Source organism: Embiotoca jacksoni, unplaced genomic scaffold (assembly GCF_022577435.1).
Source record: "Embiotoca jacksoni isolate LCO1_2020_lvr unplaced genomic scaffold, fEmbJac1.0.p SCAF_14, whole genome shotgun sequence".
In the NCBI taxonomy this organism is placed as follows: domain Eukaryota; kingdom Metazoa; phylum Chordata; class Actinopteri; family Embiotocidae; genus Embiotoca; species Embiotoca jacksoni.
In genome coordinates, this window is record NW_027185274.1 from 8,464,211 (window position 1) to 8,588,105 (window position 123,895).

Here is a 123,895-nt window from a genome sequence, read left to right on the forward strand (position 1 = left end):
TCACAGGCACCACCCACCACATTACCCATGTGACAGAAGAGCAGCACAGAGCAAAACATCACAGCACCACTGCATACTGTTGGCTCCTACATTTTAATGAGTTCAGAGTTAACCTGCTCAGTGCTGATTGAAGTGGTACTGAGTCATAAGTGGAACGACAAGTGTTAATGGAGGGCTGTTTTTGTGAAGATGAAGGCCAGAAATGTGTTGGTCTGTTAGAGTTAGACCAGTGCTGTGTGCCAAGTGACAAACTTCCCTTAGTACACCGGTGTTCTTACATGTTGGGACTCTTACTTGTGTAGTACTTCACTGTCAACAGGGTAGTGTTGTCTCAAACCGCACAGCGCTGTACTGCACTTACAGGTAATAACCGCAGCATGTGAACTGACAACATATCCGCAGTTTGAATTATTTTACCCAGAAATGAATGTGTTTTTGTGCCCTCTGTTCAACGCACAATAAACACGCTGTTGGCTTTTGTCCAACAGCAGTATGGCGCTACTTAGTGAAAAATAAACACGTTAGTGCAGTGTTCGGGAACAGCTGCCTTAGACCCTTAATTTGAAAACTCTATGTCAGTTGTCCCCCCACTTCCCACCAAAATGGCGACTGTTTAGGGAGAACTTTGTCCAGCATGTCACACTTATTTTTTCGACCGTTTTGAGTGCATCACTCAAAATAGTGAATGTTGGAACTCAAGTACGTCATTTGGAACACAGCACAAGATATAGTTACTCTAAGACCAGTGTAGTAGGAGTTTAGACCATTAAAACAACAATACTGAGGACTTTCTTGGGTCAAACATGTTGGCAACTTGACTCACAGCTCTGCTCCCACAGTTACCAACTGATACTGATAACAAAACATGGAAAATGTGGCTCAATTTCACATTTTAAACGATGTGGGGCAGTTATTCAGACGATTAAAGGCTTTTTAAAGCGACTTTTACTCAGGATGTACGAGCTAACTGTCCGTGGCTCTAAATAGTCTTCATGAAGTCAGATTTAGCTGGCGTGCATAGTTTGGAGCCCCAAAACTGACTAAATATAGTGAAACATTATCAGACATGTTGGCTCAACCTTGTGACCACTAACATACCCGAGGACCAGTAAAGCAAAATACATTTTTATCCTAAAAACAACATCAAACCAGAAGTGAGACTATGAGAGTCTGGAGGCTGGCCAAAAAGAACAAAAGGATGGTGGGAAGTCTGGGCCAGCTACGCAATGGGCTGTTGAACCCAGAGCCCCCCCCCCCCTAAACTAACCAAGACAGATAAACTAAACTAACAAATAAACAAAATACCCCCCCAAAAATAGGACCGCCAGGCCTCCAGCCTCAAAAGAAAGAAAACCACTGATGAAAGCAAACAGTCTGCAGGAGGGAGAGCTCATCCTCCTTCTACCTCCCTTAAATAGACTGAAGTGGGCAGAGCCATCTACTCATCACAGATCCAAAACACCTGAGGAGACAAGAAGACAAGGGGGGTTAATGAAATCAATTAAAACTTGATATGTTTAAATCTTTTAGGATTTAACCACTGTTCAGTCATGTGAAAAAACAAGTACATCCCATGGTGACTGTGGGCTTTTTTGGAGAAAAAACAACAACCCATTTGCTCCTCTTTGACACAGTACTTTAAGATGAGATCCTTTAAAAAAGACCACAAGGAAAATAAGCTTTTTCAGTCATTTGGTCAACAAAATATCAACAGATGTTATACTTTAATGTAGAAAAACAAAGTTCACACAGTTTGCATAATAGTCCACCATTCTGTCATCAGCTTTGTGAAATGTTTGAAAAGTGTGCCATGAAAAAAAATGCCTTTAGTTGCAATTGGGTTTTCTCACATGTAGTTTAATCTTCCATTGTATTTAATATGATTCAAATCTGGGTTTTGACCAGACCGCTACCTTCAATACTTCTTTTTGAGACATTTCTTGGTGGATTTGCTATTGTAATAGGGTTCATTATCCTGTTGGAAGGTTCACCTTCACCTCATCTTTAACTTTGGCACCGATGGCTTCATATTATCTTCAGGTAGAATTATAGTTCAATCCGTGATTTCAAGCTGCCCCGTCCCTGAGGCAGCACCGCCTCACTGTTGGTTCGAGGTTCTCCCCATGGAAAGCCTACTTGCATTGAACATTTCTTCTTCTACTATGGCCAGCTGTGTATATTGGCAAACTTTAATTTTACTGTAATGTTATTTTTGGACAGTAAAATATTTTTCCTGGCGGGCCTCCAATGCAGGTCAAATTTGTGCAGTCTCGTTCTGATTGTATTTGCACGAACTTTGACAACGACATTTGCAAGATCTAGACTTAAAGCTCTTGCCAGTCTCAAAGACATCCACAAAAATGTTTCCGATCTTTAGATCTCTGGATCATGGCATGATAACACCACACACTTCACTGGCAAAAGGAACTGCGGACCCCAGATATCAGAAGATGTGATATAGTGTGGTGTCCTTTTTTCATGTGACTAATCTTTTTTTTATTTTTTATTTATCATTTATATAAATCATGACTACAAAATGTTGATTTTGAGACACATTTTGGTGGATGCATTTCTGTAGCACACCTGTGCACTTTAAAACTAAGGATGAATTGTGTCAGAAACCATTATAAGGTTTAAAAAAAAAAATTCAGGGTGCTGTTTCACAAAAGTAGATTTTAAGAAATCCAGGATAAAAGAGTAAAGTGAGGCTTGATGTTGTCTAGTTGGTGCATTGTGACTTACTCTGGTTTCAAAATGGCCAAGCCTGGCTGAGCAAGTACAGCCAGGTCAGGCCAGGTGTAATTAATCTGGATACGTGTTCATTCCCGGCTGTCTTCAAAAGGCCACGAGGTCCATCACAGGTTCACAGACGGTAAAATCGAGACATGCTTCCAGTTGACAACGGTTCTTTGTGTGTGTGTGTGTGTGTGTGTGTGTGTGTGTGTGTGCGCGTGCGTATACATACATATATATATATATATATATATATATATATATATATATTTACATTTAAATTTAATCAAACCTGGCTGTTAGCCAGACTAAATCTCCATGGTAATTTATGTGCCACTACTTTCATGAAACTGAACCATGGCTTAATTCAGACAGCAGAGCTGGAACATCATGGTTTAATCCCTTATGGAGGTTTTATGAAACAAGCTGATTTTTGTTTCTTTACAACCTGCTGTTTATGTTAAAGAAATGCAGGAAAACTTAATTTATAGGATGAATATGTGTTGTGATAAAAAAAAAAAAGCAGAGCAGGGGCAATAAACAGATTCATCACCAGGGGTTGATAAGAACCGGACACCATTGGGTGTTGCTTCTCTTTTCTGTGTTACTGTCTCAGCGGGAGTCTGTTGTACTGCAGCTACAAAGAAATAAGACTCTTATCAGAAGATGTGTTTGATCCTGGAGCACACTTTAGCCCAGATTAGGGATTTCTGTAATCTCAGCACAGTGGTTTCAGATTACGCCGATTCATTTACTCACAACTCCTGCAGCGGCTCTGCCATGTCCGAGAGTGGGGGATGCCTTATGTGAGTGTGTGTGTGTGTGTGTGTGTGTGTGTGCGCCTTGATGTATTTGCAGTACAGGAGGAGCAGATAAGGACAGGTACAGACTTTGTGGAAAGTTCAGTTTTTGTCTCTCATTTGACAATATTGTATTTGAAGTTGAATGCCAACAAAGCACTTTAAATTGCACGAGTCAATCCTTTTACCCACCACGACCAAAATAAAAATAAAAAAAAAAATAAAAAAAAAAATCAATTAGCTGCATTAGGACTTCAGCTCTGCTCTGATGTAGTTGTGGGGTTCTGTGAAATGTTATTGAGCTAAAACACAGCCCATTTTTCCTCCACTCACTCTCACATACAAGTGCCCCATTGTTGGCATTAATAACATCCTGCTACATATTCTCTTCTCCAGACAAACTGAAATGCTGCTATTCATTCACTTTTAGGAAATGCTCGAGGCCTTTCGCCGAGCGTGGCATTAGCAGGTAAAAGGATTAACAGAACAACGACTGAGGCAATTTATCAATCAATGATTTTGATGTAATATCAACTTTTTCAAAGAACATTAAGCTGCAGAGGAAAAACAGCGAGTGATAGGCAAGAACAGATCTGTTCCCTCCGTCAGCTGAATGATCTGGAAAATAACTTGTTTCATAACATCCCGCTTTCCTCATCACGTTTTCACGCTCTGCTTGATTTATCCGCTCCAACCGCGAAGAAGTTAAAAACCACAGTGACACTTCACTCTGTATTAATGAGTTGAAATATTTATTTTTAAAAACTGAAAAAATAAAAACAAACCCACCAACATAGTTTTAGTATATCGTACAAAGACATTTCAATGTTGCTATGTGAGTATTTGTTTCTCTTTGACTACAGTGTGAGGCAGTTTGAAAGGCTAGCTGAGCTGGTAGGACTGCAGACACAAACCCGAGAGAGGAGACAAAGAGAGGTTAATGAAGAACATTTGGGCGAAAATAAAACCAAACATCACTCAAGGTGCGATCAGTACATCTTTCAAGACACCTAAAATACCTTAAAAGATTTTGTTTTTTTTCCTTTTATGGTATTTTGCTGGTTTACTTTATATTTCAATTTCTGATGAAATCAGGTACCAGTTTACCCAGGTGTTGAAGAAGTGACCAGACCACAGCTGAATTGATGAAATACAAAGACCCGGAGTCAACAGTGCTCCAATTAATACTGCTGTCTGTTTTAACCGGGCTGGAGCAGCAGGATGTGTATGTCCTTTTTTTCACAATTAACAGTCTTCCTTTGGGTGGTTTACAGTTGTTGTTGTTTTTTTAGGGGATAATTATTGGCAAATACTATTTGACCAGCGTCTGTTAAATACCCAGTGTCACAACTTTTTAGAAATACACAGCTGAAGTATGTTAAGACACAGAAAGACAAACTCATCGTCAAATAGAGAGAAGGTAGAAGGTGATGGGTTGAAAAAAAACAAAACCTGCTCATCTCATTGTTTCCACAAAGGCATGGTCAGGCTTCTCACAGAGTCCATCAGTCTCAGCAGTGAAGTTCTGCTCAATAACAACTTCGTATGGTATGGAAGAAACAATGACTCATATTAGTAGTGTGTGGCGTTCATGTGCACCATTTTGTTCCCCTAATTCAATTAAACTGAATCCTTACTGGGAGAGACGCAAAAACAGAGGCTTTGAGATTCAAAGAAAGCAAAAGATAATTTCCAACAATAGAAGGCTTGTAGTTTATATACACAGATACTTGGTCTTGAGGAAGCTATTGAAAACACTGCGTGTGTGTGTGTGTACTGCAGTGTTCAGAGTCCACTGTGGTTCAAACTGCAGTCGACCATCGGTCCTATTGTGGCAGGATCGGGTGATAAAACGGGTACATCTTCAACATTTCCTTAATAAAGGTTTGTGCAGGGGAATGGCCTTAAAGTTCTCACTCAAGTTTGACTCCAAAATTTCAAACTTTTCTGCATTTACATTTCCTTCTTCTGTAGATTTATCTGACTTGAGCAGGCGGTTCTGTCTCCTGGAACACCCTAAAAGGATTATCGCCCTCACCAGGAGCACAGGCGCCCCGCTGGCAGAGTCATTACGTCTCCGGGAGAAGAAACTCGCCCGTCTGTCAGAAGAAAACACCGTGAGCAGTTTGCTAAGTGGCTGGATCCCAGCTCCACCTGCGACCGGTTTGCCGTAGTGCCGCTTGATGGCTGACATATCGAAACAAATGCATCAATAAAGGGTCTTCAGCTTTCTTAAACAACTTTGCCAGACTAAAAGAGCAGACTTTGTGTTATTGAACGGAACAGGTAGCACAACACGTTTTCCTGTATATAAAAAAAGACGAGGGCAGCATCTCACTACCCTGATTTAACCATTAAAAGAGGAAATGACAAGAATTAAGCCCATGTTATTACAGTTTTGAGCAACACTTCCCTACTTGTCAAATCTCCCCATGAGGCACCGCGACCTCTGACCTCTGTCGGTGTAGCATGAGGTAGTCGGCAGTCTGGAAGCTCACAGGGAGAAGACTGTTTTGTGTGCTACTTTCCTGTTCTGAAACTACTCCCAACCCGCCTGCACGCTGACAGTTTGGAGTCGTTTTCGGAGTTTCCATGCAAGCATCTGTTAAAATAAAAAGTACAAAAAAAAAAAGAGGGAGCGTCGCTTAAGTTAACAGTCACAGTCGTTACAATGGTGAGGAGGTGAAAGGCAGAAAGTCCAGTGCACCAGCCAGTAAAAGCGGTATGGACTTAGTAAGGTGATAACTCACAGTGAGAAAAGAAGAGGAAGAAACTAGGGAGGAAGAAAGCATCAAACTGCACCGACAGATAAAGAGCAGCTCAGGCTCCCGCAGCTTTAGAAGCTCACGACGTAGAACAAAAACACTTGTTTTAACAGGAGAGCATGCATATGCCATCTATGTCACACGAAGACATGAGTTTGGGGCAAAGGTAGGACAAACGGTCACTGATCTCCCCCCTCCGGCTGCTGAGAGTTTGGCCCTTGTGCAGTGCATCCCGGGATGTCTCGAGTAGAACTTGTGCTCATAGCGTCTCCGCTGCGACTCCTCGACGGAGTGGCGTCGTTAAAAAAAAAAAAAACGCAGAAAGGAAAGACAATAAATACTCGTCAGAGCGGATCGACTTCATAGCTGCTTTTCACCGACAGTCCTGGAGGAGAACGAGGGGGGGGGGGGGGGGGGGGGGGGGGTGTGAGGCTGTTAAGTCGGGCTTCTCTTTCAACCTGCTCCTTACTTCCACTTGTTCCTCCCTCCGACGCCGCCCGTCGCTGAGCCCTTGCTGCAGTCCCTTATGGAAGCTTCCGGACACGGGTGGAGAAGCAGGTTTAGAAAAGAAGCACCTTTTCATTTGGCTTAGATTAAAAAAAAAAAAACAATTACACAGAAATAAAAAAATAAAAAAAAAAATAAGAGGGAGGAAAGGAACTGAAAAGTGTGTCTATAAATAGAAAGAGGCAGATAGAAGCCAGTTTTCTGGTAGAGGAGGGGGCCGACGGGGCGGCGGGTCTCAACCTGTGCCTGTGGACGAGGACCAGACAGATTTCAGCCATTTTTACGACAATACTTTAGGATCTATTCAATGTGATGTTGTCTTTTGTACCCACCCTCCTCCCCCTCGCCCCAGCCCTCCGCTACTCCGGCCAGCTCATAATGCTTCTTTCTCAGTTCGCCGAGACGCTCTCTCTCCTTCTGCAGACGAGTCTCCAGCTCCAGAACCAGGACCTGAGAAGACACGGAAACATTCACACACGCTGGTCAATTTCCGATTTCATGTTATTTGGAAGTCAAGGAAAAGTAAAAATGTAAACAAAACAAAACAAACAAGTAAACAATGTAACTTTATTTAAACAGTATATTGTAGATTCATTTCATTTATTTGTCCAGAATTTACTATAATCTTTTCATGGATGTCGTGACAGATATTTATAGTTTTTGTTTTCCCTGTGATCAGCTAGCTGTCACAAGATGCCACTTTTTGTTTTTTATATACAACGGATTACTTTTTTCTGAAACACAAAATGTCATCCGGGCAAAAATTTTAAGTGGTAAATCATTTTTGTTCCTAGTTTTCTTTAATTTCCCTTGTGTCCGTAAAATCTTTCTAAAATTAGTTAAAAGTCATTATTTTCATCACAGGTTAAATTTAGACTAAAATTCACCGACTGATCTCCAAACAGGAGCCTTCTGTGCATTTGCAACAGTAAACCGTGTGTGTCGGACAGTCCAGAGCTTCCTGTATGTTTCTTTCCTTGCGGTTGAAGCGGAGCTGCTACACAGAGTAAAGTGTTCGTATGAGTTTGAAATTCAGCTTCTTATAAGATGAAAAACAATGTACCTTCAGTGTTTAACAATCAACACGAGTGAAGCATTCATTCCTAAAATAAGATTTTCTAATGTTATGGGTCAAAAGGGGAGGGACTAAGGGCGCGTTGTGAAAACTTTTCTTGAATGAAGCTTCAGTCACTGCTTCACTTAATTAAAAACAGTAACAGCTGAACTGGGCTTTGGTAAGATGACCGCTTTTACTTGGCGCCTTTCTGCCGCTTACCTGTGCATCCATCTCTTGTCGTTTGATCTGGGTGAGAGTCATGCTGGAGAAATCCATTGTATCTGGAAACACAGCCAAACAAGAAAACTTTTAGGCTCAACAAAGAATTATAAAATGATATGAATAAATATTTTTTGGACATCAAAACAACCATTTTCTGAGTTTAAAAATCAGAAAAGATCTGAAAATTTAGAAAACAGCAAACCAAGCGGAAGTTAATTAACCCAACAGTCACGCAGTCGGTGTGACGCTCTCACCTTTCTCTTCAATCTGGGACTTCCCAGACTTGGTGGAGGCCACGACAGCTGCGGTGGCCTGGGTGACGCCTCGGGACGCCTGCTGCAGACGGTGCAGGTTGCTGCTGTCTTTGTCTGCTTTAACCTGGAACAGCAAAAGTACAAAAGAGATGATATCTACAACTTGGGGGATGCTGTTTGTACATCTAGTCCTCCGACAAAGCCCAGAAAATACGAAACCTTCGAGTCATAAGTCGCCCCTGTAAGACACTACACTAAAAACTGCACTGTGCTATTGGAGGAATAAAAACATGTACTTTGCTCACCTTGGAAGCAGCCACTAGCTGCGCTGTGCTGGCAGCTATTTCATGTGAACACACCATCAGCTCCTCAAACTTCCCTTTGCCCTGCACCACCAGGTCAGCAGCATCCCTGGATCCGCACAACACGATGCAAAATAAACTCAGCAAATCACCTTTTTAAAATGTTGGAAGTTAAGACCATTTTGTTGGCAACGCAGTGAGAAACATTCGATTTATGCACAATCTTAAACACCCAAAGATTTACTGTTCTGTTGGTGCTTTATTTATTTCCTTGTAAAGGTCCCTTCTTTGGTTCTTCGTGGACATTTAAGATGCAATACACGTTTCCACTGCTGACTTTATGGATGTGAGCACTGTTGTGAGTGAGAGACACTCAGGAGAGGAGCTACTTACACCAAGACCGTGGCGCCCCATCCCACTGCTTTAGAGGCAGAGATCAGGCCCTCAGTCCAGCGGGAGTTCTTGGCATAAAATTCCTTCATGGAGGCTGCCCCCTGGTGGACGATGGAGGAAATATTGAAACATTTGTTTCATGACATGTTTTAAACTCACAGGTATGAGGACAGGGGTTTATTTTCCACTACTAACCTGGCAATTAATGTCTCACTTATTTAGTTTATAACACATTAGAAAATATTGAAAAATGCTGATCACTGTCTGGAGAAGTTAGAAAAACTGTGTTGATGATCCAATATCTTGAATGAGTCTGTCAATCTGCCTTTGGGAAAGAACAAAGAAGACAAACCACAGCAAAAACTCACCCTGCCACTCTCCACGATGTCCCTTTGCAGATCTTTGGAGGACAAAATGAGCTTCTTGATCGCCTGCATCAGCTCTGTACAGGAGGCCAGGATCCTGCAGGGGGCAACATAGCAGAGGACACAAACACTGACACACTGAGACTCTACAGCTGATTTATCTACTTGATAGGAGGCGGAGGCAGAGCATCAAGTTTAGAGCTTGTTCTGCTCCAGCCTGCTCACATTGTGAGGTGTGAAACAAAAAAGAAAAACAAAGAATAGTTTTTAAAAGACGATGCACAAAACAGGAAGAAAAGTTTCCCCACAGTCTAGTTAATGCATGACTGATGCACTGCTGACCTAAATTCTCAGTGTAGGTTTTTATAGGGGCTGCGGTAGCCGTTTGTTTCTTTTGATAATTATCTCCCACAGCAGTGGAGCAGCATTTATTAAGAAAACAAACTTTTTTTTTACATTATAATGAAGTCACTGGGAGAGATGAGAGAGCGTTTAATTGGCTTAATTTGCACACAAAGGGAATTATTACACAGACCGAAGGAATAATACATTCGTTCCTCTTTGTCTTTCGAGTTTAAAAATGAAAAGATACAAACATAATTAGCAGATGACACACACTTACAGCAGCAGGAGATAAAAGAAGCAGGACTGAGTGGAAATCTAAGACGGATATTTCTGCAGCCTCGGAGAGTTTAACGAAGATTTATGTGCGTGCAACAAATCAGTCGGATGGTTACGTTTGGAACGGAGAGTCAAAGCTTCTGCCCAATAATGTAATCAAGAGATTTCTGAACTTCCTGGAGCTGTCAGCGGCAGAGCGTAAATAAACCCTCTTGGTGTAATAGTTTGTGCAGCTGTTCCTGTGAAAAAAGACCCTGAAACTGCCCAACACTGGAGAAGCTGATGTCAGGCTTGTTTGGATGACAAAAGCGTTGTGCAGACAAACATTACGGGTCACACTGGCTTCACAGTTTGCACGGGCTTTGTAGCCGAATTGATTAAATTCTTAGCACAGCAGCACTCGGTGTGCGACTTTCTGAAACGGCACCGATGTGGCTGTTGCGTTCGCCTTGTTGAAAAGCAGCTCTATTTCCTTTTCCAGCTCATTGCCCTGGTTTGCATCCATTACATTAAATTCACAAACAAATAATTGGAGGCTTGGTTTGCTGGGTTATTTATTCATAACAGATGAATTACTTTCTCATTATTTGAAGAATATTTGTTCAGTCATGTTCATTTCTCTTTCATCGCAGAGGTGGTTGTTGTTGTTTTTCTGAGTTTTGGTTACTAATAGCTCCAGTTATGGTTTCTCCTTAGATCTTAAAAGTATAAATTCAGAATTTAATTTATTTTTTGATCATAAAGCAGTTCTAGCTGCTCTATAAATACAGTGAAAGTGCCGAAACCCCTGAGAAATGCACACGGCGTGTATTCAGCAAGTGTGCTGTTTGGACTTTAGTAAGTTTGTGATTTCACAAACTCATACTCATGTCATATGTTTGTCCTCAGACCGCTGTCCCACGTTTTATGGTGAAGAAAACACAGAGAGTTTATTCTGTCGTGAAGCTTGTGAGCTACAAGAGCAAAGAAAACCTGTGGTTAGCTGGGCGTGCGTCACTCAAAATAGTCAATCAATCAGGAGAGAGCGTCACTGATCTCAATGTGCCTTAAAGACCTAAGACACTAAACAGCCTGCTGAAAAAGCTTAAGAGAGAAGAGCTATTGTTATATTGAGATGGTTTTTGATACTTCAAACCACAAAAATAGCTTCTTATGGACATCAAGACTGCTAATAAAACTGTAAAAAAAAAAAAATTGAAAATATGGGACCTTTAATGTGACCTACTGCGATGGAAAGGAGAGAAACCGAGACAAAGCCATAGAAAATAGAAAAGTTTGTGGGTCAACTGTGTTTCTATTTAGGGAATACATGATATTCCTGTGAGTGTAATGAGGGTGATCTTGCTTGGTGGATGCACTTCAAATCTTATTGCTCTCTCTTTAAACTGTTCGATTTTTCAAGTACTCGTCGTCTGAAAGAAGTTTGACCGTTTAGATTTTTTTTTTTTTTTTTTTTACCTGGAAGAAAAACAATCTTATTTTTGAACCTACAGTTCACTTAAGAGTGATGTTACAGGAAAAAGTGAGTCCAGTCCGTTTCCTTTTTGCCCCCAAAATTGTCCGTGATCTGAATTTTTACCTCTCGTTGACCTCCATCTTGATTCCTGTATCAACTGCTCGAGACTTGTTGAGCATTTCCTGTCGGGACACACAGAGGCACAGAGGATGAAAAACACAGACACTTTGAAGTTGATGCTGCTGTAAAGTGAAACCGAAGGGAATGTTTTCACACAAATAACTGAAGCACCAAGTACGTCTGAATACACGTGAGCTGTTCGATGACCACAGCCAAACATACACAAACACACCTCTATCCTGGCAGCTGCCGACTCCACGGCAGCAGAAGTGGCAGACATTTCCTTCTCGACCAGATCTCCCAGCTCCCCCTGCTGCAGCTCCAAACCCCGAGGACGCAGTTTCTAGAACAATGAAAGAGCGAGATCGAGGCAGTGTTAAAGATTCTTAAACAGAACAGAACGGAGACGGATGTCAAATAATAATAATAACTTTATTTCTATAGCGCTTTCCAAAAACAAGTTACAAAGCGCTTTACATTTAAAACACAAAATGCAACAGTATAAAATATAATGATAAAATACAACAGAAGTAAAACAGCCAAAAAACAGACAGTCTAAAAGTCTTAAAATAATGCGTTTTTAAGAGTGACCTAAAAGAAAACGGTGTGTTTGCGTCCCTGATAACCTCTGGCAGGTTGAACAGAAAACGCCCGGTCACCTTTAGTTTTGCGTTTAGTTCGGGGTGTGGTCAGGAACGACCTACCAGAGGATCTCAGGTTGCACGTAGGCTCGTAGGGGGACAGGATGTCCGCTATATATTCAGGCGCCAGCCCCCTGCGAGCCTTATAAGTGATCATTACAATATTTTAAATCTATTCTAAAATGGACAGGGAGCCATTGAAGTGTTTTTAAATAAGGTGTAATGTGCTCTCTCCTGTCGGACCTGGTTATGAGGCTCGCTGCTGCATTTTGAATGAGTTGAAGTTTGTTTATGTTAAATTGTGAGGCAAGATGTTACGCAAGAAATTAATCGAGCGGTTCTTTAAAAGGCAGGAGTAATCATCATACAGCCACTCGGGAAACACAGTGGCTTGTTTTATCTCTCAGCACCAGAGTGTAAAATCCAGTATGTGTGAAGTGTGCACCTCTGCAGTGGCCAGGACGGCCTCCAGGGCTGCCTTCAGCTTGCAGTTGTCAGCTGCAGCCAGACTGTCCTGCTGCTTCATCTGTCCCAGGAGAGTCAGGGCTTCAGCCCCGCACGACTTCACACTCTCTGACAGCGCTGACGGAGACAAGGACACGCAGAGAGGACGCACGTGTTATTAAACATCAAGCATTAAAACACACAAGCCAACAGAGAAGCAGAAATATTCATCCGAGCAGATAGTTAGACTGCACAGAGAGGGATTTTCAAGTGTTTTAGTTATCATACTCCACACTGTGATGCTATTTACGCGCCGTGAAAATACCATATCATGTCTTGCGTAAACTCTGACGTTTGACAGCACCACTAGTGGCTGCAGCTGCGGTGTTAATTAAACCAACATCCCCTCAGGCAAAGAGTCAACTGACCGAGGAAGAGGGAAACTAAAACTACCTCTGCAGCAGCCGTCGGCCCGCCGATCTGTGTCAAACTGTACGCAGGCTTCCTGCATGCTGTATTCACACTATTCAGCAATGTGATGGCAAAAACAGGGTCAATGCAAAGTGCTCTCCATTGATCCCCAGTGCCACAGCTACACACTACGGTTTGACCCAGTTGAAGTTCTATGCGTTTGTTTTTGGTTGCAATAATTCCACCGCAGGGCGCAGCTCCATTATATTTGGGCATGTTTGGACCTCCCATCTCCCACGAGAGCTGAAAAACATTACTGTCTGCAATTTTGCTGCTGATATTCTGCATTGAAAATGTGACTGAGGGGCTATTTCACAAAGACATTCAGATACATACATTGATACAGGCTATTGTAACAGACAGCAGATTGTTGGATGATACTGCAGTTAACTTACATCCCAGTAAACTACAGACAACAGTTCTAATTGAACACAATAAGATAACTACTTACCGACATATCAGGACACGTAAACGTCAGGGCTGACTGACTCACCCACAAATACCAGGAGAGACACTAAGACTACAGTCGATTCATCTCTGGCTCTGTCACGCGAACTCACCATCAGCTTGCTCCACAGGCACCATGTGGGAGGTGGCACTACCCTGAACGATGGTGTCGCCCACCAGGTGGCCACACTGGGTCACCACTCGTACTAGCCCAGACACACCTGCGCAAAACACGAGAAGAAATTATTATTATTATTATTTTTTTTAAATCAGCACATTCTTTGTGAGTTTCCTTCCTCATGAGGCGGCCTTGTTCACTTCTACATAAAAGCTGCTTTCGTCTTCATGAAATATATTCATATGAGGAACAAAAGTTGATAAAAAAAAAAAAACATGTCATTGTCGGTTTTAAACGTTAACGCTAATAATAAGAACAACGTTGTCTTCGTTTTGACATTTGGAGAGCGTCTCACCTGTGTTGTCGGCCAAGAAGGCCTCTCTGGCAGAATTTAATCGGTCCATGCAGTCCAAAGACGCTTGGCATCTGGATGCAAGGTAGTCTGCAGAGACGGAGACACATATGAGAACACGCAGACAAACAATTACTACACACAGTGCTAATTATGTCCCAGCACTGCGCTGATTGAATCCAAACATTAGCGTCTGACCTGCGGAGCTGGTGCAACTGATGTGTGCCGGGTCGTCCATCTGAGCTAGCGAGTCCTGGATGATCTTCTTGGCTTCCTCCACTGCTGCCTGCACACTGGACCACCGGGCCGCCACCAGCTGGCTCTCCAACGCCTGCTCCCTACTCTCCTGTGGACGCACACACATGGGTAAACTCATCACAATCACACACCTGTGTTAGAAATGCCAGAGGGTCTAAATGTTGAAATTAAGATTTTTATTGGACACGTGGGATCTCTGTGGTTCTCTCACTTGGTACTGAAACATCTGCTCGATTTACTGCAGCAAATTAAAAGAAAGAAAGAAAGATCAGTTGAAAAAAAGACTATTCTTCACCTTCTCATTGAGCTGATTCTGCAGGGCTTCAGCTGTCTTCACCCCGCTTTCCCTCTCAGTGGCGAGCGAGGTTTGGACTCGCTCTAGCTCCTCCCCCTGGACCGCAAGCTCCGCCTCCACCTTAGACAGGGACTGCACGAGCTCGGCCCTCTCAGACTCCAGGGCGGCCAGCTGAGCGCCGAGCACCTCGCTCGACTGCATCCAGGAAATTAAAGACGGGTGAAAAGCAAAGTTACCAAGAGGAGGACGTGATTTTGAGGCACAATGCAGTGACATGGTCAGGATAATAAATAGCTGTCAGGATGTGGTATGATACGAGTGCTCTGACCTCACAATAGAAGAACACTTTATCTTTAACCACTGATTATAACAAGTTGCCGTTTGTGGAGAGCCATACAGTCTCCGGAGAGGTTTGGATTGAATTAAGGTTTACATTCAAAGGAACCTTAAGTTGTGGTTGTGCAACTTGGCTGCAGCGCAACGATGTTGAATTATGGCAACAGAGCGGAGTCATCTCAGATCCCTGTACTGGGGCTTTGTGTGTTGGACGGATGTGAAAGCACTGGAACTTGTGGTCATTACCTATTCTGTTTCCCCCCCCCCCCCCAGGTAGGTGTTACATAGGTAGGTGTATGCATTAAAAAAAAAAAAAAAAAAAAAAAAAAAAAAAAAAACAGCTGAAAGACTTACAGCCTGGGTGCCGCCAGCAGGTCCGGCAGACAAGGAGAAACGAAGGAGAAACAGAAGTGGTAAGAATTTGACTTTTAAACAGAAGCTAGTGAGAATTGGGCGCTGGAAATGTGACATGAGCAATAAAACGTGGGCTGTGTGTGAAAAGGACTTCGGAGATTAGAGAAAGATGGAGGAGGACAGAAAGAGTGACAGAGCTGATAAGTGGCAGCTACAAAAATAGGATGTCAGGAGTGGGAGGCTGAGAGACAGATGAGAGGTACGTAAAAACATCTGAAACTGGGAGGAAGGAGTCACAACCAGTCAGTGGAACGTGAGGGTTAACAGCATGAATTAATGTCTTACGATACTAATTCAGCTATCCCCTTATAAATGTGCCTGTAGGTCATTTTCCTAGCTTTTGATAGATGCACTTTTATCCTGAAAATATTCAAGAATAAAGCTCAAACTTAAGATCTTGTAATGAAATGCTCCACCAATATGCTGAACTAAAAGGGCCATATATCAGTTTTAACACGAGCAGTTGTTTGGACAAGATTTTGCTGCTTCAGTCTTGTCATTTTGTTTGTTTTCTTTTAATTAAGTGGCTTCAGTCGGCTGTCGTAAACATCAGCTTGGCTCAGTTGTTCAGCGATGACAAAAACAAACCGAAGGAGGATTAAGAAAACGAAATAAAAGACGGGTTGAAAAGAGTTTTGCTTCTGTTTGAACAATGTCTCCCCTCTGAAAGCCAATTAATTCACTGATGTCAAAGAACTGTATTAAGATATCAAGTCTGCCAGAAGATGAAGTCTGAGCCTCTGAAATGGTTTGTGTTGAAGACCAGTCAGTGACTAAGAGGAAAGCTGACATTCAGAAGAAGCAGTGAGCTGAAGGGAGTGAGTGGATGACAGACAGGGATATTGTGAGTGTTTTTAAGGGGTGTGAATGTGACAGAAGATGGAAAGTTTAGTTTGATTATGGTGGAAAATTTCTCTTTTAGGCATGCGGTCTTTAATAGAAGCTCTAGAGCGGTCAACTTCCACCTTTAAGATCCAAGATCTGTTATGACTAAATAAAGTCAGGATTTATTCTTCAATCCTGTTATGAAAACTGACAACAGCAGTCAGGTTAGAATATGACTGGGATTATTAGTATGTAAAAGAGTCTGAAAAATGTTTCTGAGAGCAGCAGAGTCATGTGAGTAACGCTGCAAAAAAGTTGAGTGTCCGTGAGATCATGAAATAATTGATGAGGTCTGTTACTCATTCATCTTTTCTCACTTTCTTGTTACAGCTGGTGCTTTTTCAAAATGACATAAAACTGTGGCATTGTAAATTAATTCTGTAACTTTTCTCAGGGTCTGCTTAGCAAATTGAAAACGATCTCTTTGTGTGACAAGTGAGGGAAAAAAAAAAAAAGCTGGGGGAAGAGTGACCTGCTGTGATGAGGCCATGTTGGTCTTCAGGGAGTCCAGCTCTGCCCGACTGGACACCAGCTCTCTCTGGAGCTCCTGGAGTTGCTCAAGCTGTTCCCTTTCCTGAGCAAGAAAAGTCAAAACCTCACTTGGGACGGCTCACAAAACAAAAAACACAATTTCTGAAAGCGGTTTTGTTGACGTTTGAAGCCAAATGATCGCACAGTGGGCCAGAAAAATCCGACCTCTGCCTGATTATTTCCCTCTACACAGCACTGCTGGACTCATGGCAAATCGTCTGGCTCGACACCACTAAGCTGAAAGCTCGAAGAGAATTTTCCATGCGTGTTTGGCCATGAAAACAAAATTGATCTCCTCACCTGCCAGTCTGCGGTCTCCTGAGCCGCCTTCACCTTCTCCTGCATCTCTTTCCTCACTGCGTCCACTTCGTCTTGTGCTGCCTGAGCGACTGTCATCTGCCGGGTCACCTCTGCGTTCTGCGCGCACACACACACACAGAGAGACACAGAGACACACAGAGACACACCAAAAATAATTAGGACAGAGGTCTGATCCTCAGCTTGGGGGAAATAAAACAGACACTCAGCGTGTGATGTAACTTGAAAGTTTGAGGTTTTATAAACAGGTACAAGGACACAGAGGAGGATTTCATGAACGTGAAGAAGTACGATTCGTCTTTCTCACCTTTCTCAACAGGTCTGCATGACTCTGAACCAGCTCTGAGTACTTCTCCTTCAGTTTGGTGTAGCGCTGCTCATTGGCCTGAGCCTTTTCTGGTTAAAGACACATGAAGACAGAGGCAGACGAACACAGCAGGAGAGGCAACATCATCAGAGATGCAGTAAATGACGTCAACAAGTGAGGAAATCATTCCTACATGGTTTAATAAATGTGTAGGTTTTCATGTGAAAACTTTAGGTTTTTTTTTGCTTTGAATTGTTGTTTCAGAAATTAAAGTAGTTTTAAATCGCTGTTTTTTCTTGTTTTTATTTTAATTGGTGTCCAAAAACTTTTCTAAAATACACGATTAATAAAGTCACCTATATTTCAAAAGGAGGTTACTTCTCCTTTAAAGTTGTCACACAGCAACAGAAGTAACTTATAAATGTCTGCAGTGAACACTTCTTACATGAGTCATGGATATAACCAGGAGCAAACTGAAGAGTTAAAAAGGGGCCAACACATAAATGTGGAAGTCTTTACTGCAGGTTAAGTGCGCTGCTGTGTCTGCGTGTCTGTGTTCTGTACGAGTGGGACACAGCATCTGTTGTACGTAACTAAATGAAGCCTTACTCTCGATCTCCGTCAGGCTGCGCTGTTCCTTCTCCGTGTCCTCCCTGACCCTCCGCAGGTCGTCCAGCTCGGCCTTCAGGAACTCGCTCTCTCCCGCGGCCTGCAGCCTCAGGTGGCTCTGCTCCGCGAGCTCCGCCTCCAGCTCACTGACACGCCCCCTCAGCGCCTGACACAACCGACCACTCTGGTGGCGGACGGAGAGAAGAGCAGAACAACGAAAAAGAGATGAAAGATGAAGAAGAGGTGGCTCACTCGTGCAGATGCTGTATAAATCAAGTCTTCTCTTTACCTCCAGTCTGAAAGACTCCAGCTCTTCTTTGAGGGCCTGGATCTCCCTCGTCAGCTGTTCGATCAGACGGTCTCTGATGAATAGACAAAATATCCCTCATTTAGCGAACAAATAAACCCATAAACAAACTGTACTGTCACCGGTGTGTGCCACCTGTCACCAGTGCATTTTTGTTGGATTTTCGCTCATATTTGATGAGTCATGACTTTGATTTAACATCTATGTGTTGCTGTCTTAAACATGTAAAACACAAATATGATCAAGTCAAAGATAAGTAAATAAATTGTGTTTTCTAGACATGTAATCTTTATTATGTTCTTCTGTCACACAAAAAAAGTACATACTGTATACACAAAACAAATATGGTGCACATATGGTTATATATAAACACATCCTGTATACATGAATGTGTCTTCGCATATAATTACATGCATACGTGCAGACACCCACACATTCAGTGAGGTATTTCATTCAGAGCTGCAATGGCAGAGAAAACAAAACTCATTTATAATCCTGCATCTGTAGGCAGACACCACTAATGTGAGGAGTTTACTGAGGGGTGGACTGGTGTCATTTCAAGAGGTCAAGGGTCGGGCTGCTAATGATGTTAACGGTGGTCTGATTTCTGTTCGAACAAGAGTCCAGTGTTTTAAAAAAAAAAAAAAAAAAATTTTTTTTTTTAATCATTTATGTTTTTTAATGTACATGTAATATTTTTTAAATCTTTTAACATGTAAGATAAACATCGATGCAATCTTACTTGTCGTCCTTGCGCATGCCGTTCTGACTGTTGAAGTTGAATGGGTCGATAGCAGCCGAAGTGCCAAACAGGTCGTCAAACTTGGTCTCCACAGCAGGCTAAAAAGTAAACATTTACAAATCAAATTCAAACTATGCAGACAATATTTAAATACACGGGGTAAGATTTTAATTTTACTTGTATTTCCCATCATAAAACAACCATATCGTTGTAGGAAACATTAATCATCTAATGGGTTTTATACATACAATTAACCTGTGGTTTTATGTTTGCTAGTCTACTAATTAAATATTTTTTCCAGGTCCGTCAAACTTTCCCAACTGCTCATTGAATTATGGATCCAAAACACCATTAATTACATCATTACCTCTTAAGTTCACAAAATGCTCAACTACAACAGCCACGTATGTGAAAGTCAATAAAACTAGCACCATGATAAAAGAGCGTAAACATAAACCAGAGGTAGTAGGATGACTCAAAAATCCCCAAAATATCGGCGTCTATTAGCGAATGTTCCCTCCTGATGTCTCCCACGAACACCGATACGATATGATTTCTGATTACAGCACATAAATAAGCCGGTGAGCTACATAACAGATGGACTACATCAGAGAAGCTGCCACTCAGAGATACTTGTCTTGTGTAGTTACCGGTAGCGCAGGGATGTCCGTGTCCACCAGGTCGTCTGTCTCCACCACGTGCTCGGATTCGGGGGACGACGACTCGGCAGGGATCACGACCACGGGGCTGATGTGCTCCGACAGGGCTGACGCACGCAGGAAGTTAGGAGGGTTCTGCGTGAATCAGAAAGCACAACTTCTGTCACTGTAATATTTTAAAGCTTAAAGTGTATTTAGAGCTACATCACATCTGGGTTCAACACAAATTCAAACCATGAAAGTCTGATAAGATTTGCATTGTGTCGGGATTTAAATCACCGTAGCAACTTGTCAGAGGGAGGTTTAGCCTGTACCATATGATGGGAGGCAACAGTGTAGATAAAAGCATTTAAACTGACATTTGGGATTATTTATGCAGTGCACTTAAAAATGTTCAAAATGTAATGTCAAAACTGACGTAAGTGTGACATAAGTGTGACTTGGTGCCCCTTTTTTTTTCTCATGCACGTTATGTTTTGATGTTTATGTTTGGTGTTGGGGGTCATTTTCCAGAAGTAGGACACATTGTCGTTCAATAACTGAAAAATGAGGCAAAACGATCGATTTCATGAACACTGGATGTCCTGATAGGCGTAATGGCATGAGGAGTTCAAAAGTATACAGTATAGTGTGTACACACACACACACACACACACACACACACACACACACACACGCTGCTACTGATAATTAGTCGAGCAACAGGATATTAATGGGCAACTATTTTGAGACATCATATCTTTATTATCAGCTGAGAAGAATTAAAGCGAGTAAGAGACACCTGATCTTTCATCAACAAATATTTCTACAGCTGGTATATAAAGCTTTTTGAGTGGAAATTATTTAAGCAGCTGGTAAGAAAAAAAGAAAAAGACCTGAAACAAGCGTCATGGGTCAACCTGCAGCTTCGGTGTGGCGAAAACATTGAAAATGTAAAAATGAAAGGGGATGGTCCTCACCTCAGGCAACTGTGGGATCTGAATCAGCCTCTTGAAATACTGCAAGTTACTGGAGCGGTAGAACAGACTCTTCAGCCTGGAAGCGAGAGAAGAGGACATGTGAGCACACGGGAGGTGAAAAAGAGGAGCAGACAGGAAATCAGAGTGGAGAGGCCAGACGGAGCAGAAAGGGTTAACACTGAAAATTCATTCAGCACAGTGCGAAGAGCTCAGTCATGTGCGTCACACTCAGCCGGACAGCACAGAGAGACTGTGACCGACTGCTTTTCTGCTTGTGTGTGCGAATGCGAGTGAACTTCATACTTCTTAAATTGTTCCTGGAAGCGATCTCTGTGTCCCTGGAGAGTGTCAGCTGGAAGGCCTGCAAGCACACGTAACACAAACACATCAGACCGGTCAGACCTCAGGAGCTATGTATATAGATGCAGCACAAATGCATGTCTGAATGCACACACGTGTGATGGGATTTGATGAAGAATATTATATATATATATACATTCAAATTCATCCAGAGAGGCTTTGAGATTTTTTAACTCAAAAAAAGAGGACGTCATCTTTCAGTCTTTTTGAAGAAAAGTGTCACAGATTTTGAATCATTCACTCGCATTATGTCTGCGTTGCAGAACGTTTAAGAGCTAAAGTTAAACCTAGAAACGCAACAGCTAAATTTAATGCAGCTGAGGACATTGTACCATCGATTTAAGAGACTTTCACAATCACCTGATTCTCACAGTTAACATTCACAAGGACTCCAGAGTTATTGTATTGTATATGCATATGCTAGCCTATCTAACCTCTGTTCTCGGGCGACATGTCATTGACAACTATATTAACATTTTCTACAGTAATTGTTTCAGGTTCTGTAATACAGCTTCTGACTAAAGTTCAAATGATTAGCCAATCAAAAATGTAAAAAGATTAAAAATAAATACACAAATAGCAACCTTCTTGTAAAACTTTTATGTAACTGTTTCTGTAATTTTTTTTTCAACCATAGTGCCAAGTCTTTGCTTGTTGAAGCTTCTTAAAGATGAACTTTATCTGCTCGTTTCATCATCTCTAATTGTGAATGAAGTATATTCTTGCGTTTGAATTCTTTGCTCAAATGAAAGAAGCAGATTTAAGGACATAATTTAGAGCTTTTGGAAAGCTGTGATGAGCATTCTTACCTTTCCTAGTTTAAATATTCAATCGGCTAAATAATCAGTAGATTAATCAATGCTGTGGATGAAGCAACAAACTGTGTTCACAGACAACGGTTTGGAGAAATGTTTCTGAGCAATAATTCACTTTGCGTGGTCTAAGGTGGTTTGAAATTCTGTCCGTTTTAGTCTTCGGTGACAATTTTGTGTTTGAAACTTGTCAACAAATAGAGTGGGACAGAAAGTCTTTTGTAGCAATTTAAAAGCAATGCTTATGCTAATGATGTGTGAACGGAGTTTTGTGAATCCGACTTTCAACCCTCACGAGCAAACCTGCAAGAAGAAAAACGTAATGCAACTCGATGGCCCAGAGGTTAGCGTGCGTACCAACAGTGATCCCCAGTTTGTCATTTCTCAGCTCTATTGCGCCAAGTTTCCTGTCTTTATACAACTGCTTCTATCCAATGAAGGCAAATGCCAAAAAATATCCTAGAAAAGAATTGATTGTATTTATTGACCATGAGGACTTTTTGTTGCAGTTCTAGCAGCCAAACAAGGGTTAAACTCAAATCCACACCTGTTAGCAAGTTGGTTTTACTGTGACAGCTCAACTGATTTAAATAAAGTCCATAAACAGTGACTATCTGCATGGCGTTATATGTAAACTATCTATGGAGTCAATAAATTTAAATCACAAAGACTGGAGGTTTTCAGTCACTAAAGAAACATAAAAAAAATGCTGAATATTAGTATTTGGATCAAACATACTGAGCGCCCGTCACCGAGTGCTGCTGTTACTGAGCCTGTGTTTGTGAAGTTTGACCGGCAGAGTCGAGTGACTCACAGGAGTGCAGCTTGAACAGCAGCTTCACGGTGTAGTCATACAGGTGGCTGCTGTCCAGGATGACTTGGATGAGAGGGGCTAGACGACACTGACCCGCCGCCGTCACCGACACCGACCGAGACATGTCCAGAGAGCTGAAGACTGTGAGCAGAGAGGGAGACACACACCTGATCAATACGTGTCATCCCAAAATCAATACACACACACACACACACACACACGCATCAGTGATCATTCATGTAAAGACGGAGACAGGTCGCACAAAAGGTTCATCAATCATTCATTTTTCAGAACTCAATCAACACCGCGACCCGACCTCGGATCAGCGGAAGATGATGGATGGATGGATGGACTCAATCAATTTGGGCTGCCGCACCCTCTATTCATTTCTCTGCCAATATTAACTAAGAAAAGTGTCTGAGAGCAACACGCAGCTCACTCGCTTTCAAAAACAAGACAGGAAAGAGGTTTTAAGCAGAGCAGCAACTTGAACACTGACAGGACTGTCTGACGCCATCTTTCATTTCCCAGCCGCCCGGCCCCAAAGTCCGGCCTCGAGAGCCGCTGTGCAGTGCAGAGGCGGGGTTTCCTGCATAGCTACGAAACACACACACATCATAGACACACACACACACACAGACACACACAGACACCTCAGGCCTGGCCTCATTACCTCCAGATGACGTGAATGCTTTTAAAATACACCAGACCAGAGGAGGAAGCTGACACACGCTTTGAGATTTGGGTGTAACGTACTGAGCCAACTACTCTAATGTGTGGTGGGTATGTTTTGTACATAAAATGGTGTATCTGAACACGGACAGCATCAAACTACCACAAGGTATGAGAGAGATTTGGCAGATATCTCCATTTCTCTAGAGACAGGAGGAGGAGGAGATAACATCATCACCATGACGCAGAGTGAAGGGGATGATAAACACAGACCAGAATGTAATTTCCTGCTGATCATTCATGAATGGAAGCACACAGCTTTTCTAGCATTTCTACTGCGCTCCTAGTCTCACCCCAGCCGTCTATTTTTAGCCCGGTCTTATACTTTAAGAAACATTAACCGATGATGACTCGCGCGGAAAACAACAGGGCCACGGTACAGTACGTAATCACTCAGCCTCGACTGAGTCAGACGAGGTGAAGCTGTGATGATACGGTTGGTATCAGCCGTCTACATCTGTCTGTTTCCATGCACCATTGTACACAGTGCACCTATCAGTCAGACTGTGTCTTCATGTCTGTTAAAGTGTGAACTTCTCTGTCTTAATCTGTGCGACCAGAGGAACTTACCACCCAGGAAGAGGTTGAGCTCACACTCCAGGTAGTCAAACATCTCTACCGTCAGCTGGAAGCTAAAAGAGAAGAGAGAGATTACCACGACGACACACACCAACAGTTTATTGCTCGTATACAGGTGTTTAAATGGAGCAGCTCAGGCTATCTGTCCAACCTGTTGCTCCTTGTTGTTCCCAGATCCAAACTGACTACGGGGCCGACCAGGGTTTCTGCATTGCAGTTCCTAACCTCCTCCTTACATATCAGGTCATCATCCTCTACACATTGTTCAAAAACCGTTTAAAATATTTTTTCACTTGCTTTTACTCATTAACCACCATTTACTTTATTATTTACTGCTCCAACATTTTTTTGTGCTTTACATTGGCTTAATCTCGCTTCATTTATTTTATTTATTTGGTTTTAATGCTTATTTCTTCTGACAATCAAGTCGAAATGACTGTTTTTATTCTGTTATATGTAGTAGTATATGGCCAACCTCTGTTGTGTTTCAATATTATACATAAATAAATCAGACTTGACAGGTCCATTTTCACTGTATCACAGGAGTAAGATCGAGGAGTGTGACTAAGTCTCACTTTGATGTAACTCTTTTCTCTCATTTTATAAATCCACCGTCGAATCAAACAAACAGGTTAAAATGAGCTTTTCAGTCTTTTCAGGTATTCTTCCTCAGTGTTATGATTTTCCAGTTGCAGATGATGGAAATACAGACCAAAAAAAACAAACAAACATTTAACACAGCAGTATTAAATCAGATATCCTGTTTAGCTCATGTCAAAGAACTGAACTGTGAGGAGGAGGATTTCCACCAGCCCTTTGGTTTTTATGTTGCAATGACCATTATCATTTAAATTTTCCACCTGTTACCCTGCTGACAATATAAGTAGCTTCATTACGCTTCTTGGTGTTTGACTGTCAGGTCATGATTGAAGTGTTTCACTTCATTTCACACTTTTGTCCAGACAGCTGAGAAATAACAGTGAAGCTCATTAATATGATGATCCTGGAGCTCGGCCAGCTCAGCGGTAACAACAACAACAACATCAGCCGAAGCAGCAGCGCACCACACTCACAAGTTGTTCACGTCGTTCTCTCCCGCCTCGTCGAGCTGTCTGTTTGACATCTGAAGGTTGCCAGGGAAACGAGGGTTCTGAAACAGAAGACGACAGGACAACGCTTTAAACTCGAACTGCAAAGTTCAGGCGTCCTGATGTCCATCTGATGCGAGATCGTGACATTTTACTGGCAGAATCAGATGTTAAAATAACCATTAATGAATATGAATAAACATGGTGGATAAAAGAGGAAGAAGTAACAAAGTACAGAAAGTCAAGTGCTGCACTTAAGAGCCAATTTAAGGAACTATACACAAGTATTTCCCATTCTTTTGTACTTCTACTTTCCTACTTTTACTTTCAATTTTCACTTCAAGACTTTTACATTAAATGGATTAGTTTATTATCTTCATTTTTAAGCAGACAATTGTGGCGGAGTGTCAAGCATAAATGAATATACTAAATTACAAAGTAATTCATTATGTGATATTGTAATATGTCATATCCTAAAAGGTGGAGTTTTAAAAATAATTCATAAATTAACTATTAATGCATCATAGACAATAGCAGCTCGTTCTGTAGCCAAAAACACAGCGAGAGCAACGATCTGAAGAAGCTGCAACAGTCGCTAACAGTCAGGTGAGCGACATAAGAGTCATGTGATCCATTGATAATATAAAAATACTGATTTAAGCAGCATTTTGTAAAGGATCTGAATGCTTCTTGCTCTGCTGCTGACCTGCAGGTATGAGACATGAATCCCTGTGAACCCCTACGGTAAATGTAACGTTAGACTGCTCTCAGACGTGGTGCCCCTGGTAGTCTGACCAGCTGAATCAAATCAAAACAAAACCCCGGCTCTGTATCAAGCCAGCGGTAGACTGGATGCCTGTCACGCTGAATTTACATAAAACTGCAGCACGGAAACCTGCACAAATGATTACGAACGTGTTTGTCTGCTGCTTGGACCGATAACTACCCAAAAGTAAAGCCATATCTTCACGGTGAGCAGGTGTAAGAAGCAAAAACACAATGCAGATGTCTTTATCTGGAATATTTTACACACATGTATCCTGATTTTGTTTAAAAAAATAATGCAGAAATAAGACATAACACCTTTTTATTCTACTGGAATATGCATGCAAAAGAAGTGTTACTGAAGCAGTAATTCCATTCAGCTGGTTTGCAGGTTAAAAGTTAATATGACTCTGTCTCCACAGGAGCTGATTGATGATTAATTGACCTTTATCTTGTGTGACGTCAACACATGAAGCTTATTGAGCAACCTACATGGTGGAACATAAGCACATAACGTCATAATTTAACTAAAGCAGGAGCGACATGACTCCTTTGGTTCTCATCTTGTTGAAACCACCCTCTCAGACTCGCCTCAGTTTTGGGTATGAATGAACTCCGAAGCCTTCAGCAGATCAACAATTAACCACATTTTCCTGTGATAGCATCAGAGCTGTCTTTTGGTCGCTCCCCCGCTCTGCTCGGCTGTCTCATAAAAAGACTACATTACAGATTCTTGAGAGGCTATTAGCGTAAAAGCTGGCATTTTCTATGAAGCCACCCCCCTCCCCCACCTCCCACAGAGACACACTGGCACTAAAAGGAGAGTCTGAGACAAAGATAGTGAGTGACGAGGGAGTCTGATCTGTGTTTTATAGGCCAGGCCAACTCACTTTGACGTGAAACTCCATTTTGGTGATGAGCAGTTTGAGGTAGATGCTGCACAGCTTCCCATAGCCTTCACTGAGGTGACCCTGAGGGAGAAACAGAAGAGAGAGGGACATCAAGGAGAGACGTGATCAAAGCTACAACATAATCCTTTTTTTTTTTTTTTTCCCTGATGGAGGACGGGAGTGTTTTCTGGTTAAACAACATGGAGGACGCAAATCATTTTAGAGGAAATTCATTGTGCAAACAACAAACCAGGGGGTGCACAAGGCCATCGTCATACACAGCAGAGGTTAACTGAACCAAAGCAGCCAATACTCTCTCATCTTAGAGCACAGTTTGACAGTCTTTACTAAAAAAAAACCTAAAAAAAAAAACCCCACCGTAAATGAATTGAGTTTTAAAGTACGTCACTTCAGTCTCTGTGAAAATGTTCCTGCTGTGGTAGGGAGGAAAAAAAAAAATCCAATAGCCGTAGCTATTTGTCCAATTGCTTCTCACTTCCTCCCCCCCCCCCCTCCACCCCCTCATCCCCCAGTGTGGGAGGTAATGACACAACAGGAAAGTGAGGCCACAACCCTGGTCACAGCGACCAAACTTCCTCCATCCTCCTGCCTTGTGACATCAGCAAAAAAAACAGCGCAAGAAGAATATCCAGGCCTCCACCCAAGTCGCTGTTACTTAAGACATAACTGAGAAGTGACTCGTCACATCTTGTGGCTTAGTCATTGCAGTCCACACAAGTTTACACAATAAACTCCAAAGATTTCATCAAAGGTGTCTGAAGCCATTCTATGAAGGCACTATACAGAGAGCATTTCTCCAATAATAGCTCTGCCAGCTAGTAAAATCTCAACAGGTGAGAGCAGTAGCTTCCCACTAGCTTCTGAAGTTTCACTGTGATGTATTGTGAGCTCTTATAATTCCATTTGGCTTGTTCGTCATCGCTTTTGTCCATCACAGCTCGTGATATCTGTTATTTCACTGTGATGGCAGCAGGCTGAGTACAAAATCCGACTCTAATCTGTTATAATGAGACAAGGAGGACAGTTGGTGACTGAACTCTCAATGCCCATCAACAACAAGTTTCCTCAATTACAGTTCTCTTTACTTTTCAGTGTAGCTGTAATCACTACTGATTCAAAGCCCTTTTTTTCCAGTTCAGTTCAAAGAACTCGTTGCCTCTGACGATGTCGTTCGTTCATGTCTTTTTTTGGGCTTTTACATCATAATTCGACGGCCCTTCGGTAGGTAAAGCGGTAAGTGAACTCATCACTTCCCACGGCCCGTCGTTCATCACTGACTCAGACTGTCCTCAGTTCAGTAGCTCATTCAGTCTGTCGTGAGTTCACGCTGTTAACTGCACTTCAGTAAGAAGCGGACTATCCGAGCACTGGGCGCAAGATTAATAGCTCAGCTGCCTTATTTACGACCGAGTTATCAGATTGTTTCTGTGGCTTTCTGTGGCTTTCTCTGTCTTTAAATAAATCTTCTAATGAGGAGGTCACTTCCTGTGAGCGTTACCAGTGAGTGGAGCTCCGCTGGCTCATTCAGTGCAGTCAGTCCACTTTGAACATTCATCGACTTCCGTAATGGTAATAGAAATAGAAAATGATATGTTGACAAAACAGGATTAATATCATTTCAATATTATTATTATTTACTGTTACTGAAATGTTTGCAAAACTGTTCTTGACTTGCTCTCTTTGAGCTGATAAAATGCAGTAAATGCAGCTCTAAGTATGAAAACGCACTCACTGCTAAATATTTGCCTGGACCAAATTCGATTTTTTTCTTCCTTCCTGATTGACGAACTTTTATTCAACTGCTTTTAATCATTAAATATGAACAAAATAACAGGAGTCATCAGTAAAGAAGAGTAAATATGGTGTATGGTCATATTCCTTAGACCTGTGACTGAATGATGCACTCTGACACACAGCACAATATAATAATCTCGATGTCCTTCCTTACCCACATCCTGCTCATATCGGTTAAATCCGACTTGTTCCTCATGGAGTCCTTTATCACCTGGAGGTTCAACAGTGGAAACAGACAGAAGAGACGAGACCCAACGGGGGAAACGTGTTAATACAACAATCAGGTACATGTAATCAGATATAAATTAAACTGGAAGTGTGGAGTGCTTGGTTGTCTGTGGGTGAATGTGAGGACATGAAACACAGGCTCATTCTCGACATCTAAAAGTAAATCAGTTTTCCAAACAATTACCAGACAGAGAAAAAGCCACCGATCTGTTCTCGGATATACGAGTGGAAGAGGTTATGTTGTGTTTACGTACGTTTGGGTGTCCGTCTCGCAGCAGCTTGTGGAAGACGTGGCAGAACTTCCAGCAGAGCACCGCGTTGCTAGAGAGAGGAAGCCGGTTGACGGCGGCCCAGAAAGTGTGGGCACCTTTCTCATGATGGGTCCCCAAGATGCAGGGTGACAGGGACAGTCAAGGATCGCTATGGTTACAGTGCAGGGCATTTATTTGTGTGGCGTCGCCCGGGCTCCAGCTAACGTTACATATGATCAACACTGTTTTCTTTGACATCTCTTTACTTTCTTCTTTTGATTTCTCTGTAAACTCAGAGTGGTCATCCACTTTTATTTCTCTCTGATATACTTCAGAATTATCCTTTCTTAAAAAAGATTTTTTTTACTAATCCATACCAAACATAATACAGAAAACTAACTATTTTTACTAAAACTTGAATCTGATTTGTTGTATCTCTTGCTGCAACAAGAAACTTACAGTTTAAATTAGGTCATCTTACAATGTTGACAGCTCAGACAACGATTTAGGTAATTGACCAGACAAGAAAAAACAGATATGAGGTGCTGATAAAGTGGAAGAGTTAATTCTTTTTAAAAAGTGTCTGTACAGCATATGTATTGCCAAGAGCCAGACTGGGTGTTTTTAATAATCCAAATGAATAGTAATAATTTCCAAACTCTCTTTTTTGAAAACACAAAAAACAAGGCCTGTTTTGTACTTTTTAGTGTGTTCGATGAAACAAAGATGGTAGAATACTCTTCACTGTCTGTGCAGCTTTGTGCGTGGTTTCACATATGACTAAATTAGCTGCGCAGCAGGGCCACGTGCAGAAGATGGGGTCACACTAAGTTTGCTGTTTTGATCTTGCACTAACAACCCTCGAGCCACGGAGGAACAGCTCCGCACACATGTTAATCGAAATCAACACACACAGAGACAATATGAGGATATTCCTGGCATGCTTCTCTTTGACCGCGACCTCCTGTGTGTTGATGGCCTTATTGATGCTGACAGCCTGTGAAAAGGAGGAAAGGAAGGGCAGAGTGGCGAGAAACAGAGAACACAAATCAGCACACAGCTTTTTACTCTCAATAGAAAGTGTCATGTGTCACATTTTAAAACTTGACTTCCTTCCACCTTTCAGACAGTTGCTTTTTCATTTTCCAACCACCTGGGGAACAGGAGGCAGTGAGGTTTTTTAGAAATGGGTGATTGACCTATTTTCTGCAGAGTTAGTATTCAAGGCAGCAGCTGAGAGGCCTGAGCTCCTCGCTGCTTTTGAAGCGCTGCGCAGCCTCGCAGGCAAACAACAGTCTCATCAAACGACACGTGTGCCATCACACACCTCTCTTTCCATGTCTCAGCTGCAGAGCACAGTCAATACCTTGAAGTATGAAGAAAGAACAAATATGAGGGGGATTTCTCTTCCTACGTTCCCACGAAGAAAACGTCCCGTTTCAGGCTAAATCACTGGTATGGGATCATAATATAATTTTAAAAAAAAAGAACAGAAACAATCAATTGCTGCTATATGGAGAGCGTGGACAGAAAGTCGTCACGTAAACAAATAGACCGGAGCCATTTGGAGACAAGACGCCTGCTTTCATATTTCCAGGGAGCAGCTCTTCAGTAAACACAGTTGACATCAGGACTGTGAGCAGACAGACTTAAATGAGACGGTACCAACATCTACAGCATGTGGATGAGCCGAGAAGTCTCTGTCTGTGCCCTGAAACCCTCGGAGGAATGTTAGCCAGCTGAAACTGAACTCCTTCCAACTTCAGCTCAAATTCAAGCATCTGCCAACCAGCACAAAACAAACTCACAAGAAAAGTCTCTTGACTTTTGAATTAAACTCAAATCTTAGTCACTGTTGAGGATTCACAATGCTGTGCTTCAGATCAATCGAGACTATCACAAAGATGCCGCAGTCGTGTTTGATAGTAATACGCTGAAATGCATCCACTTGCCGTTTTGTTGTTGTGTTAGCTGCTGCAAATTTGGCAGTTTTGATAATGATCCACCTTAGCAGGAAATAGTGACAATTGTCAGTTGAAACCCCGAGTCTATTTGTTTCTTCTTTGACAAAACTAAACTGCTGTCTGGAGGAAAATTTTCTGAAAAATATGTTTATCACAAAACAAGCTGACTCTACAGCCATGCTAGCAGCTTTGTGGCATAATATCATGTATAATATCATGTATAATATTGTGTATAATATCATGTATAATATCATGCATATGTATAATATCATGCATAATATCGTGTATAATATCATGTATAATATCGTGTATAATATCATGTATAGTATTGTGTATAATATCATTTATAATATCATGTATAATATCATGTATAATATCATGTATTATATAATATCATGTATAATATCATGCATATGTATAATATCATGTATAATATCGTGTATAATATGTATAATATCATGCATATGTATATCATGCATAATATCATGTATAATATCATGCATATGTATAATATCATGTATAATATCGTGTATAATATCATGTATAATATCATGCATATGTATATCATGCATGATATCATGTATAATATCATGTATAATATCATGCATAATATCATGTATAATATCGTGTATAATATCATGTATAATATCATGCATATGTATAATATCATGCATAATATCATGTATAATATCGTGTATAATATCAGGTATAGTTTCATGTATAACATCAGGTATAATATCATGTTTAGTATCATGAATTATCATGTATAATATCATGTATAATATAATGTATAATATCAGGTATAGTTTCATGTATAACATCAGGTATAATATCATGTTTAGTATCATGTATTATCATGTAAAATATCATGTATTATCATGTATAATATCATGTATAGTATCATGTCCACTATTTAGCTTAGCATGTTAGCATGCTATGTAGCGCACCGGTTCGACGCTCTGTCACCTTTTTTTCCTTCAAAGTGAAGAAATAAAATGTTCACGGTTAAAATTAATTAAAAAAAAATGTTAAGTGCAAATGCTCATGCAACAGAGCCAATAAAAAGAAATGAAACGGTCGAGTCAGGGCACCTAAAACTTAGAAATCTCGTTTTGATCCACTACCGTTTGCCCTGTTATTGTCATTTAGCATGGCGCTAGAACAAAGGGCAGTTCATAACAAGATGACCTGGGACCGACCAGACCCACAAAGCAACTTGACCGCCAACAGTTCGGTCAGAGATTCACGCTTCCAGCAGCTAATTTAGCCGTGAGCTGCTGGCCTCTCAGCCTCCATCCTCTGGGGAACAGTGATATCTGGACATCTAAAGGAACGCCATCGAATAGCCGTCACTGAAAACAACACGCTCATGCTTGGTACAAGGGTAAATGTCGCGGGTCCACCAGCCATCAATCCTCTGGGGACCATGAACATCGGTACAAAAGTACCAAGATATTTCAGTCTGGACCAAATTGTTGACATCGACGTCTATAGATCCACGCAGCCCGACATAGTTCACGCGTGAAAGGTTTTCTTCATGTCCCTTTAAAGTTAGCCTATGTTTGTCCAACCAAACAGGAAAAGCTGCGAGATGAAATGAATATGAAGACAAGCCCATGAAATGTTCCTGCTATAAATTCCAGGCCTTCGGCGTCTGAGAGTTTAAGCCGTTTCAGATGGTTTTCAAAACAAGGTGTTCTGGAGCAGCAGCTGGCTGAAATATCACATCACACACACACACTGGAGAGGAAATCCAAACCAAGACAATAATACAGTTCAACCGCCGACTCACACAGTGTTCATCGAATACCGCCAAACGTATAACCTGCCGCCATTGTTAGCGCGGTGTCATAAAGTGCGAGCGTTGGCGGCCAGGAGGCCCGTTTCATAATCTCATTTCCCACAGATGTCCCGGGTCGGCTCCTCCTCTTCCAGTATGTGAGCTGTTCGGACTGGAAGCTCACCGTGAGGAGTCGCTGGAGGAGGAACGGGACGGGAACGAGGCGGGGGTGAAGAAGAGAAGGCACCGGAGCGACTGTAACCTTCGGTAACGTTGCAGAAACAAACAAATCTGCTACTGGGTGTCAGTGAAAAGGAAATGTCTGGAAACTCGGTCCAGAAAGTATTTTCTTTTATGACCGTAATAATCCCATGAAATACGCAGCCTGAAACAGAAAAACTAGGTTGGGATTAGACACAAACAATCTGGTTCATAATTCAGCTCCTGCTTTGTCCAAACAACAGCAGACAATAGACTGCGTCCTCCACGCGACGTTCGCTCTGAATGACAGTCCATCACAAGCTCGAGCACGTCGAGGCAAACACGAGGTTGGTGTTCACAAAAATCGATTTTATGAGTTAAATTCAGGTTAAGTCACAGGAGTCGTTCGCTGAAGCAGAGGGAGTGTGAGGACAGAAAGAATTCAGGAGCGGGCAGCTGTTTCTCTCTCTCACACACACACACACACACACACACACACACACACACACACACACACACACACACACACACACACACCAGACTATAAATTTCCTATCGTCCACTGTCTGCGCTCAGATCGTGATCCTGACGATGTTTAAATGCGTCGTAAAGACAATGACTGGCGCGGATGATGTTCATTAAACACGAGCACTGGAGCTACAAGTCTAACACATTTCCTGTCGCATCAGCACCACAACCTGAGCCAAGACACTAGCTCAGTGTGTGTGTGTGTGTGTGTGTGAGTACTGTAAAGGTCAAACACAGTGGGGCTCACGCTGACCTGTTCAAGCTGTGCAGAAGAGAGCTCAACTCAGAATGTGGTTAAACCTGCAGTCTTTCAGAAAACCAATCAATATCTATCAGCACTTTAAGATAATACCAATAGGACTGTGATTCAGATCGTATGCGTGCAAACTATGCAAATGCTTGATAAAAGCACTCTTAGCAGTTTTTGACATTTTTTTTTTCCCTTTGTGGTTCTGGACTTTGTTGGCCGGCAACCAACTGGTCACTACTGTTAACATATCATTATCATATTTCGTTATAAATGAGTGTGAACAGATTAGTCTGTAATTGCCCTCGGAATGAAAAATGAAGTCGTTTGAATTCAACTGAATTTAATTTACATCATAACGAGACCAAAGTGTTCAAGTTGGATCATGAAATGTGGTTGACAGCTACATAACCAGCCAAAAAGCAGACCCTGAAGTCTGACTTAATCGCTTAAATTTCCAAGGCCAACTTTAAACTATCAACATTCAACAATGTGTTTGGCCCTCGGTTCATTTTGTTTTCTGAGCATTAATTTTTTTTACTTTTTTATTTTTTTATTATTACATATGCTGCTTATTATGGAGCTAGTTCCTGCTATAAAATTTCATTCTCGCTGGTACTATTTTGTATAAACAGATGGGTGCTGGTGTAGAGGAGACATTTACTGCAGTGCACTTATTCACATTTAATTGGTTTTGTTCACACCACACTAATCAAGTCCAGAGTTTGAATGCAACAAACCAGCATTATTTTCACCTCCAAGGCTGTACGAGTACAAGTGCTGTGTTTTTACTTTTTTTTTTTAATCAGAGAGCTCAAATCTAACTCAGGAATATAGATTAGCCAAAACATTTTGGTTCCCCTGTGGCCACATCTGTCTCGCATTAGCTATGAGGGAAGTGACTTTCGTGTCACTTCCTGTCACTGGTTGTTAATTTGTCAAAACAACAAACAGGGACTCTGGGTCATGATGTCATCTGTACAGGGGTCAATGCAGTCAAGATGACCCGACAGGCTTAAGGAAACAACCCTTTTAGTTGTAACATCAGCTGGTGTTGGATGTTATGGCGCATTTAGATCACATCGATTTTTAAAAAAAAAAAATTTATGTCGTATTGATTCAGTTCACTTTGCTTCCTCCTTCTCTCTGTCTGTCACACACACACACACACACACACACACACACACACACACACACACACCCCCACACCCACACACAAAATCAAGTGATGATTGAGCAAACGCCAGTGCGACTGGTTCCCACATGAGGATGACCCAATTAGCCCACAGTGAGACTTTGTACTTTGTGTTTGGGTTGAATGAGAGTGCCAGCTGCCTTGGACTCCTGGCATTGGCCGAGGCGGCTTGCTGGCATCAATAAATCAATGGCCTATTAGCTCCTGGCTGTGCAGCTACGCAGACCAGCTGACAAAGTCAAAGATGAGAAATTAAATCAGAGGTGAGAAGCCAGCGATTATGGGGATCAAGAGCAAAGATCAGCGCCCAGGGAGTCCTCCACTGATTGGTTAACGTGGACAGAAACCCACGTCACTGTGTCCACAGGGGGCTGAACTCAACTCCCTTCCTTTGCGCTTCCTTTATAACCCCTGTACTAAACACTTCTAATAAGGATTCAATCAATTACTCGCCAATACAAAAATCCTTTTTTTTTACTTCTTGGTATGTACAAAAACATCTTTTTTTCCACCGCTTTCCTTTTGAACAAAGTGTTATTGATACAGTGTTGAAAGCATGTTAAGTCGGGCCTGGCAAGCTCCAATCAGCCCCTCTGTAGAAAGCCCGGCATTGATATGCTGATCGTAGCTTGGCGGTGTCCACTGAACGGCCAGCACACAGCACTCAGAGAGAGAGAGAGAGAGAGAGAGAGAGAGAGAGAGAGAGAGAGAGAGAGAGAGAGAAAGAGGAAGCATCTTCAGCTTGCTAAATTCAGCCATGGACTCACTACCCCATCCAATTTGATTTCCATGTTAGTCCTAAAGATATGTCATCATATCGCGGTCACTTCATGATGGTGGGAGAGAAGCCGGAGCTCCTCTGCTGTGGCCCACTTCATGTCAACATTAGTGATGAGACTAACCAGCAGCCGGTGATGTTCAATCAGGAGAAAATGACAGTGGAAAATCTCAGCAGGGCCAAATGAAAAGCGGCAGAGTACATTCGGAAACACATGTTCTCGTTGGTTTTAAATTCTCATGGGTTGAGGGCGTGTCCTCGAGTCACCCTGATGATTTAGTGAAGAAGCAGAGCGATTAATCTTAATGACAGACTATGGTTATCTGACCTCAGTCATTTAGGTGTAGAAAGAGTAAGACAGTTCTGGGAACCTTCATGATAACACAGTTCGCAGTTCTTTAAGCTTCACACGTGTCAAATTATCCCATCTGACTCTCATCTCAAACTTCTTATTGAGGAAAGTCAAGACTTTGGTCTCGAGACCTTCATCGGGGCTAATGTTTGAGAGAGATCCTGTGAGATTACATGTATTATGAGTTTGACACCAATATAATTACCACTAAGATTCGGTTTAATAATGAATATATTTAAGGATTGTATGTTCTGTTTTCCCAGATGTTTTTGCAGCATGTCAGTCACATTATTTATCCTCAGTTCTTGGAATTTCCCTTTTTTTTTTGCACTTCTCAGATAAAATATCCTCAAAGATCAGACTGATCAACCATGTAAATAAATGGAGGTTGCAACCTTAATTTTGAACTTTGTCCCACAGTGTAGTATCTATACGAAACTCAAAACGCATGAGTACTTTCCAGACAAAGTCGATATTTAATCCTACATGATGTAGACTGACTAACATGTGTATCGTGCATTTCCCCACACACTTGCCCCGATGATTCAAATTCAATCTACCCTTCTTATCAAAACGAGGCGAGAAAAGCACTGAGCATTTTTCTCTTTAAGTGTCGTCTCCGACTCCATCTTTCATCAATAATTCCAATTTCCAAGCAACAGAGAAGACACTTTTCACACGTTTTCTTTAGATATGAGTATAAATGAATGATGGTTCAGATGCCAGACCACGGAGGCGGGTGCTGCTGCCGAGACTCGTCCAGCTCCTGTGCTGCACGGAGTGACGGCTAAACAGTGAAGGGATGAAAACAGGGAACGTGCAGTCTGTGAATGCAGCGGTGCTGCAATGGTGAGGTGCGGCAGGCGGAGGAGGGCATGGTCACAGTGGCTCTGGGGGTGGAGGTGCTGGAGGGGAAGAGGGGGGGGGGTGCAGGCGCTCAGTCAGGCTTCCTGTCTTGGCACGCCCTGCACTGCCCATTTCCTGCCTGCCTGCTGAAAAATATCTAGCTCCACCACCCCCTCCTTCCAGCTACAAACCTTGCTCAGTCAACCCAGACAGGCAGTGGCTGAGACCAAACACTACCCCGCTCACATTTCCTGCTGGACTCCTCCAGGTGTTTTTTTTTTTTTTTTTTAATTTTAGGAAAGACTCTGCTTTGAGGAGTATTGATTGTTAAAGGCACAATCTGTGACTCAAATGTAAATAAAGAACCTAAACAGTAAAATCAGAACACGAGATCTGAATCACCGATCACTCTCTGCTTCCTTCATATAAAGACAAAAAAGGATATATTATTATATCCGTCAGCGAACACCTGCCTATTTACACGTCCAGCAGATATCAACATTCATTTTGAAGTCCAGTTTCAGCCCAGCTGATGAGTGAAAGTCCAATATTCACTCTCCTTTAAACTGTCGTGGTCTCCACCAGCTCCTGAGCTGCTTTCCAGCTCCACCATGTTCACGAGCTAGTTGCTAACTGTGTCAGTCTCCTGTTTGGTGCCGAGCAGGTAGAATACAGCCATTTTATCAGAGCCGTTTCCATGAAAGCAACTGCACCCTGAAACAATGCTGATAAGAGTTGCGAGCGTGAACTCTGGTTCACTGAAAAGTTTTGGGCTCGAAAATGAAATGATGTCAATTTATTTTGAATACACCTGCAGTTTATATTGTCCACAAATAACAGACTGGTCCTTAAAGTCAGTGTTTCTTGTGTACTTGTTATTTTGCTGAAGGGAGTTTTGACCAACTAAAAATACAATTTCCTTGCAAGTTATACAACTTCTCTCATGGTTTGACATGCACAACCAAAAATAAACCATTGAAACTGACAGCAGGCCTTACTGTGGTGCGTTACACACAAACACACACCCTCCTTCCCACCACAGGCTACAACACTATGAAATGTCACTTTTAATAAATGCATTCAAACGTCAGATAATAACTGGAAAAGCATTTTGGGCCCAAATATTTTTCCAAGTGCAACTCCACCCGATTCAAAAGGTCGCTGCTCTGAACAGAGCCTTCTGTGTTGCTTGTTTAAGGACCGTGTTACGTGTCGCTTCGGACACAAACATCCGCTCTCATTCACCAGTCGCTCCGCATCTCTGGAAAAGCCGCATGGCTTGCACTGAGGAGAGGAAGGTAGTGGAAAAGTCTAGAAAGTCTGTCTCCAGTTGGCTATTTCTCATGTGTCCTTGTATGTACACACATACGGAGACCCAACTGTGAGAGGGGGAACTCGCAGAGGTCACGTCATACAGGCCTCATCGGAGGCACTGAGGGAGTTTCCATATTGATCTGCGCCACTATCAAACATAATGGTCAAATTCTATCATCATGATGAAACCACGCATCAGCCTAATCACTGAAAGGACTTATCGCTCCTGTACAGGCCTCGGAGACTGTTAACAGGAAGCTTGTTTTCCACAGAACACCCCGAGCACCTCCTATCCCATTAATAATAGGGCATTTGGTGATGCAGATAAACCCAGTGGGATGATGGTGTCTCTTAAGAGCCCATTAAGAAAGCATCAAAACATAGAGCTCCAGGATGTTTGGATGGTGGAGGGGGGGAGCGGGTGGGGGACGGGACCTCAGAGCACTGAGCTTCTGTTGCTCCGGGCAGAGGTGGAGGGCAGCAGCTGGTTGAAGACATGCACTCGCACTCGCACTCACGCACAGACACACACACACACACACACACACACACACACACACACACACACACACACACACACACACACACACACACACACACACACACACACACACACAGAGAGAGAGAGAGAGAAGGCCGGGCTCTCAGACCTCCACCCCCGTAAGAGCTTTATGAGCCTTTCCTAACAGGACTGCTTTTGCAGCCTTGTGTGAAGGACCTTCAGCTCTGAAGCTTCCTGCAGGATTGGTGATGTCATGAAGACACATCATAAAAGAAGCATCTGTGCAGCTGACCTTGGCCGACTTACTAACACCTACACATCACAGAGTTTGTCTGTGTGTGTGTGTGTGTGTGTGTGTGTGTGTGTGTGTGTGTGTGTTTCCTGAAGAGCTTGATGATGGCTTATGGATGGATCTGACACCAACTGAACACTAAACCTCCTGCAGCACACAGACTGATGTCGGGGGTTTCTTTAAAGCAACACAGCCTGTTTTACAGGCCTGTGCCAGCTCGATTTGTTAGATTTGTTCAAGAGCGCGTGTTTCCATGTTTCCTGAAGGCAAAAACAAGAATCTACTTCAGGGATTAATTCACACATTGAAATCTAGGCACAGATTATGTCACCAAAGACAAAGCGTCTGCTCATTATTTAATCAATAATACTATCGGTGCACAGTCTCGAGATTAAGACAATGCTGATTGGCTAAAGGCTGCTACAACAGTTTCAGAATTAACCTGCGATCTACGCCCAGTTAGATGAAACAACTGGAGATCATTCCTTACAGAGCATGGCCAGGCCCGTGTATTCATACGGGGAATTTGGGTCGTGTAATACAAAACTAGTTTGTGCTAAGGCCAAAACTAACAGCTATTTTCACAATCAATTAATGTGCCGATTATTTTCTCAAGTCCGAAACTGTTGTTGTAAAATGTCTGACATGTTTACCCGACGAACAAAGGAATGTCTTCAAATTGATTCTTCTGTTCATCAAACAGGCAAAATTATTTTTCGAGTATTTTGGCACACAAAAATAGAACCAGGTTTTGCTGTAAAACCAAAAAAGACTAAAATTATTATTTTTTTAAATTTAAAAAAAAATAATTCCATTTTGTTTTCAAATTATTATTTCAGTGGAAGACCATCTGTTTTTTTTTTTAATTAGTCAACATTTAACACATTATGTATTTATTAACTTTTCTGTTAATTACAGGAAGCAGATTTCCAATTTTTGACGCTTACAAAAAAAGTTTCACTTGAAGCAACAAGATGACAAAACAATGTGACAAACAGGTCTAAAGATGCACACCTTGTAATCGCATTGTAATGTCCCTGGTCCAAATCTGGCTACAGACTGTTGCTCCATGTTGTTCTACACCGCAAACTAGCCAATAAAATGTCTGAAAATAGATGTTCTGCAAAAAAAAACAACCAGGAGTCTAAGTCTGCAGCAGCAAAATATCAGTTTAAACATTTCAACATCATGCATCTCCATACAAAACACCTTCCATGTGTTCGATCACATTCCTGCAGTGTGGGAATATACGGTTTTATGCTTGCATCTCTCTGGATTTTGTTTTCATACCACTACATGCCAAAAAGCCAAAACACAGTGTGAGAGAGAAGGCCAATAAACCACACAGGGCAGCCTTGAGGAGTTTTGTTGGATCCACAGTGCTGGACAGTTTCTTACCAACATCTAAAGGCTCGTCTGAAATAACCTGATAACTGAATGGAGATCCACATTGCTTCGCTACACCCACGCCACGTCTGCACTACATGCCCCGACTGACTTCACGTGGGCAGCTGAGGGTGATTTTCCTGTTCCAGTTATCAAATGAGTCCCTGCGTATCTACCTGCACTATTTCTTCTGCTGTTCCTTTAACTATTTCCTCCACAGACTCCCTCTCCCCTGGTTGAGGATTACTGGAAAGAGGACTCTAGGTTGTGCTTTCATCACACACCCTCCCCCACACCTCCACTAAAAGTACACCCATCCATCCATGTTGGCAGTGAAAGGCCGGTCTTGTTGCTCCGGCTTATGTGCACCTGCTCCGGCAGCCCACTCTGGACACTTGGCCGGCCTGTTGGCCTCCATCGCATCATTCACAGCACTCCCGAGTCACAGGCACATAAACACACACACTTTGTTTAGCATCCAAATCTGGAATAAAGTCCACATTGTTTTTTTTACTGAACAAAATATAATCTCAGCTGACTTTAAATTCGCACCTGGTGGCACCAATCTCTTGAGTTTATGCAACATCATCATAGCTATGCTCAGATCTGCCTTAAATTTGGTCTCCAACAAACTTCAGTACGTAATTGATATTCATAGCACATTTAAACTGTGCTTGCAGGACTTTTTCCACCAACCTGCAGCTGGAGACTGCTCCATGTAAAAAAACAAAACAGAGGAGACATCTAAAGTCCCCGGTATGAGATGGTTTTAGTTGCTGTTGGTTTGTTAGACAATTTTGAATGTCCACAGTCTATGTGAACACAAACTAGTGATCTCAGGGTCTTACGTTTTATTTTCTAAGTCTTAATGTTCTTCCGTTCAGCAGGGACCCCTTCGAGGACCCTGTGCGCCAGCTTTAAAACCACAGGAGAAAACACAGGAATGCAAAGACCTTCATGCCCGTCTTTTCCACAACAAAACCCTAAACTTCTCACGGCCAGATTTGGCTGCAATAATATCAGACAAGTCCCTGCTTGCATGCATGCAGCCCGGGTGTGTGTGTGTGCAGCAGCGGCAGCAGGACTTCTTGGACACCACCCCCACCTCCAAAAAAACAACAACCCAAAAACACACATGCAAATCTGTTGCTGCCGGGGATTTTTTTTCTCATCATTAATAAAGAAAACAAATCGATGTTGAGAAACTTACAATTTTACTCAGATCCATGATCGTCCCCCAAAGCGGTGAGCGAGGATCCTCGGAGACGGAGAGGAGATCCGCTTTATCCTGACGCGGAGTAATTAGTAACGGGAAAGCGATTGAGGCAACACATGCATTTGGGAGGAGAAGAAGCAGGGGGGAGGTGGAGTGGGCTGCTAGCTCAACATGTGTCCCGATTTGGTATTAAAACGCTCCTCTATCCTTCCTTCCTCGCTTCCTTCTCCTTTCTCTCCGAGTCCGACGTGCTCCCTTGTCGGCGAGGACTTTCAGCATCCGACCGCCGAGAAGACGAGGCCTGTCTGGGAGGGAAAACACTGACGACTACCGCCGATAATAGGCGCTCATCTCACCGCTGCTTCACATCAAGACCCCCCCGCTCTCACAGATCAGCCCGCATAGCGCCTAAACACCAAGACAGGAGGCTACCTTTATTTTGCAAATAGCCCGCTCTCCTCTTAGACAATAGTAGCATGGAGCCTGCAGAGTGGGATGGCTCAAAACCCGGTGGTTCCCAAGCTGGGGTCCGGGGACCGCCGGGGGGTCCTGCAAGGGGGGGGCGGGGGTGTGCAGGGAGGGAGGGAGACCCAGGAAATGAAAACAAAAAAACCTTCCACCCACTGTTGCTCCAATCGAGTCTTTACAAATGATTACCTGAGCTCACCTGCAGCAGGGGGTTTTAAAAAAAACAACTAAACTCAAAATCATCCAACAGGGTCTCCCTCAGGGGGGGGGGGGTGCTGTCAGTAACACCTGATTAAAGGGTCCTTTGCAAGAACAAAGGTGTGGGAACGCCTGCATCTCTTCAAACACCACATAAAAAAAAAAATTACGCACGTACACAAAATGTAACCACAACCACAAGAAGCAGCTGTAGAAACACCACTGAAATCAGAGGAGAAAGCATGACAGAAGACAACCAATACTTTGATCAATATTTACACTTGTTTCTAACAGGATTAAGTTTAAGATCATCTCCAGGATTTATTATTTATTCTGGCTGCAGTGATGTCGGTGCCTCGAAAAGAACAACTTTCCAAAGGTGGAAAAAGCCGAGCTTCCACTGTGGAAGCAATTCTGGCTGACTGATGCCCCCATCTGGTTTCTCTGAGACTGCCAGCTAAAGTCTTTCTGTGTTTGTGGTGCATAAACTGAGAGCATTATATGACAGCAGGCCTTAAGACAAGACATGTGGTCATGTCACATGTGTAAATAATTAAATCGGTTAATGTTGGCTCACTAACTAAACAAAGCCATCGTTAGTGTTATTGATTACACCCGTGTGTCTATTCCTTCTATGACGAGTCAAAGTGTCAACTACTACGTGTTTCACATTTTTAAACCACTTGGACAAATCTATCTCACAGGCTCTGAGCAGGCATCCTTGCTCTCATAATGGGTTGCATTAGATTGTAAAGGTGTACCTAATAATCTGGTCAGTGTCTGTACATTACTAATCCTTATCAATCGCGTAATACAACCAGCGAGGGGTCTGATTGGCCCATATTCATTCTGTTGCAATTATAACCGACGTTAAACTTCTAGCCAGAGTCCTATAGAAGTGTCCTCAGTGACAAGAACAATGACAGTCCATCCCACACAAAGGCCTGATCTCAACACCAGGCAGTCTGGGATTACATGAACAGACAGAAGACACTGAAACAGCCTCACACCACAGAACAACAACAAACCCACAAGATCCATTTTTCAATCCAGACCAGGCTTTTCTGTACAATCACACGACATCAGGTGACCAACCGCGGCCATTATCTCAGATAATCAATATGGCTTAATCATGATAAACAAAACGCGTGATGATCTGAAAGCCGTTTGCTCCGCCAAGGCAGGATCACAGAATTTTCAAACATTTATCAAGTTCACAGAAGACCTCTGTGATTATTGTGGCCATAAATAAGCTTTCATTTTCACTCTGACATGTTGAATTAACACCAAGCCATGTCAGTTTGGCGAGGTGAGTGGAATTACATCCCGATTAAAAAGGATCACATGGTATAATGTCAATCATTTGCAAATCTTCTAAATCATTTAAAAGCAAGTAACCAAAAACATAACTTTTCAATTAACTATAAAAAGTTATATTTTACATGAAAGAGGAGGAAGATACCGTATAGATTAGTCAGTTGCTGTTCACTATAAACTCATTAGACCAGTGGCGCTGCGCGTTATACCTCCGGGCTGCTCAGCAGTCTGTCTCCGAACAATGCCGTCTATTTTCCACCGAGTCTCTTCACTTCCTGGTACGGCGTGGGCCCCTCCGCCGAGGGCAGAGCATTTCTCACATACAGCAGTCCCACTCTGCCTCTGTCTGAAACCCTCTTCTGCCTCTCGTAAAGTCTACCCACCTGGAATAAAGGACACGTCTGACGCTCAGTCTCAATTTACGCGTGCGAAGCATGGACAAATAAAGTAGTCTGGTCGTTTTGTCAAAGTAAACGAGTGAAACAAATGTGCCATCTTCTTCCTCACATGTTACCATTCCCACGAACCGTTTAAAAAGTTCAGCAGTAATGTCACCGAGCACCTTCCTTCCTACGGTGAAGGAGAGACACTTTGTGACGTCACAGATGGAAGTTTCAACTAACCTGCTCATTTAGTGCTGGAGACAGAAGTCTCCCGATCAAACATCACAAACTTCTTCCCATAATGGTGCCATGATTTGCTCTAAATCTTTTACAAAACACTGTCTTTGGTAAGCTAACGGGCTGAAAGGGTTTAAGGGCCGCTGAAGGAAATTGTCTTATCTCCCACCCACAACTGTTCCAAGATGTGCTTTAACTGACTTTATGTCTCCCAGAGCAAAGCCCACCACACACTGTCTCAAGCATTTTGCTCAAAGAAAAGTTTTTGGTGTGTTCATATGTGGGTGCATGGGTGTTACCATCGTGTCCACCAACAGGGGGGTAGATGCCTAAATGATGCCTTTTAAGTTATGCAATATTATAAAAAAAGAAAAAGAAAAAAAAAAAGAAGTGGGTTCATCAATAGAGCCGAAACCACCCACATGTTCATCATCTGTATGCTGTCGGAGTAATCATGATAAACAAACGCGTGATGATCTGAAAGCAGTTTGCTCCGCCGAGGCGGTATCACAGAATTTTCAAACATTTATCAAGTTCACAGAAGACCTCTGTGATTATTGTGGCCATAAATAATCTTTCATTTTCACTCTGACATGTTGAATTAACACCAAGCCATGTCGGTTTGGCGAGGTGAGTGGAATTACATCCCGATAAAAAAAGGATCACATGGTATAATGTTAATCATTTGCAAATCTTCTAAATCATTTAAAAGCAAGTAACCAAACACATAACTTTTCAATTAACTATAAAAAGTTATAATTTACATGAAAGAGGAGGAAGATGCCGTATAGATTAGTCAGTCGCTGTTCACTATAAACGACCATAAGTTTGATCATTTTATGTTATTTCACAATCGTTTGTAATCAGCAGCCTTTGTCAGTGTTTCTTGTCACGTCGCTGAAAACTGTGTTGCACTCGTATGATTATTAAAATGAGGCGAGCTCATTTGCATACCACACGCTTACACTAATGGTGTAGGTTTCGGTGTGACTTTTGACCTCTGCTACAACTGAAACAAAAAGTAACCCTCCATCTCTGTCTTCCTGCCTTTCCGTGGTACTGTGCTGTAAAACACAGGAGAGGACTCCAAAACAATCTGTGAATCAAAGCCATTGTCGAGGCCGCCAGGAACTCATCGGTGCACTTTGTTCCACTTACTAACCTGCCACTCATGTCCAGCTCTTTTGTTCCACGCACAGTCAGTGCAATGAGGCCACAAACCACCGCCTGCTGTTTCTGCTGCCTCGGTGCTTTTAATGGTCTCGCTCTCATGCCTGCGTGCTTGTCTGTGTGCACACCTCGCGTATGCGGATATCCTGCTATAACTTCCCAGCGTTTTTTTTAAATTGCCGGATTTAAATAGGAGCCGAGGAGGATGTGAGACAATGAGCGATGGAGGGGAGATGACCGAAGTGAAGAGAAAGAGGGGAACGTGAGGCAGACAGGCGGGGAGATTAAAACCAAAAAAGGCTCGTCTACGTCCGCTCTGCTGGGTTCTGCTTGTGCCCGAGGGCCATGAACCTGCTCCTCCCCTGAATTCCACAGCTGCCAGGGCACCAAGCAGCACTTGAGGAGGGCCGAGGACGGGAGGATCCGGGGGATGTCCATCAGGTCAGATTTACACCTGCTGTTTGCCAGACAAGGTTCATGTATGCCAGCGGCCGGGCGATATGAACAAAATCAAATATCTCCATATTATTGACCAAATACCTCGATATCAATACTGCGACAATACTGTAGAGACAACTATGTTTTCATAAATACTCACCAGTAATATAAATCTAATGACGTAATGAGACGGTAAAGGTAAATATTAACTAAAACAGTCTAGTAAGTTCAGAAAACTCCCATCACTTTACTGTAATGCAACCTTTAAAACCAGGAAAAGACTCGTGCCATGATATTACAATATCCAAAATCTAAGATGACATCTAGCTTGTATCACAATATGGATGCAGTATTGCCCAGCTCCACTTTTGCAGCTAAAATGAGGTATGTGAGAATTGGACCCTGCCGTTCTGCAACTACCGGAAACAATTAGAACATTTGAATGCGTCACCTGCCAACACATTTGGAGCTTTGATTATTTTAACCAGAAATAAACGTGTTTTTCTACCCTCTGTTTAACGCACACGATAAACACACTGATGGCTTCTATCCAACAGCAGACGTGGTACTTTGTAAAAAAAAAATAAACACTTTTGTTACGTGTTCTGCAACAGCTGCAGCAACACTCAGACGTCTTAATTTGAAAATACTTTAGAGCGGTGGTCCTTCCCTTCCCACGACGTAGATGTTGACCGATGAGTTTGGAAAGTGTCCGGCGTTTCGCACCGAAGTTTGTGGCCGTTCAACAAGAGTCGCACCGACCAGGGCTGCGCAAGATATCGTTTCTGCATCGACGTCGCGGTGAACTAGTCCCATCAAAGGACATGCAACGTCAAGCAAGGCAAATGAACTCAAACGGGTCAGGCTACAACTTCTTTTGCTACGTCATAAAAAAAAACAAAAAACTAGCTCAGTTCTCATTTTCTATGACTTATCTACAAAAGAAGTCTGTTTGATGTCACATGATTTTCTCTTGACGTAATGGTTCGGGGGATACAAAGAGTTTGCTGCAAGTGAATTTCCACGATCGCGCCAATCATTTAAAAATGACTGATTCTTTCAAAATGGAGCATTTCAAGCAATATGCAGGATTTTGTTTCGTATCACAAAATACACACGGGTGTCAAATTAAAGAAAGGTGCTGATCCACCACGTGGACGACAGCTTCCGTTTCTCGCTGGCATTGATTCTACAGGTGTCTGAACTCTACTGGAGGGATGAAACAAAAAGCCAGAACCACCGTGTCCCCTCGCTGCGGGGGTCAAGCATTCAGCGCTGTCTTTTCATTCGTTTCCCATCTGTCTATCAAATGTCAGTTTTTCTCCAATCTTGTTCTGCCTTACTGCCAACCGTCCAACACACACACACACACACACACACACACACACACACACACACACGCATGCACTCGAGTAAAGATACAAATGAGAGTGAACTCCGTGTGGACAAGTAAAGAGGAGGGAGGAGGCCAGCGGGAGGTCTAATTTTAAGGCCTTAATTATGTAACATACAATGCGGTGTCACTCAGTAGCTCACAGATCCCAACTCGAGGAACTGGAGCCCCAGAAGTTTTCCACAAGCACTAATTATGGCTCATATCGGCCCAGAGATTACTACCTACACCCGCTTCCAAATGAAAAACCCTCCTGTGGCCTCTGACAGCTCAGAGACGAGGGCGCTGGCATCTCGGACACTTTGGAGCCTGAAGATAAAGAATAGAAAATGTGTTGTGTTCCCTACTGGCTTGTTATTTACTCGCTGGGTTTCCTACAGCTATCGAGAATATGATTCCAGCACCAAACCAAAACATGCGATGACGTTTCGAGACAAACACGGCAACAGATTAAATCCGCCTAAATTAAAGGGTCAGCTGCTATTATGAGGCAAAACATGTCATTAAAAGTAAGCGCTGTGCGCTATCTGGCTGCCCTGGTTTATGCTTTTTATAACCCAGCGCGGTCACCGTGACAGGGAGGATTTTGAACGCAACAGAGAGAAAGACAAGCAGTTCTAGGAAAGCGTTTTACACGACTACGGTTTTAAATCCAAGTATGGACGACCGTGAACATTTTCATTTACTCTGTCCTCTGAACACTGCAAACTATTTTCAGAAGTTAAGCAAGCAACAAAGATGCGTCAGAGCTTAAAGAATTAGTTGGTTAACTCATTGTTTGTCACTCTTTATTACATTTTTAAATCCAAAACGTGAAATTGTTGACAAAATAACCAGAACACTATCAAGTAAATGAAAGTATTTCTAAAGTGTAGCTCTCAAAGCAGACTTTAACTTCATATTCACCGGGGGATTAATAATAACATTAGCAAGTGTCCTTTATGGCAGAGCAGGTTGTCTGTCTGTCTAACAATCTAAGATATCTGTGGACAGACACTGGGTTTTCTGCAGCGGAGGTGAAAGCCAGCCACCCATCAGATTTAGGCGGCTTTAGAGCACAACAGATCCGAGGAGATTATCTCTCGTTGATCCGCTGTGAAGCAGACAGCGGATTCATTGATTCCTTGCACCTCCTGCAACAGCTCTGGATCCCCAGTCAAGAATCAACCACAAGGTGAGAAGAAAAAAAAAAAAAAAAAAAAAAAGGGGAACCGCGAGCAGCATGTGCATGTGTAACAAATCCTAATCCGAGATATTTGTTATGACTTTACAGAAGAGAAACCGGCACCGCGAGTAAGCATGTGTCGAGAAGAAGCAAACCAAACTCATCCTTCTGCAACATTTCCTGAAGAAATCTGATCAACGTTCTCGGAGAGCTCCAACAAGGCTAAAAAACTACCGCAGCAGGACGAAACTCCTGCTCCGCTCGTGTCTCTTCTTGCGTCACCTGCCACAGCATGTTGCGTGAGAAAACTATGAGCGTGTGTTACGCTGCTGGAGAGCTTTATCTTGACACACTTTGTGGAGGGTCTGATCCCAGGAGCCTGACGGTGACCCAGTGACCAACAGGCTTGGCTCGGGAAACGTAAAGCTACGCAATGCTCTCTCGTCACCTCTAATCCATGCTCTGTGTGTGTGTGTGTGTGTGTGTGTGTGTGTGTGTGTGTTGGGGTGAGGCATGGAGAAGGGGGGTGGGGGGGGGGGGGCAAACTGAACGCGACCATCCAGACGCAGAGTTGCCAAATACCTGCTGTGCACATTTAGGCTGTGTTGACTGCGCTGTCCACTTTAGCAGCCGCTGTGGACGGATGGGAGAAGCATGTTGCAGTTGGGCTGCCTTGATTCATCTGACCTACTTCCCCCCTCCCTCACCCACCCACCCGCATTTCCCTCCCTTGTGCCTGGTCTGGGGAGAGGGGAGGGGAGACCACCAGGCAGGAAGCAGGAGGCTCTACAGCATAACAGCAGCCTGCATACTGTCCATACTGCTCAGTGGGAGGAGCAGATCATGCAGAATCACATTCATTTATTATTCATCAGCAGCCGCAACATCAAAACTAAACACAACATGGACAGAAAATCCACTCGGGCTACTACATCAGGCACCGAAAGCAGAATTCACCCATCAAACCATCTTCATCCTCACTGGTCCTGCCTGGACTGCGAGGCCTTCAGGAGGTGCTGACAGCCCGGCAGCTCCATGGAGCCTCAACTTGCCTCCCTCTTGTCTGGTTTATACAGCAGTTAGGCAAAACAGCACAGTTATCTGAATTCAAGAGGCCACTGACCCACATTTCAACAGCTCTTTTGTTATAAAGTGGAGTCATTTGTATCTGCTGACCGCAGACAGACATCTGGGAAAGTAACAATAATCTGGATCAAATAACCGACACGGTGCAATCCAAAGTATTACAACAGGAAGAGTAGGTGTTTTATAATGTAAATCACAAGTGTTGTTCTTCTTCTCCTCACTTTTCTTGGCACAATCTCAGTGCACTGTAGTTTAGGAGACAACAAACAGACATGACTGTTAATCCTCCCCAGCACATAAAGCGGCTCTCAGCCAAGACATTGTTCGTCCGACGCTTTCATGAGAAATAATGTTATCCTATCAACATGCAGCCTTTGTGCTTCCTACCTGCCCTCTCTCAAAGTTTTCCTTCTCCAGCTCCAGGCTGTTCGCCCCTCCGGTCCGTCGGATCACTTTGGGGATAGCGTTGGGGACTTGCTGCATGGAGCTTTTCACTCGATCCATTGTCGTGTCCGACAGAAAAACACAGCAGCGAAAGAAAATTATAATAATTAAAACAGAAACTTTCCGCCGATAAGCAGGCTAGGCTGTAAAAAAAAAAATTTAAAAAAAAAAAAAAAAAAAAAAAAAAAAATCCCACTAAAATACGAGCTGCACCAACTATGGCGGGCAGCCGTCCATGCTGGACTCGTCGCCCCGTTCACTGGAGCGTTTGGCCTTTCTGTCCAACACCCCAGTCAATGACAGGAGGAGCAGCCCGAGCGGCACCAGCGTCAAGTAAGCCAGGAAGAGACCACTTCCGTTTTCATTTTTCAAAATAAAACTCCCATATAACTAATGGGAGGCACCAGGGAGAGTGAATGAAAAGTATAGTGCGTGAATCTTATGTAATTATACGTAGTTCAACACTTTAAAGACTTAAGCGCAGCCTCTTTTCAACCGTGCAAATAGCCTTCAGCCTATATAACAGCTTCAGTTTTATAGTCATATCTGTTAATTATGGTGACATTTCCCATTTGTCCTCTGATTGACATTTTAAACTAAATTACTGCAAGAAATATGGTTAATAAACATCTTGAGATGTAGTGAAAGTATTCAGCTTTTTTAAGAAAAATCCCTGATAACACACAGTGAAAACACTTCATGTAAAAATTATGTTTTCAAAACCTTACTTCACTAAAAGTATGTGTATCATCAAGAGAATGTACTTATAGTCCCAAAAGGAAAATAACTCATTTTGCAGAAAAAGGCTCCTTCCTTGTAAGTGTTTTGGTATTATCACATAGCCTACTGTATGATGTTATTTTTTTTTTTTAATTAATTTCTATGCCACGATAATGTGTATTTTACTACTACAGTTAGCCCGTATAAGGTGCTGACTTCAACTACTTCCTATAGATACTGTTAGTTTAATCTACAGTAATGCATCATTTTATATGATTGATAATCAAATGTTTGGGGTGTTGCTGTCTTGTGAAAATCAGTCCTGTTTTCAGCTTTGATGCATTTTCCAGCTGATCCAAGTGGATGTTCAACAGTTAATAAAGGAAAATTTCATTTTTCAGTTTATTAGAAAATATTAAATTTGAAATCACCAAATTTGTAGATTCGTGGTTCTCAGTGGAATCTGTATAGGAACCAGAAACTAAAGCTGTCTCTTAGGTGTACTCTAGTGAAATAGAAGAATAAAGTAACTTAACATGGACATTTGTAAAGTACAAATACCTGGATTTTGTACTTACTTGTCCTCCCAGTGTAGTCAGCCACCGGCTGCAGCTCCGGCAGGGCCCACCTTCACCATCGGTAATGTGCACAGATTTTTTTTCTCCAGCCTGCATGATCCAAAAACTCTACCAGCAGTCTTATCATACTCTAATCAAACAAACATGACATATTGACAAGAATATCCCAGCTGGGTTGGAAAAGTTCTGGCACAATAATATTCAGTCTTACTTGGCTGAGATACTTTAAGACAGATAGATTTCATATTTCCTAGTTGTTAAAGCCATTCTTGTTTTTGTTGGCAACAGCAATTCAATTGTAAATGTCACAATCTTTGCCCTTTTGCTTTTTTACAATGGTGCTTTTGGTCACAGTAATATGATCTGAAATAGATTTGAATTCAATAGGCCTATATTTAAATTTAGAACTCCTGATGAACAATGACACATCGGTACAATTCAAAGCTGCTTTATGTAGCAAATGACGGCAACAGAAATCATTAAGCGTTTGAATACACAGCACTTCGTGTCACAAGCACTGCTTGAAATGACGGCTGAGATCCATTTGCCCAAGTAATAAAACTATGTACTTTGTTCCCTTTTGGTGAAACTATTTTCACAGTTGTTTTGCGGGGCTGCACCTCAGTGGACCATAGTCCATTTGGATCAGTTTTGGTAAAGTGGAAATAAGTCAAACAGAGCTGACCCTGCTCATGTGCTCTCTGGGAGATATAAGAAAGTAAATGAGGATTTCCTGTCAGAGATTATTCTTATCACATCAATAAATCAGAACTGTAAAAGACTGTCAGCCTTTGCTCTCAGTCATTGAAGCACAGGAGGATTGTTTGCTCTGCTCGACTCAATTGTATCCTCTGCTGGTCAAACATGGGAACATGTACATTTTAGACAGGTTTTTGTCTCAATAAATTCACTGTCGGAGCAAATCCAGTTTTTCATCCCACAAAAATATAAAAATATACATTAAAAAAAGTGAAAGATAACAATCTAAAAATAAAATAACAATTAAAAGAATAAATAGGTGGGAAGGGTACTCAGGGAAAAAAGCACCAATGTCACAATGTAAAAATGCACCATGACTTTATGTACGACGAGTTACTTTAGTTCAGTATATGCCAACCTGGGGTCAGGGCCCCATTCAGACTGTTACAAGAGAAATCTGGTGTGGTCGTGAAGTGACTGAGAAAACACAATCTTCTGCAAGTGAAAGCTCGGACAATGATTTAAATAAAACCTTCAGTTTATAGGGAATTATTTTTGGTGTAACGGCGAACAACTCATCTGAACTGGGACAGGGGCACCAACCAGATATTGCAACAAAAATGTAGGGCTTATTTTTAGCAAAGCACATGGGAATTTGTCAAGAAAGCAGGGAAGCTGGAGGCTATTTATGTCACAAATAAATTTGGTTGAGTAAAAAGTTCAATTCAGCTGAATTATAACAGGGTAGTATAAAGTAAAATAAAATGGAAATACTTAAGTAATATTAGCTGGTCTACTTCAAAATTGTACTTCAGTACAGAAGATGAGTGAAAACTATAATAAAATAAAATTCCCAATTAGGTCAAATCTAATAAATAGATATAAAATTTAAAAGAAAATAGATTGATAATATAGATTAAAAACATAGATAGATAGGATTATAAATGTGTCTAACTTGAACATAGTGAGGAATGTGATGCCAAAAAAGGAGAGGGGTAAAAAAAAAAAAAACACAGACGAGGAAATCTCGCGAGATTACCAGTGTAACGGAGGACTGGGGCTTGGTCTTGAAGTTTTCAGATGCATCTGTAGATGAATCATAACAGCATCAAGATGTCGGGACGATCAGGCCGCGCTGAGACCCGAAGTCGGGCTAAAGATGACATTAAAAAGGTCCTGGCGGCCATCGAGAAAGTGCGCAAATGGTATGTAAGCTGTGTGCGGGCGACAATATGGAGGGAAATGTGTTAGTAGACCGCAGCCTGATATCTGCTGCGTCGCTCAACAAACTTCAGTCGGAAAAGTTAGATGATTGACGAGGCTGCTGACCAACCAGAGCCCTCGTTTGACAGGAGAGGCGGGGCTAGTTGAGTTTTTCCGCCGAGAGAGCTGTCAATATGGCTCCAGCCTCACATGCAGCGACTGTCCTGTTAGTCACATAATAATGAAATCATTGAACACCCCTGGTCATGTTTAATGATTTGTACACGCTCCTGCAGTGAGCATAAGAAGATGTTTGATCAGCTGTCATCTCTGCTGTGGACAGAGAGGACATGAGCTTGTATTACTGTATGTCATGTTGCAGATTAATATTATTAAAGCTAATGGCAGTGTTAGGTGTACACTGAGCTCCCCTCTGACGTCTGTCATAATCATTTTATCCTCAGGGAGAAGAAATGGGTGACAGTGGGAGACACATCCTTGCGTATATTCAAGTGGGTGCCAGTGACAGAAACAAAGCAGGTTTGGGCCTCTGTCATGTGCATACGTTACAGTTTCACTGCTCTTCTGTTTGTTGGTTTATTTATGTTTTTTCTCGTGCATTTTACACTTTCCGTGATCAGATATATCACACCAAATCCACCGGTGGAGACGTCAGAGGGTTAAAAGATGTGGTCCTGGAAAACACAAACTCTTTACTGGATTTCACTGGTGAGTTTTTGGGCTAATTTTTATTAAGAATGAAAATATTAATGTAGAGCTGAAACACAGATTACACTGATTAATCGATTAGTTGATCGACAGAAAATTAATCACCAACTATTTTGAGAATCATTTAATTGTTTTGGTTTATTTGTTTAAATAAAAAGCTTAAATTATCTTATTCCAGCATCTTAAACATCAATATTTCCTTTTTCTTTTCATCCTCCGTAATATCAAATTTGATATCTTTTGGTAGTGGACTGTCGATTTTGACCAAAAAAAGACATTGCAGGCTGCACTTTGGACTTTGGGAAACACTGGTTGACATTTTTCATAATTTTCTGACATTTCAAACACCAAACTATAAATCAAGTCATCGAGAACATATTCAACCGAAGAATCAATAGGAAATAACGGTTAGTTGCAGCCCTATTGTCAGCTGATGTTCTGTGTGTGTCCCGTGCCTCAGATGAAAACAGCAACCAGAGCTTTCTGTCTGACGTTTACCAGCCTAAAATGGACAACAGCAGCAGCACTTCCAGCTCGCAGCAGGTCAGCCCTCCGCAACCCTCCAGCCTTCGAACTGAAGACTCTCAGCCGCCAATGCTCGGCCAAGAGATCGTGGATGGTGCGTGGATGGCTCTCCTGAACAACCCTTTTATTCAGTTATACACACATTCCTTTCAATTTGTAAAGGCGCACACAAAAGATACTGTATTTGTGTATTTATAGCACTTGCATAGATGTCTAGACTAAACTCTGTATTTGACAAGTGGCAACGACAACATACAATGACAAATATGTTAACATACCAATATGACATCACTGACATGTGTCCTGTACTGTCTCTGTATTCTTTCACTGTCAAAACTGCATTAATGAGGATATTATTATGTTAATACTTTCCTCGTTAACACAGAGCCCGTTCACTCAGGACAAGAGGGAGCCGACGAGCCACCTACTCTCATCAAGGAAGATCTTCTTTCATCAGGAACTATCAGACGGAGCACCCCAGACACACAGGTTTACTTAACCACAAGGCTCGGTCAAAATCTAGTATATAGCTGAACTGTGTATAAAATACTAGAGGGATTTTAATTTGAAACCAGGTCTTTTCATTTGAAACGGATACAGGAAGTCAGGGCGTTTGGCCGACCGTTGGGGACTTCAGTCAGACCAGTCATGTCACTTTGAATTTTTACACTCTCTCACTCATACTATCATTCCACAAGCGCAAACCTAGTGTTTGTTCTGGACTGACGCTTTAACCAGTTTACAGTTGGTTCCACTTGCAAACTTTAAGATCAAGATTGCTTTTCCACAGTCTAGAAAGTCATGTCTTACGTCACTGTATTCATCTCCACTTTTCCAGCAATGCTAGCGCCAACTTCAAGCACAACAACTATTTTTCGAGTCAAGTTTTAAGGCAAGGTTATTTTGGATTTCCATGAGGGACCACAGTGTAAGGAGACCATTTGTTTCCTACACAGATCACTGTTGTTTGTCCTTTACTTGACTTAATATTTTTATGCTGAAGCGTTGGTCTTGAAGTTTTAGTCGGTCTTGGTTGGCCATGATAATTCCTCCACCAGCCCCTGACATGGTTCTTGACTGTAGACCAGCCAGGTATTGGTACCGCTCTGGAAACAGTTTTCCTAGAAAACAGATGGTTGTTTTTTTTTTTTTAGCTGTGGAAATTTGAACACAAAAAAATGGTTTAAGATTAGAAACAGGTTTCAAACCTGGCATCGAACCGCTTTAGTGGAAACTGGGTAACAGTGACAGGCAGTCGTGTTCATAGGGACGACCCTGCTGTTGAGGTTCAGCCAAAAATGGGTTCAAGGAAGACTGCAAACATTTGCTTTGATAAAATTATTTGTGTGGTGTTTGATTCATGACCTAAATCTGATGCCAATTAAAACTAGAATCGTTTCAAACCATATAATCATTTTCACGACTTGTTTGATTTGTTCCTTTTTGTTCCAACAGGAAGAACTGGATGAATCAGGAGCCCCTCCTTTAAAGAAGATTTGCACAGGAGAAAATGCTGTTCTGAGATAGCTTATTTATAATCCTTTTGCCAAAATGCACATACCTGTCCTCAAGTTGTTTCAAGATTAGCAACTCTTTCAGAAGTATTCTGGTCCTCTTTACATATTTACACAAATATTATTCTTTAAATTTCAGCTAATGACAAAATAAATGTATTAACTGTAAAATCTTTTTTCACTGTTAAAGGTCTTTGAAGTCTCACTGTTTGAAGTCATTTTTGAAAAGAATGGAGGACTTTCCAGACTTTGTATGAAGCGGGATGTTTATTTTCATCCACATGCTGTAAATGTCTAGTTTTCTGGCAAGTGTTTCAGATTTACTCTTTATGCAGTTGAACTTTTGCATGTTTCCATATTCTATTGCTTTTATTTTCAGGATTTACATGCTATTTTGAAAAGATGTTATATGTGTAGCTTTATGCAGATTGATATTTAGATGTGCCATTATGTATTGAAAACCATGCCCTTTCTTGAACAAATCTTCTCTTGGCTTATCACCTGCAAGAATAGATGGCTTTTTAAACAAAAATTTGCGTATATATAATATAATTTGCTCGTGTTTTTCCACTGAAAACGTTTTGTAAACCATAATAAATGCTACCTTCCATTTTAATCAGTCGATGTTGCAAATCTGGTATTCATTCAACCAAACGTGTTGCAATCGCTCCGTTGTTCCAAAGGCAGGCCCACACAGGATAACCTATTGGGTGCGTTTGACTTTGTGCGGCGCTGACTTAAAGTGATGCATGCTGGACTTACAACATTGCATGATGGTTAAAAATTTTGTCTGACTTTAGCCGGTGCTGCAAAATGTCATGATGTCGCATGATATTAAAACCTTGCAGGAGCAAGGCAGCTACAGCTGCTCTTCTCCAGCTGCACCGGGTCAGAACCTCCTCGTTGACGACTCTACTCTATCCTGATAGGTTTAAAGTTTCAACGACATGAATGATGTGACGTTTATTTTTATTCTAAGACCTTCACAGCAGTAATCTCCTACAATTATCTTTCCTAATTTATTGATCTGCTCCTTCTGTAGCTCAGGTTTTACATCTGGACAGACACACTGTAGTTTTACATCCAGAAAAAATAAGGTTGTTTCTATTAAACATACTTAGATCTAATTTTATGTGTCCAAAACTAATGTAAACTGTCTGGTCAGTAAATTCTAGAGAGCAATATATTTGGGTGGATAAACAGTGTCAGCTCATCAGTTTGAATAATTGAGGTTTCCACTTCTAAAATACAAACTACAGAGTAATGTGAACAAGCTGCTGCTGAGACACAGCTGGGCGGATTTGTATGTGTTGGCATGTTGCTTATTGATGATGTAATGTTTCATGGTACAAACCCGAGTTTCTGTTGTAAGGACCTCACTGTGTTCAGAGCCCTGACATAACTTATGTTATTATTTGGAGCTATATATTTATAATGGAAATAAGCTTAAGTGAAAATGAAAGGCAAAACCTGCGAGATAGAATAGACCAATCAGACAGCAGGATAGAATAGACCAATCAGATAGCAGAATAGAATAGAACAATCAGAAAGTAGGATAGAAAAGACAAATCAGATAGCAGGATAGAATAGGCCAATCAGAAAGTAGGATAGAAAAGACAAATCAGATAGCAGGATAGAATAGGCCAATCAGAAAGTAGGATAGAAAAGACAAATCAGATAGCAGGATAGAATGGACCAATCAGAAAGCAGGCTAGAATACACCAATGGGAAAGCAGGCTAGAATAGACCAGACAGCAGGGTAGAATAGACCAATTGGGAAGCAGGATAGAATAGACCGATCAGAAAGCAGTATAGAATAGACCAATCAGAGAGCAGGATAGAATGGACCAATCAGAGAGCAGGCTAGAATAGACCAATCAGTCCACAGGAACACCTGCACAGCTGCTCTGCAGTTTGTATTTTAAGCATATAAGTGTCAATATTTCAGACTGATGAGGTGACACTGACAAATTTACAGACCAGACAGTTTGCATCAGTGTTCAACACACCAAATTATATCTAAGTATGTTTAATAGAAACAACCTCTTTTACAGCTTTCTTGCTGAATGTAAAACTACACTGTGTCTGTGTCCAGATGTAAATCCTGAGCTACAGAAGGAGCAGATGTATAAATTAGGAGAGATAACTACAGGTGATAACTGTTCTGACAGTCTTAGAATAAAAACAAACATCACGTCATGCGTATCGATGAAACTTTAAACCTATCAGGATAAAGTAGTGTAGTCACAGAAGAGGTTCTCCACCGTTGCAGCCGGAGGAGAGCAACTGCAGCCCCTCGCTCCTGCCAGGTTTTATTATCATGTGACAAACACACCCAAAGGTGTCCGACTTGACGGCAGTTTTTTTTAATACTCCTCCTCTGCAGCCACCTACAGCTCTCGCGGACCATCCCATCAAGTCAGACGAAGTCAGACGCAGTTGAAGTTGACACACCCATTGTCTAATCAGACCTGTTCAAAATGGAGCCCAGACAATGGGTGTAACAATTAATGTGATAATTGAAATAGGAATTAATTTCACATTAGTTTTGAATACATACATTATCAAACTATGGACAAATGTTTTGGTATTAATGAATTAAATATGCCATAAAAATGCTTTTGTCATCAGTTGACCTCTAGCCTCTAGTTTCTATTCTATTCGGGCGTGGTTTATTTAAAGTGGCTGCCCTGCACTGACAATAGACGGGCCATATCAGCCAATGAGAGACAGTCCTACCAATTCGATGACGGCGCCTCTCGGAGGCAGCCAATGAACGCGGAGAGGGGGCGGGAGGTGCCTGCGACGCCGCTTGCTGCCGGGGAAACGGAGTTCTGACGGTGTACGGAATTGTACCGGTGGAATAGAAACTCCCGCCATTTCGACAAAGAATTAACCTCTTGGTTGATTCAGGTTACTTTCTTTTTGCACTTACCGACGCTGGTATCTGATAAGAAAAAGAAGCTCCGACCGTACGAACAATGCGGCGAATAATGTCCGAACGAGAACGGGCTTAATTTCACAAAGACTTGGGTCGGGACGACACAGCGCGCCAGACCGCCTGCTGAACTGCGACCTGACTGTTGCCGCGAGTTTGATTTCGGGGTGTCGCTTCATGTCCACCTGAAGTTTATCAACTTATCCCGGGAAAACAAGTCCGACAGCGTGTAAAGACACTTGTGTGTGTAAAAAAAAAAAAGAAAAAAAAAAGAAAAAAACCTCCAACATGACGCCGCGACGTGAGGAGCGCAGAATGATGCGATGAGGCCGGCGGCAAGAAGCGCACTGTTATTGTTTTGCAACCAGATAGCAACCCGAGCTAGTCCGCTAGCTGCTCCACGCTGAGTGCCGGGCCTGCCGGCGGTAACGTGAGACGGCGTTAGCACCTCGGCCCCCTCGGCGACATACTAGTGCGGATTTGGTGTACCAGCTCGTTGCCTAGAAGAGCTTTATTTTTTTTTAAATTTTTTTTTTTTTTTTTTTTTTTTTTTTTGTGTACCTCCTGGATTTGAAATGGCACCGCTTCTGGGCCGGAAACCGTACCCGCTGGCTAAGCCGCTAGCCGAGCTACCAGGCCCGGGAGAGGAGGTCTTCATCATCGAGCACACCAAGGAGGCCTTCAGGAACAAAGAGTATCCTTCGACGTGATGCCGATGCTCGCTCACAGCCGGCCACACACACACACACACACACACACACACACACACACACACTGTGCTCGCCCTTTGTCTACCCGCGTAGCTGAATCGGTGCTCCCGCTTGTCACGTGCGCAGGACCGGAGAGCCGAAGCACCGATTTAGTCGTGAGTTTGACGTTTTTGAGTTTCCCCCCCCCCGCCGCATGTACACAGTTTCACATCGGACGACCAGTTCGCGGAGCTCCCGTCCGGATCGCTTCGCTGATCACCGCCGCTGCTGCTGCTAGATTATTTAACTCAAGCCGGGGAGATGAGGCTTTTAAAAGGCACGCGGCGCGTTGACTCGTGCCCGGGTGAGATTGTAAATAGATCCCCAAAACAAACAAACAAACAAACAAACAAAAAAAAGCGTCTTGTCACTTTCAATCTTTTACGGCCCCGCTTGTCAGCTACGGATGCTAACAGGGTTAGCTCGCACGCTGCTAACGGAGGTATCCCCATTATGTCACAATAGCCTCGTCTTGAGTTAGCTGGTAAATGTCGGAGCATCTTTAGAGACGGCTTCCCTTTAGGGAGTTTTTGTCGGGTGAAGAAAACAGCTGACTTTGACAAGCGCTCCCTGATTTTTTTAAGACGGCGTTTGTCTTTTAGGTCGGAGAGTTTCTGCTGGTGTACGTGGGTAACTTCACCCTCTCGTTCACAGGGTGTTCGTGATCGCTTCAAGGCGCCGGAGAACCGAAACTGTCAGCGAGGTTGTGAAGCCAGTTGTCAGCTTTAATGTGAGACACGAGGCCAGAGCAACAACAACAAAAAGTGGTCCTAAAATGTGGTGTCACGAGTTGGGAGAAGATTTGTTTTGTTTTTTAATTCCTGCAAGTGAAATAGCCGACATATTGATTGAACTGTTGGTGGCTGTGTTTGAACTTTTCCTCACACGCCTTCGTCGAGCTTCTTCCACTGACCCATCGGTGGGAACAGAAGAAATGACTCGGAGACGCTTTGTTGTTTGTTTTCGGTCATCAGAGGCAGCATCAAACCTCCCGAGTCCCATCCATCACCCACACGAGTATGTTTACTTTTTCGGACAACTTTTGGTGGCCCCGTGCTGTCGACAACTTCCCTTGCAATTATTACTCGTAACAGGCCTCTAACCCATTTCCTGTCATGTTGGTTTGAGTGCAACCCACGAACAGGGCTGGGCAATATATCGATATTTGATCGTGTCAAGACATGACAGGTTTTGGATATTAAAACTGTCGTCTTTTTCCAGTCTTGAAGGCTGCATGACAGTAAGATGTTGTCATTTTATGAACACTACGGACCGATCGAGCTGTTATATCGTTTGACTTTAGCCACGTTGTCATTATATACACATTACTGATTATTATATAACAAAAATCTAATGATGTGAATATTTTGTGAAAGCACCAATAGTCATCCTTACAATATTGATATCGAGGCATTTGGTCAAAGGTATTGTGGTATTTGATTCTGTTCATAAAGCCCAGCCCGAACCACCCGGTTAGATTTTGTTTTGAAAAGCCTTTGTATGTTGGGTGTCCCTCTGCCTCTCTCTACTGACACCACTGTGATAGTGTAATGTAATCATGTTTTTTTTTTTTTTATTACTAAGGAAAAAGCCTAACGGTGGAACTGTTTACATGCGAGTATTGTAATTTCCTTGACAAAATGCTACAGCGAGTACGAGGCACGATTGCTGAGGTACAGTGAACGCATCTGGACATGCAAGAGCACTGGAAGCAACCAGCTCACGCACAAAGAAGCATGGGAGGAGGAACAAGAAGTCACTGAACTGTTAGTATTACAGCCGACGCTTTCTATGTGCACGGTCGTGATTGTGTGAACCGTTGGTCTCCTCTGCCGATGTTCGTCTACACGCTGTAGAGATTTTGTAATGGCTGTTACATAAGTGAATAATACACAGGCTCAGCTGCGTTGGTCGCTAAGCTTTGCATTCAGATGTTTGGTAAATCTTTGGTCCTCATAAATATCTAACTATATAAAACTCTGCTAGCTATTGAGATGCACCGGTGGCAAAAAGTACAGAATAGCCACGCTAACATTAGTATCAACAAAGAGCCATACTCTCCCAGTGAAGGTCACAAGGCTTACTGCTTTGCTCTGATTGGATACACGTGGTGCTCCTCCTCCCATTCTATTTAGAGGGTGAGTGATTGAGTCATCCTTGAATCTGCAATGGCCTGATGAGAGTTCGCTTATCCTGATCTGACAAGGGGGAGGGATAGATTAGCTCAGTCCTCTCGTCACCAAACAGGTGTACATACACCGAGTTCAAATGTGGTCGTAGCAAGAGGAAGGTGAACTAAATTATATATGTAGCCCAAAGAGATGCCGAGGCAAACAGTGGGGAGAGCAGTCCTCAGCTGCCCAGGGCTCAAGTCACTCAGGATCTTGAGCTGTATTTAAGCTCTGTCTAATTATATCATCCAAGAGATTTTACTCCCCCTACTGGACACGCCCAGTCCTTTGTTGCCCTGTTATTGAATGCTCCTGTCACACCGATGTGTTTCACACCAACTCCTGAGTACAAAATGATCCCAGTGCAAGACTGACTGCACTGGACGTCATCTTCACGTTTGTTAACTGCTCGTGTTGTGTGTGTGTGCAGGCTTCAGGAGGAGTATCCCCAGTGGTTTGAGAAGCCCGTCCTTGAGATGGTCCACCACAACACAGTGTCTTTAGACAAACTGGTTGAAATGGCCTGGAAGGAAATCCTCACCAAGTACGCTGTGGGTGAAGAGTGCGACTTCCTGGTCAGTTTGACTTCTCAAATATACTTGTGTGTTATGTAACATGGATCTCAAGATCCCTCCAGTGCTAATAACTCATTCAGTTGTCACTTTAAATCTTATCTGTAGAGGACTACACAAGGTGTTTTGTATTTTGAACAACTGATCAGCCGCCCTTAAAATTATGGCTAATTTGACCATTTATCAAAACATAACAACACATTGAGATTAATATTTGGTTGGTTTTGGGTCTTTTAAAATGTATTAAAAAAATTCAATCATGCACAAAAACGTTTTTTCCCCCTATAAAGTCTGTTCTGATGTCAAATTATTATTGATTATAATGTTGGTGGTAGCACAGTGACAAGCTGGTGTTTAGTTGGTCTATTCTAACTCACAAGACTTTTTCACTTCAGGTGGGGAAGGACAAAGGTTTGCGAGTGAAGGTGGTAAAGATCCATCCCTTAGAAAACCCAGAAGGTGAGTCCGGGGAGAAAAAGCTTGAAGGTGCCTGTGACTCTCCATCCAGCGACAAGGAGAACGCGAGCCAGGAAAACCAGAGGAAGGAGCCGCAACAGAGAGAGGAGGAGAACAGGAGGGAGAGTCTGAGTGAGTGCTAATCACGTTTAATAGTCGTACTTTAGAATTTATTTCATTCACTTTCTTCGTTTAGGTGTTTTCATTTTCCCTCTTTCCACTTATTTTACCTCGTTGCATTTTACTTTTAAAACACGTTTATATTCCTAAAAATAAAAATCTCATTTAGAAAAAATAAATTGTTGTATTGCTTGCTCTCAGGTGATAGAGCACGGCGTTCTCCGAGGAAACTTCCCACTGCCATGAAAGAAGAGAAGAAGAAATGGGTAATGCCCAAGTTCCTTCCACATAAGTACGACGTGAAGCTCATCAATGAGGACAAGGTGTGTTTCTCATGTTAACAGATGGTGTCTAGACTTCTGTCCCTGACAAGTTAATCCTATTTTGATTTTATTCATATATTATTTTTCCATAGCAGACCATTTTTGTCATAATTTTGTGAATCTATATCTTAAATTTCCGCGCATGGACTTTTGAGGTCTGCACTGACTTTACAATTTTTAAATAATTTCTGTCACAGGTGATTAGCGATGTCCCAACAGACAGTCTTAATAGAACGGAGCGCCCTCCAACCAAGGAGATCATGCGCTACTTCATCAGGCACTATGCTCTGAGGCTGGGCATGGGAGAAAGTGCTCCATGGGTGGTTGAAGATGAACTGGTGAAGAAATTTAACCTGCCCAGCAAGTTCAGTGACTTTCTTCTTGATCCGCACAAGGTAATTTGCGCATCGTATGTTCTTGCATATTTTTGGAATGACAAATGTTGCTTGCTCTCGGCTCACCTTCTTTTGTTTGTCTCAAGTTTTTGGCTGAGAATCCCTCTACGAAGCGGAAGAGCTTGACTTCTCCAGAAGGTAAACCCAGCAAGAAGCTGAAGGCCGCCGACACTCCAGGAGAGGATTCAGGAAACGAGAAGGGAGAGAAGAAAAGGAAAAAGAAGAAAGATGCTTTAGGCATGCCCCTAAGTCCCACCATCTGGGGCCACATGCAGGTTAGCCGCCTTTCATGCAAAACATAAAGTCTCAGTTAAGATATAATAGCCCTTAAAAGTCCAAGCTTTGCTTAATGGGTTCTTGTGTCTGCATTTCAGAAAATAAATGGTTCTCCACTCAAGGTAAAGAACTCCGGTACTCCAAAGAAAGGAGAAGGCAAAAGCTCAGCTCCCTCCACTCCAAGATCTGGCAGAAAGTCAGGGGACAAGAAAGAGGGAAAGAAAACTGGAAAGAGCGGCGACAAGAAGCTCAATGTTCTCAAAGCCTCTAAAAAGGACGGTAAAGCTGGTGCGAAGACACCAAAGATGAAGCAGATGACTCTGCTACATCTGGCTAAGAGCACTGCTGCAGGCAGCCCTAAGAAAAGAGCCCGTAGTACCGGCCTGGGTACTCCTAAACTGGGGAAGCCACTGCACCCTATGGCTCTCCACCTCCTTCGTTACTACAAAGAGAACAAGGGAAAAGAGGATAAGAAGAACGCCCTATCCTCCCTCATCTCCAAAGCTGCAAAGACCTTGTCCTCAGACGATCGTGGCCGTCTGCCAGAGGAGCTGAAGGAACTCGTACAGAAACGCTGGGAGCTCCTGGAGCAGAAGAAGCGATGGGCAGCCATGAGCGAAGAGGAAAGGAATGAGGAGCTGAAGAAGAAGCGTCAGGAGCTCAAAGAGAAGTTGAGAGAAAAGGCCAAGGAGAGACGCGAGAAGGAGATGCTGGTCCGCCGCGAACAATCTCGTAGGTACGAGGACCAAGAGATCGAAGGTGGCAAGACTCTGCCGACGTTCAAGCTCGTAGACATGCCCGAGGGGCTGCCCAACACCCTGTTTGGAAATGTGGCCATGGTCGTGGACTTCCTTCACTGCTATGCAGGGCTGCTGATGCCAGATGACCAGTATCCCATCACAGCAGTGGCTCTGATGGAGGCGCTGGCCGGGGAGCGGTCCGGCTTCCTCTACCTGAACCGTGTGCTGGTCGTGCTGCTCCAAACGCTGCTGCAGGATGAGCTGGCCGAAGGCTACAATGAGCTTGACATGCACTTATCTGAGATCCCCCTCACCATGCACTCTGTGTCAGAGCTGGCAAGGTTGTGCCTGCGACCGTGCGATGCTCACGGAGAGGAGAGCAACCAGGGCTCGGACGACTCGGGGGCCGTGGGCGGCTTTGATGACGTGGTAACCAGTGAGTTCCTGGAGAAGCTTGAGACAATCGAGGTGTTCGAGCTGAGCCCGGAAGAGAAGGTCAACCTGCTGGTGGCACTATGCCACCGCATCCTCATGACGTACTCGGTGGAAGACCATGTTGATGCAAAGCAGCAGCGGTCAGCCGAGCTGTGGAAGGAGCGTTTGGCAATGCTGAAAGAGGTGAATGACCGCAAGAAGGCTGAGAAGAAGATGCGAAAGGAGATGGAGAGCAAAGGTAGGCGGGAGCATCAGCTTTACCTGCAAAGGAAATGTTGTTGTGACTCAAATAACATGATTTGATGCTGTTATTACTGAACTTTCACTATCTTTACTCACTTATTGAAATACACTGAAAACCTCATTTAACACCCATAAAATATAAATGAAACTTTTTATGGACTGCTTGTAACATAAATATATTCTGATTATCCTTTGTAAAATTGTCAGAAATAATTTGATCTTTTGGCCTATCATTAGTCATTAGTCTGTGAGTAATGTCCTTAAATTGTGTGAATGTGTAAAGTACAAGCCGATACCACAATACTGATTTTTGTTTTTCTATTTTCTGGGGTCAAAGGTGAAAAGAAAAAAGAGGGGGGTAAGAAGGAGAGCAAGAAAGAAGTAAAGGTGGAGCCGGAGCCGGAGCCAGAGCCAGAGGACATGATCAGCTCGGTGAAGAGCAGGCGGCTGATGGCCATGCAGGCCAAGAAGGAGAAGGAGGAGATGGACCGACAGAACAAAGGTAAACTTTGTCGCAGGTGTTTCAGAAGGTGCTTTCTTTAGACAATGTTGAGCCTTATTGCCGATGTAATGTGTTACACATGCGTTCATTTTCTTTTTCTTTGTATGCCTTTGCTCCGATAGAAATATCATCATGACAATTTTGATCCAGAGCACCTCATGACGTCATTGTTCTTGCTGTCTAGAGCGAATGGAGAAGGAGGCTGAAGAGGAGCGGTTGCGCAAGCAGAGAGTTGCTGCAGAGAGGGCCTTTCAGGATGGAATAACCAAAGCCAGGCAGGTGATGCGCAGGACTCCACTGGGGACAGACAGAAGTCACAACAGGTTGGTGCTGCACGCACACACGGTTACGGTTAAAGAATTTACACAGATGAGCCAAAACATTGTGTCTGCCCCACGGAGGAAGCAAAAAAAAAGAAGTCCGATTGTCTTGTAACAACAGGACGTGTCAAGGTCTTGGATGTATGAAACGGTAAGAGAACGGTTGGTTGTCATTGGCAACATATCCGCTCTGGGAGAGAAATGTACAGGTAAAACCATTATGATCAGACAACAACGTTTGAGTGTGTTGGCGGTCAGCGGTGGTGAGCTCCTACTGGGCCGGGACAAACCCGGAGCACGAGGATCCTCGTAATGTGCCCCGAGTCCTTGCGTTTGGTGCGTCGGAGCTGGCTTTGGCAGTCGAAGGACCAACAGGACATCAAGCAGGAGCGGTTATGATGTTTCTGCTCATCAGTGTCTGCACAACGACTTTAAATTCTTTGTGTCGTGTTGGTAAATTCTAACCATCGTTGTGTGATATTTCTGTTCAGATACTGGCTTTTCTCTGACGTGGTTCCCGGTCTGTACGTGGAGAAAGGCTGGGTGCACGAAGGCATCGACTACAGCTTCACTCCTCCACCAGAGGACAAACCAGCTGAGCCCGAGGTGGACGAAGAGGAGGACGGAGAGGCAGCCGCACCTCCGGATTCACAAGGTACAGCCAGTTTTAATTATCCTTATTTATCACAAAGTGTTCTGTTGGTTTCTTTAAAAAAAAATTAATCTTATTAGCCTTTTTCAGTTTCAGGTTTGTTTTGGTTTGCTTTGTTAGTTTATGGGTTTTTTGGGGGAATTTTTTTTAGATTGTTTTTATAATTTGTATTTTTTTGTCACAAAATAGTGGATATAATAAATGATTGTTTACACCGCAGGAGCTGAAAAGGATGATGGCAGTATAGACGGTGCTGTTACTGAAGGAGTCCAGCAGGGAGCAGCACTTGATGTTTGTATAGAAACTACAGTTCCCAAACAGGGACAGAACCTTTGGTAAGAACCTACTTCTGTGTTGTTGTTGTTGTTGTTTTTCCCCCCACTTTCATTGGATCCATTTTATCCTTTTATTCTGCGTTCTAACTTTCCCGCCTCTGAATCCAGGTGCATATGTGACAATCCTGCGGAGCTGGAAGAGCTAGTGGAAAGTCTTCATCCTCAGGGAGTCAGAGAGAGCGAACTGAGGGCAAAGATACAAAGCAGGTGAATGGACTCTCATTATAAGAGATAATTATTTCAACATGCGCAATAATACTATCCAGCCCTGTGCTCCTACCAGCTTTCAGCCATCTCATGGACTAATGTTGCAACATGCTGTTGACACTTTTGCTTTCTGTTTCACTATTTTAAGGCAGCAGCCGTAACTGAAGTAAATACTGAACACCAAGCTGTTCCTCTTCTGTTCCAGGTACCAGGACATCCTCCACTCCATCCATTTGACTCGTAAGGCCAAACTGGGCCTCAGGACCTGTGACGGCTACACAGAGCTGCTTAAATATCTGCGCAGCGACATCCAGGAAGTAGCCTCACGACTCCAGAAGGGAGGCCTGGGATACCTGGATGACAACACCGACATTGAAGATCAGGTGATTATTTGTCTAACCACATACAATATTAGTGGAAATGAAATACCGATATTCACTAAAGACTGAGAAATGTGTAGTTTCTTCTGTCACCATTCAAAATGTTAATCCTTTTGCGGGCGTTAACAAAATCGCATAACTTGTTCAAATGCAAGGTGGTATTTTGATTTGGTAGGAAACAAATATAATTCTGTTGAAGTGCTTTACATGGACTAATTCTGTACACGGACTAAAAAAAAAAAAAAACAACATAAAACCTATAATATAGTTTGACAATATTGTAATTTGTGTGAAACTCTTAATGTTTTATGATACAATAACATGTTACAGCTCGTGCTTTATATTTGCCTTTTGCACAAAGCCTTGTATTTCATAGCTCTGCTTCATCCTCGTTTCACAGCTGAACAACATGGACAGCTTGAAAGACTTTGGCGAGTGCATCATCACTATTCAGGCCTGTGTCATCAAAAAGTTCCTGCAGGGCTTCATGGCCCCCAAGCAGAAAAAGAAGAGAAGGCAAGGCGGGGAAGAAAGCAGCAAGGCTGAAGAGGTGGACGAGGAGAAGAGACTGGCAGAGGAGGCCAAGGTAAGAAAACAAAGCTGCAATGTTCTTGTCGGCGTCTCGCCGATAACGAGGTCAACGAGTGCAGCGGTTTTCTAAGCCGCCCACATCATCGAGCTCTGCATAAATGTCAGCTGTTAAACGCTGTGCAACGTGGAACTTTTCCCCTCAGGTGGCCACGGCGGTGGAGAAGTGGAAGACGGCTATCCGAGAGGCCCAGACCTTTTCCCGCATGCACGTGCTGCTGGGAATGTTGGACGCTTGCATAAAGTGGGACATGTCTGCCGAGAACGCTCGCTGCAAAGTCTGTCGCAGGAAAGGTCAGGAGGCTTTTCCTCTGCTGTCACACTCGTTTGGTCAGAAAAATATGTAAAACGTGCAGACGTGCTTCACGGGTTAAAAAGAGGACGATTTTAGTTGTTATTTAATATTCTGTGCTGTGACTGTAATTACATGCAGTTCGGCACCATTGAGAGCACAAACAAAACTACTTCAGAGACCACCCCAGCTCACAGCTAGCAAAAATGTCATTTGCCCTTTTTCCTCTCGCACTAACTGTACAACTCCAATGTTTTACTCCAGATTTGTTGGAATATCGTGTTGTTACCTGCATGTCAACCTGACAAATCGTGGACAGTCAGTCCTGTTTAAGAGAAGCAGCGCTGCACTACCCAAACCATTTTCTGCTTCCTGTCTAGTGCTCATGCAGAACCCGTCTGTGTTGAAGCTCATGGCGTGTAGGCCCAGATCCAGCCAGCAGGGCAGGAGCAGCAGCAGCAGCAGCAGCAGCAGGAGGCTCAGAGCAGGACAGACTAGTTGTGTCAGGCAGGTCTACATACGGAGCCGACAGCTCCGCAGGCCGACAGGTAACCCTGCGGTGATGGGAGGACGGTAAAAGCCCGGTTATCTGCACAGTAGCACAGACACGCAAGTATGAATGTGCATGAAACGCTCAGGGAGGGAAGATCAGGGAAAGCAAAGACTATGGAGGAGTGAAATTGAGGAAAACAGGATGAAGTCCTTTAACTGAGCCTTACGGTCTATATTGATCTCTTCCAGGTGACGATGAGAAACTCATCCTGTGCGATGAGTGCAACAAGGCCTTCCACTTGTTCTGCCTGCGACCGGCCCTGTACCGCATCCCCGCCGGAGAGTGGCTGTGTCCGGCCTGCCAGCCGACTGTGGCCAGACGTGGCTCCCGCTCAAGGTAACGGCCCGCTTTGTGCTGGCTGTTCTTCATTGTGTTACACTGAGGCGGTTACAGAGGCACGTATCACAGGGCTTACATTTTATTGACCAGGTATTTGTATTCGAAGGTTGTCACAGCCTAAAACAGTCATAAAATCTAGCCGAAATGAGGAGATACAGTATGAAGCGGGTTACAATCTGCATGCACACATAATAAGACTGTGGGTTGTGTTCTCTCCTGTCGAGAAATGTCACACTTCATAAACACTGGTCGGGCTGCTGTCATGGTAACTGCCAATGAGTACAAAACACATTTGCTTTTATATATATATAACAAGTGGAAACATGAATACAGCTGGAAAGAAACGTGTGCTGCCGGTGAAGTAGAAGTGTCAATGGAAGCTGTGTTTTGTGTGCTTTTTTTTTCTTTATCACGTGTGTTCGGATTTATTTTTTTTTACGTAACTTTTCCTTCGCAGGAACTACAACCAAGACACCGATGAAGAGGAGGACTCGGAGGACTCGGAAGAGGAGGACTCGGAAGAAGATGAAGAGGACGAGGAGGAGAACGACTACAAAGCCATGGGGCACAGCTGTGAGTATCGGCGACGGAAAACGATGACAAATGATGACAAAGTTTCAGGTCACGGTTTCCTGTACTCATCAGTAAACGGATGATGATGATGATGATGATGATGAATGTGACCAAATGTTGCAGTCACATTTTAGATGTACTCAAAACTGGAGTCCTTATGTCATCAATACATTTTTGCATTACAAACTGAGTCACAAAGCAAAAATAAGAGAAGACAATAAATAGGTCAAATTGTCGTTAAAAAAAAAAAGACCGGAGTTGGTTTTGGAAGAGGAGCGTCCTTCGTGCCGATGGTTGGGAATGAGAGGAATGCTGATGGGGAATTTCAGCCCTGGTCGTCTTTCCGTCTCTATTGTCTGTGTGTTGTCATGTAGCACAGCTCAGGTCTGGACTTTGCTTTGAAGCTACGAACGCGTCACTCTGGCTTCACTCGGAGTATGTGGCAGGATGATCCCCGCTGTCAGCTCAGGCCTGCACATCAACGATAACCATGTCGAAGTTTAGTGCATCGATGCTGAACGGTTCAGGAGAGGATGTGGGTGCACCGGAAAGCTGATTATTTTTCTCATTTCAAGCGTGAGGCTCTGACAAGTCTAGTGTTCACTCCACGGTGGTCTGGGATTGGTTTTATCCCACCTTTTTGAAATGTCACAATTAAGCACTAATCGAGCTGATATTTCAGGTTTCAAGAGCACAATTGGAGCGTGTGCACGTGTTAGTTGGTTTTCATCATCATCATCATCATCATCACTTTATTTTTGCTCAACAGTGAGACCAAGGAAGAAAAATAAGCAGTCCTCGTCTCGGCAGAAAAGCTCCAAAAGTAAACCCAAGAAGGCCTCTTCGAGTACTCAGAGCAGCAAGCAGAGGACGGGCCCCAACAGCCCTGCAGACATCGACGAACTGGTGAGAAACCACAAAGACGCTCATTTCAAGAATATCCACGTAACCCGGCGGCCATTTGTGATCGACGCTTTCACTGAGAGCAGAGAACAAATACAGTCTGCTGTTGTTTATTCGCTCTCATTGTTGGTCGTGTGCGCCGGGTCTTCAGGTGCGCCAGAGTTCCCACACAGGAGTGCGCAGGCAGGCGCTGGAGCTGGAGAGGTGTGAGGAGGTCCTCAAGAAACTGATGAAATTCCGCTACAGCTGGCCTTTCAGGTGAGCAAACACCCATCACCCGTGTGAGACACCCGGAAGAGAGCATCGTGGGGTCTCCTGCCGCGGCGTTCATCACATGCTCTGCCCCTCTTTTCAGGGAGCCCGTTTCCTCAGAGGAGGCGGAGGACTACCTGGACATCATCTCCCAGCCCATGGATTTCCAGACGATGTTGGGAAAGTTCAGCCGGACCTCGTACCGCCACGCCCAGGATTTCCTGGAAGACGTGAAACTGGTCTTCTCCAACGCAGAAGAATACAACCAGCAGGGCAGCACCGTGCTCTCCTGCATGGTCAAGACGGAGCAGACGTTCACCGAGCTGCTCCAGAAGCTGCTGCCCGGCCTCAGCTACCTCCGCCGGCGCTCGCGCAAGCGCGTCAGCCAAGCCCCTGCGACCTCCGAGGAAGAGGAGGAGGACGAGGAGGAGGAGGAGGAAGAAGAAGAAGAAGAAGAAGAAGAGCAGCAGCAGCAGGACGAGGAGGAGGACGAGGAGGAGGATGAAGAGCAAGAAGAGACCCCGAAGAAGAAGATACAAAATGGCAAATCAAACAGGAAGAAAACCAGAAACGGCCGGGGACGCAAGGAGGGCGAGAGCGAAGAAGAGGACGAGGAGGAGGAGGAAGATGAGGACGACGATGACGGCAGGAGGAGAAGTAAGCGGACCTCTGCCACCTCGGGCAAGAAGGATTACAGGGAGCAGGACAGCGATGGCGAGCGGGACACACGGAGAACTCGTCAGCGGGGGTTCCGGGGCGACGGTGGGGGCGCGAGCAGCGACGAGGACCGGTCCGGCCAGCAGCGACATTCCAAGAGACAGAAACGCTCGTGAAATCCAGGGTGCTGTTTTGCTCTTTTGTCATCTCTACTTGCTTTAAAAAAAAAAAAAAAAACATCTGTCCCGCTCCACTGAAAAAAAAAAGAAATAAAAAAAAAAGAAAAGACCACGAGCTCTCCATCTCCTCCTCCTACAGCCAGCGGGACTTGATCCTCAGAAGGACTCGTTTTGTGTTCAGGAATTTCTGTTCATATTTTGAAAAACAACAGAGGAAAAGTGATTTATATTTGTAACATGTTTAATATTGGTGATGTTTTTTTTTCAACCAAGAGAAAATGAGACATTTGAAATAATGAGGTCCTCAATAACACTGAAGACTCTTTGATTTAAATTTCAGTTCCACGTTGACAACCTCACACAAGTGTAATTTGACCTGAATGTTGTCCCGTGAACCGCTTTGTTTTGTTTTGTTTTGTTTCTACATTTGCTCGGTCCAAACACCAGTACGGTGTAATCAGAGGTCTGTCTTCACTCTTGGCACGCGTAGTCGAGCCATCACTTTACTGCCGTGTTTCAGGAGAAGTAAATCTTGCTGTCAGACGTTAGTCCCGCCCACATCTCTGTGACAAGTCGTTGTGTTTCCACTGACGACGAGAGATAGTGTCTTGTGTACTTAACACACACACACAGCCCTTCCCCCCCTCCCACACCTGTAAATTGCTCTTACTGTTAATTACCAATTTATCTTTGGTTAAATGCAAGTCTTTAGATAAACATGATAGGATTTTACTAGTTGTAGTTTTTTTTTTTTTTTTTCTCCAGCAGAGGATAAAAATTTATTGTCCAAAGCTGGTTGAGACTGCAGAACACACTCGTAGTCCCGTCACCTTTAGTGGTGTATGAAAAAAAAAAGAAAAAAAAAAAAAAGTTTCATATCAGCTCTTGGTGCCAAGACGTTTTCAGGGTCCTGACTTGGGAGTCTCAGTCTTGGCTTGCGGAGCTGAGCAGCCTTTCCTCCTCTGTAGTGCCCTGCCACTTTAAAAGAACCGGTACCTCAAATGATCCCACAGTTTGCACTCCTCCTGTGTGAAAGTGCACCTAAATACGCCAGCAGCTGCAGGACCATACTTTAATGATTATGTGCATAAACATTTGTAAACAGTGTTTAAAACGACAAATGTGATGTTTGTTAAGAAAAACGGGCATTTTTTTGGATATTTGATATTTTTTGCACATTTTATTTGGTATTGTAAATGATTACTTGTTAGTGAATCTTAATCACATCCAGTAAATTGCGAGGTTTAACCAGGGCTCTCAGTCAGCGCAGATAACATGTTGGTGTTCTTTTGCTTTTCAGAGACACAGCAGGAATTGTACATTTCATAACAAACACACGACGGCCCCGCCGTTCAGTTAAATGAAATTCCCGACGCAAAACGTGGGTTGAAGCAGCTCCTTCGATTAATAAAAAAATAAATAAATAATGAAGGTTTTCCAGCACGCCCCCTGGTTCGGTCACCAGGTGGTGCTCTGTTCCTGCACTTTGAACACAGCATTTTACAAGTAACTCAGTCGCAGCTGCACTCTTGAACCACCTGACTCCCACTGCTTTGTGTTCTCACCGGTCATCAAAGAACAGCGGGGCTTCATGGCGCTGGTTTATTTTGGCTCTCGCGATTATTTTGTAGTAAGTTCTACACAGTGGGCCGGGAAATGGACACAACACCCTCCACAGGAACACCTGACTCTGAATGGACAGAAGTTTCTGTGGAGTTTTTGGTGAGGTTGCCAGCAAATGCGCGCGTGTGCTGTTCGCGCCTGTGTTTTACTGGTGCTGTCATCATCCACACCTCCCCGCTCCTGAACGGCCACTGATCGGTTTCCCCCCCCCCCCCCCCCCCTCTATTGTTTTTGTTTAAATTCGGCTTTTGTTCCTGACATTTTGACATTTCAACGAACACGCAAAAGGTTACTGCCCTTCTTAAAAATGAGACCTGACTGTAAATGCTTTCTTTATTCTTGGAGGAACTGCAAAATTCTTTTACACTTCCTTTTTTTATATATATATTTATAGTCTCTAAAGCTGGGTTTCGGGCAGGTTCGGAGGATTCACATGTAAAGAATTTCCAATAAAGGCTATGGACGAAGACCGTAGTTTTCCCTGTTTTATTTGTGTTGAGCTGATGAGTGTCCCCAGGTCAGACTGCCAGACATCACTGCCATCTGTAAAACCTTGTGATAAGACGATGAACAGGGAGGAAAACGGGCTCGCCTTGACGGCCAAGTTATGTCTTCTTTACTTTTTAATAAAATATCAAACAATTGTCTTACTCTCTGGTGTTGGCTCTTTTCTCAGAACATCTGAATCTGTGTGCATAGAAGCCAATTTGTCTGCAAACATGATTTGCTGAAGCCAAAACTTGACACAACAGATGATAAATAGCACCATTATTCACAGAGCGATGAGCAACTTGGACTAAAAACCTTTCTGTGGAAACATTGGAAAAGGTGAAGCTGTCGGTGGCTGGTTTCAGATGTTCAGGTCTCTAAAGTGATCCAACTACAAGGTCCAACTTTAACGGCACATGGACATTTAAAAAAAAAAAAAAAAGACATGTTCACACGAGCGCAGCAGAATTTCGGAATAATTTAATTGGACTTAAAACTTCCAGCCAGTTTCACAGGGATTCTCTACGTGTGTCTGTACAGGTTGTAGGCGGCGGCATTGATCCCGCACTCGCCTAAGACGAGGTCCGCGTCTGATGTATGCTGCCGGGGAGAGTGCAAGGAGGACCTTATGAAACATCTAGTAGAAGTGGTGACAGCCTGTGAGCCGTCTGTAATTTGGCAACAGGTGTAGACGCCGAGATGGGTCAGAGTAAAGGTCAGAGATGTGGAAAAGTCTGTGGAAACGGAGCACTTAATTAGTGAAAGTTCAAGCAGCTGCATTCAGCTTATAATAAACCTAAAAATGATCTTTTAACATGGCGGGTTTCATTGTCCTTTACTACATTTTAATTAGTCCTCATAAAAATGGGTGTAGAAATGAACATTTCTTAAAGCCTTCATTTCTGAATTCAGTGGTGTCGTTTGTGTCATACCGCACAAAAGAGGAGAGGCTGCCGGCACATTATCTTCATCCGTAAGAAAGAAGTTAATGACAGTTTGATGACATCATAAATGCCTCGAGGTGTTGAAGGGAAATCACAGTGTGTCTTGTTGTTAACTCTCAGACTCAGAGCTGACTCAGTTTCTGTTAAAGGCTTGTTTGACTGTTTTGCAAAATAGGACACGAAAATGAACTCTGCATGACTGATATGAGCTTCTCATGAACTCTGTTGAGTCTCAGTGTCTTCAGCATTCAGCAATGTGTTGTTAACTTGAATAAAACACCATATTTTATTACATATGTTAATCTTTTTCAAGTTCAGAGTGTCTATTGGTTTCTCTCCAAAACTCGTGAAACGTGAAGTATTGGCATTCCTCACGCTCCATCCTACATAGCGAAACATTCATGCTGAATTCAAGGCACTCATTTACTGTACATACTGCCATGTACCATGGGAAAGTTTTTACAGTTAGCAGAGCTAAACGGTCCAGAATACAACTGCGCAATGGGGAGGAATATTTTATGATGACTTATTATGCAGTCATTTTGTCTGATTTATGATCTTGCTTCACTTTTAGCCATGCTCGTGTCATTAAATTTGATGGATATCCATGCAATATTGGATGAAATCATTGCTCTCACACCGTGATCGACTTAAAAAAAAAATATCTGCCTGCAACACCTGTTCCCGTCAGCCTCCACCACCTGTGCTTAAATCCAGGAGCAGTGTGTAGAACACAGTGACATCTAGCGGTGACGTTGCAGACCCTGAAGACGATCTACGGTGGCCGTAAGCCAATGGTACAGCCAGTGCTCAGTTTGTCCTTTCTGGGCTACCGTAGAAACAAGGCGGCGGTGCAACACAGCGCGCTCTGTACAAAAAAAAAACACAAAAAAAAACCCCGCTTAGATATTGAAGGCTCATTAGGCTTTATTAATACAGTCGGTTGATATAAGATAATGAAAACACCTGTCATTGTGCGTTTACGAGCGGCTGGAAAGTGGGAAAGTTCAAAACCTCCGAGTGGGTGAACCCACCTGAAGGCCTGTAAGAAGTGGGAACATGCCACGGGAAGAGTTGTCTGGTCCTGACATGGCAGAGTTGGAAGTGAACCTCAACACACGCGCACACATATCACATGGAAATAAGGTGACGCAGCCGCACTCGGTTAGCCCGGCGCCTTGCTTGTTTGCTGTCTGCATCAAAACACATACAAAATGTTCAAATATTTATTGACGTCCTTGAGCTCCATTTTGTTCCCCCCCCCCCCCCCCCCCCCGTTGGTTTATACGGACGACGGAAAGGCACATTTTGATGTCTTCTGGCAGCGGAAACAAGCTCATGTTTTCATGTTTGTGAACTCTCTCTTATCTCTCAACATTTGTAAACACGCTCCCCAGCTGGCCTCAACGCACAAATTAGTTTCAGGTTGATTATACACTTAAGAAAACACAATAATGGATATTATATTCCATTTGTGCCAGGAAATCCCCCGAAATCCTCCACACACCTGAGAAATGCAAGCATATGGTAAACGTTTATGAGCATTAGGCGTATTAAGCATGTTAACGTGTAGTCCGTAGCACCACGACGACAAACACAGCCAGTCTTGTTGAATCATAGATCATTTTAGTTTGGCTGCGTTGTTTTTCTCTTTTCGTTTGAGCTGCTTTTCCAACCTCGGTGAGGTCAGGAAGACCTTTGACCTTTGAATGATTGTGACAATATTGATTTTGTTGTCACGTTGTTTTACTAAATATGACGTGCGTAGCGGGGAAATGTAATTCAATTGGGACTGATGAGGATTATAGTATGGATACATAATGTACTTTGACTTTGAACCTATAACCGCCTGATGCTAAAAGACGTTTTGGTTGCAGAGAAAAGCCTGAAACAAATTCTTGTTAAACATGATTTCTCAAGTGTTTTACATTCAGACTACTTCCTTTTTTTCTTCTTTTTTTTTTTTTTTTACAACAAACAGAAGAGCACAATCTCAGCTGATCCTCTGATGTTTTCAAGGAGCCTATACAAAACACGATGTCTGCGCGCAGTCCCGCGGGTCACTCATACTTGTAAATAATTCACCGCGAGCGTGTTTTTTTTTTTCTTAACTTGTAATAGCGGTCGGGTGCGGTTCGACGAGACAAATTACTGAGCAAGAGCGAGTTAGTTCAGGACACGTGTCATCGATTTAACATGTCCGGGTGCATTATCCTCCACTGAAATACAGAGTTTTAAAAACATCACCACTGCTCGTTCAGGTTTCACGTCGTCTCCGCCGTTACCGGTCGACCCGACGCGAGCAGAACCGGCGGCGGCCGGCGATCCCCGAACGAGCAAACACCGTCCGCCGCGCAGACTGACCTTTGAACCCTGAGCAAACTTGACAGCGGCAGCGTTGCGACCGATCCGTATCCGCACGGCGCGTGGGTGTGTTGCGAGCGGAGCAGCCCAGCCTCCGGCAAATATTTACCTCGGGTCCAAGTCGGTGCAGAGGGCATGTTGGCAGCGGGGGAACAAGCGTGTCTCTCGCTCTCATTCCAGCAGACCTGAAGTTTGATCCGACGTTACAGCGACCGCATCGCAGGACAGCTGAGTCACCGGATAGCCGCGGCGTTTTAGTTACAGTCAAACGCGCACGGAGATGTTTATTGACTCTGACGTCACGCAGCGTTCGAGCTTTCATAAAACCGGTGCAGGGTTGTTGTTTTTGGGTCTGATTTTTGTCGTTGTTCTTCTTTCCCGTCCGTGTGCATTTAACTGTGAATGCCGAGTTTATTTTGTCCTGTTCTTCTAAGTATTTGGGAACCTCGCGGGAAACCAGCCGGGTTCGGATCCGACTTGTACCCCCCCCCCCCGGGGGACCCGTTGGGTACCCGCAACCGGACCGCACCTCGGACATGTCAATCAAACCGGACACGCCTCCGAACATATCTCATTGATTATGGAGTTGTTTTCAGACGGATCGCCAGGAATCTGATCAGAAGGAGCGAATGAAGTGAACGACATCATAATTGGAAAAAAGGGGGAAAAAAAAAAAATGCATTGACTTTGTACTTCATGAGAGGAGTTGACTCCAGCGGGGGGTGGGGGGGGTGGGGGGGGTCTTAGAGCCGGCCTCTAACGGCCCCGAGCGGTCTTACAGTTTAACCCCCTGGAGATTACCTCCATTTGTATTTACTACTAGAGTCAATGCGTCAGGCGTGAAAGGAAGGGATCCATGTTTGAGGATGTCAATATTACTCCACCGCGTCGCATTTTTCAAACGCAGCTCTCGGCGCCGCCCGTCTCCTCGGGAATCTCCGGACGCGGACGGTTCTCGACACTCGCGTCTGCCTTTTTTTTTTTTTTTTTTTTTTTTTTGCACGATGGATGAGGTTTGAAGGTCGGCGAGAGTGTGTCGAGGGTTCTCGTCCGCGCGCCCCAAAACAAAAAGCAGCCACGCGGCGAAATAGCACTCCGTCGTACGAGTTGGCTGTGAGGTGCCGTACATTTTTGACAGCGTGCAACTAACGTGTGGATGGCGAAGTGAGCGTTTGTGCTCGAGCGCGCCTGCAGATGAATTTGACTGAATCCGGAAGAGCCCGCAGCCTTTCCTTAAGTTTGTCGCCCGCCTGTACCTTTTAACAGCCGTCAGCCCGGGACTCTGAAGAGAGCTTTCCAAAGAATCTTGCGCAAACATCTCGTACATTTTGAGCACGTCTTCCGCTGGAGATGAGGTCACACCGAGGCCTCCTCGCCGCATTTTTCTTGACACCCGTCCCGCTGGTGCTGTCACACAACCTGACACGGCGAGTCGAGCTCTCCTGCCGGAGCAGTCGCTGCGGCGGCGGCGCGTGAAGGCGGTTTGGAGCTGCGAGCGTAAACTCGATTTGTGTCACGTCGTGGCACACTTCAGAACGAGCTCAGTCAGTAGTCGATCACGCTGGCAGCTGCAGGAATGCGCACAGAGAAAATGAGGACAAGGGGTAAAAAAAAAAAAAAAAAAAAAGAGAGAAAAATCCTGACAGGCTGCCAGAACAGAGAGAAGTGAAGTAACATAATCATTCACAGAGCATAAAAGGTGTCACGAAGTTTGAGCGTGAAAAACCAACCCGCGTGACCGCGGCAGCGACATGCCCTAAATTTATCCCCCCCCCCCATCTGCTTTAAGTGCGAGCACAAATGATTATTAATGCATTATTCACAAAACAGAGCCTCCCCCCCCCCCCAATTTTCTCCGCCGATGCGCGTCCTCTCCCTTTGATGATATAACCGAAGTAAGAGAGGGGGGAGAAAAAAAAAAAGCGAGGGAGTGCGAAAACGGGAGGAGTTCAGAGGGATGGGGGGTGGGGGGGGTTCCTCTTGGGAATGGCGCAGCTCTCGTCCCGAAGGGATTCCCGCGCTCTTCCGAAACAGACCGAATCTTCCCGCAGACCGGCCTCCGAACGGCAAGCGCCCGCGCGCCGCTCGCGCACCCTCCTCCGCCACGGCCCGCGACCGGACGCACGCGTCGGCGCCGAGACGCCCGCCCCGGGCCCGCTCGCGGCGCTCCCGCCCTCTCCGGCCGCTTCGCTCGTCAAGACGGGCGAACGTCAGGCGTGAACGTCTTCTTTATCGATAATGTTTTAATTTTTAAGACGTACGCGGAGGCACCGGCTTGGAAACAAAAAAAACCCAAAAACGTTAAAGCAATTTGAAAAAAAAACGATCGAAGAGAACGACCTCAGAGTCGCCCGGAGAGTTCTTTGAACTCGGGGATCCAGATACGGGAGCGGCGACAATCGGATGAGCGCGCCGCGGGGAAGATGAAAGGCAGTCGAGCTCGTCGACGCAAGAAGTGGGCTGAGGCCTTTCCTGATCCGACGCTGAGGATTCATCTTTGCCGTTCGAGTCGAGTTACAGATCCCGAATGTTGAATAGGCTTATGTATATTGTGGGATTCTTTGTAAAGCTTAGCGGTGGGTGATACAAAGCCAATTAACTTCCTCCCGCTTTTTTGGAAACAGACGCACGCGCGCGGTGATTTTAAAAAAGAATGCCCAAATTAACACGCGCACCTGACGCAGAGCTAATATTAAATCACAACATAAACACAAGGGAAACAGGAAAACAGCCAGACTGGCTCATAAGACTGTGAAATGTTGCTTTTGCATGTTGGATTTTGGATAAATAAAATATATCGTGTATTTATTGGCGACCTTTGGACGGAGGAGCAACTCGGGACGAACCGATTAGATGTTGGGGCTCAAGGTCGCCGTGACCTCGCGTCCGTCCCCCCCGTCCCGAATGCGATGTTTCAGGAATGCCTCGAGGGAACCTCAAACACGCAGCGGGCCGCCGTCGGGTTGAAGACGGAAGGGAAACATCCCCATTTTAGGATTTGTGGCCTCTTTGCCGCAACATCCGTGTTCGAAGCACCGTCTGCCGTCGTCGCTGCGACCGGGTGTTCTACCGCGACCGGGTTTATTCACCACGGTCGTTCTGGGCCTCCGCTACGTCAGTCTGGATGGGCATGAATGTAAACTACATCTTGACTGGTTGGTGGAGGCCGTACAAAAGCAAGATGGTCATTTTAGTAACATTTTCTCTCTCTTTTTTTTTCCCCTTCAGATCACATTCTTCTGAAGTTTCATGATGACCTTGCTGCTGTCACAGCTAATGTTTCTCCGGAGTGTGCGTATGCCTGGTGAGAGAGATATCAGCAATAAATAGATTAAAGTGTGTAATGGCCCAATAACCACCCCTGCATTTCTCCACCGTGCGAGGGTGATTCACTTTAAAAAAAAAAAAAAAAAAAAATGGCTGCAGCTGTTGGGGCTGACTGTAGTTCAGATATTGGTTCAGTAAGAAACTGGAGGTGGTTGTGTACATAGTAGGAGTATGTAATCAGTATGTGAATAATAGCAGAAGGGAAACAGAAAAAGACCACACATTCAGGATTAAAATCTATAATTAAATGTAAATGTGTGTAAATACAAGCATGTGCACTTTGTGTGTGTGTGTGTGTGTGTCTGTTTGTGCGTGTGCGCCAAGGTGTGTAAGTGTACCAAGTGTGCATGTGTCTTATAGGAAGCAGTCACAGGGCTGCTGACGGCTCCATAAAGGAGCCTTTGAATAGCTTGGCTCTGGTAAATTCATAGCAGATGTGAGGGAAAGAATATCCACCCAGGTTGAGTGGCCCTTCGCTGTGAAGGCGACAGGAGTCCAATCCAGGGGAGGCAGACGGACGGCAGACAGGAGCCAGGGGAACACACACACACACACACACACACACACACACACACACACACACACACACACACACACACACACACACACACACACACACGTTGGGTGAACTCCAATTAGCCAGGAGGGAACCCTGCACACCACTAAGCAGGAGACAAGAGTTTTTTTTTTTTTTTTTCTTTGAACCAGTTTTAAATTGAAAATGATTCTCGCTTTTATTCTTGAAAGAAAAAAAAAAAGCTCCCAGTTTTGCTCTCTGGGCAGGTTTTCCATTCGAGTGTACACGTCCAGGCCAGGTGTGTGCTTCAGGGATGGCCTCCACTAACTGGATCAAGCCTCCCGGTTCCCTCTGGACCCAGGGAGTCTGGAGCGCTCCGAGGCCAGGCTTTATGCCACCTTTCCTGGCTCTGACCGACGCCAGGGGAGGGGTGGTGGTGGTGGTGGGGGGGGGGGGGGGGGGGGGGGGGAGACTGGCGCCTCACTGCCAATTAACATCCTCTCACACGGAGAGCACGGCCAGGTAACACATGATAGGCCTGGGTCTTTCTCGCAAAGAGCTCGGCTGACAAGTCAGGTGGGGTGACGCTCATTAGCTTATCCATGCGCTGGACATCTGTCGGTGATACGACCCGAGGCAAGTGGGGATTTTTCCAAACGTTGAGAGCCACTGGTGGGTCGCAGCAAGACAACGGACAACAAGATTATATGCGAGAGGATTCTAACAAAAGATGATATTCTTCTTTTACAGTGAAACTATCATTTTAAAAATATAAGTACAGATGAATGCTTGAAATCTCTTTACGGGCTGTCACCTCAGCTAAAAGGCAACGGGCCCTCCGTGGATGATAAGTGTGATGACAAATTATTACAGCATCTCGAAAGTTTTCATCTCTGCTGCACGTAGAAAAAGTTCCCTGCGCTGTCTCAGCAAAAGGAGTCCCGGCTTTAATTAAAAGTAGTCTGGAACATTTATCACATGGGGGCACGCTGACGCTCATTCACACACTTTCGGCCTCCTACAGGCAATTACAACTGATAGATGGAAGGTTTGGCTTTATTACCTGCGTTGCTATAAACAAGGTGTACGTACAATGAGCTTTTTTTAGTCTAAAGTGATGAGGGGATCCATGTGCCAGCTCATAAATGAGGCCCCAGCACTTTGTATCCGGAGGCGATTGGTAAACACAACATGAGCTCAGTCTCACTCGTAAAATTCGCTGCTTCGACTGTGACCACGAAGCAAAAGCTGCGGTAGTGTCAGGATTTACATCAATGGAAATGATTTATAAACTACTCCATGGGAGATTACCGTACGACAAAGACACCTTGAGAGTGTAAAACACACCAAACCAGGATGGATGCCCGTTGGGAATTAGCATCCTAGTTATTCTTGATCTCTGTGTCTGGGTAGTAGAGGTCTTTGTTGCTCTTAGCCGGTTGATGGAGGTGATCTCGCATGCAAGGGTGCTTCTGGAAAACCAGACTCAGGAGAGTAAGCAGATTTGTCTGTAAGCAATACGCCCCTCCTCGGTGTGTGTGTGAGGGCAACGGGCACTCTGGCTGTAACTCAGGCTGTTCTATCTGACTGCAACTGAAAACAAACAGCGAGAAGGAGAAATTTCACACCCCGGGCACCTCCTGAGCAGATGAATTACTGTCTATCTCCTGCGTGTCTCTTCTTCCAGTTGTCTCTGCATTTGTTTGTCTGTTTTCTTCATTTTCCTGACATCTCCCTGTCTCTTACTTTGTAGTTATGCTCCACACTCCTCATTCCACACTCGGATGAACCTCGGGGGAGAGACAAAGCCGGGGTGGTTGGCCGGCGGGCATTGCTTTCACTTTTAATTAAAACTTCACACCCAAATAAATGTAGCCGAGTATCACACCCACTCATATCGCCCTATGAAAAGAGCCCGCCGGGGCCAGATGTTTGCCTTAGCGAGGATAAATATCTAAGTGGCAGCTTTCTCTGTAAGGGAATCTGCTCCCTCTGTCGTTTTGTCGGATTAGCTGGGGTAAGGAAAACATGAGGATCGTGTTCCGTGCGTTTCCCACTCGCTGGCTGTTCAGCATAAACACTATGAGTTCTTGGCCTCCCTCACATCCGCCTCCTCACTCCTCCACCGTTCTCCTCGGCCCCTGGGGTTCCAGCACAGGGTTTGTTTTAGTAGCATAGCCCCAGAAGAGTGTTTGGTTGTGTTGTGTGTCACACTGGGTGAGTGTTTGATTATGTTGAGTGTTACACGGTGCTGGGGTGCATGAGCAGCGAGAGGGGTGGGGTGGGGGGTGGGGGGGGGGGACGCTAATCCCTCTCCGCTTTGTCCTCTGCTGCACAGCTTTTGTCTTTGCAGGACACTTCACACTGAAACTGTGGAGGAATTCATGAAGCCGCTGCTCTGAGAGGAGCTCCGAGGCTCTCCGAGTCGTGCGCGCGCACACACACACACACACACACACACACACACACACACACACACACACACACACACACACACACACACACACACACACACTCTAAAATGAATGCCGAATGGCTGTTTGGATGTGCACGAACAGAAACAAAGGATGGATCAAGAGCACCTCGGTATAATCAGACTGTTCTCAGTCGTATTGCTGGCTTGATTTGCATTTAGTGGCCACGCTTACACCGTGCAATTAACTTCTTCTTAAATGATAAATCTGATGATACCCTACATCTTCCTCATCACCAGTAAATAAAAAAACCAAAAAAAAAACCCCCTCAAAAACCAATAATAAAGTGATCTAATTTATGAGTATTGATTGTGTATACACAGTCTGCTTACTCTTCAGTTCATTACGATGAATATTCACGCTGAGAAAAAAAAGTCCTCAGCGAATGCACAGTTTACTCCCATTTCAGTAACATTTGTTTAAAACTGCAGCGCCCAGCTGTTTTAGAGAAATAAAAATGAAAGTATACGTTGTCACCAGCTTTTAAAGATTTACGATATTGGGAGCAACAAGGTGCTGAGTGCCACTGACAAGCTAGCAGTGGTCCCAAGTTTTGAGCGCTGGACCGTTGCACTGTTGGTTTTGGTCTTTTCATGGGATTTGTTAGCAGTGTTGGGAAAAACTGAATATCATTAGCATTATTCTTTAGTCGGGTGTCCAAGCTAATGAGTGATCGTGGATGATAAAAATATTTGGTGTTTTGAGGATAGATTTGAGAAGGAAATGAATGTTGCAAACTTTTCTAATGACTAAACCTTCCTTCGTTTGGCTGTGTTGTGGAAACCAGGCCGTAGCACGGAGCACCTGGCCCAGTTGGGTTCTGGTTTTGGCCTACAAGCTGGCCCCACTAATAGGCACTTGAGCCCCCCCCCCTCCCCCTCCCACATCCGCCTAGTACCATGTTCCACTTAATGAGGCTCTACCCTGGGCTGTAAACAAGCCCAGATGCAACCCCAAAACACACACAGGAAATGTCTCATGACCATAACAACACAAGGATCCTGCCAGCTCATGCATGATGGGGTGTGAACAGGAAGGCTGATCCTTGCAGGTTTTCTCCCTCTGTGCTCCACAAGCACTTATTATCCTGAGGGAAAGGGCTGCATGTGGTACTGCTGCTCTAGCCTTGGCTCTGCGTGCCAAATCCTCACCGGCCGCCAAGATCATCACAGACCGTTGCCTCACTCCTTTTCCACAGCCTACAGTTACAGTATGTACACAAACCACAGTTTATTCAGCACTGTGTTGGACCTGGCATGTCAGCTTTGACACGCCACAATAGGAACAATGTCTGCTCCTGCACAAAGAGTATCTCTCAAGGTTTTTTATTTTACTTGTAGGGGGGCTGAGACCTTGACAAAAGGTCCAGTGTTGGAGGGAGCGTGGCCCCAGCTGGTTCCCTTTACTACACAGACTGGCTAATGTACAGTGATCAGCCTGAGTCAACAGCATTGGCCGGAAAAAGGGCTTAATTGATGATAGGAAAGTTTTTGGCTCAATGTGCTTGAACTGCCCCGAAATGTCCCGTTGAATTTTCTGCCTCATTTTAGCCATAAAATACAAATAATCCTGGACAACCTCAGCAGATTATTACATAATGTGCTGAACATACAAGGTTCATTAACATGTTAACTCAGAGAACATAAACCAGAACTAAAAACAGTTCCCGTTGGTGACACAGTGAGGACCCCTCCCACCCACCCACACACACACCCACCCACCCACCCACACACACACACCCACACACACACACCCACACACACACACAAGGGCACTAACACACACGACATTAATGAGCCAATCAAGTCCAGAGTTCAGCATCAAACTTCCTTTCTTTTCTTGTTAGGATGTCTCGAACAGTGGAAAGACACGCTAATCTTAACTCGTGTTTGTTTTTGTTCTATTTTGTCACGATTTTCGGCCATCGTTGCGTTCACTGTTCCATTCAAAAGTTAAACTACACTTCTTCTTCCTCTCATGTTGGACGGAGGGCAAACGGGATGCGGGCGTGACTCAGTATCCCCTCTTGAGTTGTGGGGTGGTGTTGTGACTGGGGGGGGGGGGGGGAGGGGGGGCAGGCTGGTCAGCATGCTAACTGCAGCAGGTGTCTCTGCACTGCGGTACATTGACGTCTTTGATATTAACTGTCTTCACATTCTGTTGATGAATTTAGTTCATCTTTGAATATTTTAACCTGAAAAAAAAAATCATACTGCAGCTTTAATAAGGGACGGGCACGATTCGAAATTCACTCCAAGCTGTAACATTTTTAATCCAATATTTGTCCCCCTCGCATGTACTAATCGATTTTGTAGATTATAACGACCGTTCGAATATCCGTGCCCCCATCCCTAGCTTTAATACGCCCCACTCAGTCATGTTAACTTTCAAGGAATAAGTAGACACTTCTGTAAATATAATTATTTTCTACCTTTTCAGGAACTGATGACAACACTGATGCCACTCTTATCTCTGTGGGGCAGATACACGTCTACAGCTAACCATGAAAACTGGAAACCGGGGAAACGGCCAACCTGTAGACTGTTCAAAGGTACACAAGATCCACCGACCAACACTTATAAACTGAACATGGTGTTTGTTGACTTGACACATTACCTCCTGTGAAAACGCAACTTGACTTTAAAATCAGGTTGCTGCTTGTAGACAGAGCCAAGCTTGTTGTCTCTACTCTTTATGCTAAGCTAAGATAATTATCTGCTGACTGTAGCTTCAGTGTACAGATATGAGAAAGGTGCCAATCGTAGCACGAGCGAGTGTTATTTCCCAAAATTAGACTAATTTCTTCCTTTTAAGTAATTGGCTCTCTTCGTCTTTGCAAAGCTGAGTGATTAAAAGCCGGGTACCAGTGATTACAGGCAGCATCGGGCTCAGCGGCGCAACGGTGCCAAATGTGCAGGGCGCACATCATCTGAAAACGTCACGAATCAAAACAGTCAATATGAAACATAACTAAGTCAAAAAAAAGAGGGAGAGAGAAAAAAAAAAAAAAAAAAAAAAAGAGGCAGACAAGAACAAACTTCAAAACTCAAAATCAAAGACTGTGAAATGCAACGGAGAATAGCAGATCCTTACCGAGCCTGGGGCTGGGGTGGGGAGGGCGAGGAGGGGGGGGAATCAGTGCGTTGGGGGTGGGGGGGCGGGGGGGGATGTGCCTCCTTTCTCAGAACACAGAGCCGAGGGGTGAGCCTTTGATGGCGGAGCGTGACATGAGCACATTTAGGATGGGGGTGCAGCTGCAGTGTGACAGCAGACACACTTGCCAGACGACTGAGCTCGGGATCTGAGCGGTTCTGATCCATTTCGGTACCTGCTGACAGACACCGTGCGGCAAAGTTGTCACTTATATCAACTGTCCTTCTGTGATTGACCCACTGGAGATCGTCCGCCCGTTCCGAAAACTCAGCAGTTGAAAGATGTTTAGATTTTGTTTCCCAGCATTTGAAAAAAAAAAAGGGGCACAGATTTGGATGTTGAAGTTGTGTGATCCTTTCGTTATTCAGTCAATGGCACAAACAAACCGTCCGGGGTTTAAAGATGTTCAGGAGGGCCAGAGCAGGTTTCAGGGCCGAGCTTAGACTCCCACATCCTGTCCATTTCCACTCCCTCCCTTTAGAGTGTTTCTAAAAGCGGTCCTTGCATGGGTTTGTGTTCTTTGTTGATGCTGTTTTCACGTTTTTTTTTTCGTCCTTTGTAACTCCTGCTCCCTCTCTTTTTCTCCGGGGAGAGACTCTTTGGTACAAGAGATTAGAGCGGGTGCTGCCTAGCAACTGAATAAAAATGGCAGCTACAAAAGGGGCGCTCTCACTCTCCAACGTCTGACCTACATAATCCCAAGCCTCTGATCGTGCAACATAACAACATGATGAAAGGCCTGCTGTGATTTAACCCTCAAACAAATACTTGCCATGGCTGACCCCCTAGCTCAAAGAGCGATCTCGCTTGCTGCAGAGCACCAAAGGGTGACTTCTGAAATCTTGACAGTGCCTAATTAGAAAGGAAGAAGAGGCCGTGAACGCTATTGGAAAGGAGATGAATGTATGTGAGGAGATGGCAGCAGAGTGGCAAAGGAGATTAACAGTGATCACAGCAATGCTGTTGGCTTCAGAGAGCGCGAGCGAGCGATGGAACCTCCCTCTGTTCACTGATTCATCTCTCCTTCAGCCACAGGCAGACGCAGCACAGGAATGAGTACAGAGGGATGAGAAAGCTTTACTTCTCTGTCTTCTGCTTATTGATCAAAGGAAATAATAATAAAAAAAAAAAGATACCGCAAAAAACTGTAAACTTTGTCTTGAAACTTCCACTTTCTGCACAGTGCTCTTAATATAATCTGCCCTGCCTCTGCTCCTCCCTGTTTTTATCCGCTTTGACCTGAATGAACCTTTGGCATCTTTGACAAAGTAACTCACGATAAGTACATAAAGTCTTAGCAGGAACAAAACCTCGACGTCATCAAGACTGTAGATGCACGTTCAAAAAACGGACTAAACTAAAGTGTCAGTTTAGTGGTATGGAGGTGTCTGAACAGCTGTTTTCAGACTGTGGTTATAGAGGGACAGTCACCTTACAGCAAAGTCTTTAGTGTCGATGAGTGAAATGCACACTATCTTATCATTGTAATGGATCAATAACTTACAAGACTGCTCCTGTTGTGTGCAAACGATGCGCGTGCACGGAGCAGGAGGAGGGAAGAAGATAAAAGCCTAATGAATAAGTGTTGCCAATTTTGCCGCGAGATCAAAAGTTATGCGTGGTTTTGTGAGCGCTGGTCCGATACTGCCACTTATATTTTACACTTTAAAAGTGACCAAAACTTCTAGTGGGGGGGGAATGTCTGTTTTTCTAATACAAATGAACTTTTAAAAAATAAATCCTCTTTAATTAAGGATTATTTCTTGAATGTAGTGCAGCAGTTAGCCTTGTTTGCCCGTCCTGTTGTGAGACTGTGACACTAATATTCAAAACATTCAAGAAAAGTACCAGTAACAGTTGGAGATGGAGCTCAGACAACCTGGAGAGGTGACATGGAAGTGAATTTTGTATATACACTCCTAAAAATGCTGTTTATTTATATAACCTGTCATTTTGAGTGGTAAAAAAAACCTTTTAAGCATTCATTTTGCATTACTTCTGGAAATACGAGGACGCTGAACAATCCTCTGTGCTCCGAAACAGACTTTTAATCTCTAAGTCTGTCTGGTTTCATTTCTTTGACTTGATAAATGCTGCGTAAAAAAATTCAGTTGCTGTATCTCTCGCTTCAGCAACTCTACACTCTCTTCATTTGTACAAAAAGTCACTGTAAAGCAAAATTCTTAAACTCATCCGTGTGTCTTTACCTCTGTCCTCAGAGCTCACCTTGTAAATAAATGCCTGCAGAGTGATATGAGTCAGTATGCATGTGCACTGTGTGTGTGTGTGTGTGTGTGTGTGTGTGTGTGTGTGTGTGTGTGTGTGTGTGTGTGTGTGTGTGATTTTGTGTGTCATGCCCTTACAGACGAGACAGCCGTACCTACTGGGCGTCTGATTGGAGTCCGGTTGCGAGGAGTGGTGAGCTGTGTGAACTCTGCTGCTCTCTGACTGCCGCATTTTCATGGAAAGCATCTCTTTGGGGGCCCCGCAGGTTTTCAATACGCTCATTTACACATCAAAACAGCACAGGAAAGGGATAGTGCTCAAGGGGGGTGAGGGACTGCAGAAGGAGGGAGGGAGGGCAGGGTAATGAAGGATGCTTTATTTTCTCTTTTTTACCCTCAGGGGTGGGCAGGGGTTTAAGTCTATGAGGGAGGCACATTGATGCCATAATGATTGCTTTTAATCAGACCCATGACCAGATGGAGGGATTTCTCTTTAGCAGACAAAAATATGGTGTCAGCAGCTAAAGTGGGATAACTGTGTTTTCATGCCTTTTTTTTTTTTTTCTTTTTTTTTTTTTTTAATCAAAAACAAATCGTACAAATCCTGGCTAAATAGACCTGTTCTGTGTGACTTAAGAATCAATAAATACTCTCTGGGGCTCACAGTTAACACAATGAAATATTCCTGACAAACCTAAAAGGAAAAGTGCTGTGTTTTCTGGGAGTAGCCTTACTTTTGGCCCAGACAAACTTGCTGCTCGGTGCGACTGACTTTGACACTATTTAACCTCCTGAGCCAGAAGAGAAGAAAAACAGCGCGGAGATTCAGCCAAACTCTAAATCTTTCGAGCGAGACCGAGCTTACTTACTCCTGAAATTGGACATTACTGGAGATGGGGTGGGGTCTTCCTAAAAACAAGCTCAGGGTTGATTGGCTGGCGCTGCTCCAGCACTGCAGACCTCAGGTGTGAGTTTGTGTATTTGTGTGTGTGTGTGTGTGTGTGTGTGTGTGTGTGTGTGTGTGTGTGTGTGTGTGTGTGTGTGTGTGTGTGTGAAGGGAAGGGAAGGTGTTCCCGGCAGCCACATCTGCAGGCGCCAACAGAACCACAGCTCAAACAAACTCTGTTTTTGGAATGAACCTTTCTTTCTTGCTTCTATCTGAAGCTCTGTGCTGTGTGATTCCTTTCCTCTGCGAAAGAGGGAAGCTAAAAATAGCTCTCAGTGACCTGGAAATGTAGCGATAGAAATCATATTTGTGGAAAAAGAAACGGCAAAGACATCCTGTTGCTGCTCTAACACGTTGTTTCTGTTGACCTTTTTCATTTTTTAAAACCTGTCTTTGTCATATTCAGCGGTACATTTGGGAAAAAAAAATCGGAAAATAATTACGCCAACAGGGTAGAAAAAAATGCTGAGAAGGAAAAAAGCCATAATAAAACACTGCTGCAGAAGACAAACTTGCCCTCTGTACTACCCCCATGTGCTTAACCCTCCACAGCTACCTCCTTCCTATCTAATCAGTGGAGCTCAGCGCAGGTGGGACACGCTGGTTTGTGTCTCACACAGCAAGTGTTTTGCCTCTCTGGGTCATGTCACTGGAGTGTAAACCGGGGAGGAAGCACGCGCCCCCGTTCAGGCGCCCGTGAACTGGAACATGTGGCTGAAACACCACCAGCCGAGTCTCTGGCTGTGAGCACGCTCCAAGCAAAACACCCCTTTTTAATAGTTAAATGTGATCCACAGTGTCAGAGTCCAGGACTCGCAGCGCTCGGCTGCCAAGCCACGGACAGCGTCTACAATGGCTGAGTAATGAAAACAAAAAAAGGGGAGGATGTTGGTAGTTAACCCAAATCTTGTTCTGAAGAAGGAAGGAATAAGTAATTGAAGTTAACTCAGCCGTCACACAGATCCACACAACACTGCACCGAGTGGAAATGTGGTTAATTTACTACAGAGACGTAATACATCTTTGCTGTGTGCGTCGTAAAACGGATACTAACGTGTGCGTGGGACAACTGGAGTACATGAATCTTATTTTAACTCTGATGGAATGCACGAGGTGGAAAAATGAAAACAAAACAACTTTTAACCTCTGGAGATGTCAGCGAACACACGCCTGGTTCACCCTGCTGACGTTCCCATAATGTAATGAAAACAAGCTCCTGGTCATTGCAATTTTTCCAAACTATCACTCCCATCTGCTGCTGCTGGTGACACAGCACACAATTACACACGGACACAATAAACAATCAGCTGTCAAACTCTCATTTCCACTGTTTTGCTGTGAAACGACTTGCCTGCCGTGTGTGGCTGCAATTTATGTTGGCACTTAAATTGTTAAAGTCCTGTAATGTAAAAGCTATTTATTTTCATTTTTATGGACCATGTGAGGACATGGTCGCTCTAGTGCATAATAAAATGGACTTTATTACTGAAAAGTTATTTGCGAGAACCAACTTAGAGTATTTATTTAATGGAAATAATATTAGGCATACCTTTTCACTGAATCAGCGATAATTTATACTTCATGGTAGTTTGTGAAGGCTTAAAGGTACATTGTTTCTTTAACCAAACAAAACGCTGCGTGTGTAGTGGAATTCCCTTAATTTATATTAGAAATTCAGCTTCCAAGAGGCACAAATCACACACATGCTGAATATTAAGTTAATAATACAGCTCCTCAATGAGCAACCACAATTTTGAGTGCCTGTGCTAAACTTAAATCTGTCAGTGAAACCATGCAATAAGGCTGAAATCCACTTCAGATTTGTCCTCTCAGATCAAAGTGCTGAGTGTTTGCATGAGGATCAAATGGAGCAGCGAGAGGGCAACAACAGTGATTCGGTGGAAGGATTAAAACAGCCATTAATTAAATATATTCCTCCGCCAAAACTGCTCCTGCATTTTTTAAGCCGATGATGCAAACATGAATACTTGCCACGGTTTGTCACTCTATTCATCAGCGATTCTCTTTGAGGATTATTGTTGGGGACGCCTCTGGGATGCAGCAGGCACTTGGAAGACAACACGTGTGGCAGGAGTCCTGCTGTAAAAAAAAAAAAAAAAAAAAGGGTCTAAATCCCTGGAGGAGAGTGGTAGGAAAATCAGGGAAACAAAACTGAAATGAACAATTGTTTGTTACAACTAAAACGCAAGACTGTTGAGGATTGATTAAGTGGTTAACGCACTGAGATAGATACCAAAATAACAACAATAAGACGAGAGTTGAACATGAAATCCACAAATTTATTGTCCTCCAAAAGGCCAGAACCAGAGTTCTTATAAAAGGCACTTAACTTCCCTTGACCTTTTTAATAATTGCATCTAAACAACAAATCTGGTACGAGCCAAGGTGAACTTTAAATTAAATATATTTACAATAAATAAAACATTTATACAGATTTATCATGCCACTTCCAGGAAGGAGAATATTTCCAAGATACTTCCCATAACAGTCTTTTCCTTTTTTTTTTTTTTGCTTTGCAACACTGGGCATGTCTACTGCACAGAACACAATGAACAGGAAAATATGGGTAACAATACTGAACATTTCCCTTTATGCACTGAATACTGTTTATAGATAGTTTCTCACGGTGTACTTGTGTGTCCCTTGGCAGCAGCAGAGGAGTAACTGACAGTTCAATTCAACCACTCCTCTTCTTATAAAGTCTTTTAGCAGCTCCTTACACAGGGCATAGATGTGTCTGTGTGTGTGTGTGTGTGTGTGTGTGTGTGTGTGTGTGTGTCTGTCTGTCTGTCTGTGTGTGCTCTCTCTCTCTCTCAGACGTGTGTGGGGTTGTCCGAGTGCAGCTCAGTCTTGGCCATGTGCAGAACCACAGCAGGGGATTTGTAGTGGCAGTGTGTGCTGCCGCAGCTGACGCCGCTGCAGGGCTTCCTACTACTAGTCCTGTCCGCCAGCTTCCTGCTGCACAGTCCCTGCCAGGTCTGCAGGGTCTTAGAGCTCCACACCCACACCCCGCTGGTGATCCCCACCACCAGCGACATGAAGATCTTCAGCATGAACACGGCCACCGTGGGCACGGACGTCTGCAGCAAGCAGTCGCTGCTGTGACCGTTGAAGGAGCCACACTTCATCTGCAGGCCTCTCAGCTTCCAGTAGTCCATGTTGAGCCTCTCGTAGAAGTAACAGACTATGACGCAGGTGGCCGGCACTGTGTACAGGATGGAGTAGATGCCGATTTTCACCATGAGCTTCTCCAGCTTCTCCGTGTTGGTGCCCTCTGTCTTCATCACTTTGCGGATGTGGAAGAGAGCCACAAAGCCCGTGAGGATGAAGGACGTGCCGATGATCAGGTAGCAGGACAGAGGGATCAGGACGAAGCCGGTGAGCGCCCCAGAGTCCATGCTTCCTACATAGCACAGCCCTGTCAGCTCATCCCCTGCCACCTTCCTCATTGTGAGGATGATGATAGTCTTGAGAGCAGGGATGCCCCAAGCAGCCATGTGGAAGTAGTTGCTGTGGGCTTCAATGGCCTCGTGGCCCCACTTCTTCCCTGCAGCCAGGAACCAGGTGAGAGTGAGGATGACCCACCAGATCGAGGAGGCCATGCCAAAGTAGTAGAGGATGAGGAAGACTATGGTGCAGCCGGTGGACTCCAGCCCCTCCTGGATGATGTACAGCTCGCTGTGCTCGCGGTCGCAGGCGATGTTCTCCGCCCCGGCCACTGAGCGGATGATGAAGGCCACAGAGTAGACGTTGTAGCACATGGAGAGGAAAATGATGGGGCGCTCTGGGTACTGGAAGCGATGAGGCTCCAGGAGGAAGGTCAGGACGGTGAAGGCGGTGGAGACAAAGCACAGGATGGACCACACAGTCATCCAAATGAAGGCAAAGTCCTTGTCCTGCCTGGACCAGAAGACGTCTACACCCGGGGAGCAGCGTGGAGCACACGACTGGCTCTTCTCCACAAACTGGAACTTGTCCGGGTTCTCGCAGGAGCCCATGCTGCCCGGGGAGCGGCCGCCGCCGGTGGCCGGCTGCCTGGGACGAGGGGGGCACCGGGAGCATGCCTTCCCCTTTCTTCCCCTCCGTCCTGGTCTCGTTCTCTGGGGCCTCCATGCACAGCGCGTTGGGGTCGTTTCTGGTGGGCAGCTTGGAGCAGTCCAATGAGTCCGGCCAGGTGTAGCTGAACTTCTTCATGATGGGGGCGCACCTCTCTCTGGCCTGCTCACACATGGGTCTGCAGGCGGGGATGGAGGTCGACACTTTGTCCGTGCACATGGGGGCGTAGAGGGAGCAGAGGAAGAAACGGAGGTGCACATCGCAGCCGTAGGCCACCAGAGGGGCAAACTCGTTCAGCTTGATGGCAGCCTCCTTTTGGTCGTCGTGGTCCATGAAGTTGGGCATCCGGGTCAGGTTGTAGCCGATCCCCTCGCACATGGGGATCACGATGGGCTCGCACTTGGCCGGTCTGCCTCGCTCCAGGTCGTACGAGCCTATCTCAAAGCTGGAGCCAGAAATCACCAGCAGACACCACAAAAAAATCGCCACCTTCAGCGGACAACCGTCCATGCTCATTATTATAGCCAAAAAACGGAGCTCTGTCTTTTAGAAATGATCATGAAAAAGTGAAAAAACACGGGGTCAGACACGGAGAGATCCCCGCTATTTCCCCATGTCGGGGGCAGGTCGAAACTCAGCCCGCACCGTTAGAAGAAACACTTCAAAAAAAAACAGCTGCAAAAAAACCAAATATCTTGTCCGTTTAATTATCTAGCCTTGAATAAAAAACGATTACTCCCATAGACAGTCCGGATACAGGTCCGTAACTAAATCGTGACAGTCGGAAACTTCGATAAACAACGGAGGAAAATCATCCAGATCAAACACCGAGAGCCGAGTGTAAAATCCTCAAACAGCGGGAGAAATCAAAATCAAAAAGCTGCGATAAAAAAAAAAGGCGTTTTGTTGCGGCTCCGGGTGGCTGTTTGCTCGGCTGCGGCTCTTCGTCCTCCGCTTTCAGGCTCGACACTGAAGTTTGAGAGCCGCTCAGAGGGGCTTGAGTCAGGGAGACACAGAGAGGAGGAGGAGGAGGTGGTGGGGGAGGGGGGGAGAGGGGAGGGAGGAGGAGGAGGAGGAGGAGGGTGGGCGCTCCGTGACGCTCACATTTCAACGCGAGCCCCACACAAGGAAAATTATCAGACAGATGCTGGAGGATGGTCAAATACCTCTGACATTTCTGCCCTGAATAGTACTCGCAGGCTTTACTCGAGTAAAAGCAACGCATGGCACGAGGTTAGATACTCATACAGGTAAAAATGTCCCGCAGATATAGGTTAAGTAAAACCGTGTGAACAAAGCTAACTTTACGTTTCCAAAAATAGTCTTTCACTGGGGGAATAATAACACTCGGTAGCTATATGAAAACGTTGCACTTTACAGTTCATAGTTTAATTCAGAAATTTATTTATTTTTTCTGCAGGCTACTATATTTGTTTTATAACTGCAGTTTACAAAGATTACATGCAAAAATTCACAAAATAGAACAATATGAAGCAGTTCAAGCTTATAACACACACACACACACACACACACACACACACACACACACACACACACACACACACATCTTATGTTCCCCAACGTGTAAGTTAATTGAATGTCAAATTCATTTGGCAATCTACACCATATCAACTGGAAAACTACTGTTAAAACTGGGAAAAAAAAAGAAAAAAAAAGCAGAGGCTTTACCACAGAGCAAAGTGTGTCAGATAAGTGCGAGGTGAAAGGCGAGTCGGAAAAAATGAATCACAAATGTTTGTGTCGGTGAAAATTCTGATTTAGACAAAGTGCGGCACAGAACTTGAAGCTTAGTACGTGTTTCTTCTTCCAGAATCCACCCATGCTGCTATCTACCCGATCTACTTAACGCTGAGGTGAGGCTAAACGCGACACTGACACAGTATGCTGGAGTGGACTGACAAGTGTTTTACACACTTTGGCGCGATGCAAGGCGTTTTATTTTTATATATGTTAACACATAGGCAGCATTTTATGTTTCGTCTAGGTGGTTGGTTATTTTCCAATTCGCAAATTAAATAGAGTATACTATTTTCTGGATAAAATGTAGGAGAGAAAACATTTAAAGCAGCGCAACTACTTGTTGCAGTATACTGTTGAGTAGTTCAATTTACTGTGTAACAGTAATGGAAAATAACGAGAGCAAAGAACAAATGGAGTCGTGAATGTTATACTTTTTCCCTTCAGTTACTTTGCACCATCAGAAGCAAACCATACAGTCAGGCATCAACACGATGACTCACGTTAATAACATCCAACAAATGGATCTGCAATGACCATTATCCTTCATTAAGTCATTACAAGAACTACACACAAATTATAAAGGTGAGGCAACAATTTCCCCCTCTGGATCCCTAAGATGAAATCTGCCACTACAGCTCTGCGTCAAACGCTGAGTAGTTTATTTTTCTCCACTGGTTGTAGAAAGTAACCTGCTCCTCTGGTAAAATGATAGTCCCCATGGTGTCTGACTGTTGCTGACTCAAAATGACTGTGTCACCATTTCTGCTAATGTTTTCATGTAATATAATGAGAAACTTTATTGAGCCCCGCAGGTCAGTCCCCCTAAAACCAAAGCAGTCCTGCAGCTGGTAGGGATTTCACCGCCTTGCTAAAAGACACCTCAGAAGGGGCAAGTGCTCGAGAGGAGAGCGGTCGAAGGACGGTCGCCCCGAAAACACAGACGCGTGCACACAGAATCCATAAACGGGATGATTCGATTGGCATAATGAGAAGAGAAAGCAGTGCAGAGAATCGGGCGTACCGTGTGAAACAAATGGATGCAGCAGTGATTGTACAGAGCAGGGTATTGTTTCCATCTAGTGGCTGGAAGGGAAGAGCCGGCAGCTCCACAGCTGTTGAACTGAGCATTTGATCTTTTCTCAAACAGGGGAGGAACTCGAGGATTTTGGCCTCTCGCCCTGCAGGACTGAATTGGTTGTCAACTGCATACTGTCTCTATTAGCCCCTGTGTTAAAAGTCTGAGAGTGAGATCAATGCTGGCAACTGAAAATGTTGAACAATTTGCAAGAAAGCGTGGCATTTAGAATTGAAATGTTAGAAATACGCTTTTTTTTTGCTTTCTGTCAGTGTTACACGGCCCTAACTCTAACTCTAACCCTAACCCTCCTATCTGCCGTTGAATATAAGGCTACAGCCAGCAGCTGATAGCTTGGCTTAACATGAAGACTGGTAACAGAGGGGAAAAGCTAACGGTCTCTGATTGAAGATAATAAAAAAATGCCTACCAGCAGCTCTAAAGCTCTAAAGCTATGTTTGCTTTTTGCAGCTGCTAGTTCTATAAAACTAGAGCCTGCATCTGGTTATCGTTCCTAAAGCTCGTATGATTCTGTTTAAATGTAACTGTGTGCCGTTCATGCACCTCTAAAGCTCCTCAATTAAACTGTTTTTGTTTATTAACTGCACATGTCAAATGAACAGTTGCTTAAGAGCTGCGTTTGATTTTTGGAGAGAGGCAGATGAGCTGTTTCCAGTCTTTGTGTTATATATGAAATATAATAACCGAAGTGTAGTTTTACATGTCGTACAGATTAAAAACAAAGAAGATATAATTAGTTATTTAGTTAACTTTAAAAACGAGCACCTCGGCTATTTCACATGTCCAGTGGTCTGCTAAGCTAAGCTAACAGTTATGGGAGTTTTAAGGGTGAGTTTTTCACCTCATTGCGAACTATTCCTTTAAGATAACCGCATACAATATTTTGAACTTGTCTGATGAAGTGTTAAAATACCGCAGTTTAAATACTGCACTTTATCAGACCTAATTTACCTCTGATTTATGAGAGGAGATCTCCTCTTGTGCTTTCTACATGACAAATTGAGCAACGATGAAGGCTGTATAAAAGCAGCTTTATCAGATCTGGCTTCAGGTAGACCAAAAAAAAAAAGAAAAGAAAAGAAAAGAAAGCCTCCAACTTCAAATTAAGACTAATTGAGCGGGGGGGGGGAAGGAAATACATTCCAGACTCTGAGATGATATCTTATTGTACGTCAGCGCTGAGGCTTTTGGTGAATCAAACAGAAATGCTTTGACTGAAGTTCCATTACTACCCAGCAGCCTCTCCATTTTAACGTTCACACTTCAAAGACAAGGGGTCATTGGAGAGAGGCCAGCTGGAGGAGCCTCCGTGTGCCCTTAGAAGGCTTCAGATTATTATCGGAGAGATATCTCTCTCCAAGGTAAGCAACACATATCAGGATGCATTAGTATCCAAGTCAGTGGGAACACTGGTGGATCAAGGTTCGACTCGTGAAGCAGCCCGGATCATAGTTAAATGACCCTCAGCCCGTAGTCAAGATTGGGTGGGGGTGTTTTTTTTGTTTAAATTTTTCAATAATTTAAGGTAATAATTTAACAATCAGCTTATTTGTTTTCTTGCCTAGAAATTACATTGATAAATTGATACCACTCTAACTTGCGAAAATTACTATTGCGCTTCTTTCCAACTGTTCAAGAAAGTGTATTTCCAAAAATGTCTTTAAAAATACTTTTTAAAAATGTGTACGCCTGATTAAGAACAAGGGTCGGCTGCAGCTAGCCAAGGACAGTTCATGGTTTTTGACCGGGGGGGGGGGGCTTCAGGAGTCTTTTTTTGAGACCGTGTGGACTTTGCCACGCAACACGTCCGCCATACGTGCACGCGCGGGGAAAGTAAACTAGACCCTTGTTTTGCGCACGATGTACTGTGTGTTTTCCTCTCGTCATCAGAAATTTTGGGCAAATCTGCAGAACTGAACTCTAAATCTACTTTTCCAACACGTGATGAAGCTCAACTCGGCTGTACTTGCTCCAGGTCCCGGGTACTTTTCTGGATACCGTGATCCACTGCTATCTTATATCCCATCCTATCAGCGGAGCTGGTTGTCAGAGCAACGCTATGTGAAACTCTCGTGATGTCATCTTCAAGCAACACAGGAATAGTGGGGGATATCAAAGGCATCTCGGCAATCAATCGGAGGCCCCTCCTCCATTGACCGGGGCCTAGTTTTTGAAGTGTTACCAATTCATCAAGTAGTCCAGTGAATTAAAAAAAAAAAAAAAAGTTGCGGCTGTGGCCAACATTGTTTTATAACCAAACTATTTTTTTTTTTTATCAGGCTGGGAACCTGAGGAAACTGCCCCCCCCCCCCCCCCCCCCCCCGCGTATAACGTAAGTAAATTACTTATATCAACATCACATTTTTAACTTGTGGAATTTATGTTAACATGAAGTACGTGACATTATTTGTGTAAAATAACTTATGCGATCCCAAACCATGATCTTTTATTAACCCTGTAACCGTATGTAGTTTTGGTGCCTTACACTGAGGCAACTTATTGTTCACGCTATCGTCCACAGACGGGACAGGTGTTCATGCTTTGGTGCGATAGCGAGGTGATTAAAAAAAAAAAAAAAAAGCACCAGGTAGCTGACTGTGCGCAACCTTCGGCCGACTGAAAACGCCGAGGCGAGCTAATAATGATTCAGTGGAAAAACATCCACAAACCAGCAACAGGGGGGAAACAGCTTGCGCGGCTCCAGCTGCACCTTTTCTTGTATCATTTGTACACTTTGTGCTTTTTTTTTTTTGCAGGTTAAACAAACACGATCCAACACGAATTTGTTCTCCTGTCGGTGTTGTGAGGTCGGAGGTGTTTGGTAGGTTGATTTTGTTCTCGCGGGAAGGGGTCGGTCTAACTTAGCGCGTTTCCAGGTGTAGTGGTAAGCTGAGCTAACCCTGTAATTAATGGAGAGAAAAAAAGAAAAAAAAGCATGAACATGTTTTTTTTTAATCTTCTGATTAACTCTCGGCAAAAAAGTATACATCCTTAAAATGTCTATTTTGAATGGATCGCAGTGTCTGAATGTCTTGCGTGTTGTCCTTCTGTGTTGTCGCCTGCATCGACATCTTGCATGATTCCCGAAGAGACCGGTGCACGTTTACGCACAGCAGGAAAAGCGAAGGGGACGCTTGTTTTGGGCGTTGTATGTGCGGAGGTTCCTCCTCCGTGGCCTCAGTATGCGTGTGCAAGTCTGCAGAACTAATTAGCGTATCTCCTATATCTCAGGACGCGAGTGTGCCAGAAATAGCTTAGCAAACTAAGCTAACCTGCTGCTGGATGTCGCTTTATGTTTACTGTTCAGAGCGCTATCAATCTTCTCATTTAACTCCTGGCAAAAAAAAAAAAAAAGCAAAAACAATAACAGTGTGATACCATTTTCTGGGTTGATTTACAAATTAACAACCGAGTACACTGAGTTTGGTTGGCCATTGCTTCTCTGCCGTGTTCCTGGGGCGACATCTATAAAGAATACATGGCATGGTGCCGCTGATTAGTTTAGGAGCCACAAGGTCTGACCGCACCGCTGCTGTGTGTCCCGGGTCCTACAATAGGATACCATTGTGCTTTCTTAGTGTGCTTTTATTTCACCTAATTGTGTTATTTCTTCTTGACCTGAACGGAGAACTGGAAAGAGAAGGACTGTGTTCAACTGAGTGTTTTGATTTTGGGCATTTTCTGGCTTGTAGCTGATTTGTTTTAAGAAGGTCAGTGCTATTTACTTTGCCATTTGGTGGAGGAAATGGATATAGGCTATTTATTTCTCCCCCTGCTAGCACTCTCCTGCTCACAATACTGCCGTGTGTCAAGTCTCTGTATGTCCTTGTAATAACTCGCCTCCACAAAGAACCCCCCCATCTTTAATTTCACGCATTCATCAGGCGATCCAGTGAAGTGTGGGCCTTGTAATTACTACCTCTTACTTATTGGTTATCATATATCAGGCACAAAGCTATAAACATCCCGTGGAGAACAATGGGAGAGCCTTGCCACAGCCCGGCATGACATTACAATCCCAGAGACACAGGCTGTCTGAGATTGTTATGGGTGTAATAAGAGACACTTCACACATAAAGCAATACATCTGGAGCAGTGTACTGCTTTTCACTGGGGGTATAATGGCAAATTGTTGAGGCTTAGATCATGTAATTATCTCTTTGTTCGTATTGTGTAGTCATAATCTGTACGAGGGAATAAGGCGACACAGGAGACGAGTGAAAGTTAGCATCCGTTGGAGTTGTAGTTTTCTTGTTTTCTAATCACGACTGCAGAGTTATGATGTCTGTTTAAGTGACTTTGGTCACTTCTTTCCAAATCCACAGTTTGAAACAGTTATTTGCTGTAATGAGAGGACAGTGTGCACAAAATGTCTCAGTTTCACTGTTATGCAATTTTATGTAGTGCTATTAGGTGACTGAGTGAATGGGCTTGATTCATCACCTCCGTCCATCTGGGTTCCTCATCCTCCACTGTTTTGAAATGAGATAATGTCCTTTACAGCTTGTGGCAGGTAGCGAGAATGACACTGCTGCCATGTCCTCAAGATGTCAGCGTAGCTATGAATTGAACAAGCTCATAATTTAGTTATTTCACCATCATTGGGTTTCAGAATGATCCAAGTTCTTTAATATAAATGTGTTCAAGGTAATGTGGCTAATTCCTTTTTGTGTGTTTGGCATGTTCACACTTGAAAGATTACAACGTCCTGGCATGGATGTTAGAATCATTTTATTTACAATTGTGCTGCTGATGTTTCCACAGTTAGAAAAATAAGAATATATAACTCCAAATGTCGGTTGTTTAAAACATAGAAATGAACAAATAAATCCTTAGAAAACGTTATGTGAAGTTTTCAAGTTTAAATGAGGTTCCTCATGTATGTGTCAATCAGGGCATTTCATGAATGACATCAGTTTAGTGCAGTAATTTCTTGTTCCTTTACCAGAAACAGTTGTGTTTCAACCTACAGTATGTATAAAGGACTTGATCGTATAAACACTCACTATCACTGCTATTTCCTGCAGCTGTTTTAAAGTTAACATCCATTTTACATTGTCAGTATTTATAAAACTAGTGTTCAACACTTAAGTGTGGAATTTGTGTAAACCAAACATTGATCATTGAAACTAGGCTACTGACGGAATTTAAAAGTTATTTGTCTCTCACAGCTACCAGCTGCGTTCACGCAACCTTTTAGCTACCTGTTTTTCAAGGACAGTTTCTACTTGTTGCTAAAAAGGTTTCGACAAGTTGCCAGATGATAGTTCATATAAATAGGCTATATTTTGTACAGTCCCATGTTTAGACTGTAACCCTGAAATACACAAGCAGTGCAAATCATTATGGGCTGTGAGTATGTGACTGGCTTGCCAAACTGAACGGTTGGGTTTAGACAGAAGATTAACGCTGGTTAATTTTAGGTATAAGCCTCGGGATGTGTATGTTTGAGCACAATGGTGGAAGGTGTTTGGAGTTAAATTTGAGATGATTAAGTTTCTGTTTTTTCTCTTTAGTTTGCACTGTCAGATTTTTTATTTTTTATATTCATCTGTCATCCTTTTAATTTCAAACTCTGTCACTCCCTCAACACACAACAACGACCGTCACCTGTGCTTCTCGCTTTTCCCTTCAGTCACCTCGTCATCTCCTCCCAGCACACCCGTCCCTTGGTCCTCTGATCAGCCACCTAGTATATAAACCAGTCCACCTGCACTTCACAACTGTTTGTCCGTCTGTGCTGCTGACGGGCTTTAGTGTTAAACCCTAGTTTGGTCTTTCTTTGGTTCTTGATTCCCCAACTGCTCTCTTTTTGGTCTTGTTTGCTTTGTTGACATCTTTTCTGTTGCCTTGTTTTTAAATCAACACCAGGTAAACATTATCTAGCTGCCTCTGCATCCAAAGCAGCTGTCACAATGCATGAAACGCACAGTAAGACACAAATCTGTGTAAGGAAACACTGGAAATGAAAATGTGCATAAAAAAATGTGTAGCTCTAGTAGATTTTGTGAAATTAAGGGATTAGTCCGGGAAATGTCATAAACTAGTTCTTGTCAAAGTGGCATTATGGGAATTTGAAAAAACACTGCATGTGCATTCAGCCCCTTTCTGCAAAATCTGCACCTTAAATATCTCAAAGATAAAAATCACTTGGACTGATTTGAACTGATCTTAATTTCCATCTCCTAAATAATTTGTATACATTTGCAAATGGAGAGTTATGATAATGTAATTTTTCCATGGGTTCATTCGTGAAAACAGAAGTTTGCTGATCCCTGGAGATTTTTTTTTTTTTTAATCCTAATCAGAGACATAAATCCCTAAAACAATAATGATAGTTGGTCTTGGAAAAAAAGGTTAACCAGTTGGTACACAACAGCCGGCCCTGCTTGGGCCCGACTGTGACCCAAGTTCAAAATGGCCCCTGTGGGAAAAAGGTCTATAGGGTTTCAGTTCTGCAGCTGAGTCATCACCCTGAGAAATATAAAAATAGATACAAATACCAAAATATCCAACAGCTGTCATGAGCATGCTGAAAACATCCTAAAACAACATCCCAACTGAGGAAAAAAAAACAACACTTAAGTTTACTGATGAGCATATGAATGTTTGAGTTTTCCTCGCCCTGTGTCACCGGATGTTTATCCATACTTGAGAGATCATGAGGGCTCCTTCTGATTCAGCTGTCCTGGATATGAAGTGCCAGCGAGAGCCAAACATTTTCAGAGATATTATTAAATAAATTGAGTCTCTGTCTTCATATGAGAGAGATTTGTTAAAATATCAACAGTCTCCTGAAAGTTTGTCTTAGCAGAGGAAAAACAAAAAGGTCAGAATAAAGAGAGTTCTGTAGAGATGGATTATAGTCTTCAGCCGTGTCAAACACATGAAATAAACGAATGATGTATTGGTGTATTTATGTACTGGAGGTCTGCATGCAATATGTGGGTATGTGTATGTTTGCACAGGGGGGCTAATGCTGAATGGCTCGCTTTGCAAACCGTTAAACGTCTCCACTTTGTTTTTAAAAGGCTGAGGTTTCTGGGCGCACACACGGCCACTCTCGGATGTCCTCGGGGAGCAATGCAGTTGAAAGCAACACTAGTGCATGGTCATACAGTCGTAGAGGAGAGGGAAGTGGGGGTGTGTGTGTTTTGAATGGCTGAGGCTTTGCTCAGAGGGAAAGTGGGGTCAGAGGATTTAGAAATAATTCAAGATAAGGTTTTCAGAGGAGGTGAGCCTAAACAATGATATTATGTTATTTGAATTGTTAGAATTTCTGTGGGCGCGGAGGAGAAGAAATAATGCCTGTTTGCCAAGGTTGTATAACTGGAGAAGATGTTATATTCCTCTTTCCCAGAACATGAATATTCGTAAAAGCATCCTGCGTTGGTAAGAGCTGGGATTGATTGTATTTCACTACGGGTCGGAGTGCAGCTAGTGAGCGACTTTAGGCTGTCAGCCAGACCGGCATGGATAGACTAAAAATGGCTTGCGGGGTGATGGACTGAGCAAGGTTAAAGGAACAAGTAGCATGTCTCACTTGAAATAACACCACAGTTGCTATTTATTTTGTCAAGGCCTGTCAATCAGCTTTAGAAACTGTACTTAACAGAATGAACAAAACATATAGACTTTCCTGCGTTGTTGAACGCATGTTCAGTAAACCTTCTGCTTTGGTGGCTTTTGACATCACACTGATGCAATGGGATAAATAACCTGACATGACCTGGACTGTTGACATGCAGTTCAAAGGAACTATTTGGGGAAATACAACTATATAAAGAGTTAGCTAAGAAGTTGACATTTTTAAATGTTTAAGTTGAGTTTTGATGCTATTGTTGGATATTTAAAAAATTTCCCCTCGGGGATTAATAAAGTAAATACCTACCTACCTACCTACCTATTTAATTGTCAAAACATCATTATTTTCACTATTGATCTATTCAATTATGTTCAGCTTAATAATATAAATTTAAGTTACTTGCGTTACTACGATCTCAACCACAAAGAATTCTCCCTGCTCTTCATCAGATTCATTTGCCCACTTATTGTTTTGCTTATCTAATTACTGATTTGTTTGCATTTTTCTATCTTTTATTATACTGTGTAATAGTCATCATTTGACCCCCTTCAATATTCAGACCAGACCAGGCCCAGGCATTTGAAGCGGGAATTGGGGAACACCTTGGAGAGGGCATGATGGCTGCAACTTCCCAACTTCAAGTAGGAAGTTGCTTCTTAAACCCAAATCAACATGCATTAGGGGTGGGGCTGTTCAAAATGGGGTCTGACCTGCAACAGGAGGCAAGCTGCTATGATTCTGAGTGAATAGCACGACCCCGGTATTATCAGACTATCAGAATATCAGGATCATGCCACTCTCCATTTAAGATTATTTCCAGTCTTTGTATCCTATTGGGCGTAGATCTCGGGTTCATTTTGAAACTGTTTGATACTTTAACCAATCGGCATCGACCACGATATACTGTATATGGCACGCTGAAACTCTAACATCAACACCCTTGTTGAAAAGACTTCAGCATCCCCCCACTGGTTACTGATTGAGCCATTTTTGGAGTGGTTGTGCAAACCTTAATGCACACAGAGTTTATAGACGATAATCACAGCGAAGACTGAAGCTGTGAGCGATGGTCGGGCAGAGCCAGGCAACGATAGCACGGGAGAAAGCAAAGATAAAGGACAAAGGAAAAAACAAAACACCCAAAAAATAAAATAAATGCATAAACAAAAGACCAAAAGACCATCCCTGGATCTGTATCGACCTCTGGGGAAAGACCAGGGATAAATAAAATAAACATTACACATTGCCGTTTAATGTGTTGGACAATTCAGATCGAGACAGACTTGTTGTGTCCCTATTTCCAGTCTTTGTGCTAAGCTAAGCTGCTGGCTGTATAGCTTCATATTTACTGTGCAAACATGAGTGATATTGAACAAAATGAGAAATTTCTCAAAAATTTCAGTTCACTCTATTAATATTTCAAAGCAAGGTTTTTTTTGTTTTGTTTGTTTGTTTGTTTTTTTGAAAATCAGACCAAGAACTAATTATAAAAAAATTAAAAAAAATCACGAGAAAATCTAAAATCCAGTCTAATAATTGTGTATGACTGTTTCATTATAAGTAAAGAGGTCCTGGTGCATGTTTACCAGCTCTTAGTGTAGCTAGTGCACCCGTCTGGAAAACCCTCGATGGTGCTCAGGTTCAAGTCCCGGCCCCCTGCCAGGCCCTCACATTTCTCCCTCCTCTCTTTCCCGTCTCCTCTCCTTCCCTGTGCTGTCGGAAAACTAATAAAATACTGAAGGAGGGCGGATTGCTCACTCTTCTTTGAAAAAAAAAAAAAAAAAATGAGGGGAGAGGATTATTCCACACAGCTGTGCAGTCCTGAGGCCGTATCTAAGGAGCCGCCACCAGAGAGGTCAGCTCTGTCACAATCTCACACCGGCCTTTAAATCAATCACATGTCGAGGCTGTGAATAGCAGGCCAATAAGCTCAATTAACACCAAAATACTCTGAATCCGTGCCCTTCTGGCGCCCGTCACCACCTCCTGGGAGAGGCCTCTCAGATCTCAGCACATGAGAAGACACCGCCAGCCCTGACCCACCATACCTTCAGCCCAGCCTCGGCCTCGCAGCCACGTACAACCCCTATCAAGCTATAGTCGCATAACTTAAGCCTGCACTTGCACACAAACAGCCTGGTGCCTATTTATACATCACATCCTGGCAACGCACATGGGAAAACAAGACTGCTGCACTATCAGTGTATCCAGTGTTGTCTGCCTCTCACTGTTCTGTCCCCGTGTGTGATGTCGGAGGGGGACAGAGACATAAGATAGCTGCTTAGGATAGCTGAAAGATGGCTGCTTTAGATAGCTGGAGATACCAAAACAACTTGATTATGCATTTGGCAAGAGTAAGCAGTTGTTGATATTCCAGACGTTGCATTCCCGTCTGCATTCCTGAGCATGTAATTGTCTGTAGTGTCCTGTTATCAAATCATTGTCAACATGAGTGGGCTACAATAAAACTGCAGGACAGTCTGATGAAACTCTGCCTGCAGCGCTCGGCTTTGAAATAAAAACACCTAAACGATCCTTCAAACTCTGTTCTTTATTTGGATCCTTATTCAACTGATACCTCGACCAAAACAAAAAAGCTTCCCAACATAACCAGACAGTGCCACGCGTGAAAAACATGTTGCAGGCAACATATCAGGAACAACTTCAAATATACGGTAATCTCTGCAATAAATACAAGTTTCGAAGAAAGCAAAAACAACTTGTGATAAGAAAATCAAAACAAAAAGTTTGACCAAACAATATCAAAGGAATAGTTGGACTGTGTTCTCTTTCTTAAACGACATATAATGCAGCATACGAATAACTCATAATAAAATGAATGTGAACATTTTGGCAGGAGAAAATTAGAGACAGAAGAAAACAGCTGGCTCTTTCTGAGCCCGGGACACGCTGCCTGCACGGCGTAGGTGTGTGTCAGTTGCAGAACATCTTGATTTTCATTTCAGCGCCCATGTGAACAGGTTAGAGCCGTTGCGCAGCCTGCGCGGGATGCGCAGGGTTCCCAAAAATGTCAAACACCTGTGATCACGTGTACTGTATATTCGTAGCAGAAACTAGGCTCTAATTATATTTTATATCAATCATTTAACAGTGTTTTTCCGGCGTGCTCTCCCTCTGTTTCTCCCTCTCTGTGCTTCTCGCTCTGTACTCATGCCGTGTCGGACCCCGAACATTCGATTACTGTGTCGGACCGAACATTCGATTACTGATGGCTCCTATCAAAGGCAAACCCGATGCAGCAGAACCGCAGCAGCGCAGCGAGGCAGCCGCACGGGCCATGCAGGCATTGTCCTAGGCCTAAAGCATATTTCCTAAAAATGTAGAACTACTCCTTTAACTTGAGGTCCATTGTCGCTTTTTGGAAATTTTGATGGAAAACATGACAACTGAGCAAACCCCATGCGCCGATGACCGTTAAATACGGAAAAAGCTAGAAAGTGGACAAAAAGTTAAAACTGTTGTCCAAAAATATGAACATTAAAGGTCTTGATATTGGTTAGTGTGACTGTAACTACTAATACTGTATTTGCTTTATCCAGTGACAGTCGTGGTAGATCTAGGAAGCACCAAGTTGCCCAAACAAACACATTTTATCAGCGTGTGTGGTGATAACTGTCAGAGTTGACCTGGTGATTAAACCCAGGTCAGGGGCTCAGCACAGTACCTCCTGTCTCATCCTGATTACCATCTTATCCTCGTTTTCTTAGCAGAAGAAGCCATCCGGTGTGGCACCAGGAAGCTTGGTCCTCCAGGCTTGTTTAGTTTAAAGCTCTTCAGAAGTCGCTTTCGCAGTGATCACACAATGCGAGCCAAACAACTTTACGCTCAGATTTAAGACGGGTTTGAAATTAATTTGTTGTTCTCTACTCACTTATCGTCACTGTGTTTAATCTAGTTAATCGTCTTTAATCTTGTTAATCTGCACATCCCGTTTCTCAGGGACTCTCTGTTGGGAAATACAACATGTGCAAGCCAAAGAGTCACAATTCGCATTTTAACACATGTTGACTCATTCTGTGCTGCTGCCAAGCGTGTAGAAAGATTCAGAGGGAGGAGAGAGTTTGGGGGCGTTGTAATTATGACGACGAAGCACAGATCTCCTCTTAGTCGCCGACCATTTGCCGTGTGCCTGAGCAGTTCGATTACAAGCTGTCAGCCGAGCTCCAGCCGAAGGCAGAGCCAGGGAGACACACTGTGCACTGGTGATGATGAAGCACAAATACCCCTCGCCATTTGTCATGTTTTCATGTGTTTGACCATTTCAATTACATGCTGTCAGCTGGGGAGAGAGAAAAGAGGGAGAGTGTAGGAGAGACGGAGCGCATGCCGAAGAGAGTGCGAGTGACACATGCTACACGGGGTGAGTGAGGGAGGACACATGGTGGGTCGATACCGAGAGGGAGTACAAGGAAGAAAGAAAGCTGGCAGAGCAGGAGGGGGGGGGGGGGGGGGGGGGGGGGCAGACACAGTGGTTAGAGGACAAGCACAGGGGTATCAACTATCTCTGACCCCACCCCCACCCCCATCTGCCCACCCTGTAAGCCTCAGCGCTGGTACGTCAAACGAGTCCTATTAATAACCTGTGGATGGATGAGGGAATCAGGTGGACTCTCCTCTGGAACCAGTCCACATCTGAAGGGTGTGTGTATATTTTTTTTTTTTTTGGGGGGGGGTGGGGGGGGGGGGTCTTTAAAATTAGCTTCAAATTCTTTACATGACTTCTTTCCTCTTTTTTTATATTTAGAATTTTATTTATCAATACAAAGGACACCATGTGCCCGCGCTGTCTTCCTTGTAAAGATGTTTTGAGCTGGAATTATATCGTTGTCTTGAAAACATTTCATTTTCATACGGTGCTGAAAGGATCTGCATACTTACTTTAGGTTAGGTTAGGTTAGGTTTATTAATCCCCGAGGGGAAATTTTTTCGCTACAGCAACATACGGAAGCAATAAGATAATAATAGAATAATAGAAAAGCAATAAAATAGCAGTAAATAGCAGTAAAAAATATAAAATGCACAGTATATACAGTACAGTATATATCTATATATATTATATACAAACAACCAAGAAACACAGTCAACAGTGTTATTGTTATTTGATGGATTTTGCCAGAGGTGAGTTATTGTACAGTCTTATTGCGGTCAGCAGGAATGATCTCCATTCCTTTCATTGTACTCACTAGCTTGTCCACCTACTCGAGAAAATGTCAACCATATCGCATGGTCTAACTCAGCTGTATCTGCAATATATGGATGTATAAGCTCAGTAGTTGTTCTAATTAGTCCTTAAAGTGCAATGAATTAAAGTATGACTGCGAGCAGGTAAATGGGCCTTCTGTTTGGATTGTGTTGTTTTATGCCTCCACATCGGCGGCAGCCGTGGCCAGAGGCATCATGTTCTTAGGTTGTCCGTCAGTACACTCGTATGTCCGTCTCTGTCCCACGCTCCGTCCGTCTCATGCTTGTGAGCCCTTTAAGGGAATTTGGCGCAAACGTTCACTTGGTCTTAAGCATGAACTGACTAGATTTCGGTGGCCAAAGGTCAATGTGACCTAATATCACGTGTGTGGCCACAAATTTCAAGGATTCATACTCCAATCAGGACAAAATTTCACAGAAATGGCTAAAAGGATAAAATGAGGTTGAGGATGACGTTTTATATTTGAAAGGTCAAAGGCCAACTTCACCGTGACATCATAATGTTCTGCACAAACACTTTCGTGGCCATCATTCAGCACCATAACTGGTCAGAAACTGAATCGGTGACACTTATTTTGGATGTTCACCTCGAAACTGAAGTTGTGTAGATTTTCTGTGCTGTTAGGTTGACGATGTATGAAAAGCATCCAGTTTAAAATGTGTAACTTCTTTGCAGTATCAAACATATTTGAAGATTTGTCTACTATCATGACAACAACTTTGTGTTCTGTCAGTAGCATCTTTATTAGCCAAATTCCTTCAAAGTCTCATACATTATAAATCTGAATAGGAATGAACACTACAGGCTGGCGGAGACATAAAACCGCGAGTTGGTAATTTGAGGTTCAAACTAGATCGAGTTTGAAATTCGATAGAGGTTCATGTTTGAGCTTTCTAATTTACAGGTTGAGGAATTCTGTCTGCTTTCTGTCGCAGCACGCGAGTAAATTATGTTTCGTGAACTCCGACTTCACTGCTTTGTTCAGATGTAATACACACAATTGTTACATAATTAATGATAATAAACTTAATAAATACCATCCTGCACAGAAGTGAACAGAAAAAACATCAGGTGTCAAACCTTCATTAATAACAACTTGGATGTAAAGATACTTTGACTTATTCATTTTTTTTCCCGTTAATTCAGAGGAATATCTTTGATCATCGCATTTCATAATTAAGACATGCAGAGGAGAATAAGATGATTCCTATCAGCTCCTGCAAACGATTGACTTCCATGAAGCGACCTTTGTCAGGACTTTCATATGAGAAACAACAATCAACTCTCACGTGAACAAACAACAAACACTGTATTCTAATTCAGGTGGACGGCCAAGAACAAACCCCATGAGAGCAGTAATCAGCCTCAACAACCTTTTACAGTTGGTTTCTTGGTTCCTCCAAGAGGTTGTTTCTCCTTTTGAGTATTTACTAGAATATCCAGGCTCGTCATTTAAATGTCTGACGACTGAAGTGTAGCTATGCAATAAATCTGACATAATTGTTGGCCTGTGTGCAGGGGCTGAATTTGATTTAAACTTTGTCTGAACTTGATCCGATCATCTCATCCTGGCAGTTCCTTTCCTCCTCTCCTCCGTTTGGTTGTTGTGGTGTGTGCCACGAGGCGATGGCGGCTGTGATGTAAGGCTAAACCTGTGCTAACACCGGACAGCTAATAGGCTCATCCATCATGGAGGAAATGAGGCGGGCTCTCCCATGCTCTCTCTCTCTCTCTCTCTCTCTCTCTCTCTCTCTGCTCTGTCTCGCTCAGCCAACTCTTGAGCCCAGACACACTCTCGCACACTTACAGTCGAAATTACTGCAAAGTTCTTCACCAGGGTATCCTTTCTTTATTATTTTTAGTGAACAAGGGGGCCCTTCATAGTCGACGTAATTTATCCAGTGTCTCATTTTGAAATAAAAAAGTCCAAAACTAAAACGAAAGGAGTGAGAAGGTCGTTGTGGTTTAAAACCTCTAAGCCACAGGCCTTCCTGAGCGGCCTGAACGTGGAACGGAGGCCAGAGGGTCATGAGGAGGCCCATTCAGTCCTGGCTCTGTTTGACATGGACAAAAACACAGATCCATCAGTAGAAGCATTTACAAACCCTTGGATTCCTCTTAATAATTTGTTGGCTTCCCAATATTTCAGTTTCATGACTAAAACATCTTGAGGATCTTATTTTGTTGACACAGCATTACAGTAAAGGAAGCAACAGAAAATGTGCAGCATGTTCTGAGGGTGCCTCATGCACTGCAGCTGAAAGACACAAAGTTTTGAATTCTATATTCAATTTTATATATTCTTTAAATTCCAACAGAACAGTGTGGGGGAAAGTCAAGGCTGGATTACAAACCGGGTAGAGCAGGAACTTGTGCCAGACTGGAGCGCATCAACATCACCTGCGTCAGGTCCTTCATCCTTCATCTTGAGGCCGGGACTCCTGAATAGTTGTAGTTTATGTTGTGGTCATTTGCCGTGTTTGTGTTCAATGCGATTGCTTCAATTTTGCATTTGATCCTGGGAAAACCTGGGACCATGTGAAGATGTGTAAGAAAAACAAACAAAAATGAGTTTTTATCATCTCCAGGTCTCAGGTTCTGGATGTACAAAATGTGCAAAAAAAAACCAAAAAAAGTCCAAAATGACCATTATTACAACGTGAAGTTTCAAAAACACAAAATTATTGAGTTTCCTGTCATAGAAAACTGGCAAACTAGCAAAACTTGTACATTGCTGCAGCTGATACAAGTGCATTTTTTGCATTCTTGCTTGAAAAATGTCTTTGAAGATATTATCAAAATTGTTGCCATTAAATTTGATGTTAATCATTTCATCAACGAATCCTTTCAGCTCTAGAGTGTTGGGTGGTTTATGGGTGCCTGGGGAAATAAGGACATTGACATGTATACTTGGGGGAGGGGGGTGGGGGGGGTCAGTAGCCAAACTACACATTTTTGTCCCTGGCCCTCTGGTTCCCAAACTATGGTACGTGTGCCACTGGCGGTACGTGAGGGTTCACCTGGTGGGACACAAGTAGTAATTTAAATTTTGTAGAAATAAAATCGTGCTTAGTCACATTGTGTTAAAGCGCTGGTTTGATGCAGTAGTAATTGTTGGTATCAGTGAGAAGTGGTACTTGGAAATTTGGTTTGGTAAAAGTTTGGGGAGCGTTACTCTACAGGGGGTTAATCCGGCCATCGTGGGAGCTGTCGATCACTCCTTAGACGAACCACAAAGACAATGTGACTTCTAATAGGAGTCAGTGCTAACATTAGCAGACGAGATGCCAAACAGCACTTTTTCAATTTAGGCGAGTTAGACGAGCTTTTCGCTTCCACTTTCTGAGTTTAACACACGCAGCACACGTGTTCCTCTCAAATGTTGAATGTTGTGGATAAAACAAATCTCTTTAACTGTACAAAACGAACGTGGACTTGTTCAAAAAAAGGGCAACAATGCTGTCGTCTGTCAACGTAGATGTTACAGTATACAGCACTGCAACATACTCTGGGTAGTAACGCACCACGGACGTGGGTCTCCTAGCAACGCTGGCTTTAAAATGTCAGTCAGCTGTTGCCATGGAAAACTTCCTCTAAGAGGCCTGAAGCTTAAACACAATTGACGCAAAAATTAAAAAAAATTTTTTTTAATCCATCTTTGAAAAATGAGAAGATGTTCACAGTAGCAGCAGTATCAATAACGTTTATATTCTTTACACAAAACATGAGCAGGACTTTAGTTTTAGTTTAGTTTGTGTGGTGATTGGGCTTCTGTGGACACATAATGTCCATGCAAATGTGCAAGTTGCTTACAGATAGACAGATATGCAAACAAACACACACACACACCATAGACACACACCTTTTGATGGTAAAAGACGTCTTTGATTTGGTCCAAGGTCTTTACCCAGAAGTCTGTATGTTTTCCCAAAAGCAGGAAAATCATAAAAAGTGCAGGTTCCTAAATTACTGTCACTCAAAGAGTTTCTTTCTCCCCGTCTCCATTCACCTCTCCTCCCGCCAGCCCCGCAGTCTCCGACCCTTTCCTGCTTCCACCAGCAGCAATGGGGGCTTTCTCTTGTTTCCTGGTGCTGGCGCTGCTGGATAAACACACAACCTCCCCCTCATATAAAGGCTCAATTCTTCTCCATCGTGTTTTAAATATGGATACAAAGAGAAACTTGTATGATAATTTTTGGCATATGGTGGTGGGGGTCAGCGGGTGGGGGGCTGTGTGTGTGTGTGTGTGTATAGGGGGGGTTGGGGGGGGGGGTGGAGGGCAGGCGAGACAAAGTTCTGCCTTGTTCTGATACTTGTCTAAGATTTCGAGGTTTTTGTTTTATGCAAGACCAGACCAATGCCATCTGACAGAGTGAGTGAGCTGCAGTCTGTGTTTGAGCGTGTCTGAAAATGTGAGGTTTAACAAACGGTCGCCTCCCCTCGGCCGTACGCTGATATGATAAGTGTTGGCACGGTGTGCTGCAGCATAACCTATCACTGTTGTGGAATCTGGGTGGCATGTGGAAACACACGCAGTATCCAGGGATTAAACAAAGACTTAATTGCAAAAGTCAATCGAAGGAGATCCCTTCTCTCCGACGGTGGGCTGTCTGGACTCAGTCACGCAGCTATCGTTCATCTTTGATTTCATGATGTAGTGATGGAAATGGAGCCAGAATCTGGCTCCTGGGTTGGAACATGCCAGAGATGACACAGATACCCTGGATGATACTGATGGCCTGTAGATCACCTTACAGCCCCCCCCACCCCCACCCCTCCTCCCCCCCGTGCCAGCGGCACTGCAGCGAGGCAAGTTCAGACCTCTGAGGAGAGTGACGTTACCCGCCGTGGATGCTTGAGAGTGATGGCCTCCAGTAATAAGTAGCTGTAGGTGATAAAAATATACGAGTTGTTGATGTTTTGAAGGAATATTTCTCATTACTTAAAGTCAAACTTTAGAAACTTTAATAACATTGATAGATTAGGCATTAAAACCAGGGAAAAAAAACCAAAACATTTTTGGGGATTTGAACAATATTATATATTGTGATTTATCTTGATTGCTAATCATAAAATAAGAAACTAACTGGCGAGTAAATCATTAATAAAGGGTCAGTATTACTTTATAATGAGGCCATTAGACCTGTAGTTGTATGTATTCATTATGTGCTCATAAAATATTTATAGACCATCAATAAAGCAGTTTGTTACAATTTGTAAAACTCTTAAGAAAGCAATGTTGTTTTAAAGAGGACAATTAGGATTAGAGAAAGATTGTGTTTGTGGCAGATAATCTGCGGTGAAGGTACTGTTACGGTTATTTAACAAAAAGTCTTTACTCCACCTGGCTACAGGTAGGAAACGCTGCGTCTTGCGTTGCCAGTAAACTCTGGCATTGGATGTAATTCGTGAGGTGCATAATCATTACTCTAAATGTAGTTCCCGGAGGCGATCGGCTGAGCAGCCTGAGGAATGCAGGATTTTGCCAACATGTTTCAAAACGCAATTCATTAATACATTATTTTTCTTCAGGGCATTGTGTTTGTGCCTTCGCACACGGTGGCCAAAGCAAAAAGAGCCTTTGAAGTACACAGTAACACTGTGTTGGTGGTGGCTGAACAAAGCCGGTGGCTCTGACGCACGCTAACAATGTCCAGCCACCGTCAAACAAAGAGTTTGCTGCGTCTTCGTCTCAGCGAGGAAGTTCAGCAAAAGACTCTCGCGTATTAAACACGACAGTTTCATTCTTGAACTTCGCAAAATGTTCCGAATTTTAAACTCACGCTGCTTTTTATGGAGTTTAACTCAAATGTTGGGAATATTTTATCATCCTACAAAACTGGTTCGCAAACACTTGACACTTGGACAATTGCACCCCAACTGTCTGATAAAGTCCATAAAACTTGTAAATTTTGTTTTAGTAGAGGAAAATGTTAATACCTATACACATCCCAATACAATGATGTAAAAAAATTGTTGCGCAATAATTTGAACATTGTAGCCAAATTTGCCTTTGTTTGGCCTCAGAGTGATGTCACATCCCGACATAACAACGTTAGCTCGATACAGTTAAACAATGGTTGGTATCTGCAGTGGGAAGTGGTACTTGTGAAATTTGGTTTGGTATTTAGGGATACATGGTCTGAAAATGTTGGGACACGGAAGACACTTAAGTTAAACATAAAAGTATTTATAGTGAAATCATAATACCCTGTGAACTTACGTGCTAACAAATCCATAAACGGACTCCTTCAGCTGATGAATACGCTGAGATATGATTGGGTCATTTTGGATTGCATTGACAAACTATCGTGTTCTTTACGTGCCAGGTGGAAATAGTATTTTGTGTTTATCAACAATGGAAATCGAGAGAGGGAAGCAACCAAATCCATCAGATAGGAGCTGGCTCCAGGATTCTTTCCGCTGCGATACTGGTGATAAAACAGGATCAGCGGGGATTTGAGAACGACAGGGAGGATGACATCGGGAGGAGGGGTTGTGTGGGAATGGTTGAAGTCCCACTAAAGAGGAGAAAAAGGTTTAAAGATTTGGATTTGATGAGCTAAAATGACAGCAGCGCATTGTAACCTGGAGATTACAAAAACCCTCTCATGTTTAGGGACTTTTTTTTTTTTACATTTTTTTTTTTTTTATCCATTGCAGGATTACAGTGTGCACTGCAGGTTAGTGTGACAATGAATATCTGTTCAGATGGAACTAAATATCTTAATACATTGCAGCCTGGCTGTTTCTGAGGAATACCTGCTGTATGATGATTGGCAGCCCGGCGCAGAGGTAATAAAGCAGTTCATTTTTCTGTCTGTCAGAGCATAGAGCACGCATTCACCAGCCGCCAACAGACACAGCCTACTCTGGGTTGCTGAAGAGGACATATAAAAATCCTGTTTCTTTTGTAATCATCCCAAAAGCCGATTTGATATTTTAATCCTGTCTCACCTTACCCCCGACTCTCAAAACGAAAAACAACACATTAAGTTTACTTTTGGCTAAATCCTTTCCATTTTGACTTGTTCCACTGAGAACGTTTTTTATTTTTTTGGAATAACTAAACAGTCCACATCAAATGGCGTGTGATTACTCATGCCCGGTCCAAAGGGAACTATTGACAGTCACAGCTACAGTTGGATGATGAACTAGATTTCCAACCAGATAAAACTACAGAAAATTCAATTGACTTTCTATGCATTTACTGACTCTGCACCGTTGTTGTTTTTTTTTTCCATGTTTCATAAAAGCTCATTAACTGCCGGTGACCTTGCTTCATGTATCTTTTATGCTTTCTGCACAAATAACACCAAACAAGCCTCGAATCCGAAGCCTCCCATGTGCATCAAAGAAGACAAAGTAACATGTTCACTGACACAGAGTGGCGACACTGTGAGCTTTTAACTGTAAACATGTAAAAACGGAACAAATACCAGAGTTGTCTTTATCTGAGCAGTGACCCTTTGTAGCATTTTCAGTTCACTTGAGTCTGGCTGTAATCATATCAGCATGTAGAGAAATGAGGTTTATAACGTCATAACTCAGGTCACCCGTTGCCCTCATCTACCTCCGAGGGGAGATCAGGACATGCAGTGTGGGGAGGGCGATGTGAGATAAAGTGCCCCTATGCCAAACTGTACACCAGAAAACTGATCTCGGAGATAATAAAGATCTAAAACACTGCGAGCAGTTTCGAGCTGGTAACTCTGACTCATAACAACCCCCTCAGAGCAGCGGGCACAAAAGAAAAACCTTGAATGAATTTGACATGTGGAGGAGTGAAAGATATGGATAACAAAAAAACAAAAAAAAAGCAGGAAGACAAAGCTTTTAGTGTTTCCAGTGAGACTCATCTGGAATTTTGTGTTGTCTAAGTTAGAGGGAGGTGTGTTCGCAAATATATACAGGACTCTCTAACCAATTTTTAATTGATTGTTTGAAATGCGTTTTTGTTTCTTCTTTTTCACAAGTCTTAAAGGAATAGATAAAAAAAAATTGGGCTTGCTTGTTTTCTTGTTTTTAATCATGCAAATCTATCTGGCTGCAGGATTATATTATATTCAGGGAGGTGTGAGATCAGTATCAAAGTTTTCTTTAAACCTTCAGCGAACAATCAAGAGCAAAACTCGTCCCAAACTGTCTAACTTAAAAATTCACTTTCAAGCAAAATAGAGTCCTAAAATCAATTAGTCAAACTTTGTACAGAAATTAATGTCCCGCTCTGGTTAAGTTTTTAATTTTCCTTTGGTATGTAATCTACAAAATGAATGACATTACCCACATCCTTGGCTTAAGTTTGTGTTGAGTTCTAAGCAGCTGCTAAAACATGCAACATTACACAACCTAAACATGTTAGCATTGTCATTGTGAGCCTCACTACTGTTGTTGTAAATTCTGACTCTAATGTGATGACTTCTTTCAGTATCGAGTAGTGTAACTGTATATAAGGTATAAAGTGGACATAGCCTCCAGGTCTGATAAATGAAGCAGATGCAGAAGTGCCTTAAGCTGCAAAATCATCTTTTGCCGCTCCAAAAAAAATCTTCGGCTTTACAGACTCCTGTTAAACTTCTCTCGTGAAATAAACAGTCAATACATTCTTTTTTACAAGTAATTTTAGTGTTGTTACTTTAGTTTTATAGCAGTCCATCTAAAAATAATCCCATCAATAATTAGAAAATAGGCCTCCAAAAGTGTTTTTTGGGGTGTGTGTCTGTTTGATTGACAGGCCTGTCATGCAGTCACGATTCAGCTATCGATAGGCAGGATGTAGTATTGTCGGGTTTACAATCAGATCCCTTGATCGCTCCCTGCCAGCTCCTCCAAATATGGTCACTTCTGTCTCTAAACCGCTCTGAACTACCGGCCGTTCATAAACCGATGGGTGACGTCACCGTCGGCCGCCGCTTGAGTGTAACACTTCGTTGATTTGATATTTAGCTGTTTTTCTGGGAGTTGAGGCTCGATGAATGGGTCCGCTCTGCTCCTCTCTGTATATGTGTTGTCTCACTTTGTCAGTGTGTGATATGACTTTGGGAGAGCTGCCCCTGCGGAGGCCATCAATCAGCCAGAGCTTAGCCTTTCAACATTCAATGATGCACTTTACTGTGTTCTTGATCCTATAAAGCTCCCGCAAGCAGAGCAAACTCTCTCAGTCTCAATGACGGGATGGATGATGAGCTGAAATATTGATTGCACTCACTTCTCCACACAAATCCCGTAAACAAGAATGCTTCATCTGCCGCAGCTGTTGGGTGGAAAACCTCGTGTCTTAGGAATTGAGAGGAACATTAATATTGGATGTGAATATAGACATATTTTCTGAAAGCAACATTTTTCACACGTCGGAGGAGAGACTGGCTGAGTTAGTGTGTATAAGGTAATGTCATTTTTTTCAGTTTGGCTGGAGGTTTTTCAGCCAATAGTTCAGCCTTCACTTCCCTTCAGATCAGACCTCTTGTGTCTTCAGGTTAAGCACATGTGAGTTATGATGCATGCTGCCCTGCAGGAGAGTTGCAGCTTCCTGTGGTGTCATTGTTGTGGCCTGTTGATTTAAAGCACGTTTCCCCTGACCTGAGAGAGGTCCTGGCTAATGGCTGAGGCACTGCTGCTCAATCAGAGACTGCAACAGCACAGGTCACGCTGGGCGACGTGGTTCCACAGGGAGGCATACTGAAGTCTAATAAAGCTCCAGCGTGTCTGGAAGCAGAGAGGCCCCGGTCCAGAGGGGGGACTCAAACTGTCAAGGCCCATCAGTGAAGCCTTAAAGCACAGCGATGGCTCATTGAAGCAGAGTTTGTTACTGAGCAGATCTGAGCTGCTACTGCTGACTCGACTGCTGCGTCCAGTCCATCCCACAAACACCAGATATGGAGACGCACCAATATGCCTGTTTGATGAAGGCCTACGTGGCTTCATCTTCACCATGTGACGGCTCCTGCCGACGGATGAGCACTGTGCACTGCAGTTTGTACGTTGTAGGTGACACCAGGAAGTGGCACAGTGGAGCTATTCAATCGCACTGAACTTCACAGGAAGACGACGGCCTCAAATGCAGAAACATGCAAACAACAGGTTGTATTTTTATGTGATTACTGCATCTTTCACAGTTTTTTCTTTCTTTGTTTGTACTTCCTTCAAAACTGGTCAGTGTAGTTTTCAAGCTAATATCCTTATAACTGAAAAGCTGGAAACCACAATATTTTCCATTCTGGCTTTGAGTAGAGACTCAGGCTACATCCAAACTAATACTTTTGTTTTTTTAAGCATTAACCTTTGCTATGTTTATGCTGGCGGCCTCACTGTTTGGTGTTTTCAAATTGAGACCTTTGAAAATGCTGCTGACCTTGTTTTAGTTTTAAAACTTTGGGATTTGCGTTTCAGTCAGGACAGATAGAAACCGAGACGAGTGACACAGTCGCCTACATTTGTTTTCTCCTTGTGTATTGACAGTCATGACGTGTTCTTCCCTGATTCGTCACGCCCCTATCACGTGACCAATCTCTGGCAGAACACCGACGACATCAGCCTCGACAACCAGTGGTTACTTCAACATGGATAGTGAATTGCAGGTGTTGCTTACCCGGTTTATGCCGGCAGCTGTCCTGCAGTTAAATTTAGCATTTTATAATGCTACTACTGCTTTCATGTACAGGAGGGATGCTTTTTATTCAAGAGATTTGCAAAACTTATTGTGTCCAGTGGCGTTATCAGCCCGACGTGGACCACCAGTGCAGCATATTTGGTTATCCATCCGATTGTGTGATCTGCCCTGTAATTCCTCAACTACCTTCCTCCCCCTGCCTAACGCACCAAACACGGCCACCGGTTTGACGCGGTATGTCTGATGTATGTGAATGATCGTGTCATATGAGTTTCCAGGCGTGTTAGAATAGACAAAGATTAGTTCTGAAACGGTGAGAAAAATGTTCACGCCAACAGAGATAGTTTTCCTTTTAAAATGAAAACGTATTACTGTGGACGTTACCTCAGGCTCCCACTGCTTTTCTGGGAGACGGCATCAGAGCAGGACGAGACGAGCCTCCAAGAACTGACAGGTAGTGTTTGTAATCCAGCTGCTCCCATGTGCCAACTCAAACCAAGTCACTCTGCCACAGGTTTAGAGGGGCCAACAGAAACAAGACGCAGCTCTTTGAGACAGTGTTTCTGTCGACTAAAGCAGCATTTATATATCGGATAGATTAAACTCATTTGAATTTAAATGTGTTTTTTTTTATTTTCTACGCATTTTAAAGTTGTGGCAAAATTCTTCATGTTGAATTCAAAAGACTTTACGTGTTTCTGCAAATTGTGCCACAGAAACAAATACAGTCTTAAAATTAACACGTCAATTTCAAAATTAATTTGCCAAAATAAACTACACATTATGATACTAATAATAGTGCAATAAAATACCGGGCAGCATGCAGAGTATTCATATTGATGGGTAGAACCGTAAATTACAAGTAAATGGCAACGGGATGAACGTGGGCAGTCTGTTTGGAAGCGGTTGAAGTCGCAGTTCAAGGCCCACTCCATGTGATAAACAGAAGCAGTCTTTCAGCAGGTGTGATAAGGGACTAAACCTAACTGTCACATAAAAAACAAGTCTGACTTGTCTGTGATTTTGCTGCTGCCAGCTTTAAACAAAACGCCTACTGATACCAGTGGACACTCCGAGCTGAAGACCTTTTATTTTTATTACGTTTAACCAAAGACTGTGTATAAAAGTGGACGAAGCTTTCAGGTCTGACAAATGAGGCCAATGCAGAAGTCACTGCAGTACCACTGAGGGCCACTAGGGGTTGGCTCCAAAAAGGCTCTTGCTCCATAGACTCCCATTCTTCTTGGGATTTCTCATGAAATACAAAGTCAATATATTTTTTTCCATGAGTCATTATGCTGTCATTAGCAAAATTCTCTCCGAATTGGTTTTCTGTCTGTCCATAAAAAAAATAATCCCATCATTAATTAGATATTAGTCCTCAGAAAGCTGTATGTTTGGAGGCGTGTCTGTTTGATTGACAGGCCAGTGGTGCAGTCAGGTTGCCATTATCGGTAGGCTGGACGTAATATCAATCAGACTGAGTCAGATTCACTGCTTACTCCTCCCCATTTTGCCCAAATATGGTCACTTCTGACTCCAAAATAGAAAGATGGCGACGTCCAAAATCCAAACTCGAGGCTTCAGAACGGCGGTTCACAAACCAATAGACCCTAATCGTGTCTCTTTGTTCCAAAAGGCAGATTGTGTCACATGATGCACAGATAACAAGGCGCTGCGTTTTGGGCTACATAAATAATATACCCTTGACTTGAATTGACTCAGTCAACAGAAAACCAGCACAGACTGGATGTTGACGTAAGTAGCAACTGTATAGTTTCCTTTTAAATGTTGAGTCCATACACATTTATCGACAGTTAACTCTTCAACCAACTCTTTCACTGACAATCTTGAATTGTCAATCTATTTTCAGGATTTCCTTTTCAAGTAACACTTCCACATCCAATGACACCCACACTTTGACTGACATTTCACCTGCTTTATTGAATCTTCAGCTCCTTTTCAGTAATTTCTCTCAGAGATCGCTCTTAAATTAATACATAAATTCTCTCAAACTAACACATAAAACAAAACCACAACTTCTGTCTCTCTTCCACTTCAACTTATTTCAGTTTTCCAGCTATTTGAAGCTCATTGTTTCATGGGAAACTTTCCTGCAGCAAGTACACGTAAACTTTCTTTTCTATTTATCTCAAATGTCCCTTAAATTCAAAGAAAATTCATCAACTCTAATGCTCGAGCTTCTGATGTTAATCTTCATTGTTTTTTTGCGCCACAAATGTTAAAGTACATTTGGACAATTGCCAGGCCGAGTACTATAATTTTAAAGATATATTATGCAACAAAATGTAAGATTATTTCCCAGCAGGCTTTGTTTTTAACCTTCTCCTTTGTCAAAGTCATGGAGACTCTCAAGAATGTTGTTTTCATATTTAAGTGCAGCTGATACTGAGCTGACAGACACGCCTCTTCTCTCTGCACCTGACCCACCCCCTCAGTCCTGTCCACTATGTTTTTAATGTCCTGAGGAACGCCGGCTCGACTCGCCCAGATCTCACGCAGGTCTCCCCCTCTGGTCATAAAGGCCACTTCACACAGCTGTACATCTGTGACCCAGCCAGTGGAAATGTCACAGTCGGGCTGTTTGTGGCTTCATGCACCGCTCCGTTGCACCCTCTTCCCGACAGACGCCGGTAAAGGATGGCCGGGCCTCACTAATACATGCTAATGCATACAGAGTGTTGTATTTCTTATAGTGTACATACATGCTAATGTTTAAAACATTTGACCTCCAAGTCTCGATATCAGTGCAAAGCAAGATGAGTTAAATCTGGCTTCCGTCGTTGGGGTTGGTCCAGTGATGAGACCTCTGCAGCGCATGTATGCAGCGCCCGCACGAAGCGTATTTGCAAGGGATTAAGTAGATGATCTGTGATAAAGTGCTCAACTGTTTTCCACACGCTGCTCTCGTGGCCCACAAGGGCATTGGAGATGGATAGAGGCAGCAAGAGCGAGAGCATGAGGGAGGGCGACAGAAATAGTAAGCGAGCTAGATGGACACATAGACAAAGAGTGACAGAGAGACGCCGAGAGGCCGAAACGGAGTAAGACAGAAGGCCGGGCGGAGGGATGAATGAGCAGTGGCAGAAGCGACAGGCTGCAAGTATGAGATGGCAGAGAGGGAGAGTGAGAGAAAGAGGGGAACAAAGAGTATATTGTCAGTGCTGGGCGCTAATCGTCTCCTCTTAGGCTGCCAGAGACAACAGGTGAGAGCAGTTTGACTCCCTGCAGGCTCCATGAAGCTTTCATGGCTCTGTGTGTGTGTGTGTGTGTGTGTGTGTGTGTGTGTGTGTGTGTGTGTGTGTGTGTGTGTGTGTGTGTGTGTGTGTGTGTGTGTGTGTGTGTGTGTGTGTGTGTGTGTGTGCAGGGGCCGGGGGACCACGGGAGAACTCTGCCAATGCCAACTCAAACGGCAAATGA

General features: G+C 43.5%; 4 protein-coding genes and 2 long non-coding RNA genes across 8 annotated transcripts; 2 read left to right on the top strand and 4 right to left on the bottom strand.

The window, feature by feature from the left end:
- Window positions 1-4,262: 4,262 nt before the first annotated feature.
- hip1 (huntingtin interacting protein 1) lies at window positions 4,263-50,048 on the bottom strand. 2 transcript variants are annotated; one of them, XM_069147834.1, is made up of 31 exons: window positions 49,866-50,048; window positions 29,956-30,019; window positions 29,026-29,168; window positions 28,698-28,754; window positions 26,729-26,809; window positions 25,059-25,135; window positions 23,977-24,038; window positions 22,675-22,815; window positions 20,992-21,049; window positions 20,689-20,764; window positions 19,721-19,864; window positions 19,071-19,168; window positions 18,311-18,383; window positions 18,022-18,205; window positions 17,413-17,501; window positions 17,088-17,204; window positions 16,729-16,830; window positions 14,622-14,816; window positions 14,267-14,414; window positions 14,072-14,158; window positions 13,712-13,819; window positions 12,682-12,818; window positions 11,828-11,938; window positions 11,599-11,657; window positions 9,402-9,495; window positions 9,034-9,134; window positions 8,644-8,749; window positions 8,339-8,462; window positions 8,082-8,143; window positions 7,138-7,255; window positions 4,263-7,051 (listed from the first exon to the last, which is right to left on the bottom strand). In XM_069147834.1, exons 1-31 carry the CDS (start codon window positions 49,980-49,982, stop codon window positions 7,041-7,043), a joined length of 3,144 nt encoding a protein of 1,047 aa, XP_069003935.1. In that variant the 5' UTR covers window positions 49,983-50,048; the 3' UTR covers window positions 4,263-7,040. The 2 variants fall into 2 exon arrangements, with proteins under 2 accessions (XP_069003935.1, XP_069003936.1); XM_069147835.1 differs by lacking the exon at window positions 49,866-50,048 and adding an exon at window positions 41,618-42,102.
- A 2,924-nt stretch (window positions 50,049-52,972) lies between these two features.
- On the top strand, window positions 52,973-56,506 carry bcl7bb (BAF chromatin remodeling complex subunit BCL7B b). Its single transcript, XM_069147837.1, has 6 exons — window positions 52,973-53,124; window positions 53,587-53,662; window positions 53,764-53,851; window positions 54,312-54,470; window positions 54,762-54,865; window positions 55,832-56,506. The coding sequence occupies exons 1-6, from the start codon at window positions 53,012-53,014 to the stop codon at window positions 55,901-55,903; spliced, it is 612 nt and encodes a 203-aa protein (XP_069003938.1). The 5' UTR covers window positions 52,973-53,011; the 3' UTR covers window positions 55,904-56,506.
- A 2,196-nt stretch (window positions 56,507-58,702) lies between these two features.
- On the top strand, window positions 58,703-74,307 carry baz1b (bromodomain adjacent to zinc finger domain, 1B). Of its 2 annotated transcripts, XM_069147838.1 has the most exons (22): window positions 59,591-59,693; window positions 60,232-60,594; window positions 61,227-61,343; window positions 62,179-62,323; window positions 62,716-62,908; window positions 63,098-63,219; window positions 63,417-63,614; window positions 63,701-63,889; window positions 63,989-65,303; window positions 65,646-65,810; window positions 65,995-66,133; window positions 66,622-66,785; window positions 67,003-67,117; window positions 67,226-67,324; window positions 67,530-67,707; window positions 68,105-68,290; window positions 68,439-68,586; window positions 69,326-69,473; window positions 69,934-70,049; window positions 70,819-70,955; window positions 71,104-71,210; window positions 71,308-74,307. In XM_069147838.1, the coding sequence occupies exons 2-22, from the start codon at window positions 60,353-60,355 to the stop codon at window positions 72,035-72,037; spliced, it is 4,953 nt and encodes a 1,650-aa protein (XP_069003939.1). In that variant the 5' UTR covers window positions 59,591-59,693; window positions 60,232-60,352; the 3' UTR covers window positions 72,038-74,307. The 2 variants fall into 2 exon arrangements, with proteins under 2 accessions (XP_069003940.1, XP_069003939.1); XM_069147839.1 differs by lacking the exons at window positions 59,591-59,693; window positions 60,232-60,594 and adding an exon at window positions 58,703-59,522.
- Window positions 74,308-74,331: 24 nt separating this feature from the next.
- Window positions 74,332-77,919, bottom strand: LOC138197190 (uncharacterized). Its single transcript, XR_011178191.1, has 4 exons — window positions 77,344-77,919; window positions 76,131-76,289; window positions 75,775-75,964; window positions 74,332-74,886 (listed from the first exon to the last, which is right to left on the bottom strand). It is a non-coding gene; the product is annotated as an uncharacterized lncRNA (long non-coding RNA).
- Window positions 77,920-92,381: 14,462 nt separating this feature from the next.
- On the bottom strand, window positions 92,382-95,137 carry fzd9b (frizzled class receptor 9b). The gene is given in 2 exon segments (XM_069147840.1): window positions 92,382-94,172; window positions 94,174-95,137. Coding segments are annotated over 2 exon segments (1,758 nt in total). The 5' UTR covers window positions 94,696-95,137; the 3' UTR covers window positions 92,382-92,936.
- Window positions 95,138-111,726: 16,589 nt separating this feature from the next.
- On the bottom strand, window positions 111,727-113,886 carry LOC138196912 (uncharacterized). Its single transcript, XR_011178164.1, has 3 exons — window positions 113,708-113,886; window positions 112,200-112,373; window positions 111,727-111,899 (listed from the first exon to the last, which is right to left on the bottom strand). It is a non-coding gene; the product is annotated as an uncharacterized lncRNA (long non-coding RNA).
- Window positions 113,887-123,895: the final 10,009 nt, after the last annotated feature.

Bases quoted from the DNA above. Each gene is read 5' to 3' on its own strand.
- hip1 (XM_069147834.1), bottom strand. From the start codon at position 49,982: ATGGATCGAGTGAAAAGCTCCATGCAGCAAGTCCCCAACGCTATCCCC. The intron at 19,865-20,688 runs GTGAGGACCATC...TGATTCACGCAG, and splicing joins AGATCCCACAGTTGCCTGAG to AACCCTCCTAACTTCCTGCG. The intron at 17,205-17,412 runs GTGAGAAAGACG...GTGTGCGCGCAG, and splicing joins ATGCAGACCTGTTGAGAAAG to AACGCAGAGGTGACCCGGCA.
- bcl7bb (XM_069147837.1), top strand. From the start codon at position 53,012: ATGAATCATAACAGCATCAAGATGTCGGGACGATCAGGCCGCGCTGAG. The intron at 53,125-53,586 runs GTATGTAAGCTG...TTTTATCCTCAG, and splicing joins ATCGAGAAAGTGCGCAAATG to GGAGAAGAAATGGGTGACAG. The intron at 54,866-55,831 runs GTTTACTTAACC...TTGTTCCAACAG, and splicing joins GGAGCACCCCAGACACACAG to GAAGAACTGGATGAATCAGG.
- baz1b (XM_069147838.1), top strand. From the start codon at position 60,353: ATGTGGTGTCACGAGTTGGGAGAAGATTTGTTTTGTTTTTTAATTCCT. The intron at 62,324-62,715 runs GTCAGTTTGACT...TTTTCACTTCAG, and splicing joins GTGAAGAGTGCGACTTCCTG to GTGGGGAAGGACAAAGGTTT. The intron at 65,304-65,645 runs GTAGGCGGGAGC...CTGGGGTCAAAG, and splicing joins AAAGGAGATGGAGAGCAAAG to GTGAAAAGAAAAAAGAGGGG.